Here is a 144,179-nt window from a genome sequence, read left to right on the forward strand (position 1 = left end):
TCTAGTGGATGAATAGAAGAGACTACGGTTGGCATACAAAGAAAGAAAGCTTAAGAGGATGATTTCTTGAAGGGTGCACAAGTTGCCAGAGTTGAAAAGTATGAATGCCAATGAGAATAGAGGACTGAACTTGAGATTTATAATCTACAAGTGAGTCGTAAGTTTTTATCAGATCAAGTCTTGTTGTTACTTTCTAACAATTGTACCAATGTGGATATCATTTGTAAATCCTTTAATTGGGTGAAATTATAATGGAATGTTATAATGCCCTCTTGTAAGACTCACTCCTAACAGGGTGATTGAAATCCTTTGACCAAGTCACATTTAACAATGTGTATTGTAACCTTTAATAGGGTTGGCCTTTCATAGGGCATCAATTTAGAAGAGTGAAATTGGGTAGCATGTTACTCCACTGGTTTTCCCAAATTGGGTTTCCATGTAAAATCCTTGTTTCAAATTTTGTGAATGAGTTTGTAGTATTTTATGTTTATATTTATGCAAAGTTATTTTGACCTAGGATAGTAACCAAGTTAAGATAGTGTAAGATCTAATGGATGCATACATGTTTTGGTTTTGTAGATATGGATTTGTTAAGCACTAACATAGGACCAAGCCCGTCCCACCCCCCCCCCCCCCCCCCCCTCTACCCAGCCCGTCCCCTCCCCTCTCAATAATATAATAACATAGGACCAAGAATAAGGTGGTACATGAGCTTGGGAATATGGGGGATGATGGTTTATTTGTGGATAAAATCCTAGATCTACAACCAATTTCCTAATTCTAATATTTCTAATTATTCCTATATGACACTTAAATTTCTCCAAAGTGGTGAATTATTAGCCATTATAGTTCATGAAGATATGTATAAATAGATCTATATTTATATTTATTTTAATATTAATATTAATATCTATATGTGTGTGTGTGTGTACATGCGCGCACATGCGTGTGTGTGAGAATCAAGGAAATAAACCCTAGGTTCATCAACTCATGTATACAACTCAAAGAGAAGTCAAGGAAATAGCCCCTTTCAATCCCAATTCTAAAGTGATTAGATCCAAGGAGATTAGTGCCAACCATGAGATGAAGGAGCACTAATACAATTAAATATCTAATGGTATATTATGAATAGGAACCTAAAACCTTACCTGAGAAGGTTGACGTCAATAAGTAACCAAGTGCATGTAGTAATTCACTAGTAGTTCTTCCTGAATCACTGATAGTTTAAATTGAGTTGCAACCCTAGGCAGTCCAACCCAAGTTATAGCTAGATTAGCTAGAGGAGCCTAGAGAAAAGGATGAAGATCTTGGAGAACCAAGTTCTAAGAAAAGAAAGAAAGATACGAGGCTTGGAAAATATGTTATAAGGCATCATGCACCTAATCAAATAGTTGCAAGAGAGATAGAAGGAATATTGACAAGGAATAAATTAAAAGGTACATGTTTACTTAGTGAAGTCAAACCTAGATCTATAAACGAAGCTTTAGAGAATAAAATTTAGATAGAAGCAATGAATGGAAAGATTGAGCAAATAGAAAGGAATAAAACTTGGCCTCTTATTCCTAGACCCAAGGATAAAAATGTGATTAGCACAAAATGGATATTTAGAAATAAAATGAATGAGAAAGGTGAAGTGAAAAGAAAAAAGGAAAGACTTGTTTGTAAAGGTTATGCTCAAGATGAAGGCATTGATTATGGGAAAACATTTTCCCCTATTGCAAGACTTGAAGGATTTAGGAAACTTCTAGCATATGGAGCACAAAAGGGAATCAAAATATATCAGATGTATGAAAAATCATCTTTCTTGAATGAAGTATTAGAGGAAGAAGTATACATTTATCAGCTTAAAGGTTTCATATATCCAAAAGAGACATGGTATGTAAAATTCATAAAGCTTTGTATGGATTAAGGAAAGTTCCAAGAGCATGGTATGAAAGACTTCATGGATATCTAGTAAAAATTGGTTTTAAGAAAACAAACAATAATAATAGTTTGTATATCAAGGAAGGGCCATAGGACAAGATATTGCTTGCAAAAATATTTGTAGATGATATCTTATTTATAGGACATGATAACTTATGTAAAAAATTCTTTGAAGAAATGATGAAAGAATTTGAAATGTCTATGTTTGGAGAAATCAAATTCTTTATGGGTCTTCAAGTTAATCAGATGAAGGATGGGATATTCATCACTCAATCAAAATTTGTTAGGGAAATATAAAAAATTATTTGGAATAGAAGAGTCCAGACCAGTTGGAACACCTATGTCTATTAGAGATAAGATCTCAAATAATGATGATTCAAAGGAAGTAAACTAGACTACTTATAGATCAATGATTGGGAAACTTCAGTATGTTTGTTCACAAAAGACCCAATATTGCATTGACAATTGGCATAGTTGTAAGATTTTCTATTAATCCTAAATAAAATCACATGATGGCATTCAAAATAACTTTGAGATATCTAAAAGGAACTAAAGACTCTGGGTTATGGTACAAGAAAGGAGGAAATGTTGAGTTAAGAGCCTTTATTGACATAGATTGGATAGGAAGCATTGATGATAGAAAAAGTACTAGTGGATGAGCATTCTTTCTTAGAAAGAGGCTAGTGTCTTGGACAAGCAAGAAGCAGAATTGTATTTATCAATCCACAATAGAAGCAAAGTATGTTGTTGATGCATTTAATTGTTCTAACATAATGTGGATCAATAAATTGATGTCAAGAATAAAGGAAGAAATCAAGGAACCAGTGGTTATCTATTGTGATAATACAAGTACAATCAATATACCCAAAAATATAGTAATACACTCAAAGACAAAACACATTGCAATCAAATATCATTTTCTAAGGGAATTGGTTCAAGACAAAGAGGTGAGATTGGAATATGTGAACATCAAGGAGTAGATAGCAGACATATCTACCAAAGTGTTACCTAAGGATGCATTCATGTATCTAAGAGGTAAACTGGGTAATAGTCCCCTATCTAATGCTCACTAAGGAAAAAGATATCGTGGCATAAACCAAGCTCCATTAAAGATCAATCAAGTTGATGTAGTAAAATATAGAGCATATTGCATATGAATCAATCCAAAAGGTACATTGTAATTTAAGAAGTTTGTATCCTTTGGAAATTGATGTCAAAGAGGGAGATTTTAGTGTCAACATGAAAGAGTGACATGGTAGATTGTGAATAGTTTGGTATTAATGAGATTGGGAAATTCTTGATAATGGAGTGTATAGCTATGATGGAGAAAATGATAGAAGAACAATGACAATAAAGTAGAATAGATAAATCCTAGTAGAATCTTAGAGGGAGCTAGTATGGATGAGAATCAGAATGAAACTAGGGAAATTATATAATTTTTCATACTTTAATCAGCTTACATAGACTTGTTCTATTACCATCAATACCAAAGAGGGAGTTTGTTGGAAATAATTATTCAATTGTATATTGGCATTGATGTTTGTTTGCAGTATTAACCTTGTATATCTCAAGATTAACCAAGCAGTTAGGTTATGAAGACTTTTTAGTAGTAACCAAGTAATGAAAGGGTACTTGCTTGTAGTATTGATTGAGTGGTCGAGAAATGAAGAATTCATAGTGTCAACCAAGTGTTCATTGTTAGAGTAAAAGTTAATTTAATTTAATTTGTTAAATTACCTTTACTCCTTTCTTAATATTTCCCCTTATGCACTTGCATTTCCATTTAATAATTAATTACTAATTATCAAATGTCATTTATCTCTTAGGGTTTCCATTTTAGGTTTTCAATCTCCTTCATAAGGATTGACCGTTGTAAATTCATTCATTCTATTTTGCACAAGTAAATTCAATCTTCTTGTTTATTGAGCAAAGCCTTCTCTCTCTACCTTTCTTACTTTCTTCTAATATGTTATTTGCATGTAAGATATCCACGGATCTATGAATTTCTTCATCATCAAATTCTACATGGCTTTAGAGCCTTGTCTATGGCTACCTATTCTTGTTTGAAGAAAAAGAAGAATGAGGGTTTGACAGAACAAATCTAGTGTTTTTTGGGTATTTTCTATGAAAATAGGGGCTCTTTTATTTTTGGAGCACTTTGAGGCCAAATAGACCTCACGGTTGGATTAAAAAGGAATCAAAACCTCCATTTTCATATAAAGTTTGTCGATTTTGGAAAACATTTCAATTTTTTGCATTTTTTGACTACCCACAATTTTAAAAAATCGCTAGTGGTCCCAATAAATCACTACAGTCTTCAAACCGCTAGCTCCCACCTCTACTCTGCTAGTATGGGCTGCCACTGCCTCTCCTCTTCCCAAGCACTACTATTAGGATACTTGCACCCCTCCTCGCCCAACTCATGGTCATGTAGTGGGTTGAGGGCCAATTCTTTAGGCCTTGTCAAGTATGTTGGCATTTTTCAATTATTTTTTTTCCCTTCAAAAGGCCTTATCAGTAGTTTTGTTATAACATGAGCATATGGGGGTTTTTTTTTATCCAAAAGAAGCACTGTGAAGTTGATATAGAGACAGAGATAATGGTATAGGTATTTTTTGGATTTTTTTCCATTTTGGTACCTTTTTTGTGCTTGAAGTCTAATGATGTCTTCAATCTTCTAGGGTGCATAACTTGATTGTTATAGCTCCATTTTTCAATCTAAAATAAGTGTCAGAAAGCTCTTATCATGCCCTATATAGATTCTCTTCTATTTTCATTAGTATTTCATAAAGGTACATGTAATTCTCAAACTAAATTTTTTTTTCTCTCTTGTTTACACACTCCTTCTAGCAGCTAGGGTTTGGCATTTTTAATGTGGGGGTTGTTTGGTATTATTGTTTTTGTTATTTGCATCTAAAAACCAAATTTTTTTGAAAAGACAATCCAACACTTTCTAAAGAAATGTATGGGACCTCTTCTTGCCTAGAATTTCTAACCCCTCATAACTATCACATATGGAAGACCTTGATGACATGACTTCTTCAGTCAAAAGGGTTGTGGTCTTGTTTAGATGCAGTGTAACTAGTTTTATAGAGGACTTTTGATGTCATGCAATACATGAACAAGATGGTTAAGGCAATGGGACTTATTACTTTATAGGTATCCAATAATCTACAGTTTCATCTTGATGGGAGCAATACCCCTCTAACTATAAGGACTAAGCTTGATGCCTTGTTTGGTGTCATGAATGAGTTTAAGGCACTTTAGATTGAGGCAGAGCATACCTCTATTGTACTAGATTTTTTTCCTTCCATTGAGTACTTCTTGACAAAGTTCAAATAATAGAGATCTTTATTGTAGGTTTGTGAGAAAACCAAGACTGATACTGAGTGCATTTACTTGATTCTTTCTAAGATTCATGGAAACTGTCATAGTTTTTCTTCTACCTTCTATTCCACCAAAGATTCTTTGGGTAATATATTTAAAATGCCATCCTTTGAGGTTTTTGTGATCGTTTGACTCAAGAGCAAGCTAATATCTCTTGGTTGGATTCTCTCACAGGCTCACAAACTTATGCATTGGTAGTTCAACCATCTTTTGGGATGAAGGAGAAGACACAAAAATTAAATTCTACAATGTCTCAGATAGATTCTAGCCCTCATAGTACATCAGGGCTACCTCCTCCTAAGGGGGGTAAACCAAAGCCAGAAAGACCTAAGTGTGCTTATTGTAATAATATCAATCATGATGAGTCATGTTGCTATGAGAAGAATTTAGATGGCTATGCCAAATAGGTTTTAAATTTGATAGCTTTCCTTCAGAAGATTGATATTGATATTCCTTCTTCTTCTCATAGATCTTCTTCATCATCATCATTTTAGTAAGATGATAAAGATATAGGAAAGGGTCATGCACTATGTGCAACTACTACTCCATGCTCTTCAAGATGGTTGCTGGATTTAGGTGCTTCACACCATATGACATCTTCTTAGCATTTGTTCTCTTCTTTTGAGGTTTCTCATACTCCACCCATTTTGATGGGGAAAAACACTATTATGACTGTATGTGGGAAAGTTTATATTAGCATTGATGATGGTATATTTCATGATGTACTTTATGTACTATCTTTTTACTCTAACCTTCTCTCTATTTATCATATTACACATAGTGGGATAGGGAAGACAGTTTAGTTTGCATAGGATTCAGTGCACATAAAAGATATTGAGATAGGCAATATTGTTGCTATAGGGATTGTTGATCACTCTTCCCACCTATACTCATTCTCTCATTTTGGTTAACCATCTCCGCTGTTGGAGACTCTCTCTAGTGAAAGAGCACCCTTTCAAGGCTCCCACCATATCAAATTTTGGTGTGATGAAATTCTTCTAATAAGTTTGTAGATAGAATAAGAGTTTCTAAGTCATTTGGTGTGTTTTGCTCTAGTTTAGGCTCTTGGTCTAGGTGATTGGCAATGTATCGTCATGTATTTTTTTGTTTTCTAGGTGCATAGGGTGTTCCTAAAATGTTGGAATGGTTTATTGGGGGAAGTTTGAAGGCCAAAAATGGTCTTGGTGAAGGAATTGCAAAAAGAGGAAAAAAAAAGAAAAAAAAAGTTGCTAAGTTGTTGATCACTTGTGTAAAAGTGTTGAGCAACTTTTGTTAGAAAGAAAGTTAACTTGTTTAAGTGGCTAAAAACACCCTAACTCAACCCATACACCATGGGATAGCATATTTAAGGTTGGAAGAACCTGAACCAAGGGTTGGAAGTCATTTTTTTGTATAGAATTGTACTGCTACAACAAATTGTGACTGGTTTTAATACATTTTTACTGGTTTTTGGTGTTGTCTGGCTGAAAATCACATTTTTTCTATCATTTTTTTGCATTTTCTAGGTTTTATCTTGTATATTCTTCATTATCCATGCATTCTATTAGAACTATAAAAACATTTTGGAAGGTTTTAGTAAATTTCTTTAAAAGTAAGAGTTTGTTGTTTGGTTTTGAGTTCTTAACAATGAACAAGTTGTAGCTCTTGTTTCCATTGTGGGATTTCAATGACCATTTGGATTCCAAGACTAAAGACCCTAATATGTAACATATTTCAAGAAAGGTCCCAGAAAATGTATGCAAGCAGTTTTTTGACAAAGCCCTAGGCAAGCTAGGCAATGCCCGACTAGGAGCAAGCAACAAAGAATTTGTTCTCAAGAGCAAAGCATAAAGATTCAAGACTTTCCCTTCAAAGGGATTCAAGAGGGATATAAGAAGGTTATTTTTTGAAGAGGAGAAGTTTCTATAAGTTGAATAAGGTGTTTGAAAGTTGAGGACAATAGGAAACCCTCAAAACCCTTCAAAACCCTCATTTTCTACCATTATTGTTGTACAAATTTTTGGTGGCCTAAAACCTCACAAATCTTTGAGTATGGACTATGTGAAACAAATTTTATTAAAGGCCAGGTTTGATGAATCCCTAAGGGTAATAAGTTATTAACCCTATAAATCTAGGTAGAGGCCTAATTAGGGGCTCTTCTAGTAGTCTTCTAGTGTTGCAATAGCACCTTAAAAACTCATCAAAACCTTGGTTGGACTAGGGATAACTATGGAACCGTAGTAGACCTACATATGCATTTTGAAAGAATTGCCCTCCTAGGAGATAAGTGAGTCATGGAGCAAGATTTCATCATTTCACCTGGTGAGAAGGTTAGGGAAGGTTCTAAGTTGGATGAGAAGCATAGACTAACTAGTCTATCCTAGCCTACCCCATTAGATTGGTATCATAGCCTGCAAAGGTGTGGGACAAAGAAAGTGCAAAGCAAGGTGAATGTAGTCACCCAGTGAATCTAGTGATTCTAACATAATGGTAACTAATGCTAAATTGGCTAAGAAGGTAGAAGAGCAAGAAGAAGACAACAGGTCTTTGAGAGAAAGATTGGCACAATTGGAATAGTTGTTAAGCGAGGTCCAAGACACTACAGATAAAGTCAAGGAAAAGATGCAGCAGAAAGAAGAGAAGAAGGGTAAAGAAAAAGACATTGAGTTGGAAGAAGAAACTCCAACACTAGACCCTGTTTTACCAGAAGAGCCTTTCTTGAATGCAATCAAAGCAATAAACAGTAAAGCCTTGGAAGGCATTCCTCTATTCAGTGGCAAGATGGATCCTAATCTCATCATGGAATGGATTGAAGGAATGGAGAACCATTTTGAATGTGATGGTGTCTCTAATGCTTAGAAGGTTAAAGTGGCAAGGTCAAGATTGAGAGACACTACTCTCACTTGGTGGAAATTTGTGCAAACAGAGAGGGAAAAAGAAGGAAAAGGTCCTATTACTTCTTGGAAAGGACTGGTAGCTAAAATTAAAAAAGCCTACATTCCTATACTGAAGAATTCAAAAAGTTATGCTTGAGGTCTAAAGTGGTTGAAGATGAAAGTATTCGGTTGGAAAGATATCTAAATGGACTCAAATGGTCTATTCAAGAAGAAATGAGCCTTGTCACTCCTAAAAAAATTCATCAGTTTTATCAAATGGCCCTAAAGGTGGAAGAGAAAGGAAAAAGAAAGCAAGACCATACTTCCAAAAATAGAGGAAGAGGTAGAGATTCTAGAGGTGGTCAAAGAGGTGGTTCTAGTAGAGGTTGTGAATCAAGAAACCAAGGGAAAAGTAGACTCTTGGAACAAAGTTTTGAAATCAGCACAAGGGGATCTTTTTGTAGAGGAAGAATATCTCAAGGAAGTAGAGGAAGAGGATTAGGAATCAATAGCTCCTATTTTGCCACCATGAAGTGTTACCAATGTGGACAGCTTGAGGTGTCCTAATAAACCATCAACCTCTAGTAATGAAATAAAAGTGGCTTATGCTCAAGAAGATGGTTGCAGCTCAAGCACTAATGAAGTCAGAAAACTAGAATTAGAAATGGGTGAGAATTTTCTGATTAGAAAGGTGGTCATAAAGTAGCCTAATTCGAGTGAACCTAAGCAGAGGAGGTCTCTCTTTAGAGTCAGGTGTAAGATTCCAGGAAAATTTTTCAAGGTTATAGTAGATTATGAATCTACAGATAATATTATATCAGAGGAGGTAGCAAAGAAGTTGAAACTTACAAAGGTTCCCCATGCAAATCCCTATAAGGTAACTTGGTTGAATCAAGAGCAAAGTGTACTTGTTAATGAGCAAAAATTGGTTGAGTTTTCTATTGGAGCCTATAAAGACAAAGTAATTTGCGATGTCTTACCCATGGATGCATGCCATCTTCTATTGGGAAGACCTTGGCAATTTGATAGGAAGGTGATCTGTGGTGGAGAATAAAATTCCATTTCTTTCAAGAAAGATGGAAGGAATTTCAAAATTCAATCCTTAATAGAGAATGAAGGGGAAGCCTCTAAGACACCTAGTGTGTTACTTAGTAGTGGCAAAGAGTTCTTGTGAGCTTTACAAGATGAGGAACCATAGGATGTGCAATTATTGTAAAACCAAAGGAGGAATATACGAAGTTGCAGCCAATACCTCTTGAAGTGCAACAAATTCTTGATGATTTCAAAAATATTATTTCAGATGGTACACTAGCAATACTACCACCTAAAAGAGCAATTAGCCATCAAATTGATTTTGTACCTGGTGCTTCTTTTCCTAACAAAGCAACTTATAAGCTTACTCCAAATCAAAATAATGAAGTGGCAAGACAAGTGCAAGTATTATTGGATCAAGGGCTAATTAAGAAGAGCATTAGTCTATGTATAGTCCTAGTGGTCTTAGCAGCAAATAAAGGAGGAAAATGGAGGCTTTGTAAAAATTCAAGGGCTATTAATCAGATCACTATATGGTATAGATTCCCTAGTCCAAGAATAGAGGACTTGATGGATTGTTTAGGAGGTGCTAAGTACTTTACTAAGCTAGATTTAAAGACTAGTTATCACCAAATTAGAATCAAGGAGGGTGATGAATGGAAAACCTCTTTTGAAACAACAGATGGGTTGTATGAATGGCTTGAGATCTCATTTTCACTCACAAATGCCCCAAGCACTTTAATGAGATTAATAAATGAGGTCTTGAAGCACTTTACGAGTAGATTTGTAGTAGTGTATTGAGATGATATATTCATCTATCGCAAGACAAAAGAAGAGCACCTAGAACATGTAAGGTTGGTCCTGAAGAGACTCCAAGAAGAGCAACTAGCCATCAATTTGAAAAAGTGTGTATTCATGCAGCAAGAATTGGTTTATTTGGGCTTTGTAGTGTCCAAGGGTAATCTAAAAATGGACCCAAGAAAAGTGGAGGCAATCTTTGTAATGACCCCTTTTTAATTCTTTGACCTATTATTCAAAATTTAGTATAATTTTTAGGAAGTCATTCTAGTTAACATGCCTTAGATCCTTATTATTATTCCAAATGGAGTGATTGAGCAATATAATTAATTAATTTAATTGATTTATAAACTTTCACTCTATAGCACCATGCAAGCTATTCCCTTAGGGTTATGACTATCTAGAGATGGTAGATTGACAGTGCAAAGGGCGTGTGAAACAAGCTACCAACGGCTCCCTAGAGGACACCATCAAGTGCTCAAATTTACTCCACCTCTCCCTCCACCCACTCCCTATCTAAAGATGCCATAGCTCAGAAGAGAGCAAGCTTCCTGGACTATAGTTGAAAAATATATCTTTATTGGAAATCTTTAAGATTGTATAATGTAATGGGATCTTAATATAGTTATACCCATATTTATATATATATATATATATATATATAATACTTTATAATATAAATTATTTGATTACATTCTATGCATACCCACGAATTATTTTTACTAATCTAAATGGGTGAATGACATAGCCATTTAATTAAGCTCAATGTAATGCATATAATACCAATCCTCATAATTGACTCTATATGCGATTCGATTTCAATTACCTCTATTATAACACAATTGTAATGTTTAATAACATGAATTCCATTGCAAATTTATAACTATGATACTGTCGTCGAGTCCAAATAATCATACCTATATTAACGATGGTTAATAGATTTGCAATTTTGTGGTACAATAGTTGGATTATACCTCAGTACGTCCTGTGGTAGTGGTACAAGTGCCGAGCAAGGTGATTTGCCTACGGCTTACAAATGTTCTCCTTTCTTTATTAAATCTTCTATATGCTTATGCCTTATTCACTCGTCTTAACGTATCAATATTTTGTATCCTATGGGTGGTCTTTACCTAACCCTAATCAATGATATATATATCATGCACAGCTGCGAATGAAAGGTCGTGACTATCATGATTTATTTAGTTTTTCATATTTCAATTCCTATTTAATATTATATCGATGTAGCAACTTTTATGCTATCATCATATATTAGTAATTTTAGGGTTTCCATTTTAAAAGAATGTTTGTAGTAATCAAATTTGATTTAGGTAAAACATTTTAGACTAGTAAAATGAATATTTTTGGGAAGTTCACAATATTAATACATCTTTTAATAATAATAATATATTTAATGTTTATACTGGACTTCTTTAATATTAATAATATTTATGACAACTTATGAGTTATTGGATTAAAACAAAAAAAGTAAAATATATTATATCAATAATTATTTGAACTTAATACATAATATTCTTGATAGAGTAAAACACATTAATCTAGGTTCATTACAATCCCCCCTTCCAAATATTGCTTGTCCCCAAGCAGTGTTGTATGAGAAAGGGCTTCTTCTCCAACCTAGGTAGCATCTTCCTTAGGAATATTTTTCCATCTCACTAAGTACTCTGGAATAGTCCTATTCCTTAATCTCTTCTCCTATTTTTCAAGAATAGTCTTAGGCTCTAGAACGAGCTTTCCTTCATTGTTTAGTGGTGGCAACTCAACACAAGGGTTGATATTCTTTCCAAGGACCCTTTTTAATCTGGATACATGGAATACATTGTGGATTTTACTATTTTTAGGTAGCTCTAACTCATATGCCACTTCTCCTATCCTTCTCAAGATCTGGTATGGCCCATAGAAATAGGGTTTTAGTTTTTTTGCTCCACTGATCTTGAGTGAGGATTGTTTGTAGGGCTGCAATCTTAGGAATACTAGATCTCTGACTTGGAATGACCTTTCCACCCATTTCTGATCAACATAAACCTTCTATTGGTTTTGAGCATGGAGGAGATTATCTTTGAGAACCTTCATAATATCAGTACTTTGCTGAATGAAGTCCTTGGCTCTTGCTACTTTTCTTTCTTGAATGATTAGATCCCTAAATGTAGTGGCTTCATATCCATATAATGCTTTAAAGGGACTCATCCCAATTGACATGTGATGGGTATTATTATAAAAATATTCTCCCAAGTACAACCATTTGACCCATGTATTTTGTTAACCTGTCACATAATTTTTGAGGTAACCTTCTATCCACTTATTGACAATTTTGGTTTGCCCATCTATTTGGGGATGATAACTAGTGCTAGGGGTTAATTCAGTTCCTGCTAACCTAAAAAGTTCTTTCCAAAATAGGCTGAGGAATTTTCTATCCCTATCACTTATGATATTTCTAGGCAATCCGTGAAGCCTGAAAATCTGTTTAAAGAATAATTTTTCTATCTGTGGTACTTTATAATGTATGGATATGGGAAATAAATGTGCAAATTTTGTTAGCCTATCCACCACTACTAGGATGGAATCTTTTTCTTGCACTTTAGGTAAGCTTGTGATGAAATCCATAGAAATTCTCTCCCACTTTTGATTGGGAATAGGTAATGGTTGTAATAAACCAGCGAGGTAATGCTATTTAGATTTATTTTTCTAGCATGTTATACATTCCTGGACATGCTTTATGATGTCCTTCTTCATACCTTTCCAGGAGTAACTTTCTCTTATGTTTCTGTAAGTTTTGTAAAATCTAGTGTGACCAGATAAGGGGTTGTCATGATACTCCTTCACGATCTTTCTTTTAACTTTGGAATTTGCTGCTAGAAATATTCTTCCTCTATATAGTATGAGCTCCTCCACAATTTTGATTTCATCATTGGTTATATTTCCTTCCATGATCTCAAATGGTTCTAGGATCTTTAGCATATTCTGCAATAATTTCATTTTTCCAATTATCTGTGATACTAGTAAGAGTATTCAATTGTCTTTGCCTGGATAAAGCATCAACTACCATGTTATGAGTGCCTTTGACATACTCAATATCAAAGTTATAGGCTTGGATTTTACTTATCCATTTCTGATGTTGATCATTAAGATATTTTTGACTCATGAAGAATCTTAGGCTATTGTGATCTGTTTTAATATTGAACCTTCCATACACTAGGTATTTCCTGAATTTCACCAATGTGTACATGATAGCTAACATTTCCTTATCATAAATTGAGTAGTGTCTTTCTATCTTAGAAAGTTTCCAGCTTTCGAAAGCAATAGGGTGTTTGTTTTGCATAAGCACAACCCCAATTCCTTCAGCAAAAGCATCACATTGTAATTCAAAAGGTTGTGTAAAATCTGGGATAACTAAGACTGGGTATGAACTCATTCTTTCTTTTAATTCTTCAAAAGCTTCTTGTGACACTTCATTCCATCCAAAATTTCCCTTTTTGGTCAGGTCTGTCAAAAGAAATGCTAATTTTGAAAAATGCTTCACAAACTATCTATAGTAGTTGCATAGGCCTAAGAACCCTCTGAGTTGAGTTAGAGTTTTGGGTTTTGGCCATTCTCTTATTGCTTTAATCTATTCCTCATCCATGCTTACACCTTTGGCACTGATTTTATGACCAAGATATAGAATTTCTTCTAATCCAAATTCACACTTTGGTGCTTTTGCAAATAGGGATTCAGATTCCAATATACTCAGGACTTCATCAATGTGTTGGAGATGTTCTGCCCAAGTTTTGCTATAGATAAGGAGGTCATTAAAGAAAATAAGAAGGAATTTCTTAAGTTGTTTTTGGAATATATGATTCATACATGATTGGAAGGTGGCTGGAGCATTAGTTAGGCCAAAGGGTAGAACTAGAAACTCAAAATGCCCGTAATGACATCTAAATGTCGTCTTGGGAACATCCTCCTTCCTCATTCTGATTTGATGATATCCTGAATGTAAATAAATTTTTGAGAAATATACTACTCCATGAAGTTCATCTATGAGTTCATCCACCCTAGGAATAGGATAGCGATTTTTTATAGTCTTCTTATTTAGGGATCGATAATCTATACACATCCTCATTGTCCCATCTTTCTTTTTAACAAGTACTACTGGTGATGCAAAGGGACTGGAGCTGGGTTGAATGTGTCCCATTGCTAAGATTTCTTGAATGGCCTTTTCAATTTCATCCTTATACTTTTGAGGATGTCGGTAAGGGGTGGTGATCACTAGTTTAGCATCCTTTTCCAATTCTATAATGTGTTCAAATCCTCTTTTGGGAGGTAATCCTGGGGGAATCTCTTCAAACACTCTCTGATGTTTCTTAATGATAGGTTCAATGTCAATATGGATGATGGATTCCTATGGAGTTGATTTGTTTAATACTAAACATTGTGCAATCCATTCTCCCTGATCATGTCATAGTATTCTTTCTATTCTTTTGCAAGAAACCATTTTCGCAGAATCATCGGGTATTCCATCCAATGTTATTTCTTCCCCATTGTGCTCAAAATGGATTTTTAGGTTCAAAAGGTCAAACCTAAAACATCCTAGAGAAAATATCCATGGATTGCCCAAAATTATATCTGAGTCTACTAGAACCACATGTAGGTCTTCTCTGATGGTGTGTTTTCTTCCTAACGTGATTTCTTGTTGTGGAATAACTTTTGTGCAACGTACCAATGATCATGTGGCTTGAATAGAAATAAAGCCTTTGAATTTCTCAGTTTATAATTTTTTTCTATTAACCAATCTTTCATTAATGTAGTTATGGGATGCTCCACTATCCACCAATGCAATGACTTTCTGTCCATTAAGGGTGCATCTAATTCTTAAGACCCTATTTTTGGAGGGTTGAGTCATAGTGGCTATTACTTTGTATTCTTCCCCCTCTGCTTCTTCTTTATTGCCTTTGTCATATTTTTCCTTTTTTCTCACCCTTTCTTCCTTATCATCCTCTTCCATTCTTTGGATGCGGCCTTTCTTCCCACATCTGTGTGCAGGCACCCAGTCAATTCCACAATTTCTACAAGTGTTCTTTTTGCAGTTATGGCCTGGCTCCCATGGTTCTTGGCATTTAAAGCATAAATTTTTTTTCTTTAATTCTTCTCATTCCTTAGACAAAATGAACTTTTTGTAGGATTTATCTTTTTTTTGATTTTTAATAGTGGGCTTATTCCATGGTTTCTTATTTGTATTTGAAACTTCTAATCTGAGTGTTATTTCAAAGGCATCATCTAGAGATGAAGGTTTCAAGGCACTTACTAGACCTTTTAGTGAATCTCTCAATCCTTCTATGAACAAGTAGAGTTTTCATCATCTACTCCTATGACCTGGAGCAAGATCTTTTGGAATTCCTTAATATAATCCTCTACTCTTCCTTGCTATCTATTTGAGTTAATTTCTTAAAGTTTTCTTGAGGATGCTTTCTATCAAATCTCTTAATGAGTTTCTGAGAGAATTCTTCATAGGAGGTAATAGTTGTGTGCCCTTAAGTAATAAGACCATGGTGCCACCAATCATGTGGTGTTTCTTCTAGGTGGAGGATTGCAAATTGGAGTACATCTTCTTTTGTCATTGGACTAAGAGTCAGATAGGTGTTTAATTTTTGTAACCAGGCATGTGCAGTGAATTTTTCTGACCCATCAAAATTTGGAAGTGTCACTTTATTTACTTTACTTCTAAAGTCTTGGTTTTGAAGGCTTCTTTCTCTCTTATGTGTTTCATGTATGTTGGCTTCACAAAATTCTCTGAATGATATTAACTCTCTAATTTCTAGTTCAAGGTTGGCATAAGCTTTGGCATTTTCAATAGCAGCATTTGTTGCCTAACCTTCTTCTTCCCCAAGAGGGCCTTCCCTTGATAAGAAAGGGGGTTTGGGTACTTGAGATGGTGAAGCTCTATTATTTTCTGAATGGTTTGAGCTTACGTCTCTTCCACCAAAATTATGGTTTTTGAGATTGTTTATAGAATTTCCAATATTTTCCAAGGCTTGAAGAAGTGCTTGATTTGATCTTTCTATTTGTTCTACTAAGGTTTGGTTTTTCTGTTCCATGACATTTTTTATTGCATTTGATAATTTCTCACTCATCTTTGCTCCTGTTGTCATTTACTATTTTTTCAGGATGGCAGGATCAGGGTCTGATACCAATTGTAATGACCACTTTTTAATTCTTTGACCTGTTATTCAAAATTTAGTATAATTTTAGGAAGTCATTCTAGTTAACATGCCTTAGATCCTTATTATTATTCAAAATGGAGGGATTGAGCAATATAATTAATTAATTTAATTGATTTATAAAGTTTCACTCTATAGCACCAAGCAAGCTATTCTCTCAAGGTTATGATGATTTGGAGACGGTAGATTGATGGTGCAAAGGGTGCGTGAAACAAGCTACCAGCAACTTCCTGGAGGACACCATTAGGTGCTCAAATTTACTCTGCCTCTCCCTCCACCCACTCCCTATTTGAAGATGCCATAGCTTAGAAGAGAGAAAGCTTTCTGGAATATAGTTGAAAAATATATCTTTATTGGAAATCTTTAAGATTGTATAATTTAATGGGATCTTAATATAGTTATACCCATATTTACAAATTGAAATATTAATCATTGGGTGGGTGTGTGTGTGTGTGTGTGTGTGTGTGTGTGTGTGTGTGTGTGTGTGTGTGTTTGTGTGTGTTTGATTACATTCTATGCATACCCACGAATTATTTTTACTAATCTAAATGGGTGAATGACATAGCCATTTAATTAAGCTCAATGTAATGCATATAATACCAATCCTCATAATTGACTCTACATGCGATTCGATTTCAATTACCTCTATTATAACACAATTGTAATGTTTAATAACATGAATGCCATTGCAAATTTATAACTATGATATTGCCACCGAGTCCAAATAATCATACCTGTATTAATGATGGTTCACATATTTGCAATTCTGTGGTACGGTAGTTGGATTATACCTCAGTATGTCCTATGGCAGTGGTACAGGTGCCAAGCAAGGTGATTTTCCTGTGGCTTACAAGTGTTCTCCTTTCTTTATTAAATCTTCTATATGCTTACACCTTATTCGCTCCTCTTGACATATCAATATTTTGTATCCCATGGGTGGTCTTTACCTAACCCCAATATATATATATATATATATATATATATATATATATATATATATATATATATATATATATATATATATATATATATATATATATATATATATATATATATATATATATATATCGTGCACAGTTACGAATGAAAGGTCATGACTATCATGATTTCTTTAGTTTTTCATAATTCAATTCCTATTTAATATTATATCGATGTAGCAACTTTTATGCTATCATCATATATTAGTAATTTTAGGGTTTCCATTTTATAAGAATGTTTGTAGTAATCAAATTTGATTTAGGTAAAACATTTTAGAATAGTAAAATGAATATTTTTGGGAAGTTCACAATATTAATACATCTTGTAATAATAATAATATATTTAATGTTTATACCGAACTTCTTTAATATTAATAATATTTATGACAACTTATGAGTTATTGGATTAAAACAAAAAAAGGTAAAATTTATTATATCAATAATTATTTGAACTTAATACATAATATTCTTGATAGAGTAAAACACATTAATCCAGGTTCATTACAATCTTGGATTAGCCTACTCCTAGAATAGGGACTGAAGTGAGAAGTTTTCATGGCTTAGCATAATTTTATAGAAATTTTGTGAGGAACTTCTGTGGGATTTGTTCACCAATACTAGACACCATCAAAGGTGGGTTGAAAACAAAGTTCAAATGGACTGAGGTAGTAGAGAAGGCATTTCAAACATTGAAACAAGAGGTAGCTACAAAACCCATTTTAATCTTACCTACTTTTGATAAATTATTCACTCTTGAATGTGATGCAAGTAATGTAGTAGTATCAGGTGTATTGAGTCAGGAAGGAAGACTTGTAGCATTTTTAAGTGAGAAACTCAATAAGGAAAAGAAGAAATATTCAGCTTATGACTTGGAGTTGTATGCATTAGTACAATCTCTCAAGAAGTGGAGACATTACCTCCTACACAAAGAATTTTTTATCTTTATAGATAATTAGGCTTTGAGTTAATTTAAACACTCAAGAGAAGCTTAGTAACAAGCATTTGAAGTGGATGGAGTATCTACAATCTTTTACATTCACAATCAAACATAAGAAGCGGTAGCTCAATAAGGTAGTAGATGCCTTGAGTAGGAAGCTTTTGACTGTCCAAGAAGTACAACTACAAAGCATTGGAATAGAAGGTTTTAAAGACATGTATGAAGAAGATGAAGACTTCTCCCAAGCCTACAAGGTATGCCTAGAGTTTGAGAATAATTTTCATAGTGATTTTGTAAATGATACCCTTCAAAATAGATTTTTATTTAAAGGTAATCAGCTATGTGTACCAAAGGGATCCATGAGGGAAAACCTAATTCAAGAGAAGCATAATGGTAGCTTGAGTGGAAATTTTGGCATAAACAAGACATTGGAGTTAGTACAAAGATACTACTTTTGGCTTACGTTAGCAAGGGATGTATGGAGATATGTTGAGCAATTGGAATATGTCAAAGAGATAAAGGAGGTTCAAGCAATATAGGACTCTATCAACCCTTGCCAATTCCAAATAGGCCTTGGGAGTGTGTAAGTATGGACTTTGTGGTTGGACTTCCCAGAACCAAATTAGGTACGGATAGCATTTATGTTTTAGTAGACAAGTTCTCTAAAATGAGTCATTTTGTTCCATGTAAGACTACTCATGATGCAAGTTATGTAGCACATCTCTTCTTCTAGGAGATAGTTCAGATTCATGGGCTCCCTTTGAGTATTGTGTCTAATAGGGATAGAAAGTTCATGGGTCATTTTTGGCAAACCTTAAGAAAAAGGTTGGGAACTAATCTTTCTTTCAATTTAGCATACCATCCTCAAACTGATGGTCAAACTGAGGTCATCAATAGGGTGCTTGGTAACTTGTTAAGGTTCTTAACAAAGGAGTATGGGTAGACTTGGGATCTTGTTATCTCTCAAGCTAAATATGCTTATAATGATAGTGTCACTAATACATTTGGTACCAAATTACAACGGCAGTGCCATTGTAGTTTTTCCATCACAGCCTTGTTGTTGTCGCAATTGCGACAATAGACCATCGCAATTGTGACAACGACAAGGTTGTGATAGAAAAATTGCATCGGCACTGCCATTGCAATTTGGTACCAAATGTATTAGTGTGTTAATAGGACCATAGGAAGAAGTCCTTTTGAGATAGTATATGGTAGACACCCTAGAGGATTGAATGAGTTGAGAGATTTAGGTCCTATGGGATTAAAAAGTAGACAAGCTGAAGATTTTACCCAAACTATCAAAGAGGTTCAATAAAAAGTGAAGAAAACTATGTTGGAGTCTACTCAAAGACTCAAGGCCAAAATGGATGAGAAGAGGAAAGAAGTACAGTTTTAGACTGGGGACTATGTTATGGTCCACCTTAACAAAGCCAGAATGCAGCAAGGTATGCCCATGTAAGGTTCTAGCTAAGTATGGAGAGAATACCTAAAAAGTGGACTTTCCATTAGATGTAGCTATCTCACCTATGTTTAATGTTGTAGACCTGATTAGATTTAAGGGAGAAATTAGTCAGCAAAGTGCAGCTCCACCAAGAGTCCTACAAGACCTTGACACTAATGCAATGCCCAAGAAACCACCAACCAAAGAAGAGAAAGTATTGGAATCTAGGGTGATGAAAACTACATGGCATCAAGTGTATATGGAAAATCTAATCAAATGGAAGGATCAACTTGAATCTAAAGCTACCTAGGTTGAGGAAGGACATTTCAAGAAGTTTTGCATTTATCCAGCTCTTCTTGACCCCAAAGTGCCTTAGTTTGTGTTAAGGGGGGAGTATGGTGTATGAGCACCCTTTCAATGCTCCCACCATATCAAATTTTGATTTGATGAACTTCTTCTAAGAAGTATGTAGATAGAATAAGAGTTTCTAACTCATTTGGTGTGTTTTGCTCTAGTTTAGGCTCTTGGTCTAAGTGATTGGCAATGTATTGTCATGTTGTATTTTTTTGCTTTCTAGGTGCATAGGGTGTTCCTAAAATATTGGAATGGTGTGTTGGGTAAATTTTGAATCCTAATAATTCCTTGGGAATACCCAACAATGGTCTTGGTGAAGGAATTGCAAAACGAGAAATAAAAAGAAATAAAAATTGCTAAGTTGTTGGTCACTTGTGCAAAAGTGTTGAGCAACTTTTGTTAGAAAGAAAGTTAACTTGTTTAAGTAGCTAAAAAAACCATAACTCAACCCATACACCATGGGATATCATATTTAAGGTTGGAAGAACCTAAACCAAGGGTTGGAAGTCATTTTTTTTTATAGCATTGTACTGCTACAACAAACTGTGACTAGTTTTTATACATTTTTACTAGTTTTTGGTGTTGTTTGGTAGAAAATCACATTTTTACTGTCAATTTTTTTGCATGTTCTAGTTTTTATCTTGTATATTTTTCATTATCCATGCATTTTATTAGAATTTTAAACACATTTTGGAAGGTTTTAGTAAATTTCTTTAAAAGTAAGAGTTTGTTGTCCAGTTTTGAGTTCTTAACAATGAACATGTTGTAGCTCTTGTTTCCATTGTGCGATTTCCATGGCCATTTGGATTACAAGACTAAAAATCCTAATGTGTAACATGTTGCAAGTAGGGTCCCTGAAAATGTGTGCAAGAACTTGTTTGACAAAGCCCTAGGCGAGCTAGGCAATCCTCGATTAGGAGCAAGCATCAAAGAATTTGTTCTCAAGAGAAAAGCATAAAGATTCAATACTTAACCTTTGGAGGGATTAAAGAGGGATATAAGAAGGTTATTTATTCAAGAGGAAAATTTTCTATGATTTGAATAAGGTGTTTGAAAGTTGAGGACAACAGGCAGCCCTCAAAACCCTTCAAAACCCTCATTTTCTACCATTATTGTTGTATGGATTTTTGGTGGCCTTAAACCTCAAAAATATTTGAGTATGTATTGTGTGAAAAAAAATTTATTAAGGCCAGGTCTAATGAGTCCCTAAGGGTAATAAGTTATTAGCCCTATAAATCCAGGTGGAGGCCTAATTAGGGGCTCTTCTAGTAGTCTTTTTGTGAAGAAATCAAGAAATTGGGTATAGACCCATTGTTACAATCCATTCAAGGATACTAAAAGTGTTCCAATAGCATCTTAAAATCTCATCAAAAAATTGGTTGGACTAGGGATTATTGTGGAACCCTAGTAGACCTACATATACATTTTGGAAGAATTGCACTCCTAGGAGGATAAGTGAGTCATGGAGCAAGATTTGATCATTTCACCAAGTGGGAAGGTTAGGGAAGGTCACTAGATGTTCTAAGTTGCAAGAAATCCTATAGACCACATAGGTGTAGAGAAAACACCAAGATCCTATTGTTGGATGAGAAGCATGGGCTAGCTAGTCTATCGTTGCCTACCCCATCACTCTCTCCTTCTATATGAGAGACTACTAAGGTGAAGTTAGGTACTTGAACTTATATGTTATTCCTAAAACTAGTGTTGTGACTTTTACACATCTACCTCTTGTTTAGATTCCCTCTCTTGCAAAGGAACACTCTTCAGCATTGACTACTATTACAGCTCTAGTCATCTAGCCACCTACTGCAGTTGTTGAGGATATATCAATAGACACACATATCCTCTCAGATAACAGTTTCAGCACACCTATTATCCCACTTTCATTGGAGATTCCACTTCAAGATTCTCATGCATTCTCTTTTGAGCATCAACTGAGACTTCCAACTTGCCCTTATATTCAAGGGTTTTATCATCCTTTTCCACCACCTTTGTTTCCTTCATATTGGAGCAACATTGTTATGTTCATTGACACAAGAGTTATACCATTATGGGGGGTCTATGGACTCTCAAGATTCTATCATGGGGGCTTTTATCGTACTTATGGTCTTGAGAGAGTCTCTTGAGATATTTCATTTGTGCATCCTTTCCTATCTCTTTTTGTAGTAGGGTTTTTCTCACTGGTTTTTGTCTATTTCTCTATTTCATAATGATTTAGTTATGATTGAGTACCTCATTAGGCCTTGTTTCTAGGACCCAAGTTTTCTTTTTGCATTATTTGTAGATTCATTTTTGCTCATCTTAAGGGGGGTGTTAGAGTAAAAAATTAATTTAATTTAATTTATTAAATTACTTTTACTCCCTTCTTAATATTTCCTTTTAAGAACTTGAATTTCCATTTAGTAATAAATTAGTAATTATTAAATAAAATTTACCCCTTAGGGTTCCCCTTTTAGGTTTTTGATCTCCTTCATAAGGATTGATTGGTTGTAAATTCATTCATTCTATTTTGCACAAGTAAATTCAATCTTCTTGTGTATTGAGCAAATGCTTCTCTCCCTAACTTTCCTACTTCCTTGTGATAGGTTAATTACATGTAGGATATCCATGGATCTATGAATTTGTTCATCATTAAATTCTACATTCAGATCCAATGTTGGCTGAGTGACAACAGATTGAAATTATAAAATGTTTCATTATTTGAGGCTGACTATTTGGATGTTTATTGATGTTTTGAAAGGGTATTCATTATTCCTAGATTATGATATATAAGAAAGGTCAAGTTTTGAGTATAACATGTATCAAGTAGAATAGGAAAAAGATGGGTATGTGAGTGAAGGAAAAAGGCAGAGCAAGAAAGTGTGGAAGATAAGCTGCAAAGAAATATCTGATTAGGAAGAATCTAGAGGTCATGCCAGAACATAGATATGAATCTACAAATATAATTGCTTCATAAATTAGGTCAAATTGTTGCTACTTTCTAACCATTGTAGCAGTAAAGAAATCTCTTAAGTAGTAGAGTTGACTTAACAATCATTTTTGTAAATCTTCTAACAAAGTGACATTTCAAGAGTGAAGTGTTTGAAGACCACTAACCAAACCACTCCTAATAGTGTGAACTAAATCCTCTAATAATGCCATACTTAATAGTATCTTTGGTAATCTTTAATAGGGTTGGCTCCTAATAGAGTTCACTTCAAAAGAGTGAAAAATATTGTGACTAGTTGCAAGGTGGTTTTTCCCAAAATGGGTTTCCATGTTAAATCTTGGTGTCATCTATGTTCATGATATTTACTTATGCTTTATATTTCTAAAACTAAGTTACTAAAGGATAAAATAGTTTAACAAATCTTAAGATTTCTTTAGAAATCGAGCATTACTTATATTCTAGTGTTAACTTAGCTATTCAGTATTGTATGATAATTGAAAGTTTATATTGGCATCTAAAGGACAAGGATTTTTTTTTTGTGGTAACTGATTCACCCCTCCCCTCTTAGTTCCTCCTCTTAAATTTTCAACATATCTTGAATATGTATTATGTGAAATTGAAATGAGAAGTCTCCCTTTTATAGAGATCTCCTAGTGGCCAATGCCTTAAACTTTAGAATGAGGTAAGACCCATCTTAAAGTGGTGCAATAAATGATTGGTTATTTTTAGTGTAAATAATTAATTATTATTACACTTTACTTAAGTTTACTTAGGATAATACATTCTTATATTAGTTGTCATGCAGACATTTAGGAATATGCATAGACATATGAGTTATCTTCTTGAAAACATAGGAGTTAGCGAATTATTTGAGCACATGGTGTCTACAATGTCTCTTTATGAGATACACCTATGTAAACTTATCCTCTCATCATCGCACAAAATCCTATGCTCAATGGAGGATGATTCACCTTTGGTGGACATGTGTTGAGTTGTAATCCTTATCTCTTTGTTGACTCCTAGTCATTATAGTTGCCTTTATATACAAGGCACTTCTAGTGTGTATTCATCCAATTATCTCATATCCAATTAACTCGTATCCAATCATCTGATATCCATTCTCATTTGATCATATCTTGTCTCTCTTGTGCTATCTCTTGAGCTTCTAGATCTTGGAATTTCATTCCTTCCTGAGGAAAATTCTTACATTGCATCAGAGCTATACCAAATTCTTATATGGTATTAGAGCCATAAGAGTTTCATTACATATCCATTTGAGAGAATTTTTCTGTAGGTCAAGATTGGGGCTTGTTGGTGCAAATCAGATGTTGGCATCATATTTAGAAGGTCAAAAAACCCCCAAATTGACTTTGGTTTCATCAAAATAAGACATCTAAGGTGAATTCTAGAGTCATTTTGATTTTTGGAGGTGTAACGGTGGTGATTTAGGAAAAATAATTATAGAGGTTGTTTGTGATCTTTGTTCCTAAATTTTTCTACAAATCACAAATCTCAATTTTTTCAATTTCAAAGGCTTCATTTAGGCTCATATGGACACATATTCAGTTGCTATTTTTTTTGAAAGTGCATTATTTTTTTCTACTTTCTAGATCTAGTGTCAGTTTAAAATAATTCTAAGAAGACAAAGTACTTTTATAATTTGGTCATTTTTGGCCTATTTTGGCACTTGTAATTAGATCCTTGAGAGATCTTGTGTGTTATATTATTGAGTTGGATATAGTTTCATATGTGCTATTGTAAAATTAAAAGTCCACTTAAGCCCTAAATTGGCAAGTGGCCATTGTAATCACACTAAATATAAAGTGCCAAATCATGCATTAGGGGAGGTTTCTTTGATTTTTTTTGCATTTTGGGGGTGCATACATTATTTGATCTCATGGAGTCATGTCAAAAGTGTCACTTTGGTTTAAGATTCAAATTGATAAAAAGAAACTATCATAAATTGAGTGCTTTGATGATTGATCATCTAAAAGAACATAAGGAAGTGTTTCCTTATCTATATTCGAAGATATTTCCACCTAATACTAATTGGGGACATCTTTCTCTTCTTCTTTTCTTTATGTATAACAATATAGGTAAGGAATATTTTTCTCCTCTTAGTAAGGAAAGTAGTCATCATGATGTTTGGATGTGTCTTTGGGAGGCATATGGAGATCCACAAGTCCCTTGATTACCAAAGGACATCCTGCCTCCAGTCACCCCAATTGTGGTAGCTATAACTCTAGTTGAGATCATACCTCTTGATGCTCTTGTTGCTTCTACTAATCTAGTTCAAGACACACATGCTCCTAATTTAGTGCAGTAGGAAAAACTATGTCTTCCTATTTCAGCTTCATGGGATGACTTCCTTCTATACATTGTAGTGTTGTTTGTGGAGTCTTACATTGTGTTGAGGAGAATTCTTCTTCACTTATTGGGAGGAAACACTCTAACCCTCAACCACTTGATCTTTCTTTTGAGACTAGCATGATTGTGGAGACTTCTTTTCAGTAGTTGGAGGAGGACTCTTTTACTTCAAAGGAGACATATCAGTCTTTGGAGATTGTGTTCTAGTTTCCTTAGACATCATATCTTTTGAGGATTCTTCCTAATAGCAAGGGAGCATTCTCTACTACACCTATTGCACCACTTCTTCCTACAAGGAGGACCATCATTAAGTTTTAATGGTGTAGCTTCTTCAATCATCAAGGAGCTTCTTTCATGGGTGTGTATTCATCATTGAGGGAGGCTACATTACTTCTATTCATATATCTTCCTATAAGTATGATTCCCTTTCTTTGGAGTTTGATTCACTTTCATACATGGACATGTTACCTTGTTTGCCACCTTTTTAGCATCCACTAGATTGGCTTGTGGCATTTACATTCATCAAGGACTTGTCAACATATGAGTAGATGTCAGAGGTAGCATCCATAGCATACTACATATGGATTCCTCATCCATCTTCCTATCCACAATGGGAAGTATACTTGCACCTATACTTGGTGTATCTTCTTCCTAAAGGGAGAAATGTCATTTGTAGACATTGGATACCTTTTTGTCTTCATGACATCCTTGCAGGAGATCATTCACTATGGGGGGAATTTTCATTTCTCCTTATTTCCTTCTTATGGAGGGATTCTCTATTGTATATGCATGATGTATGTCATAATGGAGGTGGGGGGGAGGTGGGGTGGTGGGGTTCTTGATTACTCCATCCTTGCATGCATCTTGTACTACTTCATCTCTCTTTTTGGAGGAGGTTTTCCCTCTTTCTCCATTTTTAGTGAGATTGCATAGCATTGTAGGTAGAGCATTGCATTTGTACATGGGTACCTAACATGGCTTAGTGGTTGGGACCCATATTGCATCTTTCATTTAGCTTTGTGAGCTTAAGTGCATTCCCCTAAGTTGCACTTAAGGGGGGCTGTTAGTGTAAATAATTAATTATTATTACACTTTACTTAAGTTTACTTAGGATAATGCATTTTTATATTAGTTGTCATGTAGACACTTATGAATGTGCATAGACATATGAGTTGTCTTCTTGACAACATAGGATTTCACAACTAATTAGAGCACATGGTGTCTACAACATCTCTTTATGACATACAGCTATGTAAAATTATCCTCTCATCATCACACAAATTTTTATGCTCAATGGAGATAATCCACCTTTGGTGGACATGTGCTAAGTTGTAATCTTTATCTCTTTACTGACTCCTAGTCATCCTAGTTGCCTTTATATACAAGGCACTTCTAGTGTGTATTCATCCAATTATCTCATATCCAATCATCTGATATCCATTCTCATTTGATCATATCTTGTCTCTCTTGTGCTATCTCTTGAGCTTCTACATATTGGCATTTCATTCTTGCCTTAGACAAATTCTTACATGGTATCAAAGCTATACCAAATTCTTATAGCCATAATAAGATTTCTTGGGGGGGTAAATTAATTTGAATTAATAAAAATCTATCCCAATTTACAAAATAAGAGGAAACACATAATATTAATTTATAGGGAAGATAAAACACTATCTAGGATAGGTTCCAAATGTAAATATTAATTTAAATTAATAAATATATGAGGAAATAATATTTAAGAAAAATAAATTTCTAACCCATTTATATTAATTTTGAATTACTACAAGATACAATGAGATGAAATGGATTATTTAAATGGAAAAGATAAGAAGATAAATGCAAATAAATGATCAAATCACATTAAATAGGTGCTAAACCTTCACTAAATTGGAGTGCTTCCAATTTAAGATGATACATATATATACACGTAATACAATTAGATAAATTAAGAGTATACTCTCATATATGATTATTAAACTATGGTAATGGTATGATCTATTATCAATTTTATTTTTCTTATCTTACTAGTATTCTTACCCAACTTAGGTCGTATAAGGGCACACTATTCTTCAACTATGCAATTCACATTATTTATATTAAAAATCATTTAAAAAATTAACACACATGTATTGTGTGTGTTTGTGTGTGTAGTTGGCAATTTGGCTAAGGAGATATGTTAGGGTTGTCATTGATGGCAACATATACCATGTATGAAGAGGGTAAAACATATTATGCAGTTTTGTGAACTAAGACTTACAAAATTGTCTAAGTGTCATGAAGGAAAACTATGAACAATCATCTTATTTTTTTCAGTACATATCACTTGAGCATGTGCGCACTTAGATGAAGATAGTATACATAGTATAGAGCACATGGGTTATGTCACTAAAGTTTTGGACATGTACACACAAAGTTATAAGAATTTTATCAGTTATCAAACAGAATAGGCAAAAAGTCAAGTTAAGGTATTTTGGTTAAGGGATTATTTTGGTTTACCAAAACAATGACTTAACAGTGTTGGGATTACATCCTAGATGTTAACCCACATGTGGCAAAACATAATTCAAAAGATTTAGAAAGGTATCAAGCAATAAGGTTGATGGGATGAAAGCTTTTGGTATAAAGGAAGAAAACTTTTGCTTAGCAAAGTGTGAAATTTTATTGTAATGATATAATATTTGAATGTACACTTTCTATGCTCAGTATTGATGCAAATTTGTTACTAGTACATAGTAGTATGATTGTATGATCAATTTTGAAGAAAACACTAAAAGGACATATCAAGTATTGAAGATATAAGGATTGTGTAAAGATTTTTGTATCTATCTCTATTTTGATAGCATTGTAAAGATGTATTTTCTTGTTTGGGTAGTGGGATTATCTTAAATATTTTTTATTGTAATACCAACTCCTAACAAGTTTGAGGCTTCCAACAAAGCCTAGTCCTCTAAAAAGGACAAATACACTATACAAATGTAATAGATTCCTAACATGTTTCATATATTTCACAAGATTCTTTTGATTAGTGGATAATTTTATAGGTACCATCCCCACCAGGGTTTTCCCTTGGCCTTGGTTTCCCTAGTTAACAAATAATGGTGTTATGAGTTTGTGTTATGGTTATGTCCATTTTTTAGTTTGATCATATATGCAAGTTTAAATATTTTTAATATTATTCATAATTGGGCAAAAGTTTCTAGAACATTGGTTAACCCCCCCTTCCCCCCACCTTCAAATATATAACACCATAGATATACACTTTAATACAGATTATCACTCCTATGCACATATTAGTTTGAGGATTCCTTTCTACTAGCCTAGTATTTATCCCCTACTTATCCTTGAGATCTCTTTCTTTCCCTGCCTAGTTTGATATTTAAATTCAATGTTATTAAATTATTAGAGTAATATTAACTTATTATTTTGACACATTATTTAAATTCAATAGATTTAGCAATATAAAAAATATATTTAAAAAGTAAATGATGTTGTCTAATACTAATTCTATTACAAATTATTTAATATATTGTATATTATATGCATTATTATAATATTAAGTATTTAGTATATAAAAAATATAATCAAGCATTAATCATTATTATCCAATCTAATGAATATTTTAAAAAAATTATAACCTACATTTTATTCTATTTTTTAATATTATTTAAAATATAATTATAACTACAAATAATTGTAAAATTTAAGATAAATTAAAGACAAATATTAACCATTACACAATACTTCTTTTATTAAGTTGATAGGTTTTCTCCCTAGGAGACTTTCGTTGGAATTTTTAGAGTTTCTAACATTGTCGAACACTAGGGAAATAGATTCGATGGTATCGAATGTCAAAAAAAGAAAACTCTTCACCAGAAACAATATGTATTTTTGAGCTAGTAGCCATGTGTCACCTGAAAAGGATACTCAACAAGGGAAAAGAAAGTAGAAACCACTTGGACATATGTTGGAATTAGTTTGAAGATGATGAAGACAATGAAGAGGAATTCTTAATGAGAAATAAGAAAAAGAAGGTTGATCAAGAACATCAAAGAGTGATTGTAGAGAAGACTTGGGCAAATAGTATGCAAGAAGTTCTCTAGGATTTTTTCCAATAGCAATAGAGCATAAAAATGTAGTGGCATGAATCTATTGAAAGGATAGAATAGGAGAGGTGCATGATTGAGCAAGATTGGCAAAAAGCTATGGAAAAACTCAAGCCAGTTTGAATACTTATGGAGCAAAATTGGAGAGAGAGAAGAGCAAAGGCACATTAAGGAAGAAGGGTGTGCAGAAAAAAGAGCTTTTCTTAATAGATTAATCTATGAGGAACTGAGTCCCAGACTTTATGTGTCCAGGTTTTTCCTTCTCACTCCTCAGGGATTCACATGCCCATGTCTTAACTAATTCAATTTTCTCTATCTTGTGCCCATCTCTATGTCCATAGAATAGCTTTCTTTGTTTTGGTAGATTTATGATTCTTTGGTATAGTTCTATTGGAGGATTTCTACTTGTTTAATAAAAATGACAAGTTTATGGTTTTTGGTTGTGTGAATGATGATGTTGATGATTGATGATTGATTGTTTATAACTTAAAAATATAGATGCATGGCTATCTGCAGATGAGCCATCAAAATTTATCTAATCACAGTGCTTGAACAATTGGTATATAAAATAGATGTATACAAATGCTTAGAGCCCATTTTCGTGCAACAACGGTAGATATACCCTAAAGAAAATATGATTGCCAATCTTTTCATTAGTGTCTGAGTGCCTCTACATTAAACTGGTAATATTCAAAATCTTTTATTACATATTTTAACATTCTAATTGTAATAAAGAAAATTATTTGTAAGGTTAAATAATATAGTATTTTTATTCATAATAACTAATTAAATAGAAAAATAATAATGGAAGAATATACACAATTTTAAAAAGCATTTACAGTCTACTTGATCATCTATATAAAAAATTCAACTAGACACCATAAATTTTGCAATCAAATAAGAAAATCATATACTTGCAAAATAATCTATGATTTTTTCTATCATATAGAGTGACAATGATAGTGGCATATCTCCCTCCCCCGTGTTTCCATCTATTGAAAATCAATGATGTCATCTATTTGGAAACATAAAATTCAGATTTTCTAATTTTTAATGAATAGTCTTTTTAATTAACAACCAAACTACTTCATGCATATTAATATTTGAATTTTGAGATATTCATATTTTGTTTAAGTTTTGTATTCATTCTTAACTTAACTTTAAAATTTATTCAAGTGTGAATGCTTTTTGTGAAATTATAAATAAACACAAAGAAATGGAACAAGACAAAAGAAACATTGTATAATACACCTTAAAAATATGATTATTAGATTTTACAAGGTAGTAAATTATATGAATGAAAATTTATGTAGAGATTATTATGCTATTTTTGTGGGTGACTTCCATTTAAAAGGTGGGATGACATTATATATTATTTTAAACATTTACAAATATCCTCAGTGCAACTATCCTTCAATGGAAAATACAATGTGAATAAAGAATTGTCATATGGAAACATTTTTTTACCCAAACTCTACATCTATAGATTTGTCATATGTGTCCACTACCCCATAGTTTGTGTTTCAACAAAAATGTGTGAAATTTTCCTTTCCCATTCTACCTATGTCTTCTTCTAATTTTTGAATTCAACTTATTATTCAATTTTTTATTTTTTTTGATACTTCAATCATACCTTTCTTCCTAGAGAGGCTTTTGTTTGTACATAAAAGTATAATAAGAGATTAGGTGGGAGACCAATTGTTTAGCTCCTTTTTTTACTACCACTTTACTTGCTTTACCTTTGAGTTATTTAGTTATTATTTAAATAGAAAGACATAGGTCTCTCCAAATAATCCAAAATATCTACACAATGTTCAAATACAATTTTATTATTAAATTTCAAATATATATGTAATGGTTCAATTTAATTTTATTAGTTAATTTATGAATAAAAATATCACATATGATGATCTGCATGTGATATCATAAAGAATAAATTGGCTATGAAATCATACTTATAGGTTTATTTATAGAAATAAGCTATGTAGTTTTTGAGTCAAACTCATTGACCCATAATTTGTTCGTAGTGGCTCCAAAGAATCCATGTCACTTTCAAATAAATGGTCCACTTAGAACTCATTTTATTTGAAGAGATGAAGATTTTGTAAAGAGAGGATTTGAGACTAGGAAATGAGATTAGATGTAAGAATCAGACATAAAATTTGTGAAGTACATAATGTATAGTCCTTCTTGAATTTTCAAGTAGTACAAAGAATTCTTTCATCGGTGCTTTATTATTGAAGGACAAGTGGAAGGCAAGGTGAAGGAGGAAGAGGACAAGAGGAAGAAAGGATAAGTAGAGAAGATAAGATAAGGTGAAGACCAAGAAGAAAATGACGAGGAGGAGAAGTCAAAGAAAAATGAAAAAACTATATAGAAACATGAAAGCGAGGATCAAGGAGGGGGGAAGGTGCAAAAGGACAAGGAGACGGACAAAGGAAAAAAAGAGGAGGGGGGAGGTTAAAGTTGAAGAGGAAGAAGGAGAAGTAGTAGAAGAAGAAGAAATAAGAGAGGAGATGAAGAATCCCAATAAGAAGAAGGAGATGATGAAGAAAAAGGAGAGTGTGAGAGAGAGAAAAGATGAGGAGAATAAGAAGAGGCAGCAGAGGAAAGGGAAGAAAGGGTTTGAACAAGGAGAGAGTGAGTAGAAGGACACAAAAAAGTTCTTTCTCTTTCAAAGCATATTCTAATTATGAGGAAAAATATTTATAAGAAAGTAGAACATAAAGTATTGTAAATCTTTCTTCATTAGGAGTTTTAATATGTGGATGCGATATACAAACTTTATTCTAGAAAGATTTTGATAAAAAACATTATTTACGACAACTGGCAATGATTTTTTTTTCTTTCAACATTTTTTCTAACATATCCACCATAGAAAAAGAGAGGAGAAGTGGGAGGGAGAGAAATAGGAAGAGGAGATGAGGGAGATAAGATAGAGAATGATAAAGATGTATGAGGTGAAAGGTGGACATTGGATAGATAGATAGATATATATAAACCACATAAATACAATAGATCAAAGAGAAATAGAGGAAATAAGGTATAGATACATAGGAGAAAAACATAAAGAGAGGTAAGAAAAGCTAGAGATAAGGAGGAAGAAAAGATTATGTATGTTTGTGAATATGAAAGGTACAAAAATGGGGATAAGAAATTAGACATGTGATTCTACTTTACAATGCCCTAAAATAAAACCAATACTATTTGCAAGTGATAAAATAAATATCTGACTCATTAAGTGAGAGAATGTGTAGATAGATGGACTATAATCCAATAAAAAAGTGAGGGATAGTTATGAAAGATAGACAAAGAAGAAGTAATGGGAGGGAGAGAGGGAGAGGAAAATGAGAGGAAAGGAGAATTAAGAGTGAGATAAATAGGAAGAAAGGAAAGGAGGGGGAGATGAAGAGATAGAACAAGAAAGATATGTGAGGCAATTTATTGATAGATAGATAGACATATAGATAAAGAAAATTAGATATAGATAAAGTGAGGTAATTGATAAATATAAGGGTAAGTTAAGATAGAGATAAAGATTAATACACACACACACACACACATAAAATCAAAAAGGAGAAATGGAGATATAGATATATAGGGTGAGATGGAGAGGAAGCAATAGAAATGATAAGATTCAACCAATTTTTAATGGTTAATTTCAAAAATCTTGTTTGTCCATTTCATATAGAAAATTATAGTTGGATAAGGAGATATGGGGAAGGGGGGACACAAGTAATATTCATAAGAAAAAGAGGGATGATGAGAGATAGAAAGGTGTAAAGATTAATACACACACACACACATATGTATGTATGTATGTATATATGTGTGTGTGTGTGTATATGTATATATATATATATATATATATATATATATATATATATATATATATATATATATATATATATATATATATATATATATATATATATATGTGTATATATATGTATGTATATATGTATATATATGTATGTATATATGTATATATATGTATGTATATATGTATATATATGTATATATGTATATATATGTATATATATATATATATATATATATATATATATATTTATGTATATGTATGTCTATATATATATTTGTATATATATGTCTATATATGTATATATATGTCTATGTGTGCGTGCGTGCGTGCGTGTGTGTGCGTGTGCGCGCGTGTGTGCACATACACACATAAAATCAAAAAGGAGAAATCGAGATATAGATATATAGGGTGAGATGGAGAGGAAGCAATAGAAATGATAAGATTCAACCAATTTTTAATGGTTAATTTCAAAAAGCTTGTTTGTCCTTTTTATATAGAAAATTATAGTTGGATAAGGAGATATGGGGAAGGGGTGAGACAACTAATATTCATAAGAAAAAGAGGGATGATGAGAGATAGAAAGGTGTAAATATTGATAGAGATGAAAATAAGAGAGGGAGAGAGAGAGTTAGATAAGGTGTGTGTCTATGTGTTTGAGCGAGATAGATGTGAAGGGTGTAATGCCCCACCAATGGATCCAAAGAATTAACCTAAAATTTCACTAAGTTTGGTAACATTTTTTTTTTTATAACATGAAAGTAAATACCACATATAACTTGTACATAATAACGGAAGCAATAGCAATGTCCATCTAAAAGTAAACATAACATACATAACCGATTTCATTCTTTAAGAATCCCTTAATGTTGAGTTACATCTAAACTAACTAACATACATGAATCCATCTAGTACAACATCCACATGAATAATAATGATAAGTCCAATGTTCATATATTACATTTCCAAATGCTCAATCATCCACTGTGCATGTCATAGGGTATGAAGGCTTAAAAGAATATACATATGTGAAATAAGGTACATCATCCTATTCCAATCCATGATACATCAAAGTAGAGATAATCACATGATACATCATCATAGAAGACATATACATTCATCATAAAGATCAAACAAAATAAATTAAGTGCACGGTTCCTCCCAACCGTTAATAGCATCATTAGACCATCGTGGGCCCTAGCCATCCCTCCGTGCGTAACATCCCAAATCACCGAAGAGATCATCGGTATTAACATAGTAGGAATGTCACTCCTAAAACATCCTACTAACATGTAAAGTAAAGCATAGGATACCATCATCTAACATATGCAAATCATCAATATAAGAAACATAACAAATACATCTATCATAAGGTATATCATCTATCATAATGCTCCAAGAATAGAATGAAGATAAATACCAACCAAGAATGCTCCAACCACGGTGTCTCAGACGAATCTCAAATGATAAGAGTGGAAAATACACTACCACCTGACTGCGTGGAACCTAAGTGGTCCACTCCCACCGTGCTGAGGAGATAATCTCAAGTCCCATACAGGTTATCAAAACCTCAAAGCACAAATCTCTATAAGTTCAGGAAAGTATACTAACTCAAAGGTTCCAACACACACAAAAATGACATCTAATTCCCAGAGGCACACAATGACATGTAGGAAACCTACTATGCAAGTAGAAAAGTGTCATCGCATTTATCACATACAAGTTACCCTGGCAGTTAGCTAAACTCTACGGGTCCATACTGATCTCATGTGGTCACTAGTATCCTCTCATACTGACGAGGCATACTACGGAATGCACGGTCGCAACCATGCATTCTCACTACTCTCATCCTAGCCTGTACAAGCACTCAAGGCATGGGCGAGAACATCAAAACAATTATCTTTTTAGGTTCATTTAATCCCCATTTAGTGTGTAAATGTTATCACTTATTAACCAAACTTACAATGAGTTACCCTAGCAGCCACTTAGGGCCCCGGCCCCCATTGCAAGCCACTTCTCAACACTACAAGTAGATTACCTACCCTAAGCTCATGGAATCATAAATCACCACAGTCCTGTACAAGCGACTGTAAAGAAAATCCAAAAGATAATCCATAAAAAGAATCATCAAATATCCATGATAAAAGCATCAAAAATCCATAATAAGAATCATCAAATCTCCAAGATAAGAATCATCAAATCTCCATGAGCATCCGAAAAGCATCCATAGAAAATCATGACCACAACAGTTCTCTATTGGCAACTGAAGGCATCATAAGTATCCATTAGTTCTCAACAATCAAAATATATCTCAAAATAAATCATCATATCCATTGGTTCTCAACAAGCAACCAAGAATATCTCAAAATCATACTGATCAAAGACTCCAAAATGGTTGAGTCAAACATGTCATAACATGACATCATCAAGAAATAAATCCACATTTCAGTCCCATCATGGAAACTAGAAAATAATCCAAGGACAACTGATCGATGACTCAAAAATGATTAGCTCAAGTGTCTCATATGCATACATCTCAGCTTCATACATGAAGACTGATGAACAATAACAATCAGTAAATAAAAACATTTCATAGAGCATACGATCACATTACCATGGTTGGGCTTATAAAAATTGAGACCAAATAAGATCAACATGCCATCATATCTCATAACCCCCGAGCCTCTGGTAACAACCTAGGACTGGTCAACACTAGTCAACCCAAAACCCAAAACAAGAAGCATAGAGAATACACGATGCAAACACATGTTTTGGTTTACTAAATTCACATAGTTGAATAATGTGTAGGGGTATCCTATTTTCTGTTTGCAAGTATACTTTCAAGTGTCTTAAGTTTCATCATTTGACCTACAAGTCAACCTAATTGTTCTCCGATAGCATTATTCTTCCATTAATTAAAAATAATACTTTAAGAATAACTTAAAGATAAATATTCACTAAATTGATTATCATTGACCTTTAATTAAATTGTTCTCTATATTTAACCAAGATCCATATTCCAATTGATCAACTCTTCTTTAATGTTACTTCAACTTTTCAAGATAATCAAGGATCATTATTCATTATAATATAAGAAAGCCAATTATCAATCTTCGAATAAGAAGAATATAACTTTATTAAAATGATCAATAAAATCCACTAATTGACTTAGGTGCACAATTCCATGATCCATTAACATTTTAATAGTTAAAACTCAATTAAGTATCTCTAACACTTAAGCCTCTTAATTATAATCATTATTAAATTGTCACTAATAACCGTTAAAATATCTAAGTCATTATTCAAGTTATTAGAATAAGACTTATCAACTTTGATATCAATATTTTACAACCTCGTTAAAAGAATCATATCAATTAAATTAAATCCAATTAACTCTAGTTAATTGATTTAATTAATAATTGCACAACCATATCATCAACCCAATGAATATTAGTTAACAATAGTTTGTACATTAAAAGTCTTACACATATATTCATATAATAATAACTTGTTAATAGTTAATAACAAGCTATATTGGAAATCTTAATAATAATTCTTTAATGACCACATTTGTCATTTCTTTAATGAATGCTAATATTTTCTTAACAAGATTGTATTAATGATAATCACTTAGATCCTTAAACTATTATTTATTAATAATTTGCTAGTCCTTACAAACATTAATAAATAATGAACTCATCAAACTATAAATACTCAATCTATAGAATCCTTCCATATATTTATTAGTTAATATTTGACTAACTCTTTACACCATTAAGGTATATCAATAAACAATAATTCAAATTGTGGCTATAACAATGTTTTAATACAACAATGACTCCTTGTCAATATAATATTTCTTATTTAAATCTTAATCCAATATCATTAAAATTTGTGTCTCTTAATAATCATCATTAAACATCTTTATAAATTACCACCTCTTAACTATTTAATATATATTAAATATTTAATATTAAAAGTTCACTACATAAACTATATTAATATCTTTTCTCTATTAATTTTCTCTCATTTAAAAATCCATTTACTTAGATTGACTAATAATGAATTACACTTCTTTGACTATTAACTAATCTTAATTATATTTGATTTAATTAGATTAGATAATAAACCATATAAAACTAATGCATATTAATAAGATTCTCATAAGGGAAGATTGCAATAATATCTTTAATTCATTCCATGCTTTGATATATTATTTTTGTGAAGTTTAAGCATAAAGAACTCTTAGTTATGAGAAATGGAGAAATATTTGTCCTTAAATAAAATAGTCTCAGTACGATAGCCATATCTCCCTAATGAACTATTGGATCAGGCTGAAATTTAAATATGTTGGAGAGGGCCAAGTTGCGCCAATTCTGACTAGAGCAATCGAATAAATTTGATCACAATAAAAAGTTACGAATGAATGAGTTCGGGTCTATCCAAGGGGCAGCGACAGGACAATTTGTGATTAATTAAGAATTTCCTCTTAAAATGTAATTGTTCTCTAAATTTATCCAATAATTTCACTAATGGATTTGGCCATAAATCTTGAATCCATTTTCAAATCTATTTCAATTTGATTCTAATTCGAACCCAAACCTGTTTAGATCTAATTTCTTCCTTAACTGGATCTAAGATTTTCTATTGTTTTCTTTGCAACCATACATTTCTAGATTCCAATTTAATTGTAGATTCAATCACAAAGAGTATTCAGACACATATAAAAAACATGATGAAGACAGGAAGAGAAATAGTGCAAAGAGAATATGTGAATATCACGAGTGCACCTCGACAATGATGCTAATCCATCATGCCTTAGAAGTCCATAGAAAATCCTTTCCTTCTCCACCATTCGCAATTCCTCCAAGATCCAAGACAACCGAAAACCTCCAAATGACTAGAAGTGCTAGAAGAAGCATAGAAGCATGTAGAAAATATATGAGCATATGAACTTCTCCCATGCATGTAAGCTTTGAAGCTTCCATTTTAAGCTTGTAGCTTGCAGCTTCCATTCCTCAATAGCTCTCCACGCTATATCTAAGCTTCTATGAATGCCTGAATATGAAGAGCTCTCAAGAAACCTTTTGAATACTTTTTGAAATAGCTAGAAGTTGTCACCAACTAAGCATGGGTCTTTTCCAACCTTTTTGATGAGTCATAGAGTTGTAGACACCTTGTGCTTAATTGATGCACTAACCCCCGTGTTGTTGACACATGTTAATTCCCATGCAAGCTTATAACTCCAATTTACTTTTTAAATAATTTCTATTTAAATTTTATAAATTTCATTTTAATTTTTATAACTTTTATTATTATTATTTTATTTATTACTTTATTATTATTTTATTTTATAATTATTATTAAATTTAATTTTTAGTTTTCTTTTATTTAATTCCTTTACCCCAATAATTCACATTTAATTAATTACAATCAAAATATCAAAGATCATGATATTTTATTAAGTTTCTCAAATAAATAATTTATTAATTAAATCAATTTATTAAGACTTAATTAATGGAAAATTCACCATAGACCTCCAAGATAAAATATGAAAACCCATCATAGAACAAATCATACAAAATAAATCTAAAGGGTTAAAAATTACGAAATATGTCATCCGACACATTCGGTGGGTATTCAACTTTGATACTTGTCCTAACTCACTAGGACAAATGGTTTTTAGGTTTGGGATTTGGACTTGAGAATTTATCTCCCTTCTCTTATCATTGAGATAATGTGATAGGGTATGCTCATCCTGGCAATTCAGGAAAGTCGATACTCAGTACCTGCAACCTACATAAAAACCATGCATGTACATGCACAATATATACTAAACTAAATAGGAAATGGCAGGAAGTGGTGCATCGTGTAGATCCTGACTAGCAGGTGACTGCGACTCCCTTCCTTAACCACATCAGACACACCATACAAAGGCAAACACACAAAGCAAACACACACACCATACACATGCAAGTATGGGGTAAGTATCCATTAGAAAACACATATGATCATAAATCATCTTACTAATTATCATTAATAACTACAAACACTGAAAATAATCATCATACATACATGACATGTAGAGTCTAAGTAATCTCATCACATATCAACTGAATCCTTAGCACAATATCTGATAATCTCATAATAATGTTACTAACCATGAACATGAAACTAGCTCTAAAAGAGTTTAGCAATGATAAAAAAAATGTGAACCAGGGGCAGGCACTACAAAGGGAGTGGAAGAGGAAGAAAAAATAAGAGGAGAGATGAGAGAGCAAAGATGAAGAGGTCGAATGATAATGATATATGAAGTGATAGATGAATAAAAATATAGCTAGATCTATATCTATATAAAACATATCAAATATAATAATAGATATTAGAATGTATACAAAGGTTTAATACAAATATGGGGGACAATATGGAGATAGTGGGAGAGAAATGAGTGTCTATGTGTATGAGTAAACAAGATATAAAGGTTAGGATAGGGAGTTAAATACAAAGTCTTTGAATTAGAAAGAAACATGTTGATGTAGAAATAGAGAGAGATAAAGATCCACAAATATAGGATAGTATAAATATTTTATATTTATTTCACTAAAATGCACGCCTTAATAAAGATGGAAATGTTTTATCAAGAATTTTACTTGAACTACCAAACTTAATTATAAGTAGAAACAAAATAATAACTATTTAAGAACATTATAAAAGATATACATGACTATCAGCTTAACCCTAGCAACCCTAAAAGGTGCAAGTGCTAATATAATTATATGTTAGCAATTCTAGTTCATTTTATGAATTGGAAAGGATCTTTGCCTCTCACTTCAAGCTTCTTTTATTACTAATGCATGAGAAGGTAATAGAAAGAGAAGAGCACCATTTGATTAATATTCTTAGATTTTTAATATCTAAACACTAAAAAGGTCTTATTACTTTCGGTGTTGCATGTTTCTCCCCATTTTAAATGATTTATCGATATTGGTCTAAAATTTGTGTGGTGAGCTTTGTGATAAATATAAACATTTAATATTATGAGCTTTGTGATAAATTTTAAAATTTTGATATTATGTTGGATTTGTATAGTGTGTCAAATGACTTCTTGTATATTGTTATAGGGGATCATTGGAAATGAAACTATTCTTGAAAATGGTTATAAGGCTAGTAAATAAAAAGGACTGTTACTCTCATTCTCCATCTAGTTTTGAATTTAGATCAGGATAATTAAATGTCTTAGAAATCATATTATTCATGGTATTGATGTTTTTATTAGTGATTATGCCTATTTGGCTAGCTTGGTTAATTTTAGATAGAATACATATAGTTTTAGATATTACATATAGAAGAAAAGAGCACTAAATCAAGACTAAGCGAGATGCACAAAAGAACAAAAGTCTATAAGACCAAAAACTTAAAATGAGGGACAAAGGATAACATTTGGTCTAATTTATTGTCAAGGAAGGTGAAATTTGGCAATGTAAATTCATTGGTATTTGTATGAAAATAATTAAGTCGAATGTAAAAGAACATTGATTATGATCGTAAGCTTTAACAATGGATTATATATATATATAGAACTTTTTAAAGTTTTGGATTATAGCAAAGGATTTTCTTTCCTCCTAGATGTAAGTTTTCTAAATATTAATAAAATATTCACATTTTTATATACTATTGTTCTTTTGCTCTTCATTCTTAACTTAACTAGTTATTAATATTTTGTATTTGAACAATCAAATGCAATGATAACTTTAGTGGCTAATATTCACCAATTAGCTAATCTCACTCATTGGAGACCTCAAATTTGGCTTTTTTTTTGCACTTTTGGGGTGTCCATGTTGCCTGCACTTTAACAAAATTGGGTCCCATGCTTAGGCTAATTGTAATAATAATACAAAAGTATTTATATTTTAGTGATGACTTCACCAATGGAATCTAATTTTTCTACATACAATTTAAATATATTCACCTACAATTTTCAATGCTTGTCCTAATTGATGGTCATATTTGTCAATATTTAGTAAAAAATGTAGTTACAGTATAGATTAAGTATGCAGATTTGACATGTTTCTATTCTGAATAGTTTTAATGAAACTTTCTATCCTTCCTCACTTTGCCACGAAATAGATTTGATTAGGGACATGTGTCTTTACTTTGGGAACTTTCATTAAAACTCAGTATCATTTTAAAACTTTGGCTTGATATAGGATTTAGGCCATTGATCTAGGATCATCCAATGATTAAAAATAATAGGGGTGCTTCTCCCAAACCACCATTGAATAATTTGGAGGGAAATTGTAATGATAAAAGTGGGTTAAATTCAACCTTAAAGTTTGATAATTAATTAGGTTGCATATAATAATAATAATAAAATCATTGTTTCTAGATATGTGTACTCTTTTCCATGATTTTCATCAATAATGAAAGATTTGCTAGGATTTTATAGAATTTTCATATGATTACAAAATAATTGCCAATACAATTAAAAAAATTCTACTTAAAAATAAAAATTTGCCAATTGAAATTAATTTTTTTTCCCCTGAACTAATATTCAATTTGCTAAATTTTTTATTTTATTTTTCTAAATGGGGGTTTCTTAAAATTATCCCTAATCAGAGTAAGTATTTTTAGTTTTACTTTTACTTTTTAATTTTTCTAATATTTATATGTGAGATTTTTTAATTATTAAATTATTAAATTTATTTTAGACTAATTTGATTGTTTCATATACTTCGTTGTTATAGGAGTGGATTTTGAGGAAGCACTACCCCTATTTCTATAGTAATATTTTAGATGTGCACACACACACACACACACACACACACACACACACACACACACACACACACACACACACACACACACACACACACACACACACACACAGAGAGAGAGAGAACATGTTTAATCATTTTTCAATTCAAACAAAAGTTTAACACATTTATAATAGTAACATGATAATTTAGGAATTATTTTAAATTAAAAATATTAATTTTCAAATATTGATATTTTTTTAATATTTCTTTTAAAAAAATTGTGAACACTCATCTAAAAATATTACTAAATATTAAAATATCAATAGACTATTAATTAAAAGATATTAAATTTTTTACTTTTCTTTGTGCAAGATATGTGATGTGCACATTTAGTGATGTATTTCTTTCATTCATCTACTCTCAAAAATTACAAATATGTTTACAATTAAAATTTACAAAACAACATACTTTTAGTACTCACACTTAAGTAGATTTGTATGACTTTATTTTTTTCAAAATATGGTAACAAATGGTGAGCACACACCAAACAATGTGTTGTTTACCTAAAAATAGGAATATTTTTATGTGAGCATCTCATCCTCTTAATCTTATTTATTTTAGGGAACAAACAAGTTTATAAACTAATTACTAATATTCTTGTTCTTATTAGATTTGAGGATGTAATAAAATTTTTAATAGATTAAAAGTAATTTTTTAATTATCTAAAAAAATAATAAACATTAATAAACAAATTAAATTATGACATGTTCCTTTCTTTTTATTGGAAACAAATATACATTTGAAATCTTTTCGACTTATTAGATTTACAACTTCAAAGTTGAATTATCATTTATTAAAAAGTGTATTTTTATATAATATTTTGATTATTGAATTTTTATTAAAAAAAAATTGAAAAGATATTTATATAATTTGGAAAGTGAAAGATTGATTTAGTTCTCTATTAGTAAAAGAAAATAAGAAAAATAATGGAAATATTAGATAAGAACACCATAATATGATAGAAAGAATAAATTTTAAAATTAAAAACATGTTAGAGAAAACAACAAAATTGTTTAAAATTTATTAATTGTCCTAATTAAGTTTATATAAGTAGTGTTTTTAGTTCCTGCCAAGGCAGGAATACTTAAGCATTCATGTCAATGCAAATATGACATTAACACAAACCAATCAAATCAAAGTATTTAAAAGATTATATGAGATTTCAAATGCTAATATCTTTTTCTAATTTTTCATTATTTTATAAATCACATTTTTCATCCATTCTATTGGTTCATACTATTTTTAGTGGGGGAGAAAATTAATTTCCTTCAACAAAAAATACAAATATTTTCTAACAACTTCATCTTGCATTAATGAATGTATTAATTAAAATTTTATCTTTTCCACATTTGTGATGAGTTGATAAGATTTTATTTTTTCAATCATTTTATCTTCCACCTCATACAACATGTCTAATCAATATTAATTATCACAATCTATTAAATATTTTTTTATTTTAAATATATTTATTATTAGTTTTACATTAATGTTTATTTTTGACTATTTGACTATAATTTCAATATGTTATATCTTTATATTTGAATTTCTAATTTTTTTAAACTTTGTTTTTTTAATAAAAGTAGTTAAAGTTTACTAAAATTTTACTTTTATAAAAACGAATTAAACAATATTATTTTTTAATTATATTTTACAATAGTCTTTGTAATATGTATAATTGATAAGTGTTACAATTTATAAACTAGCAATCGCACCTTAGTGTGCAATAGGTACGTCGTATTTTGGTGTATTTTTTTTTTGCTTAACTAACACAAGCGAGACATTTTATTTGTTCTTCACATTTAATACAATACGTTTAGTAATCAACAAGCACTTTGATAATTAGGCAGGAGAGTGACAGTAGAAAATATTAATGTGGAAGACTTTCAATACCTTTCTCTGTATCCTTACTATCTATCTCTCTTACTCTTCCCTTTACACCTTGCCCTCTTTCTATCCTTATCTCTCCCTATATCTTCCCTCCTCTCTCTCCATATCCCTATTTCTCTATCAATCTCCCTCCATTTCACTCTCTCCATTTTTATCTCACTATCTCTCCTCTCTCCCTCTATATATCTCCCCCTTTCCATTTTCTAATATACCTTTACTTATCCTTGTTATCTCTCTATCAATATATTTCGCTATTTATATCTTTTCCTATCCATCTCTCCCTCTCCATGTATCCCTTTCTATCTTCCTTTTTATCTTACTATCTTTACCTCTTGATGGATCTCTAACTCTCTATGCATTTTTCTTCTATCCTCTCACTCTATATCTATCTAAACATATATCCCTCTCTATACCCATCCATCTCTCTTCATTCTATGTGTGTGCGTGTGTGTGTCAGTCTCCATCTACATGCCTCTCTTTATCTCCTTACTCTCTCCTTCTCTTCCCTCTACATCAACCCCCTCTTTATTTTCCCTACTCTCTTTCTCTCTCTCGTTTATAAATATTTTCTATATAGTATTAATTAAATTAATATCAAGACATTAGATTCTAGAAATGATTAATAAATTACCTTTCATAACTAATATATAATATATTTATGAACGAGAGAAAATTTATTATAAATTTAACTATATAAAAATGTTATAATATACGATTATAGTAATATTATAACCTAGTAATATTTTATGAATATGATATATTCTCATTAACATATTTTATTCATCGGCAGATATGCAATATATATCATAGGAACTATAGACATTGATTAATATAGAGAATCTACATTGATATTTAGGTTATTCATATATAATTATGCTCTCTAATTACTATATATAATGTATTTATATTAGGATATAAATATGAAATAAGATTATAACAATAACATTATAATCCTAATATAATAAATGGTACTAAGATTATAATGTTTTAATGTATAAAGGTATAAATATAAGTAAAAACTAATATATACCAATAATCTTAACATGAACCATAATTGCAATTACATATCTATAAATCCTATGTATAGATAGTGAGATATAATATAAAGTATTATATTAAGATTATAATGTTTTAATGTATATAGTTATAAGTGATATCATCACATATATGGTAATGTAAATATTGATAATATATAATAGCTATATATTTACGCCGTACAACACTAACTTGGTGCAAAATCTGCTGGCCATCAAGGAGAAGAACAAGTTTCGGTTGAAGGACAAAGATGTGACCACGCTTGAGTAGTTTTTCAATGATTCATATTTTTGGTGTATTAATGGAAGTAGTTTTGACATTCGAAAGATTGATTTTGTCAATATGAGCACGAACAACGGGTAGCTGACCTGTGTGTGGGTACACTCTACTCGCTCGATCAAGGGGCTATGACTTCTTCGTCCCTCGTCCACACCACAGTGGGCACAGTTCATGGATCTCCTCCTGTGTTTAAAAGCTCAAGAAGGTTTCATTAAAACAATCTCAATCGTTCATCTAGTAGAGCACCTACCACAATTACTCCTTGGCTTACTAAAGAAAATGATGAACTAATTCCAAAATTGCCATTGTCAAAGAACTGATGCGCAAATTTGACTTTGCAGACATGATTCATAAATTTTTACATTGCTTTGTGTCCCATCCCAAGTCACCATAAGACTCCATTAATCCACGGTTGCAAATATTTGTTCATTAAAAATGTAATGGTGTATATAGTTGGCATAGGTGGACGGATTATTGAACGCCTCGCCCTAAGTAGTCATCCTTACTGTCCATTGAGTGATCAGACATCACATAGATTTAGTCTTTGTCCAACTTCTCCGTTGACACACCTTATAGTCACAAGAACATTGTTGGACCTAATTGTCCCACATGAGATTCAAAAAGCCTCGGATGCCTGGTTTGACCCACCAATCAAAGCCCAGAATCCATTGCTTTGACTGTGAAGACAACCTTCATTGATGCCAAGTCTGGCACATATCTCTCCTACACAACACTATGTCACAATGTCAGAGCCTTGGAAATGGGTCTGGAATGCCTTGGGATTCACAAGTCTGACATTTAATATCGTTTAATACGTCGAATCCACCGTTAGTGGACCTTTTTTTTTGTTGAACAATGAAAAGATAAAGATCTACGTCTGATATCCTCTCAATGGCAGTAATTCTCTCTCCTCGATTGTCTACCATTGGATGTCAAACTGAGCCTCTCAACTTCATAGAGGAAACGCCTATGGCGTAATTATTTCATTGATTATTATTAATATTTTTTATTTAAACAATTTATCATTTAGTTTAAATACATTTAAAACTTAAATATATATTTTAATATTAAATTAATAATTATATTTTATATCAAAAAAACATACTAAAGAAATAACCACAAAAATAAGAAATAATTCAATTCTAAAAAATATATAAATTATTATTAAGTTTTTATAAACTATGTATTAAAATTAAATAGTTATGTTTTATTTCTTATTTATTACATCATATTTATTCATCAACATCAAATTTATATGTATTAAATCTATTTATTATTTACAAATGTACATATTAAATTATATAGATATTATTTCATAATTAAAAATTACTTAATTTTATGAAAAAATTAGAAATACAAAACATTAAATAGTAAATCTTTTCTAATTGTGTAAAATTAAACAATTAGTTCTACTTATAAAATATTTTTATATTTCAATACATTTCATTTTTTCTTATAGAAATGTGAGTTTTAATATAAAAATTAAATTCTTAATTTCATTAAGTAAAATATAATATATTTTAATTTTTTATTATAACCATGATTTTATTTTGACTATTTTTTTTATTAAGAAAAATAATTATCTTTAATTCTCTCTCTCACACACAACTTATGTTGGTATCACTATCTTACTATTTTATCTCTCTTCCTCTTCCTCCTCTATATTATCTATCTTTTTTTCCCCCTCTGCATATATGTTTATGTTGTTATTGTTTTATACTGCTATTTATCTCTATCTATATCTCTATCCTAGTTTTTGTCCAGTGCTAATGATTAAAAATATGAGCCATTCTATCAAATCACAAGTGCATTTCTAGGACGAGAATTTAACAACAAAATATGAGCAATCCTATCAGATCACAAGTGCATTTTTAGGCAAAAAATAATGCATTCACAATGTTAATTTAGATTCTCACTCATCTACACCTCTACAACCATTATGCATTAGGCAGGAACTATGACACATCGCGTCTCTTGTTAGAAATCATAAACAGGGATGTAGCTCACATGGTAGAGTGCTTGCTTTGCATTCGATACCCCGCATCTCCAAACGTGTTGCATTAGTGTTTTAATAAAATACATAATATAGTACCTTGCCACGGTACAGACCTGGGTTCGATCCCTTCTGGTGCATTTGTGACTTTTATTCAGTCGCAATCTTGTTATCAAGTTTGAACTAAATAAGCATACTGATTATATTATGTTCGCTTAAAGCTATCATATGCCCAATCTTTTCATTTTCCTACCTGAATATTCTCTCCATGAAATGAGGTGTTCTGTTATTTCCTCAGCTTGGAACTATTACATCTATTCAAACAATTTCTTTCTCTTATTTTTATTGTTGACATGCTAAATTTTAGAATTTAGGAGAGATTTATCTTTGATTTTTCTTGCAGGTATTTCCTGAGTCCATTTTAAGGCGTATGGTAGATTCGACATCCTCATAGGTACAACTTCTTACTGTTGAGTAATTTTTTTTCTTGAGGCAGGTATTTGATGAAAAACATTTTTTAGGGTTGTGAAATTGTTCAGCTATCTTCCCGTGTCTCCTGTTTTCCTTTTCATGGTTCAAGACATTTTTGTATTAAAAGAAAATTTCACATTTATATAACTAATTAAATTTTGTAAACCGTGAATTTTTTTCTACTGATCATTGGATCAATTTTTTTATTAGTGGCTTGGATTCTTTTTAGTGAAGTTTAAAAGTGTTGAAGAATATTGAAACCAAAAGACGATATTCATTTATTTTGGTTAAAATGTTGGTCAAAATTTTTCATGATAGGGTGCTTGTCTAGCAAGTGGATAAAAGTGTGTTGATTCACCCATCATAAAAGAATAAGTTGCAAAAACAAGAGGAAGAAACATTTTATAACTTGGTGGGTTTGGGGACTCTTTGCACCAAACATCATAAATTGACATTTATAATGTGAAGAAAAGGCGTTGCCTAATACACACAAAAAAAAAAAAAGATGATTCCCAAGATATTACTTTGTAATGAGATATCAGGACCACAAATCAAATATATTGTGAGATTTATGCAGTGATGATACATGCCTTCAAACACACACACCCGTGATGAGATATTAGGACCACAAATCAAATATATTGCGAGATTTATGCAGTGATGATACGTGCCTTCAAACACACACACCCGTGATGAGATATTAGGACCACAAATCAAATATATTGCAAGATTTATGCAGTGATGATACATGCCTTCAAACACACACACATTTAGACTATTTCATGTTTCTTCCTATAGTGAAAACTTGTTGGAGGAAGAGACAAACGTAGCCCTTGCTCCACAATAGTCAATTTGGAGGCATTTCTCATTGTGATCGAACTCAACTCTTTCTGAAACAAAATCATAAGTTATCAAAAGCTTACTTAGGGTGTCTCTTATCCTGCCTATTAATTGACCATAGAATAATATTATGAAGTTAGGGCCAATATAATGTTGCCATCTTTTCCTCTTTAATTGTCGGCAACATAAAAAAAAAAGAGTCAAAGTTCATCAACTTGCTTAGCTTTAGGATGACTCTAAATATTGTTATGACTAAGCTTGAGGAACTTCAATGCAGAAATAATCCCAATAAAAATAATTATTACAGAGATTTAACATTTACAACTGTGAAAGGAATCCTAACTGTGTATTTGAAATGTAGAGCATCTAACTTAGACAACTCTTGAATTGCAACCTAAATCAATTTATTTTAATCTTAAAATAAAGTGAAACTAAATTATAGTCTAACCTTAAAATAAAATGAAACCATTTATTTGAATTGTACAACATAGACTAAATGAATAATGAAACAAATTGAACACTAAACCTAGCCTTAATTGATTGCCACCAAATATTGCATTTAATATGATTGTAAAACATATAAAGAAATTGAATAATAACTAGATTCAAGAAAATTAAACCCTCCTCAATTAGATGTAAATCATCTTTCAATTCCAAAATACCACATGCTTAACATGCATTTCTTATAAGCTAAAATAATAATTACAAATTATTTCTTCGAAGTTACATTTCAATTAGTTGTTAGTTGTAGACAGCTTTGGTAGATTAATGCTAGATTAATTATTAATCAATCATGAGTTGAATTAACATTTAAATTTTGTTTCAATATACTATCCAATCACAGATAGTGCATGACTACAGAGTACAGTTTACCTTAAATCATACAATTGGTGGAGGTCATGTGTCAAGCATTTGTTTTTCTCTTATATTATTCTTAGTTTTTATTTCATTTTACATTACAAATTACCATATATAGTTTTAATTGTTTGAGTAGAGTTTGTTTTGTATGTGACTATTGAAGTTTTATTTAAAATATGTAGTACATATTCTAGCAAGTGAAATGTATTTTAATCATTTTATTTCAGCCCTTTAGTTTCTGTATTAATCATTGTACTAATCTTATTCTAAGTTAAGATGAATTTTTAAATGGTTATGAATTGTATCTTATTATTGTACTTGTCGTAGGCAAATATTATTGCATTCAATTTCTCAATCATTTAGTTAATTTGAATCAATGGAAACACTTCATTTTTCAATTGCTATAGTTTGTGTAATGTTCAAATTTATATTTCTATTTATTTTTAACTAAAAATATAATATATTTGCACTCTCATTGGTTCAAAGTAATTTGTGTTATATGAAAACTTTTTTCGGAATCACTTCCTCCACATTCCATGATTTTCACCAAAAAATTGTTTTCCTTTTCAATCTTTAACATAAATATAAAACACAATTTTAACTATGACAATAATTAGGTTTTTTATATTTTCTATATTCTACTTACACATGGAATAATTTTTTATTTACACATTATATTACTATAGCATTTTTATCTTTATATTTTTTTATAAGAATAAATTTCAAAATTGTAATACCTATTATAATTATTTTAAAGAAAAATATATTTTTAATTTAATCTCTAAAAGATGATAAAGAAAATTAAATGAATAGTGAGATCACAATTTTGTTTTTTAAGATGCACTCCCCCACTCAATATTGGTTAAAATAAAATATCATTTGTAATAATAATAAGATAACAACAATGTGTTTTACACAATTTTAAACTATGTCATTGAGTTGTAATTACATTTTCTTTCTAGCATTTCTATATCCTACTACACAAATGTTAAATTAAGGAATTATTTTTTGACATATTTTAAAATTGTAATACCTAATATAATTATTTTATAGAAAATTATATTTTTTATTTACAAAGTAAATACATAATAAACACCAAAAATTTATATTTTGATATTGGAGTTAATGATCTAATTTCGTAAAATCTTTAAAATAAATTATTTATAGTATAATATATAGTAAATGCCACAAATTATTTGAATCACTAAAAATTTATTTTTTATAATTAACAAAGGGTTAAAGACTTATTGTAATGATCCCATAGTGTTATTGTTTAATACAAAAGCATAACAAATTTTAACTATTTATATTTTTATGTTATACTTACAATTTATTACATATTAACTTCTTTTTATTTCACTTTTTATAATAATTATTTAATATTTTTAAATAATAAATAATAAATATACCATGATTCATATTAAAAATAGTGATATAAAATTTTAGTGATTGTGACTTTTGAGGTCTATATTTGTTCCACCTCACAATGTCCAACACTAAAGTAGTATTTTCTTAATATTTTTCTATTTATATATTCAACTTATGAACAAATAATATATTAGTCTTTATGAACACATGAATTATATTACATTTAAAATATTATAAAATTAGTTTATATTGAATAAGGACAATACAAATACAATTAACTAACTATGAGGCAAGTACAAGCCACTATGTGGCAGTTGTTATTATGGTGAATGCTAATATATACATGATTATGAATGTTAGCCATAATCATTAATTAAATCAAAATATGTGTAGAATGATTTCTTATCACAATTTAAATGAACAAATAGACTTTTGTAACTTTATTGATATTTAAAAAAAAATTATGATTGATCTATCGAATTAATTAGTGCTATTCTAGCACTAATATATGTTTTTTCCCTATTGTATGTAGGCATATATTAATTATAGATTTTTTTTTGAGATTTTTAAGATCTCAACTTACAAAGGATAGCTTGTCATATTTGAACCTTAGATTGCTCATTCACATTCTAGAACATTTTTCTTTCAACATTTTTATTACTCTATGATGAGATATCAAGACCAAAAATAAAATATATTGCAATATTTGTGCAGTGATGATACATGCCTTCAAACACACACACATTAAGACTATTTCATGTTTCTTCCTAGAGTGAAAACTTGGTGGAGGAAGAGACAAACATAGCCCTTGCTCCATAGTAGTCAATTTGGAGGCATTTCTCATTGTGATCATACTTAACTCTTTCTAAAACAAAATCATAAGCTACCAAAAGCTTACTTAGGGCATTACTTATCCTCCCTACTAATTGACCATAGGGTAATATTATGAAGTAGGGCCAATATAATGTTACCATCTTTTTCTATTTAATTGTTGGCCACACCAAAAAAAAAAAAAAAAAAGTCAAAGTTCATGAACTTGCTTATCTTTGGGATGACTCTAAATACTATGTTATGACTAAGCTTGAGGAACTTCAATGCTGGAATTATCCCAAGGAAATAATTATTGCAAAGATTTAGCATTTATAACTATGAAAGGAATCCTAACTTTGTGTTTGAAATGTAGAGCATCTAATACCAATACATGATAGGTTCGACAGCTCTTGAATTCCAACCTAAATCGATTTATAGTTTAATATTAAAATAAAATGGAACTAAATTATAGTTTAACCTTAAAATAAGATGAAACCATTTCCTTGAATTGAACACAACATTGACTAAATGAATAATGAAACAAATTGAACACTAAACCTAACCGTAATTGATTGCCACCAAATCTTGTATGTAATATGATTGTAAAACATATAAAGAAATTGAATAATAACTAGATTCAAGAAAATTAAACCCTCCTCAACTAGTTGTAAATCATTTTTCAATTCTAGAATACCACAGGCTTGTCTTGCATTTCTTATAAGCTAAAATAATAATTCTAAATAACTTCACATTGCAAATTATTTCTTGGAAATTAGATTTCAATTGGTTGTTAGTTGCAAAAAAACTTTGGCAAATTAATGCTAGATTAATTATTAATCAATCATGAGTTGAAGTAAGATTTAAATTGTGTTTCTATATACTATCCAATCACAAATAGTGCATGACTGTGGAGTACAATTCACTTTAAATCATACAATTAGTGGAGGTATGTGTTTTTTTTTTCTCTTATATTATTCTTAGTTTTTTTTTTTCACTTTACATAACAAATTACCATACATAGTTTTAATTATTTGAGCAGAGTTTGTTTTGTATGTGACTTTTGAAGTTTTATTTTAAATATGCAGTACATATTCTAGCAAGTGAGATATATTTTAATTGTTTTATTTCAGCTTTTCAATTTCAATGTTAATCATTGTACTCATTTTATTCTAAGTTAGACAAATTTTTAAATGGTTATGAATTGTATTTCATTTTTATTTTGGTGAATGCTAATATATACATTATTACGCATGTCAACTATAAACATTAATTTTATCAAAATATGTTGTAGAATGATTTCTTATCACAATTTTTATGAACAAATGACTTTTGTAACTTTACTAATATTTAAACAAAAATCATAATTGATCTATCAAATTAATTAGCGTTATTCTAGCAGTAATACATACCTTTTCCCTCTTGTATGTAGACATATATTAATTATATATATTTTTTGAGATTTCAAGATCTTAGTTTATAAAGGATAGCTTGTCATATTTGAACTTAATATTCCTCAGTCATATTCTAGAACATTTTTATTATATAAATAAATTTTCTATTTCTACTCCTATATTTTTCGTCAATTTTATAACCTTAATATTTTCATTTTTTTAATAACTCAATTTAATCAATGTAAACATAATCTTAAATGAATTTAGTTCATTTTATTCACATATTTATACTTCCCAATGACTATCTTCTTCCACTACTATCAATCAAGGAAAAAGTTATGATTGAAGGAAACATGCAATTAAAAATAAATTAAAAATTGTTTATTAAATATCCTTAAAACCAAGTTTCTATTTCAGAACTAAAATCTATTATTTATTTTCATTTTAAGTGTCAAAAATATTTTGTGTTCAAAGATATTATAAGAAATAATTCAAATATATGTTTATTGCTTCTAGATGTGTAGTTTCTTCTAAAATTTCTTATTGTATCTCACTTGTATTATAATGATTCTATATTCAAAAGGAATTCTAAAATTATTTGTTGCTTAAGAATGATTCTTTTCAATAGAAAAATTTAATGTACCAAATTAGCAAGTACTTCTAAAAATTAACGATTACTTTTCCCCAAGACATGATTTTATCTATTTTTTCATACTCAATTTATTCTTCATGAAGATGTCAAGAAAAATATACATGGATATCTTTGTTAGAGGTAAAAAGGTTTAACATGGGTCTCTATTATAATATAAAAATTTAAGGAGAAGCATCTTACAATACACGCACACCATAAATCCTATGACATATTGACATCATAACATGCATATGACTTTCAACTAAATATATGAAACACAAATTTGATATCATGAAAAATAGTAATGTAAGTGTTGTTACATTTAAATAGCAAAGGTAACTACATTTCACATACTATCTCCATGTTAGGCTTGCATATACAATGTTTTAAAAAAAAGCCTATACTAACGAGAAGGTATAAAACCATAGACATCAAACATAATCTTCTATTATATTTCAGAATTTTATATAGTTAGATGTATATTTAAATATCCATCCACCTTAGACGAAAAAATTTCCCCTTCCACATTTCCCTCCCCAATATCCCATACTATGTAGGGACTTGACCTGCTTGCTCAACCATTATCATTAATATATTTGTTTTATATGTAGTAAAATTGAAAGAACAAAAGATGAGTGTGTTCCTTCTACCAATAATGTATTTGTTTTATATGTAGTGAAATTGAAAGAACAAAAGATAAGTGTGTGCCTTCTACCAATAATGTATTTGTTTTATATGTAGTGAAATTGAAAGAACAAAAGATGAGTGTGTGCCATTTACAAATAATGTATTTGTTTTATATGTAGTTATATTTAAAGAATAAAATGATGAGTGTGTGCCTTTTACCATTATGCAAATGAAAGATTAGATCATTTTTAAATATCTATCTATTAGTTTTCATTAAAATCCATAGCTATCTACCACTTTGCGTAAAATTCCATATACTTGAACCATGCAAATTGCTATCGATTATAAGAATGCTTGTAAGATCATCACACTTTATATAATTATGTTGAAGAATTCTAGCCCATGACAAGATATTAGGACCACAAATAAAATATATTGTGAGATTTGTGTAGCGATGATACATGCCCTAAAAAGCACACACATCAAGATTGTTTTATGTTTCTTCTTGGAGTGAAAACTTTGTGGAGGAAGACACAAACATAGCCCTTGCTCCACAATAGTCAATTTGGAGGCATTTTTCATAGAGATCGAACTTAACTCTTTTTGAAACAAAATCATAAGTTACCAAAAGCATACTTGGGGCTTCTCTTATCATCCCTATTAATTGACCATAGAGTAATATTTTGATGTTAGGGACAATATAATGTTACCATCTTTTTTCTATTTAATATTAGACAACATCAAAAAAAAGAAAAAATTCAAAGTTCATCAACTTGCTTAGCTCTAGGATGAATCTAAATACTATGTTATGAATAAGGTTGAGGTACTTCAATGTAGGAATTATCCCAATGAGATAAATATTGTGAAGATTTAGCATTTACAACTATGAAAGTAATCCTAACTATTTATTTGAAATGTAGAGCATCTAATCCCAATACAAGATAGCTTCAACTCTTGAATTACAACCTAAATCAATTTATAGTTTAATCTTAAAATAAAATGAAACTATATTATAGGTTAACCTTAAAATAAAATGAAATCATTTCCTTGAATTGAACACTAACATAAACTAAATGAATAATGAAACAAATTGAACACTAAACCTAAAGAACCATATCCCATACTATGTATGGACTTGAGCTACTTACTCAATCCTTGTCATTAATGTATTTGTTTTATACATAGTAAAATTGAAAGAACAAAAGATGAGTGGGTAACTTCTACCAATAATGTATTTGTATTATGTGTAGTGAAATTGAAAGAACAAAAGATGAGTGTGCACCATTTACCAATAATGTATTTTTTTTATATGTAATGAAATTTAAAGAACAAAAGATGTGTGTGCATTTTACCATTATACAAAAGCAAGATTAGATCATTTGTAAATAGCTATCTACTAGTTTGCATTAAACTCCATAGCTATCTACTACTTTGCATACAACTCCATATGATTGAGCCATGCAAATTGCTATTGATTATAAGAATTTTTGTAAGATCACCACCCTTTATATACTTAGTCTAAAGAATTCTAGCCTATGGTGAGATATTAGGACCACAAATAAAATATATTGTGAGATTTGTGCAGTGATGATACATGCCTTAAAAAATATACACATTAGGATTATTTCATGTTTCTTTCTGGAGTAACAACTTGGTGGAGAAAGAGACAAACATATCCCTTGATCCACAATAGTCAATTTAGAGGCATTTTTCATTGCAATCAAACTCAACTCTTTCTGAAAAAAAATCATAAGTTACCAAAAGCTTACTCAAGGCTTCTCTTATCATCCCTATTAATTGACCATAGGGTAATATTTTGATGTTAGGGCCAATATAATATTGCCATCTTTTGCTATTTAATTTTAGACCACATCAAAAAAGAAGAAGTCAAACTTCATCAGCTTGCTTAGCTCTAGGATGACTCTAAATACTATGTTATTACTAAGGTTGAAGTATGTCAATGCAAGAATTATCCCAATGAGATAATTATTGTGAAGATTTAGCATTTACAACTATGAAAGGAATCCTAACTATGTATTTGAAATGCAGAGCATCTAACCCCAATATAAGATAGCTTCAACTCTTGAATTACAACTTAAATCAATTTATAGTTTAATCTTAAAATAAAATTAAACGAAATTATAGTTTAACCTTAAAATAAAATGAAACCATTTCCTTGAATTGAACACTAATATAGACTAAATGAATAATGAAATAAATTGAACACTAAAACTAACTCTAATTGATTGCCACCAAATCTTACATGTATTAAGGTTGTAAAACCTCTAAAGAAATTGAATATTAACTAGATTCAAGAAACTTAAACCCTCCTTGACTAGCTACTTGTAAATCATTTTTCAAATCTAGAATACCACACGCTTAACTTGCATTTCTCATAAGCTAAAGTAATTAATACAAATAGCTTCACATTAAAAATTATTTGTTCAAAGTTACTATTAGCCATATTTTCCTTCCCACCAAAAATTTGATTTTTACCTATCAAGCATGGCCAATGGTCATATCTTTTCGAACATTCAAATGTTATTAAAGATATATTTAAACCTTGGGTTACATTTTATATCCTAAGTCTTTGGGTTGCTTCACATTATAAATATCTCAAGTAGGCCCACATCTTCTTAGCCATCTAATCTTCTGCAATCGACAATTTTTTTTTTATCGCTATTAAAATTTTCACAACAAATTCTCATAGAAACATAGCGACACCTCTTGTTTCAAGTCATGCATAGTGGTCAATGAACATCAGGAACCACATGTTGAAAATAGATCTATGGCTATCACTTTATAACTATGAAAAGTTGCAAGACCTTTAGTCATAGTGACGTAATGACAACACGTCATGTGTCCTAGGTGGGTATTTCTTCTTTGCAGCTAATGGAGTTGTTATACAAGGTAACAACTATCAAAGTTTTATTCGTGACCTTTGGGACAATTTCTTAATGTACCCTTGTCCACTATTGATTCTAATATGATCAACAATCATCATTATGTCACTAATAGAAAATGCATGAAGAATACTCATAGAAAAATAATGACAATTTGACATGTGAAGATGGTAGAACCAACTTGTGCTAGGAGTTCCCAAAGTTTTATGCCATAAATGAAGCTCCAACTACATGTTCCTATTCGCTATAGATTTTATCACAAAGAGAAAGGGTTTTTTCATGGTCATCTAATCTTCCAAGATCAAGGGTTGTCACTTTGTCGATATTGAAAGTTGGATGATGAATAAACATAGTACAAGGTAGCAATGATGCATCACACGTCTCAACAGGCCTAGGTGGTGAGTAAACATGGAGATTAAGTACATTTTCACAAGGTCATCGACATTTTATGTTATACTAATTTCAAGTTGTGAGTGTGCGACCAACACATTCACTGGGTCGCAATAGTTAGTACAAAATGTTAAGGATAAGATGCAAAGCAATAGTAATAGTTAGTTTAATTGAGTTCATGATTTTGAAAGGTAAAATAGTTAGTTAAGATAAAAGGTGGTGAAGTTGTGACTAGGGTAAAGACACGGGTCAATATAAATTTGAATGCTAGTGAGGTGGCAAAATGTTTTAATATGACTGGTGCACATGGAAGAGCCTAAGGATTGACTCCAATTGACAGATGACATGGATGACTTGGCATGTTGAGAACAAAGAAAGATAACTCTTTAATGGAAAATATGATCTTCTTGATCATCTACAACCACCTTTTTTCAATCTTCATGCATGGTAAATTTAAAGGACATTCCCCTCACCACTTGGTTATCCATCTACCCAGTTAGAATGATAATGGTCACTATTTTTGTCTTCTCAAGCTTATGTTTGATGAATAATATGATTTTCCTACATCTAGATGTATACCATGATCAGATATTTTCCAAAAGTTTGTGATTGTTCTATGCAATCTTCAATGCATCTATTGAGTTTTTCCTTAGGGTGGGAGCTATTTGAGTTATGCTTGAACTATAAAAGTAGATTTTGTAACCATTCTTAGGGCCAATCATTTTTTCTCCAATAAGTAGTAGTATTCTATACTCAGTTACTATAGTTTCCTTTTGTCTATGACTAAATGTAATCCTCTACTTTACCTCATTCACCCATCAATATTAGTGCAAATTTGTCTTGCCTCTGTTGGTGTTTTATTTTCATTCTTCAATCTACATAACAATATCTACTTTTGGCTTTGGATGTTATAGAGTGAAGTTCCTTCCTTGTGGCATTTTATTTGGTTTATGATATGTATGTAACTATTGGATTAAGATAAAGGTTGAATTAGTGTATATTGAGGTTATATTGATGAATAGTGCATTGTTAGGCAGAGATATGACTAAACAAACTATTTGGTGTATCACCCCCTTTAGATTAGATTAAGTAGTTTTTTTTCATGCATTCCTTCTCCCTTTTCCTCTCAAAGAGTAGTTAGGTGCACCCTAATAGTAAGGAAGTCAGCCTTCTCCAGAGACGTAATCTCACAATTCAAGTCCTAGAGCTTGGAGATTGTTTCCATGTCTCACAAGGTTTCCTTTAGGTAAAAACTTTAGGCAAGGGTGTAAGCTTTTGTGACAAAAATTTTTGGCATGCCCAATGGGACTAACATTTGAAGAATTCTAAGTTCACTGGTGTGAGACAAGAACTTCAAATGCATGTTGAGGAGATAGTGTTGCTCTTAGTATTTTTAGGCCTTTAGAGTCTCATTTTCAAGTACTTGGTGACTCCAACCCTATATTCTAGTTTCTAGACCAAATTTGTTGTGATTCATGGCCAAATCTCATACAAGAGTATCTTCTAGAGGTAACTTCCAATACATTGGAGCTCTCATTTTCAAACCCTAGAAGAAAGCAAAATAGATTATCTCTATCACTAGTTAGGAGTGCAACAATAATACATACACCTACAATATCTCTCTCCACTACTATTGATAGATCATAGTCTAGGTTTCCATCTTTCCATTTAAACAAGTCATTATTCCATATGGAATAGCCTAGAGAACATGCATTTTCCATTTTTAATGGTGGGAGTCCTCTCCTATTGGCTCAAAGACATGATATCCGAGTGTTAGCTCTCAAAAGTATACTTGATTTCACTAGTGAAACTTCCATCTCCCCTATAGAACATATTCAAGAGATTTTAAATGTTTGTAATAGACATGGTATTACAAAGGATGATTTTTTTTTAGGCTTCTATATTATTCCTTAAAGAGAAAAGCATTAAAATGGTATAGAGGTTTGCCACACAACACTATGACTAATTGGGATGGGTTAGGAGTAGGGCTTTGTAAGCATTTTAAGAATAAAAGTGATCATTTATCACTTTTTGAGTTGATAACAACTATCAAGAGAGAACCCCATGAATATATGATTGATTTAAATTACAGATTTTAGAAGACATGGGATAGAATACCTATTGTAATAAAGTCTTCCCCTAGTAATGCCTTATTACATTACCTTAGAGCCTTTAATAGCGACATAGCTACCATAGTGCAAACTATGGGAGGGGATACTTTACCTGATGCCTATGAAATTTCTCTAAGGGAAAAAAAAATATTGATACAAGGAGGGAAGTTAGCTCCAAGACCTCCAATGCCTTTGTTTCCTGATATGCCTAATCATCAACCTAGAATAGCCCCTATCCCTACCATATCTACAAATCAGCCCTTTTTTATCGTCCCTTCAACCTCCACATCTTCAAATGGAATAGATGAAATGAAAGATATGATGCGGTTCATGATGAAAAATATAGATAAGAAGTTGTAGGGTCCGAATAGGAAGCTAGAGGATAGCTTCTTAGTGATATAAGAGATGAGTAACAAGCTGGTGACCCTAGAAAGGCAAAAAGTTCAAAATAATAAGCCTCCCCTACTTTAGTATCAAGGTACTATACATAATAGGCCTCCAAATCAAAGCCAAAGTCATGTCCCATACAATCAAAATAGACCTATTGGTAATACCCTTTCTAAAAATACAAACCTAAGTAAGGCTTTAGTCTCTTAGAATAACCTTGCTCAAGATCAAGACTTTTTCCCTTCTTGTAACTATTCCTATGGATATTGTGTGTGCTAATTGAAGTGTCTTACTTAGAATTGACTACATAAGAGCAAGCAGTAGGACAAAAATATAATGTTATCCAACCTACTAATATTTCTCATCTACAATAGTAGGGTGATTTTTCTTTCATGAACTATCAACCAGAGGATCATTGTCATGCTAGTCATGGTGCTATAGCCCATAACACCAAAAGTAAAAGGAGAGTTGTTAGAGATGTTGCATCTCCCTCACTTAATCAAGCTTCAAATTTAGATGTTTCTTCTCATGTGCCAGTGATGAATGCACAACCCAATATTGCTCCTCAACAAAAGAAAAACATGAGCAACAACAAGTCTACTAAACCTCAAACTTCTAAAATTCATCCACCTATCCATGCAATTCCCAAGGTTTTAGTCAAAGTAGTTAATGATCCTTTCAATGTGGTAGATCAAATGTAAAAGACTAATATCAATATCTCTATATGGCATGTTGTTGCTACTATACCATCATGGAAGAGGCTACTACAACAAGAGTTAGAGAGCATAGAAGTGAAAGATCAACCACCTAGGAAGAATAATGCAATGAGCTTGATGCAACTAATAAGAGAACGAGAAAAAAGAAAGGAAATCAAGCTTCCTCCCTTTTATGTTTCCTTGATCATAGGAGATAAACTAGTCCATAATTGCATGATTGATTTAGGGGCTAGTAGTTTTGTAATGCCTAGAAGTGTTCCTAATCTCCTTGGCATCAAATATGAGCTCATAGTTAGGGATGTGGTCCAATTATATGGAAGCTCTATCAAGACTATAGTTTAAAAAATATATAGATAGTGTTGCATGCTTTCCCTAGTTGTACTATTACATAAGATATATTAGTAGTTGAGATCAAACCACATTTTGCAATCTATCTTTCCAAAGACTTTATTGAACAAATAGGTGGCTATATTTCATCTTATTGGTCTTATATATTTTTTAGAACAAATTATGGAACTAGAGCTTCCATAAAAGTAGAGCTTCTAGCCCTCAATCATATAGAAACCTATACCCCTAGTCCCATAAATATGAATTGCACTATTTTTGAAGAAGAAGATGGAGACATAGCACAGGAGTGTGCTACTTCTTTGGCAAAAGTGCCTGATTATCTTTCAAATGAGTGGGTCATTGCTTATCAATTTGATACAATAAAAGAAGCCATAGAAACTAGCCTTGGCACATATTACATATTAGAAAAGGATGCTCCTATTCCTAATCTCATAAAGAAGGAAGAAGATATTGATGGATTGTGGAGCATGGGTTTTGATGGCTCAAGAAATAAGAATGGTTTCGGGGCTAGTGTCATGCTGATCTCCCCTAAATTGGAGAAGTACTATTTTCTTATAGGCTCCATTTCAACTACACCAATAATTTAGTAGAGTATGAAGCTCTAAATCAAGGTCTCCAACTTGCACAAAAAAGAGGAGTCAAGGCTCTAAGGGTATTTGTAGATAGTGAGTTGATTTTTAATCAAGTAAGGAGCCAAAACATCACTAAGAACAACCTCCTTAAATCATACAAGCTTAGAGTGTGGGATATGCTTGAAGGTTTCCAAGAATTCAACATTCATGGTACTCCCAGGAGAGAAAATAAACATGCTGATAGACTTGTAGCCATTTCTGTTCACTATGAGGTACTAGAGAATGTCGAGGATAAAAAGGAACAAAATATTAGATTTTTTGTAAGGCCTACAATCCCAAACAAAAATACCAATTAGTAGGTGTTTGATTTTGATATACAAATTGTCAATTTCATGCAAAGTAAAGTAGAATTTGTTAGTCTCAAAATGGTTTTGACATTTTAGTGCCATCACACTTAACCATTTTCTACATTAGAGCCGAGCACACTATGTATGTCGAGCCACAACATAAGCCGAGTGATCTTCAGGTTGCGAGTAACTTTCAGGTGTCAAGTGAGGATCAGGTGCCGAGTGAAGATCAAGTGCTAAATGATGTTAGGTGCCAAGAATTAAACAAGTGCCAAGTGCTATTTGAGTTTCAAGTCACAGACGATGCCGAGCAATATAGAAATGTAATAGGAGCTGAGTAAGCCAGTTTGTTACATGTGCCGAGCATCTGGATCAGTAAGTATTGAGTAACACAGAATACACATATGAGTCTGTAACTTTACAAATTCAGATGTAAACCATTTTCATGGCTGACATATGATGAATCTCGAAGGATTAAATAATAGGATCAAATATTTTGTATTTCCTATTCAATCTACATATAGCCAATAAGAAAAATGGAGAAGGCATGCAACCAATAATACAATTACAAGGAATGAACGAGAAACAAAGATTCAATATGGACTGTAGATCCACATCTAATCCTAAGTCTTTAAATGTCTTTATAAGGAAGACTAAGTCTCATTGCATGAAGAGGGACGAAGATATGTAAGGGAAACTATTTTTCAGAGTGAAGAATATCAGATCTTAGAGGATCAAGATTAGAGAAAGGAGATCAAGTGCCTGTAATTAGCAATTGAAGGATTGTAAACTATTAGATTTATTACACCTAATACTCTCTAGAAACTGTATTAGAAAGGAAACCCTATGGTGATAGGTTATCTTAACAGCTATTTTGTAGATCCTTTAAATAGGTGATTCAATCCTTTAACAGGGTAACACTTCTTGTAAAGTGTTTGTAAATCCTTTAACCAGGTCGCTATTGATACAGTGTAAAGCCTTTAACAGGGTAGGCCTTTAACAGGGAAAACCATCAGAAGTGGTTAAACATTATTGTTGCAGTAATTTTTGTGGGTATCATCCCCACCCAAGTTTTACCTTCTTATTCCTAGAGGGTTTTTGGGTTACCAAAATTTCTAGTGTTATGTGGTGATGCACATGTGTTTTTCATAATTGCTTAATGTTGATATGCATGTATGTACATTTGAATATTATGTTATTAAGGATTTGAGAAAATAGGTTAGAAGCTAGTACTTCTAATTCACCCCCCCCCCCCCCCCCCTCTTAGAAGCATTCTTTCCAATTCCAACAATTGGTATCAAAGCTACAAGGTTCTCACAAGGAGAAGTCCAACAGCTTGGAGAAAAAGGTCTAAATATGGAAGTCTTCAAACTTAGAAAGATTATTGACAATCAAGTGATTGATGTGCAACTGGATCTACACAAATTAGAGGAAGCAAGGGAGGAACTAAGAAAATCCTTGAAAAGAAGAAAGGATATAGCCATAGCTGAAAATGATACAAACTACAAGGAGATAGATACCACAAAACTATTTACCAATGGAGACACTAAAGAGTTTGATGTAGCAATAGTAAAACTGATGGAGAAAAAAAAAGTTCAAGCAGAATAGATAAGATCTCTCAAGATGGAACATGAATCACAGGCCATAATGTTATGTGAAATCACTGAACAAAAGAAAAGAGCAGTCGAGGATAAAGTCATGATGGAAGATGACAAAAGAAATCTTGCAAATAGACTTGAAGAAAAATGTACTGAATTAACAAGGATGTCAAACATGCAGATGGATACACTTGCCCAAATGATGAAGCTTCATCATGAACTCAATATGAAGGATATTGAGATCTCTACTCCAAAGATATAGAATGAACAAATACTAAACGAATTGAATAGAGAAAAAGAGGTAGCAGAGAATCTAAACAAGTCAAGTGAAGCCATCAAGTACTTTGACCAGTTGATGAAATTTCCAAGATCAACCCATGATAAATCAGGACTTGGATACAACTGTTAGTCTCAAAATGGTTTTTGACACTTGAGTGCCAACACAATAAATCACTTTCTACATTGGAGCCGAGTGCACCATGTATGTCAAGCCACAACATGAGCTGAGTCAGGGAAGCCTTCAGATGCCAAGTGAAGATCAGGTGCTGAGCACGATACAATTGTCGAGTGACATTTGAGTGTCGAGTCATAGATGATGCCAAGCAATATAGAAATACAACAACTGTTGAGTAAGCCAGTTTAATATAAGTGTCGAGCATCAAAGATCAGTAAGTGTTGAGCACCACAGAATACACATATGAGTTTGTAACATTATAAATTCAGATGTAAATCATTTTTATGGCTGACATATGATGAATCTTGAAGGATTAAAAGATAAGATCAAATCTTTTGTTTTTCCCATGCAATCAACATGCATCCAATAAGAAAAATGGAGAAGGCATGCATCCAATTGTAAATGTGCAAGGAATAAGTGGGAAATAGAGATTCAATATGGATCATAGATCCATACCTAACCCTAAGTCTTTGAATGTTTTTATAAGGAAGAAGAAATCACATTGAACCCTATGGTAATGGTTTAGGTTGTGCAAGGAAAAATAATTCTTAGAGTGAAGAGTATCAAATCATAGAGGATCAAGATCAGAAAAAGTAGATCAAGTGCCTATATTTAGCAATCGAAGGATTGTAAGCTATCAGGTTTATTATACCTAATACTCTCTAGCAATTGTATTAGAAAGAAAATCCTATGGTAATAGTTTAGCTTAGCAGCTATTTGTAAATCCTATAAATAGGTGACAAAATCCTTTAGCAGGGTAACACTTGTTGTAAAGTATTTGAAATCCTTTAACCAAGTCACTATTGATACAGTGTAAAGCTTTTAACAGGGCAGGCCTTTAATAGGACAGACCATCAAAAGTGGTTAAACCTTATTGCTGGAGTAAATTTTGTGGGTATCATCCCCACCCCAGTTTTACCTTCTTATTTTTGGAGGGTTTCTGGGTTATCAAAATCTTAAGTGTTATGCTTATGTGTTTTTCATAATTGTGTGATATGTTTATATGCATGCAATTTACTTTCAGTTAAGAAGAAAAAAAAAGTTTTAATGGTCAAAGCACAATACTTCTAATTCACACCCCCCCCCCCTCTTAGAAGCATTATTCCTATTTGAATATTCCAACAATTGGTATTAGAGCTGCAAGGTTCTCACAAGAAGAAGTCTTCAAACTTGGGAAGATTATTGACAATCAAGTGATTGATGTGCAACTGGCTCTACACAAAGTAGAGGAAGCAAGGGAGGAATTGAGAAAATCCTTGAAGAGAAGTAAGGATATAGCTGTAGCTGAAAATGATATAAACTACAAGGAGATTGATACCACAAAACTATGTACCAATGGAGACACTAAAGAGTTTGATGGAGCAATAGCATAACTGATGGAGAAAAAAAAAGTTCAAGAAGACGAGATAAGATCTCTCAAGATGGAACATGAATCTCAGGCCATAATTTTATGTGAAATCACTGAACAAAAGAAAAGAGTAGTTGAGGATAAAGTCATGATGGAAGATGACAAAAGAAATCTTGCAAACAGACTTGAAGAAAAATGTACTGAATTATCAAGGATCTCAAACATGCAGATGGATACACTTGCCTAAACAATGAATCTTCATCATGAACTCAACATAAAAGATATTGAGATCTATACTTTGAAGATGTAGAATAAACAACTGCAGAATGAATTGAATAGAGAAAAAGAAGTAGCAAAGAATCTCAACAAATCAAGTGAAGCCATCAAGTACTTCGAACAATTGATGAAATTTCCAAGATCATCCCATGATACATCAGGACTTGGATACAGCAGCACTGAAATTGGAGAATCATCAAAGAGCATTAAATAAAGAAGTGACCAAGGTAAGGATTCTAAACCTAATTTTCATTACTATAATAAAAGGGGGCATACTGCTAATGTTTGCGAGAATAGAAGAATCAATCAAACAAACACACCCAAAAAAAAAAGTTACTGTCACAAGTGCAACATGCAAGTACATATGACATGAGATTGCAGATCTAGAGTCACAATGACACAAAGATTTGATGGACATTGTCATAATTGTAAGAAGTTTGGACACAGAGCATTTGAATGCAGATCAAAGCCTATGTGGACATCAAATCAACAAACAAAAACAAAAGGAAATGAAAATCAGTACCATTGGGATTACAACACCAGGTATAGCTATCATTATTGTCAAGAATATGGACATATACCCTAGAATTGCATAAAAACACATTTCAGAGGGAATTATAGTAGGTGGCTAAGCCAAACCACATGTTTCAGTTGCCTAAAAACTAGTCACATCAGCAAGAAGTGTCCTACAAGGTCAAAAGCACCAAAAATTGAATCAAGCAAGGGCAAAGAAAAGATTGATGAGGAATACATCAGAACAAACATGAAGAAGAAATGGCAGAAAAAGAATGAATCAAGTTCATTCAATGAAAGGGTCACTTCACCCACAAGGTCAAGTGATCATTTCTCATCCAATCAATCTCAAGATGAGTCTATGGGGTTGATACATAAAAGGAAGTATCATACATCAGTGCTAAATCATGAAGAAGCAATGCAAAGTACAAATCTGCATGAAACAAGATGCCAAGACAAAATTTTAAATGATGATGTCGAGATGTCTTTGGATGCTGAGTAAAATCCTAGTGGAAGCCGAGTTCCTAACAGCGATCGAGTTGATGACTGATGCCGAGTTAAGAAACTCCTATGGAAGCTAAGTAAAATAGAAATGTAGTGCAAGCCGAGTAATGTTAAAAATTCCTCATTACCGTGATTTCAATCATTTTTCCTTGTCGCAATCAAGAAGCAAAGGAGATAAAGAGCACAGAACAACTTCACAACAGAGAATCTAGTATTCCAAGTAGATTGTAACCTCCTACAACATGTTTTCATTGATCTTGAGGTATTTTCATTTGTCTCGAGCTAAGCAGTTTCATATTTCTATGTAAAAGAAACCCTAATTTACATAAATGGGTTTGAGTTCCAAGAAAACCCTAGAAAAAGAATCATTTGAAGTCCAGCTAGTGTCTAATGAGGTTAGGTAGCATGATTTTCACCCTATTCCTGAAGTGGCATACAAAAATGACCCAGTTGGAGCCCTTTCTTGCATACCTCCAAACATTGTCATGGTTCAGGATGTAAGAAGATGTTACAATTGCAAGATAGGAGCCCTAGGAGACATGGAAATCAGAGAAGCCTTTACAAAGTTGTGTGTTGATGGAGTATTAAAAGATGAATACAAAATTGTTGAAAGGAAGGGTTTGACACAAGTTTTAAGTTTTCCCACCGTATTCAAGATAGAGTAGTTCAAACTTGTATTTAGAAGAATTCATGATGGTAGTCTGTGGTTAGAAGATGTCCCTATCAAATTAACAAAAAGAATAATTCATAGGGTAACTGGATATCCTACCCTAGATTGGCACAAGAACTTGAGAAGTGAATCTAAGGAGGTCATTAAAAAGAATATAGGTGCTCAATGGAACAAGAGAGGAATGACTATTCATACCATTCAGGATCCTCTAGTTGAGTTTTCTATTAGAGTTATTGCCCACAAATTCTACCAATCTAGTAGACTCAACAGTGTGCCATGTATAGCAATAGATGTAGATTACAAACTGGTGAAAAAGGATCATACTTATGATCTTGCTAAACTGCAACTATAGCAAATAAATGAAAACCTAACAGCCATAAGAAGGACAAAGGGTGCTCAATGTAAATTTGGAGCAATTTTGGCTTGTATATTCTTTTATGTTCAAAATGAATTTCCTTCTTTTTTCAAAGTTACATGGAGGAGGGATAGGACTATCATATCCCAAATAAATGAGTATATAGAACAAATGGGAGAAAATTTTGATACTCTGATGACAAGCTATTTTGAGGATTTTAAGAAATCCATGAAGCAAAGGGTGAGAATACTAGTTTCCTTAGTAGAAAAACATATTAATGATATATGTTTCTTAGTTGATATTGACTTCACCTACATTCAAGCTGCAATTCCAAGGGTGAGATGGCTAAGGCCATTTGGTTATGAAATCAATCTTGATGAAGCATCTGCAGCAATAACTGCATTGTTGGTAGAAGAAATAGATAAGCGTGCCCAACATTTTGGCACTTATGATGTTGTAAGATCAAAAATAAATAGTGGAATTAAAAACTGCCTCCACATTGAAAAAGAAAGATAAATTGATGAAGAAAATTAAGAAGCAATTCGGTGAAGGGGTAGAGGCTGAAGTTGAAGACGATGATGATGACAATGATGATGAAGAGGATGAACAAGAGTAAGGACCAATGGAACTAACTCAAGGCCTAGGTGAAGACAAGGAGGAAGGTGCCAAGGAAGAAGAAACTGAGGAAGCACAAACCCAGGCCAAGCCAAAGAAAAGAAAGGCAAAAGAATAGCCTCCAACTTAGCCCAAACCAAAGAAAGATGCCATGCCATCACCCCAAAAGCCAACAACCAGAGCTGGAACAAGGGCCTCTACTCAAAAAGCTAAAGAGAAAGCAACAAAGAAGAAACGAATCAAGAAGACATAGGATGAGCCTAGGAAAATAAGAAGATATGTAGCTCAACCTAATACTAATGAAGAAGATCAATCTGAAAAGGTAAGTCATTCTTCAGTTGATATATTATGTAAAAATATTGGAAATGGAGATTTAAGCAATATAAATAAAGTTGATTTCAATAAGTTCACTAAAGAATAACAAAATAGAATAGAGGACTCAATTTATGGAATGATGGCATAGTTCAAGTACACCCCTCTTGAACTAGATGGACAATTGCTAGATGAACTATCAAAAATTGTAGCAGACAGATTGCATTTTTGTTTAAGAATGGAAAAGGAGATGAGAGAAATAACCCTAGCATGCATACTGCCTGATTTGACTAAGGAGCAAATAGAAAAAGCAGTCAAAAGGCACAATGCCAGGTTTACACCTAAATACAGGGCATTCTTCATTCTCCAAAACAAAATGGAAGATATTGTACAAAGAACAACCAAGTCATGGAAGAACTTGTACAAAAAGATTGAAGATTTTCTTGAAGAAGAATAGAAGGAAGAAGCTTCTACTCCACCAGAAGAAAGAAGAAAAAGGAAAGAAGAAAAGATAGAAGTAGAGCAAGGTAGAGAAGAAAAGAAGGAAGAAGAAAAGAAACAAGAAGATGAGAAGAAGGAAGAAGAAAATAAAGAAATAGAGGAGGAGACACAAAAGAAAACTAAAATGAGAATAGCTGAGGAAAAGCAGCAACAAGATTAGAGTGTGCAAGACACACAAATGCTGCCTTCTAGCCCTCCTCATGTACCTATCACACCTACAGAAACAATAACTGTACAGGATGTTCTTGACACTTATGCTCAAAACATCAATCCATTAACTGCAGAGGATCTCAAAAGAATCCTTGACCAATCTACGCAACAAGCAAGATTATGTGTAGATCCAGTATTGGTCAGTATGGATGAACTACAAAAATTGGTAGAAAACACAATTAGAGATAAGGTGAATCCACAAGAACCACCTTCCATCATCTCTACAGCTACTAGTGGTCAACTTCAAATGCCAATAGTTGTTTCAATAGGCATAGTTGACACCATAGTTCAGAAGCCAAGTGCAACAGCAGACAAAGAAACAAAAAAAATAGGATAGACTATTACATCTGATCCTATAGCACAAACACAAGGTGCACTTCCTACAATTACAATAACTGATCAAGGTAGATAGCAGGACAAGAAAATAGAAGAAACCCCTAAAGAGTAGGAGGCAATACAAACATTGATAAATTTTCCTACCTCAGGGACACCTTCACAAAAGCCTTTACAAATATCAACCCCAGGATCAAGCTCTACAAATATTACAAGGGTACTTCACTATGGAGACCCTGAACTAGATGAGGAGATAGTCATACTAAGTTATGACTCAAAAACAATAAACATTGATCAAATCAATAAGGTGCGGGAAGCACTAAATAGAAGAAAGAGGCAAGAGATACTCAGAAAGGAGTGTCAAAAAAAGCAAGCAATGCATGAAATTAAAGATATATTTATGGAAGCTTTCAGTATTCAGTCACTAGATGAGTCAAAGCATATCATGGAACAATTATCAGATATTATTGAATAGGTGACAAATGCAGACCTAGAAACAAATGCAAAACTCATGGAATGGTCTGAAAGAAAATTTCAAGGAAAAGTCAATGAGAAAATATCTAGTGAAATAGCACTTTCTCAATTGAATTGGCAAAGGTCATAGACAAAGTCAAAAAGGTACTTGAGAATATATTCTCATTATACAAAAAGTTGTGTGACTTTTCATATTTCACACAAGAGACCAGCCAAAAGATAATGAGCCTAGAGAGAAATTTGAATATTTCTAGCATGCAGCTACCTAAAGATCCAGCTCAAAGTACGAAGCATTTTACTCGGACACTTCACACTCAGAAAGAGATAGTTGTATTAATAGTAGAAGAGGCCACCATCAAGGCCAAACTATTAGAGCTCCAATCTTCTATAACCCCACATTTGGAAATCCTCCATAAAGAACAAGTCTATGCTGAAACTATTCTCAAGAAAGACCCTAATCTTTCTACTTCATAAGGACTTATTCATCTTGCTGTAGAGACTGCCCTCCAGCATAAATCATTGGAAATTGCTTTGCATAATTGGGATGCAGCTCTTAGGATGATTATGGGGGTAAATAGCACATTTTTGGTGAATATGGTCTTAACCCTTAAAACCCTCTAACATAAGTGTCAAAAAGGGGGAGATAATAAAAAAGGGGGAGACAAGATAATGGGGGAGACAAGGTAGCAAAGGCGAAGCATAATATACAACATCAAAAGGGGGAGACAAGATAATGGAGGAGACAAGATAACAAAGGTGCAGTGTAATATACAACATCAAATTTTGTTTACCAAGATAGCACTGATAATGGCTTTTGAGGTATATATATATTGTACATTAACAAATTTTGATTAAGGTTTTAAAAAAAAACCTCTATATATACCAAGCAGATTAGTACATGTACTTATAAGGTTAGTTAAATGTTTCATCACTCATGTCAAAGGGGGAGATTGTTAGTCTCAAAATGGTTTTTGACACTTGAATGCCAATATACTTAATCACTTTCTACATTGGAGCTGAGTACACCATGTATGCCGAGCCACAACATGAGCCGAGTCAGGGAAGCCTTCAAATGTCGAGTGAAGATCAGGTGTTGAGCATGATACAAGTGTCAAGTGACATTTGAGTGCCGAGTCATAGATGATGCCGAGCAATATAGAAATACAACAAGTGTCAAGTAAGCTAGTTTAATATAAGTGTCGAGCATCAGAGATCAGTAAGTGTTGAGCAACACAAAATGCACATATGAGTTTGTAACATTATAAATTCATATGTAAATCATTTTTATGGCTGACATATGATAAATATTAAAGGATTAAAAGATAAGATTGAATCTTTTATTTTTCCCATGCAATCAGCATACAACCAATAAGAAAAATGGAGAAGGCATGCAACCAATTGTAAATGTGCAAGGAATAAGTGAGAAATAGAGATTCAATATGGATTGTAGATCCATACCTAACCCTAAGTCTTGGAATGTCTTTATAAGGAAGATGAAATCATATTGAACCCTATGGTAGATGGATGAGGGTGTGCAAGGAAAACTAATTCTCAGAGTGAAGAGTATCAGATCACAGAGGATCAAGATCAGAAAAAGCAGATCAAGTGCCTATATTCAACAATCAAAGGATTGTAAGCTATCAAGTTTATTATACCTAATACTCTCCAGTAATTGTATTAGAAAGAAAATCCTATGGTAATAGGTTAGCTTAGCAGCTATTTTGTAAATCCTATAAATAGGCGACGAAATCCTTTAGCAGGGTGACACTTCTTGTAAAGTGTTTGAAATCCTTTAACCAGGTCACTATTGATACAGTATAAAGCTTTTAACAGGGTAGGCCTTTAACAAGGTAGACCATCAAAAGTGGTTAAATATTACTGCTGTAGTAATTTTTGTGGGTATTATCGCCACCCCAGTTTTACCTTCTGATTTCTGGAGGGTTTTTGGGTTACCAAAACCTTAAGTGTTATGCTTATGTATTTTTCATAATTGTGTGATATGTTTATATGCATGCAATTTACTTTTAGTTAAGAAGAAAAAAAAGTTTTAATGGTCAAAGCACAGTACTTCTGATTCACCCCCCCTCCCCCCCCTCTCAGAAGCATTATTCCTATTTGAATATTCCAATAACAACAACACTAAAATTGGGGAATCATCAAAGAATGTTGAGGAAAAAGGTGACAAAGGTAAGGATTCAAAACCCATTTGTCATTACTGTAATAAAAAGGGGCGTATTACTAATATTTGCAAGAGTAGAAGATTCAATCAGTAGAACACACCCAAGAGCAAGAGTTACTATCACAAGTGCAACATGTAAGGACATGTGACACAAGATTGCAAATACAAAGTCACGAGGACACAAAGATTTGATGGACACTATCATAATTGTATGAAGTATGGACATAGAGCATTTGAATGCAGATCAAAGCCTATGTGGGTATCAAATCAACCAACAAAAACAAAAGAAAATAAAAGTCAGTACCATTGGGATCACAACACTAGGTATAGCTATCATTATTGTGAGGAATATGGACATATACCCCAGAACTACATAAGAACACATTTCAAAGGGAACTATAAAAGATGGTTGAACCAAACCACATGTTTTAGTTTCTTGAAAACTGGTCATATCAGCAGAAACTGTCCTACAAGGTCAAAAGCACCAAAGATTGAAGTAAACAAGGGCAAAGAAAAGATTGACATGAAACACATAAGAAAAGACATGAAGAAAACATGGTAGAAAAAGAATGAATCAAGTTTATCCAATGAAAGGGTTACTTCACCCAGAAGGTCAAGTGATCATTTCTCATTCAATTAAAAACAAGAAATAGACTACAGGGCTGATACATATAAGAAAATATCATACATCAGCCCTAAACCATGAAGAAGCAATGTAAAGTAGAAATAGGCATGAAACAAGATGCCAAGACAAAATGTTAAATGATGATGTCGAGCTATCTTTGGATGCTGAGTAAAACTTCAATACATCTCGAGTTCCTAAAAGTGACCGAGTTGATAGCTGATGTCGAGTTGAGTAACTCCTATAGAAGCTGAGCAAAGTGGAAATGTAGTGTAAGCCGAGTAATATCAAAAATCCTTCAGAGGTAGAGTTTGCAGTTGAGCATTTAATCCAATAGGAATAGGGTATATTATCGTGATTTCAATCATTTTTCTTCATCATGATCAAGAAGCAAAGAAGAGAAAGAGAGCAGAGTGACTTCATAAAAGTGAATCTAGCATTCTAAGCAGATTGCAACCCCTTACAATGCATTTTCATCGATCTTGAGGTATTTTCCATTTGTGCCAAGCTACGCAGTTTCATATTTATATTAAAAAGAAACCCTAGTTTGCGCAAATGGCTTTGAGTTCTAAGACAACCCAGGACAAAGAGTCATTTGAAGTCCAATTAGTATCTAATGAGGTTAGGCAGCCTAATTTTCACCCTATCCCAAAAGTTGCATACAAAAATGATCCCGTTGGAGCCCTTTCTTGCATACCCCCAAATGTTGTTATGGTTCAAGATGTACGAAGATGTTATAATTGCAAGATAGGAGCCATAGGAGACATGGAAATAAGAGAAGCCTATGCGAAGCTGTGTGTCGATGGAGTCTTGAAAGATGAATACAAAATTGCTGAAAAGAAGGGTTTAACATGAGTTTTGATTTTTCCTACCATATTTAAAATAGAATGGATCAAACTTGTGTTGAGTAGAATTCATGATGGTAGTCTGTGGTTAGAAGATGTCCCTGTCAAAATCACAAAAAGAATCATTCATAGGGTAACTGGGTATCCTACCCTAGATCGGCACAAGACCTTGAGAAGTGAATCCAAGGAGGTTATAGAAAAGAACACAGGTGCTTAGTGGAACAAAAGAGGAATGAAAATTCATACCATTCAGGATCCTCTAGTTGAGTTTGTTGTTAGAGTTATTGCACACAAATTCTATCATTCTAGTAGACTCAATAGTGTGCCATGTATTGCAGTAGATGTAGGCTACAAACTAGTGAAAAAGGATCATACTTATGATCTTGCAGAACTGCAACTACAATAGATTAATGAAAGCCTAGCTGCCATAAGAAGGACAAAGGGTGCTCAATATAAATTTGGAGCAATTCTGGTTTGTGTATTCTTTTATGTTCAGAATGAGTTTCCCTCTTTTCAAAAAGTTACATGGAGAAGTGATAGAACTATCATATCCCAAATAAATGAATATATAGAACAAATGAGAGACAATTTTGATACCCTAATGACAAGCTATTTTGAGGATTTTAAGAAATCCATGAAACAAAGGGTGAGAATACCAATTTCCCTAGTGGAAAAACATATTAATGATATATGCTTCTTAGTTGATATTGACTTCACCTATATCCAAGTAGCAATTCCAAGGGTGAGATGGCTAAGGCCATTTGGTTATGAGATCAACATAGATGAAGCATCTACAACAATAACTGCATTGTTGGCAGAAGAGACAGATAAGATTGCCCCACACTTTGGCACTTATGATGTGGTAAGGTCAAAGATAAATATGGAATTAAAAACTGCCTCCACATTGAAAAAGAAAGATAAATTGATGAAGAAAATTAAGAAGAAATTTGGTGAAGGAATAGAGGCTGAAGCTAAAGAAGATGATGATGCTGACAATGATGATGATGAGGATGAACAAGAACAAGGCCCAATGGAATTAACTCAAGGCCTAGAAAAATACAAGGAGGAAGGTGATGAGGAAGAAGAATCCAAGGAAGCACCAATCCAAGCCGAGCCAAAGAAGAGAAAGGCAACAGAACAGCCTCCAGCTCAGCCCACACCAAAGAAAACTGCCATGCCATCACCCCAAAAGCCAACAACCAGAGCTACAATGAGGGCCTCCACACAAAAAGCTAAAGAGGAAGCCAAAAAGAAGAAAACAATCAAGAAGACACAAGAAGAGCCAAGGGAAAGAAGAAAATATGTGGCTCAACTTGATACTAATGAAGAAGATCAATCTGAAAAGGTAAGCTAGTTTTTAGTTGATACATTATGTAAAAAGAATTTAAACGGAGACTTAAGCAACATAAATAAAGTTGATTTCAATAAGTTCACTAAAGATGAAAAAAATAGAATAGAAGAATCAGTGTATGGAATGATGGCAAAATTCAAGTATACTCCTCTTGAACTAGATGGACAATTGCCAAATGAACTGTCTAAAATTGTGGAAGACAGATGGCATTTTTGTTTGAAAATGGAGAAGGAGACAAGAGAATCAATCCTAGAAAGTATAGAGAAAGTAGTCAAAAGGAACAATGCTAGGTTTACACCCAAGTACAGGGCATTCTTCATTCTCCAAAACAAAATGGAAGAAATTGTACAAAGAACAAAAAAATCATGGAAGAACTTGTACAAAAAGATTGAAGATTTTCTTGAAGAAGAATACAATGAAGAAGCTCCTGCTCCACCAGAAGAAAGAAGAAAAAGGAGAGAAGAGAAGACAGAAGTAGAGCAAGGTAGAGAAGAAAAGAAACAAGAAGAAGAGAAGAAGGAAGAATAAAAGAAAGAAACAAAGGAGGAGACACAAAAGCAAGATGAAATGGCAACAACTGAGCAAGAGCAGCAATAAGACCAGAGTGTGCAAGACACACAATTGCTACCTTCTAGCCCTCCTCATGTACCCATCACACCTATAAAAATTGTAATAGTACAAGATGTTCTTGACACTTCTGCTCAGAACATCAATCCATTAACTGCAGAAGATCTCAAAAGAATCCTTGACCAATCCACGTAACAAGCAAGATTATGTGCAGATCCAATATTGGTCAGTATGGATGAGTTACAAAAACTAGTAGAAAACACAATTAGAGATAAGGTGAATCCACAAGAACCACCTTCCATCATCTCTACAGCTACTAGTGGTCAACTTCAAATGCCAACAGTTTTTTCATCAGGCATAGTTGACACAACAATACAAAAGCTGAGTGCAGCAGAAGATAAAGAAACAGAACAAATAGGACAGACTATTACATCTGATCCTATAGCAAAAATTCAAGGTGCACTTCCTAAAATTACAATAATTGATCAAGGTAGACTGCAGGAGGAGAAAATAGAGGAAACCCCTAAAGAGTAGGAGGCAATACAAACATTGATAAATTTGCCTACCTCGGGGACTCCTTCACAAAAGCCATTGCAAATATCAGCACTAGGATCCAGTTCTACAAAAGTTGCAAGGGTACTTCACTATGGAGACGCTAAACTAGATGAGGAGATAGTCATACCAAGTTATGAATCAAAAACAATAAACATTGATCAAATCAATGAGGTGCAGGAAGCATTAAACAGAAGAAAGAGGCAAGAGATACTCAAGAAGGAGTATCAACAAAAACAAACTCTACATGAAATTAAAGACATATTTATGGATGCCTTCAGTATTCAGTCACCAAATGAGTCCAAGCATATCATGGAACAATTATCAGATATTTTTGACCAGGTGACAAATGCAGACCAAGAGAAATGCAAAACTTATGGAATGGTCTGAAAGAAAATTTCAAGGGAAAGTTAATGAGAAAATATCTAGTGAAATAGTACTTTCACAGATTGAATTGGCAAAGGTAATAGACAAAGTGAAAAAGGTACTTGAGAATATATTCTCATTGTACACAAAGTTGTGTGACTTTTCATAGTTCACACAATAAACTAGCCAAAAGATAATGAGCCTGGAGAGGAATTTAAATATTTCAAGCATATAGCTACCCAAAGATCCAGCTCAAAGTGAGAAGCATTTTGCTCAAATGATTCACACTCAAAAAGGAATAGTTATATTAACAACAAAAGAGGCCACCATCAAGGAAAAACTAAGACAGCTCCAATCCTCCATTATGCCACATTGAGAAGTACTCCATAAAGAATAGGTCTATGCTAAAGTTGTTCTCAAGAATGATCCTAATCTTTCTACTTCAAAAGGACTTATTCACCTTGCTGCAGAGACTGCCATCTAGCACAAGTCATTAGAAATTTCTTTGCATAATTGGGATGCAACTCTCAGGATAATTATGGAGGTAAACAACACATTTTTGACAAAATATGGGCTTAACCCTTAAAACCCTTTGACATAAGTATCAAAAAGGGGGAGACAAAATGAAAAGGGGGAGACAAGATTAAAGGGGAAGTTAATAGGGGAAGACAGATAAAAGGGGAGCATGATATATAGCATAAAATTTTGGATACCAAGATAGCACAGATAATGGCACAATCAACTCAGGGGGAATTACAACAATTTTGAGGTATATATTGTATATTACAAAATTTTGATCAAGGTTTTAAAACTTGAATGTACTCAAAAGGTCAGTTAAGTGTTTTTGTCACTCATGTCAAAGGGGGAGATTGTTAGTCACAAAATGGTTTTGACATTTGAGTACCATCACACTTAACCATTTTCTACATTGGAGCCGAGCACACTATGTATGCTAAGCCACAACATAAGCCAAGTCAAGAAATCCAACAGGTGCTAAGTAGCTTTCAGGTGTTGAGTGAGGATCTAGTGGCGAGTGAAGATCAAGTGCTGAATGACTTTAGGTGTCAATTTTTATACAAGTGTCAAGTGATATTTGAGTGTCGAGTCACAGATGATGCTGAGCAATACAAAAATGTAATAGGAGCTGAATAAGTCAGTTTGTTACATGTGTTGAGCATCTAGATCAGTAAGTGCCAAGTAACACAAAATACACATATAAGTATATAACTTTACAAATTTAGATGTAAACCATTTTCATGGCTGACATATGACAAATATCGAAGGATTAAATAATAAAATCAAATCTTTTGTATTTCCTATGCAATCTACATGCAGCCAATAAGAAAAATGGAGAAGCAATGCAACCAATAATAAAATTGCAAGGAATGGGCGGGAAATAGAGATTCAATATGGATCATAGATCCACATCTAATCCTAAGTCTTCAAATGTCTTTATAAGGAAGACTAAGTCTCATTGTATGAAGAGGGATGAAGATATGTAAGGGAAACTATTTTTCAAAGTGAAGAATATCATATCTCAAAGGATCAAGATTAGAGAAAGCAGATCAAGTGCCTGTACTTAGTAATCAAAGGATTTTAAACTATTAGGTTTATTACACCTAATACTCTCTAGCAACTATATTATAAAGGAAACCCTATGGTGATAGGTTAGCTTAACAGCTATTTTGTAGATCCTTTAAATAGGTGATTAAATCCTTTAATAGGGTAACACTTATTGTAAAGTATTTGTAAATCCTTTAACTAGGTCACTATTGATATAGTGTAAAGCCTTTAATAGGGTAGACCATCAAAAGTGGTTAAACATTATTGTTGTAGTAATTTTTGTGCGTATCATCCCCACCCCAGTTTTACCTTCTTATTCCTTGAGGGTTTCTGGGTTACCAAAATTTCTAGTGTTATGTGGTGATGCACATGTGTTTTTCATAATTTCTTAATGTTAATATGCATGCATGTACATTTCAATATTATGTTATTAAGGATTTGAGAAAACAGGTTAGAAGCTAGTACTTTTGATTCACACCCCCCCCCCTCTCAGAAGCATTTTTTCCATTAAGATATTCCAACAGAATTCTCTCAAAGGAATCAATCTAGATTACAAGGGTAGTATGGTGATCAAATCATGAACCTTAGTTCAAAAAATTTATCCAAAGGCCTAATCACTATGGAGAGTATCTTTAACCCTAATGATCAAGCAAGGAGTACAGGCTCAAACTTGGTTGTAAACAAAGAGGATCACATGCTAGTTGCAATTGTTGATGGAAAGACTCTTAGTTTGGGAAAAGTCTAATTTGAAGTTGAACAAGAAAATTTTGTTCATTTATGTCAAGAATTCAATGATGTATTTGCATGGACATATGATGATTCAAAGGGTTTTGACCCAAGCTTATTTTAGCATACAATAGACCTCAATGATAATGCTAAACCTATTAGACAAAAATAGAAGCTAGTCAACCCTAAGATTGAGCCTATGATGAGAAAGGAGTTATCCAAGCTAATAGAGGCTAATATTATCTTTCCTATTAAGCATTCTTCTTAGGTAGCCAATTGTGTTCTTGCTAGGAAGAAGAATGGGAAAATTAGATATAATTATGTGTAGATTTTGGGGACCTTCATAGGGCTTCTCTTGAAGATCACCATCCTCTCCCTTCCATGAAATAAATCTTGTCCAAAGTTAGTGGTTAAGAGGGATTTTCCTTCCTAGATGGGTTTTTAGGGTATAATCAAGTGTTAGTCCAAGAGTCTGATAGATACAAGACTACTTTCACTACTAAATGGGGCACTTATACCTATAGAAAGATGCATTTTGGACTAACTAATGTAGGTGCTAATTTTCAAAAGGAAATGGACATGGCCTTCAAGAATATGATTGAGAAATTTGTGCTCATCTACCTTGATGATATTATACTATATTCCAAGAATGTGGTAGATCACTTTGGTCATCTAAGGTAGGTGTTCATTAAATGCAAAGAGTATTGTGCATCATTGAATCTAAGCAAGTGTGTGTTTGCCACCAATCAAGGAAAATTGCTTGGACATATTGTATATCTAAGGAGGGTTTGGCTATTGATCCAGAGAGAATAATGGAAATTCTCTCTCTCCCTCTTCCTATTCATAAGAAAGTTTTGCAAAGCTTCCTTGGTAGAGTCAACTTTGTAACAAGTTTTATCCCTAATCTTGCTACCATGGTTAAGCCCCTTACAACTATGCTAAAAAAGAATATGGTCTTCACCTAGACAAAGGAACGAAGAACTAGTTTTGAAGAAATTAAGGTAACAATAGCATCATCTCCTACCCTTACCAATCCCAAATTTGATAAAGATTGCATTCTCTATACCCATGGAGGTGAGTCAAGCATCTTGGCCATCTTGACTCAATTGAATGATACAAATAAAGAACAACCTGTTGATATTTGATTGAAAAGATCTTTTGAGTAGAAAGATTGTTGAAGAAGATTGTGTGTTTCAATCATTGTTTTGTCACTGATGTCAAACCTGCTACATGCTATTAAGATAATTGCTTATATGTTTCAAGTACTACCACTTAGTCAATTAATGAGGAGGATTTGATCAACAAGATGTAACAAAAGTACCAATAGGAAAGGTTGAGTTATTATTATGTATTGAAGTACAAGAATCAGTTAAGATAGTGATAACATAATGTATTGATGATCTACTTGAGGTTACAAAATGACTAGCTACACTTAGAAAGTTCAAAAGAATAAATTTAAACAAATTCCATTTGCCAAGCTTGACCAAGTGGATAACATGTGCCAAGAAAAGTTAGTGCAAGCCAAGTAGAAAGTCAGTTGGAGTCGAGTGAAAGAAAATTCTAGTGGATGATGAGAAAGTTAGTAGATGTTGAGTAATTTTTAGTTGATGTCAAGCACAAGTAAAATTTAGTTGATGCCAATTGATTTTACAGTGGATCTCGAGTAACACAGTATGTGTTGAGCATTAGAAGATTGATAATGTCGAGCTGCTACATTATGACAAAGATCAAAGATTCACCAAATAAAATATGACAAGCTTATTTTCTTGGAACTTGTGAATTAGGAGGAAGATAAGATTGATGAGTTGGTGGTATAGAATCTTATTTAAACCATTTTAGAGGTGCATTCAAATGGACTCTAAGAGAAGTTTCTAGAAAAAACAAGATATGGAGTAGATACATTGTATCCTACCTAATCCATCAAAAACTCTAATTTTGGTGATGGATAATGAGTGAGAAAAGTGTTCTAATTTTTTATATGTAGGAATGTCTAGTCATGAAACAAAGAGTTAGAGAGTTTTGATGTGAAAATTTGATAAGTAGAAGGAAAAGGGTTTTGTCATCAAGTGACCCAAGTAAGAAGTTTCCAATAGCGTACTAAGCAAGAAGGATAAAAGAGCATGAATGCTTGAAGGGTCAACAAATTGTCAGAGCTGAAAATATTAGAAGCCAAGTAGAGTTGAGGACTTAATAGTGATTTTTAATCTACAAGTAAGGTTGTAAGTTGTATCAAATCAAAGCTCTACTATTACTTTCTAACAATTGCATCAGCCTAGGGTAAATCATTTGGAGTAAGGTTGACTTAATAGTCATTGAAATATCCTTTAATAGGGTGGCATTCCAAGTGAATGTCCTAAAATCCTCTAATAAGGCTCACTTTTGATAGGGTGATTGAAATCCCTTAACTGGGTTACATTTAATAGTGTGTATTGTAACCTTTAATACGGTTGGCCTTTAACAGGGCATCACTTCAAAAAAGTAAAAAAGGAGTAGCAAATTACTGGTGGTTTTTGCCAACTTGGATTTCCATGTTAAATAATTTTGTCAATTGTGTTGATGGATATGTTGTGTTTTATGCTTTACATTTCTACAAGTTGATTTGACAATAACATATTAGTTTTAGATAACACACAATGAATGCATGCATTGTTAAGAATGGTTTATGGGTTCACTGAATTGTGAAAAGTTTTATCTGTACATTTGGCTCTTAAGTAACTGATTCACCCCCTCCCTCTTAGTTATTCTAAAATAATTCCAACAATTTCTATCAGAGCCATCTGCTTAAGAGGATTAGTTTTAAGGTACTAGAAGCACAAAGATCAAGATGTCAAAAAGAGAGGCACCCAAGCTCAACAGAGATAACATTCCTACATGGAAAAGTTTGATGAAGCTACACCTTGGAGGACTTGGAGATTATGCACAATCTTGCATTGTAGTGGAACATGTTGATCTAGCAGGAGCCCTAACTATTGAAGATTTGAAGAAAATGAAAGAACACAATCAAGCAATGTTGGAGATTGCCTCTGTCCTAAGCTATGATGAATTTGATGATATCAAAGGCATTAAAAATGAAAAGAAAATGTGGGATGCCCTAGACACCATCTAAGGAGGAGACAAAAATGTTCAAAGAGCCAAGTCAAAGATCCTCAAAAGTAAGTTTGATGACATAAGAATGGATGAAGGTGAGAATATTGCTCAATATGTTGATACAATAAAAGAAGTTGTTAGTGCAATAAAAGTTTCTAGTGGTAAAATAGATGATGACACTGTGCTAAGTAAAGTCTTGAGAAAATTGTTGTATGTATATGCCATTAGAGTATCTGCAATCCAATAGTTAAGATGTATACCAAGAAATGATCTAACCCTTGAAGGTCTGGTAGGAAGACTTACTACTTTTATGCTATCGAATTTTGACAACTACAAACCAAAAAGTATTGAATCAGCTTTCAAAGCAAAATTGTTACTGAAAGATTCTAAGGAGGTAAAGTAGAAGAAGAAGAAAAGGAAGATAAAATATGCATCCAATGATAGTAACATAGATGAGGAAGATATTGAACAATTGGAAGCATTGTTGGCTAGAAGACTTCACAAAGGAAAACACAAATTCAAAGGTATGTTACCTATCATTTGTTTCAATTGCAATGAAGTTGGTCATATTGCAGCAAAATGTACACAAAAGAACAACTATAGAGAAGGAAACAAGCACAAAAATAGAAGAGAAGATGATGGAAGAGACTATAGTGACAAAGGCGAGAAGTCATGCTACATTGCTAATGGACATGACTTTAATAAAAATGATGATGAAGCGGTATATGTTGCAATGAAGGATGAACCTGATCAAGATGAGGCAACTACACTTATGACTTCTATGAACAATAATGATAAATGGATCATTGATAGTGGAAGCTCACATAACATGATTGGAGAAAAAAATAAGTCCATTACCTTAACTTGTTATGATGGAAATAGTGTATGATTTGGTAATGATGCACCATGTTTGATAAAAGAAAAAGGGTCTATCAAACTCATAGACAAGATTTCATGTGGCAATGCTTATTATGTTGAAGGATTGAATTATAACTTGTTAAGTGTGTCACAATTGAATGATTTGGGATGAAAATTTGAGTTTGAAAATAAATCAGCCAAGATATATGATACAAATGGAAACCTAATTGGAAAAGGTGATCAAACTAGAAGTAATATGTTCTATCTAGATATAGAAGATGTTACTTGTCTTACTGAAAAATTTGATGATGTGTGGCTTTGGAACAAGAGATTATGTCATGTTAATTTTGATAATTTGATTAGTATTAGCAACATAAAAAGAATTAGAGGTTTTCCTAAGTTGAAGAAACCAGAAAACATAATGTCCAAACAATGTCAGCTAGGCAAGATGACAAAGTCAAGCTTTAAAAGTAAAACCTATACCTCTAAGGAAATACTTGAAATTATCCATACTGACTTGTGTGGACATATTGACTTGTGCAAAGCTACAAAGGAGATAAGTATATAATGATATTTGTTGATGATTACTCTAGGATGATGACAGTCATGTTTCTAAAATAAAAAATAGATGCTTTTCAAATGTTTAAATGGTACTTGGCAAGAGTTGAAAAAGAAATAGGTAAGAGTCTAAAATGATTAAGATCACACAGAGGAGGAGAATTCACTTCAAATGAGTTTGAGATGTTCTGTAATGATAGAGGAATCAAAAGACAAACATCTACACCTAGAACCCCTCCACAAAATTGAATTGTTGAAAGAAGAAATAGGTCAATAATGGACTGTGCTAGGACACGCATGATGGAGAAGAATGTTTCTCTAAAATACTAGAGAGAAGTTATATGTACTATTGTATACACCTTAAACTATGTCCAAGTCAAGAAAGGTACTCATTCAACACCTTTTGAACTATGGTATGGATATTCACCTAATGTAAAATACTTTAAGGTATTTGGAAGAAAATGCTATATTCTTAAAGATGTTAGGAGTGGAAAGTTTGATACAAAAAGTGAAGAAGGTATATTCCTTGGTTACTCCACAAGAAGTAAAGCTTACAAGTGTTTAAATACTAACATTAAAAAAATTGTGGAAAGTGCAATTGTGAATTTTGATGAGTTTACAGAAGTGCATGAGGTTGAACTTACAAAAGAACTAGAATAATGCAAACCATTTGTATACTATTATGAAGCAATGCTTGCTGAAGAAGATGCTACAAATCATGTTGTGAGCCAAAAAAAAGTCTTAACAACTACTATGTCACATCCTATGAATGTCGAATTGCATTTAGATGTCAAGTTACAAAACAAGGAAAATGCACACTCTAATTTTGAGATTAGCACACATGAAAGAGATGTTGAAATACCTGACAGAGATGTACACAATGATACTGAAGCTGAGAGATAGAATGCAACCACAAGAACTAAGCCTAGACTATCCAAATATGTCAAAAGACATCACCCTACAAATCAAATCATTGGAGAAAAAGATGCAAGGCCAATGAAAAGAAATATATTGAGAAGTGAATCATGTTTGTTAAGCATGAAGGAATCTAAGATAGTGAGAGATGCATGGGAAGATGATGACTAGTACAAGTCTATGGAAGAGGAAAATTAGTAGATAGAGAAGAAAAAGACTTGGAGTGTAGTTCCTAGACCAAAAGACAAGAATGTGATTAGCACAAAATAGGTATTTAGAAACAAGTTAGATGAGAATGGTGAGGTGACAAGAAGCAAATAAAGACTAGTTTGCAAAGGGTATGCACAAGAAGTAGGAATTGACTATGGTGAAACATTTTCTCCTGTTGCAAGAATGGAAGGAGTGAGAATTTAGATTGCTTATTCTACATACAAAGGTTTCAAATTTTATTAGATGGATGTTAAGTCTACATTTCTAAATAGAATATTATAAAAAGAAGTATACATAGAACAACCAGAAGGTTTTATTGATAAAAATAATAAGAATATGGTATGTAGACTACACAAAGCTCTATATGGATTGAAACAAGCACCAAGAGCATGGTATGAAAGACTTCATACTTATCTTGTTAAGATTGGATTTGAAAGGAAAAATGATAACAGTAATTTGTACATGAAGATAGATAAAGAAAAAGGTATATTGTTATCTAAAATATTTGTTGATGAAATCAAATTTGGAGGACAAGATGCTTTGTGTAAAGATTTTGCAAATCAAATGAAGCAAGAATTTGAAATGTTGATTTTTGGTGGGATCAAATTCTTTGTGGGATTACAACTATATCAAATGAAATATGGTGTATATATCACCTAGTCAAAATATGTCAAAGAGATATTAAAGACATTTGGACTAGAAGATTCAAAACTAGTAAGTACACCTATGGTCACAACACTCAAGATATCAAAGAATGATGATTCAACTAAGGTAAATCAAACATTATATAGATCCATGATTGGAAAATTTTAATATGTAGTACACAATAGACCTGATATTGCATTAGCTATGGAGATAGTTGTAAGATTCTCTACTAATCCTAGAGAGAATCACTTGATGGTTGTGAAAAGGATAATGAGATACTTGAAAAGAATACAAGAGTTTGGTTTATACTATAAGAAAAATGAAAAGTTTGAACTAAAAGCCTACACTGATGTTGATTGGGCTGGAAATATTGATGATAAGAGGAGCACTAGTGGAGTAGCATTCTTCTTGGGCAGAAGACTTGTTACATGGACTAGCAAGAAGTAGAGTTGTACTTCCCAATCTACTACTGAAGAAAAGTATGTTGCTGCTACTATTAATTGCACAAACATTGTATGGATCAAATAGCTACTTAAGAGAATGAAGGAAGAAATCATGGAACTAGTGACACTTTATTGTGATAATACAAGTGCTATCAATATATCAAAGAATCTTGTAATGCATACAAAGATGAAGCACATTGCAATAAACTATCATTATGTAAGGGAATTGGTTCAAGATAAAGAGGTGAAGATGGAATATATTAACACCAAAGAGAAAAATTTTGATATCTTCACAAAAGCATTACCTAAAGATGCTTATGAGTATCTGAGAGGTAAACTAGGGGTGATACCCCTATCAAAGACGATGTAAAATATAGAGGGAGTACCCTACATCAAACAAGCTGACATTCATTTTATACAAATTGATGCAGTGGATCTAACTTTAGGAATTTCCTAAAGTAATCATAGAACTAGAATTACAAAATAGCCACAAGCAAGGTAATAGAGGGAGAAAATTGAAGAATTTGCAAAATTCTATATCTGCATTTATCAAAGATGACAAGTGTTGAGTATATGTTTTTGACATTGTTGTCAATGAGGGAGAAAGTACATTAAACTAATCAAATGCAAGAGGAACAATGGAGAGAGTATACCATCATAAGATCAGAAGATTAAAAGAAAGAAAGAAGGAGAAAGAAGAAAGCAATCAAAGGAAGGATCAGAACAAAAGGAAGGACATATTATGATATTCTGCTGATCCATTAAAGAAGAGAATCAGATTAAGAAGGAACTCAGAGGGAGTTATATTTTGTAACCTAATCAAAAGAGGGAGCTACTGATAGAGGGATAAATTTCAAATACAAGTTCTCTTTTTGGTATTGTCTTACTATTTTAACTTAGTTAGTTTGATGGAACAAGATGTTCATCATTTGTTTGATAGGTTGATCAGTTTGGTTTGCCATCAATGACAAAGAGGGAGATTGCTGATATCGAATTGGAAAGTTTATTTGAGTAGAAAGATTGTTAAAGATGACTGTGTGTTTCAATTATTGTTTTGTCACTAATGTCAAACCTGCTACATGCTAGTAAGACAATTTCTTATATGTTTCAAGTACTACCACTTAGTTGATTGATGAGGAGGATTTGACCAAAATGATGTAAAAAAAGTACCTAGAGGAAAGGTTGAGTTATAATTATGTATTGAAGTGCAAGAATTAGTTAAGACAATGATAACATAATGTATTGATGATCTACTTGAGGTTACAAAATGACTGGCTACACTTGGAAATTTTAGAAGAATAAAGTTAAACAAAGTTCATTTGCCAAGCTTGACCAAGTGGATAGTAGGTGCCGAGTAAAGTTAGTGCAAGTTGGGAAATAATTCAGTTGGAGCTGAGTGAAAACAAATTCTAGTGGATGCCAAGCAAGTCAGTAGATGTTGAGTAATTTTCAATTGATGTCAAGCACTAGTAAAATCCAGTTGATGTCGAATGATTTTATAGTAGATGTCAAGTAACACAGTATGTGTCAAGCATCAAAAGATTAATAATGTCAATATGTTACATTATGATGATGATTGAAGATTCACCAAATAAAAGCCAACAAGTTTGTTTTCTTGGAACTTGTGAATCAAGAAGAAGATAAGATTGATGAGCTAGTGGCACAAAAATCTTATGTAAACTATTTTGGAGGTGAATTCAAATGGATTCTAAGAGAAGTTTCTTAAAAAGACAAGATATGGGGTAGATACATTGTATCCTACCTAATCACTCAAAAATGCTAATTTTGGTGATGGATAATGAGCAAGAAAAGTGTTCTAATTTCCTATATGTAGGAATGTATGGTCATGAAGCAAAGAGTTGGAGATTTTTTATGTGAAAATTTGATAAGGAGAAGGAAAATTTTTTTGCTTCATCAAGTGACCCAAGTAAGAATTTTGCAATGGCATACTAAGAAAGAAGGCTTAAAGAGGATGAATTCTTGAAGGGTGAACAAATTATCAAAGCTGCAAATATTGGAAGCCAAGTAGAGTTGAGGACTAAATAGTGATCTATAATCTGCAAGTAAGGTTGTAAGTTGTATCAAATCAAAGCTCTACTATTACTTTCTAACAATTGTATTAGCCTAGGGTAAATCCTTTGGAGTAAGGTTGACTTAATAGTCATTGGAAAATCCTTTAACTGGGTGGCATTCCAAGTGAATGACCTAAAATCCTCTAACAAGGCTCACTTTTGATAAGCTGATTGAAATCCCTTAACCAGGTCACATTTAACAATGTGTATTGTAACCTTTAATAGGGCTGGCCTTTAATAGGGCATCACTGCAAAAGAGTGAAAAAGGAGTAGCATGTTACTAGTGGTTTTTCCCAAATTGGGTTTCCATGTTAAATAATTGTGTCAAATGTGTTGATGGATATGTTGTGTTTTATGCTTTACATTTCTGCAAGTTGATTTGACAGTAACATATCAGTTCTAGATAACACACAATGAATGCATGCATGGTTAAGAATGTTTTATGGGTTCACTGAATTGTGAAAAGTTTTATTTGTATATTTTGAACTTGAGTAACTAATTCACACCCCCTCCCCCCCCTTCTCAGTTATTGTAAAAGAATTCCAACACAAACTATAGCCTTTTTTAGTGAAGGGATAAAAGGATTATGAAGATAAGTACAGCTATGTGGAAAAGTAGGTCCTCTTTATCATAAGGAGCTCTAAAGAATTTTAGGCATATTTTATCCCACAACAAGATCCAACTCTTGGTTCCTCATGCAAGTTTGAAGGATTTATTTTAAATAAGGATGTCAATGAGAAGAGGGCTAGATGGATTACTAAGGTCATGGAGTATGACATAGATATCAAGATCACCAAGCTTGTAAGAGGTAAAAGGTTGTGTGAACAAATGATTTCATCCCATGATCCAACTAAGGAAGTTGCTCTAGTTATAGAAGATGCAAAACTAGTAGGGGATGAAAATCTAAATGATTGGATGCATGACATGGCAACCTTCTTGTTAGGAGGAGGATATCCACAAGGATTGAGAAGAGCTAAAGGAAGGAAATTTAGATCCCATTCTATCCCTTTTGTCCTAGTGGATGGGATTCTTTTCAAGAAGGATTTCAATGGATCCTTACTAAGATGCATCAACACTGATCAAATTGATAGGATGATTAAAGAATTTCATGATGGTCTTGATGGTGTTCACTTCTTAGCTAGAACAACAGCTATGAAGATTGTCAGAGTTGGTTATTATTGGCCAACTCTATTACATGACTATTATAAACATGTAAGGAAATGTGAGAAGTGTGTTTTCTTTTTAGGAAAATAGAGATTAGTAGTTCTTCCTCTCTATTTTAGTCAAGTTGATCAACCATTTCCCCAATGGGGCTAGATTTTATTGGTCCAATCAATCCACCTTCCAACTCTGGTCACAAGTGGATCTTGGCTATAACCAATTATTTTACAAGGTGGATAGAAGCAATAGCTTTGAAGGATTCCACAGAGACTTTAGTGGTAGAATATCTTGATGGAATTGTAACTAGATTTGGCACCCCTTTAAAAATAATATTAGACAATGCCAAGTCTTTTGTTGGGACCCATATTTGTTCTTAGGTAGTTAACTATGGTGTCTATTTGAGAACCTCCTCAAATTACTATCCCCATGGAAATGGCTTGCATGATTCCTCTAATAAGAACTTGATCAAAATCATGAAGAGGACCATTGAGGATAACTAGAGGTGTTGGCATTCAAAATTAAGGACTGCCCTTTCGGCTGACAGAATTACGCCTAAGTGAGTAGTAGGGAATTCACCTTTCAAGTTGGTATATGGAAGGGAGGCCAGTCTTCCTATTTCCCTTAAGTTACCCTCTCTTGAATTAGCTCATCCATTAGAGCTAATGCAAGATGATGACATGATAGTTAGAAAGGCAAATTTAATGGAGCTAGAAGAAAAGAGGCAACTAGCTATGTAGACGCTTGAAATTCATCTACAACAGGTCAAAAAGAGCTTTGACAAGAGGGCCAAAGCTAGAATTTTTAGAGAGGGAAACCTTGTTCTCAAGTGGGATGCTGACAGAGCCAACTCAGGTAGGTACTTCAAATTTCATGCTATCTAGAGTGGACCTTATGTGGTCACCAGTTGCAAGTAGGTCAATGCTTTCCAGCTATCCAAGACCAATGGTGATGTCCTACTGATTCTAGTCAATGGAATTTACCTCAAACCCTACTTTTAGAGAGGGTTAGGGTTTTCTATATATACTAGGTTAGTTTTTCAAGTTCTTCAAGAAGTACTAAGCATAAGTTATCTCTTTGTAAGATAGCCATATTTTGAAATTTTACAATTGCAAAGAAGACAAAGGTAGAGTTATGGTTTCACAAAGCACATGTTTCATTTTATGACTCCATAGCCCAATGGATGCTTAATGTCACTATTCATATTCTTAGTAGGCAAGCATCCCCTCTAAGTCACCATAATTGTTAGCCATTTTTTCCCTCCCACCAAAATTTTGATTTTTTCCTGTCAAGCATGGCTAACGGTCATATCTTTTTGAATATTCAAATATTCAAATAATCAAATGTTATAAAAGATATATTTAAACCTTGGGTTACTTTTTATATCCTAATTCTTTAGGCTACTTCATATTATAAATATCTTGGTGGGCCTGCATCTTCTTAGCCATTTGATCTTCTAGGATTGACAATTGTCGCTTTTTTGCTATCAAATTTTTCATGGTAAATTCTCATAGAGACATAGTGATAATGTGACACATGTCTAGGTAGGGCCTCTTGTTTTGAGTCATGCACAATGGCCATTGAACATCAAAAACCATAAGTTGAAGATAGATCTACAACTATTGATTTATCACTATGAAAACTTGCAAGACCTTTAGTCATAATGACATAATGACAATGTGCCATACATCCCAGGTGGGCCTTTCCTCTTTGTGGTTGGTGGAGTTGTCAAAAAAGGTAATAGTTGTCAAAGTTTTATTCATGACCTTTTGAGGTGGGCCAGTTTCTTAATGTACCCTTGTCCACCATTGGTTTGGAGATGATCAACGATCATCTTTATATCACTACTAGAAACTGTATGAAGAATACTCATAGAAACATAATGATAGTTTGACATGTGGAGGTGGTAGGACCATCCTATGTAAGGAGTTGTCAAATTTTTCTAACATAAATAAAGCTCCAACTATCAGGTTCCTATTTGCTATGGATCTGAGCATAAAGAGAAAGGGTTTTTCATGGTCATCTAATCTTACAAGATCAAGGGTTATCACTTTTTTGCTATGGAAAGTTGCACAATGAATAAACATAGTGAGGTAGTGGCAATGTGACACATGTCTCAATAGGACCAGGTGGCAAGTAAACATGGTGGTTAAGTTCATTTTCACAAGATCGCTAGAATTTTATGTTACATCAATCTTAGGCTATGAGTGCGCAACCAGAACATTATCGGGTCGCAACAGTTAGTAAAAAGTGTTAAGGACAAGTTGTGAAGCAACAATAATAGTTTGTTTGATTGAGTCCACAGTTTGGCAATATAAAAAAATTAGTTAAGATAAAAGGTGGTGAAGATGTGACTACGGTAAAGATGTAAGTCAACATAAGTTTGAAAGTTGGCGGGGTGGCAAAAAATTTTAATATGATTGGTCCACTTTATGAGGCCTAAGGATTGACTCTAGTTGACTAATGACATGGCTAACTTGGCATGCTAAGAACAAAGAAAGACGACTCTTTAATGGAAAATCTGATTTTCTTACATCTAGATGTGTACCACGATCAGATCTTTCCTAGATTTGCAATGATTGTTATCTGCAACCTTAAATGTAGTTGTTGAGTTTTGCTTAAGGGTGTAAGCTATCTAAGTTATGTTTGAACTATAAAAGTAGATTGTGTAACCCTTCTTAGGGTTGGTCTTTTTTTCTCTAATTCTATAGTGGTAGTATTCTATACTCAGTTACTATAATTTCCTTTTGACTATGAATGAATTTAATCCTCTTCTTTACCTCATTCACCCATCAATATTAGTGAAAAATCTTATTGCCTATGTTGGTGTTTTGTTTTCATTCTTCAATCTACATAATAGTATCTACTCTTGCATTTGAATGTTATATAGTGAATATCCTTCCTTGTGGCATTTCATTTGGTTTCTAATCTATATATAACTATTGGATTAAGACAAAGGTTGAATTAGTGTATCTTGAGGTTATATTGATGAATAGTGCCTTGCTAGGTGATATGATTGGGAAAATTATTTTGGTGTATCATCTCCCTTTAGATTAGATTAGGTAGTTTTCTTTCATCCATTCTTTCTCCCATTTCCTCTCAAAGAGTAGTTAGATGCACCCTGATTGTAAGGAAATCAACCTTCTCCAAAGACGCAATCTCATAGTTCAAGTCCCACAGCTTAGAGATTGTTTCCATGTTTCACAAGGTTGCTTTTAGGTAAAAACTTTAGGCAAGGGTGCAAGCTTTTGTGATGACAATTACATTTCAATTAGTTGTTAGTTGCAAATAGCTTTGGCAGAATAATGCTAGATTAATTGTTAATCAATCATGAGTTAAATTAAGATTTGAATTTATTGCTATCTACTATCCAATCATATAATTGGTGGAGGTCATGTGTCAAGCATTTGTTTTTCTCTTATAATATTCTTAGTTTTTTTTTTTTTTTTTAATGTTACATTACAAATTACCATACATAGTTTTAATTATTTTAGAAGATTTTGTTTTGTATGTGACTTCTAAAGTTTTATTTCAAAAATTTAGTACATATTCCAGCAAGTGAAATATATTTTAATCATTTGATTTCAGCTATTTAGTTTCTGTGTTAATCATTGTACTGATTTTATTCTAAGTTAGAAAAAAATTTAAATGGTAATGAATTGTATCCCATTATTATTATGGAAAATGCTAATATATACATGATTATGCATGTCAATCATAATCATTAATTAAATCAAAATATGTTGTAGAAGGATTTCTTACCATAATTTTCATTAACGAATAGACTTTTTCTAACTTCATTGATATTTAAAGAAAAATCATAATTGATGTATCGAATTAATTAGTGTTAATCTAGCACTAATACATGTCTTTTTCCTCTTGTATGTAGACATATATTAATTATAGAAGTTTTTTGAGATTTTCAAGATCTTAGTTCACAAAGGATAGCTTGTCATATTTCAACCCTAGATTTCTTATTCATATTCTAGAATTTTTTTGTTTCAACATTTTTATTATATAAGTAATTTTTCTATTTCTACTTTTATATTTTTCATCAATTTTATAACCTTAGTATTTTCTTTTTTTTTTATAACTCAATTTAATCAATTTAAACAAAATCTTAAATAAATTTACTTTATTTTATTCACATATTTATACTTCATAACTGAAATCTATTATTTATTTTTGCGTTAAATGTCAGAAATATTTTGTGTCCAAACATGTTATAAGAAACAATTCAAATATTTGTTTGTTGCTTCTAGATGCGTAGTTTATTCTAAAATTTCTTATTGTATCTCACTTGTATTACAAACTTTCTATATTCAAAAGGAATTCTAGAAATTAGCCATTACCTAAGAATAATTTGTTTTAATAGAAAATTTTAATGTACCAAATTAGCAAGTACTTCTATAAATTAACAGTTACTATTCCCTAGGACATAATTTTATCTATTTTTCCACACCCAAATTATTTTTCATGAAGATTTCAAGACAAATATACATTGGTATCTTTCTTAGAGATAAAGAAAAAAGTTGAACATGGTTCTCTATTATAATATAAAAATTTAACGAGAAGTATATTACAATACATGCGTACCATAAATCCTATGACATATTCACATCATAACATGTTTGAGTCATAATATGCTAATGTTGATCTATCTTTTGATATATTTAATTGTTATTATATCTCTTATTTTAAAATTATAATGTACTTACATTATAATGCATATGACTTTCAATTGAATACATGAACCACAAATTTGATATCATGTAAAATAATAATGTAAGTGATTTTACATTTAAACATCAAAGGTAACTACATTTCACATACTATATCCATGTTAGGTTTGCATATACATTGTTTAAAAAAAGATTATAATAATGAGAAGGTATAAAATCATAGACATCAAACATAGTCTACTATTATATTATAGAATTTTATGCAGTTAGATGTATATTTAAATGTCCATCCACCTTAGACAATATTTTTCCCCTTCCACATTTCCCTCCCCCATATCCCATAGTACATAGGGACTTGAGTTGCTCACATAGCCCTTGTCATTAATGTATTTGTTTTATATATAGTGAAATTGAAAGAATAAAAGATGAGTGTGTGCCTTCTACCAATAATGTATTTGTTTTATACGTAGTGAAATTGAAAAAACAAAAGATGAGTGTGTGCCTTTTACCAATAATGTATTTGTTTTATATGTAGTGAAATATAAAGAATAAAATATGAGTGTGTACCTTTTGAGATCATGTAAATGCGAGATGAGATAATTTATAAATAGCTATCTACTAGTTTGCATTAAACTCCATAACTATCTTCTAATTTTCATAAAACTTCATATACTTGAACCATGAAAATTGCTATTGATTATAAGAATGCTTGTAATATCATCACCCTTTATATACTTATTTTGAAGAATTCTAGCCCATGATGCGATATTAGAAGCACAAATAAAATATATTGTGAGATTTTTGCAATGATGATGCATGCCTTTAAACACATGCACATAGAGATTATTTCATGTTTCTTCTTGGAGTGAAAACTTGGTGAAGGAAGAGACAAACATAGCCCTTTCTCCACAATAGTCAATTCGGAGGTATTTTTCATTGTTATTGAACACAACTCTTTCTAAAAAAAAATTATAAGTTACCAAAAGCTTATTTAGGGTGTCTCTTATCCTCACTATTAATTGACCATAGGGTAATATTCTAATGTTAGGGGCAATATAATGTTACCATCTTTTTCTATTTAATTGTTTGCCACATAAAATAAAATAAAAAAGTCAAAGTTCATCAACTTTCTTAGATTTGTGATGACTCTAAATACTATGTTATGACTAAGGTTGAGGTGCTTCAATGCAAGAATTGTCCCAATGAAATAATTATTGTGAAGATTTAGCATTTACATCTATTAAAGGAATCCTAACTATGTATTTGAAATGTAGAGCATCTAATACCAATACAACATAGCTTCAAGTCTTGAATTGTAACCTAAATCAATTTATAGTTTAGTCTTAAAATAAAATAAAATAAAACTAAATTATAGTTTAAACATAAAAAGGAAACCATTTCCTTGAATTAAACAATAACATAGACTAAATGAATAATGAAGAAAATTGAACACTAAACCTAATCCTAATTGATTGCCACCAAATCTTGTATGTAATATGATTGTAAAACCTAAAAAATAAATTGAAGAATAACTAGATTCAAGAAAATTAATGGTGCAGAGGGTCTATGGTTCTAACAATTAACCACTTCTGATTATGGTTATAATCTTGAATCATCCATTGATTCTTTTTACTTGATCTTTCCACAAATCCAAGCATCCAAGACTCTTCCCTCAACTTTCCTCTGAGGTTAATTTGGTTTGATGTAGACTTAATCTCCATTTTAAGGCACTAGTCCTACTAGCCCTTCCTTCTCTTCGAACCCTATCCCTTGCTAAGGATCTTGTTATGCCACTCCCTTGGATTCAACTAATGTTTTAGATACCCTCTATAACCTTCTAATCCTTATTTAATACTTTTCATCATAACAATAACCAAGAGATCTCACTTCTCCCAAATAGGGTTAATTAGGCCTATTTGCTTCTAGGTATAGGGATACTATTTTGTGCCAATAATCCAAATTATTTCAAATGACCCCATAAAAAATCTTAGGAATATAAAATATATCACCTAGCACTCCAAGATTCCAAATTTTTAGAGCTACAAAATATTCACAACCCTATTCACCCTTAAGCCCTAGTTTCTAGCGTATCTTTTAAGCTTCTAGACCAATCTTCACTAAAAAGATTCTAGATCTCTTCAAAACTCTAATAAAACTTCCAAACCACATGATCCTTTAATATAACATTCTAGGGCTTATAGTTACTCCATTTATTTGATCCAAATTTATCATGGGTGTGCTCTACAACAACTTCTTTAAACTATCATCACTCACTTACTCCTAGCAATCAACCTAGTGCATCAATTCATGGCAAGGTAACCAAACACAAAAATGTAAATTTAAAAAAAAAACCACTATGTACAATGTTTAACCTATCATCCCACAAGGTTTCATGCATTTTCCACCATGGATGATTAGGTTAGAGCCATATTTTTAGAAACAACCCTGTGAAGGAAGTTCTCAAACCAATCAACAATAAAATGCTACAACTTGATAATCTAAAAAATTTAATAAAATTTTGAATATGAAAAAGAAAAGTAAACACTATTATACAAGACTCATAAGCCTGATCTCCTATACCAATTCATATACAGTTGTACTAGAACATTAAACAATGAAAAACTCAAAAAATTGTTTGTATAGCAAGTCCATGCATGCATAATCTAAATGGAAAACCTTATAACCTTCTAAAGTATGATCCTCATGCTCAAATATCCATGAATGGGTAGTTACAACTTCCCAAACCACTAATTGAAACTTTTTGCAAAAAATGCTAAAGTTGCTCAAGCAACTTTTGAGCAATTTTTGCTCTTTACAACTTTTTTTCAAATGGGTCCACCTAGGACCATTATAGGACCCTAGATAAGATACCTAGGACCTATTTTGGAAATAAAACACCTTATTTTTCCATACCTAATCTTATTTTACCTATTGAGAAACCTTTGGCTCAATGAGCAACCTAGGATCTAGTGAGCAATTTGGCTCTTACATTTGGAATAGTTGCATTCCAAGAACTATTGGAACTTATTAAGCACACAAACATACTTAACTAACCCATAATAACTCCAAAAATCAAATTTACCAAGATTAGGGAAAGTACCCTGCACAATACTCCTCTGGGACAAAGAACTCAAGTTCCTTAAGAGGTCTTCAATGGTGACCCCATGCCTAATTATGTCTGCTTCAGTCATCCAAGTAGCTTTAGAATTTATTAATCCTTTTATTTCACCAAATAGGTCTTGTGGGTTCCCTTCCTAATCTTCTTGATCACCTTAGAATCCACTATGTTTTCTAGTTACAAAGGTTGGGGAGTTGGCAAGTCTTTAACCCTATCTTCCCCTTCTAAGTCTACAAGAGTGTGTTGTCCAGCACTAGCATGGGTACCTTTGTAAGGAAATAGATCATGCACATTAAGGATAGGTAAAATTCCTAAGTTAGGAGGGAGTTCAACTTCATCGTCATTGTTCCCAAATTTGTGCAATATTTTTAGAGGTCGTATCTTCTTCATCAACAATTTGGTTGGTTGTCCCTTTGGTAGTCTCTCTTTTCTAAGGTAGGAAAGCACCAAATCTCCCATGTTAAAATGCACATCCCTCCTTGTTTTATATGCCCTTACCTTGTACTTTTCCCCTTGATGTTGCAATGTATTTCTAACTTTCTCATGCAACTCTTTCATTTGTTATGCAAATGACTCTCCCTGTACACTCCTTTTGCCATATAAACTAAGATCCTTCAACTCTAAAATCCCCCTAGGGTGAGTACCATATAAAATCTCAAATAGGCTCTTACTAGTACTCCTATTAATGGAGTAATTATAAGAAAAATCTATATGTCTATGATATGATCCCAAGATTAACCATGTTGCTTGGTCAAACACCTTAATAGGTTGCTTAAAGATTTTTTCACTACCTCAATTTTCTCATTAGAATGAGAATGATAAGTTGAAGAAAAGGATAGATTGGTTCCTAGAATCTTTCAAAGGGTCCTCCAAAAATACCCTATGAATTTATCATCCCTATCACTCACTATGTTGAGGGGAAAACCATGGATTCTCACTATATATCTGAAGAATAGACCTACTATATGTAAATCATCATTGTTTGTTTGCATGGGATGAAGTGTGACATCTGTCTAAAATGATCCACAACCACAAGTAAACTATCATGTCCCCTAGGTGTTTTAGGGAGTCCTAAAACTAAGTCCATACTCAAACACTCCCATGGCCTTTGTGGTATGGTGAGTGATTGGTATAACCCAACATTGATGCTATGTCCTTTAGCCTTCTTATACACATGAAATTTCTCCACAAACCTTCTTACATCATTTTGCAGCCTAGGCCAGTGATAGTACCATGTGACTTTTTCAAAGTGTCTTGTCCACTCCAAAGTGTCTGGGCCCTAAATTGCATTGATATTTTTCCTTGATTATGTTCTCCCTCATGGAACATTGTGGAATGCACAATACGTTCCCTTTGAATACAAAACCTTCCTATAGCATGTAATTAATAAAATCTACTTAAAAACCTTGCTTGAGCTTTTCACATACCTCATAGGCTTCTTTTAAGTCCCTATCCTTCTTGTAGCAGTCTCTTAGATCCTTCATTCTCACATTCTATAATTGGATCTCTTGGATAGCTAGGACTCTTCTACTGAGAGCATCTACAACCTTTCTTCTCACACCTTTTTTGTGTTTGATCACAAACGTGAATGCCTACAAATATTTCACCCACTTGAGGTGTCTTTGGTTTAGTTTCCCCTACCCATTCAAGAAGATAAGGGCATGGTTGTCTATAGAAAGCATGAATTCTTTTGGAAGGAGGCAATGCCTCCATTTCTTCAAGGCTTGGACCATTGCATATAATTCAAGGTCATCAGTAGAGTATCTCTATTTTTCCTCATTTAACTTTTTAGAGAAAAAATCCACAGGGTGTCCTTCTTGTCTTAGTACTACTCCAATAACTAACTTACTAGCATCACACTCTACAATAAAGAGTAGATTGAAGTCTAGAAACCTTTGGGTAGGTAGGGCTCCAATCCTTTTTTTTCAATAGCTCAAACCCTTTATATTTTGCCTCTATCCATTGGAATTGACATTTGATACCTACCTTAATGGTGTTGAGGATAGGTGCACATACATGACAAAATCCTCTCACAAATTTCCTATGGTAAGATGCCAAGCCATGAAAACTCCTAACATTTCCTACACATTTAGGTGTTGGCAACTCTAATATGGACTAGACCTTATCATGATCCATTTTAATACACCCATTGGAAACAACAAACCCAAGGTATACCAATTCAAATTTTAGAAACTTGCACTTTTCTTGATTGATCATCAGCTTCTCTTGTTGTAGCATCCTCAAGACCATCTCCAAGTGCTTCATATGCTCATCTTTTTACCTACTAAAGATCAAAACATCACCCAACTACACAATAAAAAAACTTACCTATGAAATCTACTAGCACTTCATTCATTATCTTCATGAAGGTACTTGGGGCATTTGTTAAGACAAAGGGCATTGCTGCCACTCATATAACCATTCATTTGTCTTGAAGGTTGTCCTCCATTCATCACCAGACCTAACTCTAATTTGGTGGTACCCTAATTTCAAATCCATCTTGGACAAGTAGCAAGAGCCTCCCAAATTATCTAGCAAATCCTCAATTCTTGGGATAGGGAATTTATATCTAATGGTGATCTTGTTGATTTTCCTAGAGTCAATACACATCCTTCATTTTCCATCCTTATTAGGTACTAGAACATTTGGTACAACACAAGGGCTGAAGCTCTACCTTATTAGGCTTTTTCGAACAAATCTTGTATTTGTTTTGCAATCTTAGCATTCTAACTTGGGTCATCTTGTAGGCTGCCTTTTCAGGTAGATTTTCCCCTGGTATCAAGTTTATTTGATGACTTGCCTCTCCTATAGGTAGTAATACACTAGGTATCCCATTGTCCACTATTTCATGGTACTTCTCTAACAATTGTTGCACTTTTTGAGGTACTTGGAATTTCTCCTTAGTTTCTTCCCTAGGTCTTACCACTACTACACAACAAACTCCTTTAGCCTTCTTCATATCCTTTAGGAACTTCTTCCCACTCAATAAGATCACACTTTACCCCACATGTTTCTCCTTTTTAGGCTTAGTCAAATTGCCCATTTGAAATTTCTTACCTTGCTTGGTTATCACATAACGATTCTATTCCCCATCATGTATAGCCTTCACATCATACTACCATGTATGTACTAACAAAAGATGACAAGCATCGATAGGAATTATATCACATAATACCTTGTCCTTGTGTTCTCCTATCTCAAATTCTATAAATGTTTTTCATCCACCAATATTTGTTGGCTCTTTTTCAACCAAGACACCTTGTAAGGAGTAGTATGAGGTATCCTCTTAAGGTTTAATCTATCTACCATCTCTGTGGATACTATGTTCTTAGTGGAGCCAAAGTCCACTATCACTCTACAAATATTTCCATGTGACCTGCAAGTGGTCCTAAACAAACCCTTTCTCTAAGGTGGTAAAACCACATTAGGGAATTTTAACAAGGTCCTCCTTAACATCAAATTCTCACCATCCAATACTAGTCCTACTTTAGAAATAGGTGAGGTAACACTTTGGTTGTCATCTTCTTGTACCAATTATGTTCTCCTTTCCCCCATGGATGAAGTGGAACCCTTCTCAAGACATCTACCCATAGTGTGGTCCACTTGGTTAAAGTTATAACGTCTACTAGTAAAAATAGTATTGCCTCTACCTTGGGACTAGAATCTACCCCTAGGTGGTCCTCTTCCTCTATAGCCCCCTCTTCGAAATGTGTTCCTATTTTGATTACCCCCATAACTATTTTTGTTCTGAGTCTCTTCTGGTCTACTTCTGAAACCTATGTTACCTCTACCTCTTTTTTGTGAATCATGCCTTCTCCTTGTCTTCTCTTCTACCCTTAAAGCTAGGTGAAAACATTTATGCATACTATCAAGAGCCATCATGCTAATCTCATCTTGAATCCCTTGCCTTAATCCATTGAGGTATATTTCCACTTCTTCTTATCTTCTGTCTCTTAGGCTTAGCTTATTAAACTCTTTAGTATAAGCACTCACTATGAGGTCCCTTTGCCTTAGTTTCTACAATCTGAAATATATCTAAATCTCATAGTTTGCGGGTAGGAATTGGGCTCTCAACTTAATATTCATCCTATCTCAAGACATAATCTTTTTCTTACCTACTACTACTCTATCATCTTGCATCATGTTCCACCATATTAGTGTTGATCCCTTTAGTCTAGCCTTGGCATAGCTGACTCTCTTCTCTTCTTGTACTTCCATATAATCAAGTTGATTGTCTATGGCCTCCAACCAATCCAACAATTCCTTCCAATTCAAACTACCATAGTAATAAGGAATATGCTCCATATTATCTTTATTAAGAGATTTAAAGGAATCCAAAAACACATTTTGAACCTTTTCCACCTCTAGATCCTTGCCTCTATTAGATGTCTCCCATGTGAGGCTTTCATCTTCTTCCTCACTCACATCTCCCCATTCTATTATTTTCTTCTTATTCTTTGTATCTACTTGATTGGTTTTGGTGAATAGAATTTTGACCAAATCCACTATTGCACCCATGCTCATTTCCTTGGGTGGCATATTGTTAACCTCTTGGCCTTCTATGTCTAACATACACCAAACTAAAAGTAGGCTTTGATAACACTTTGATGTAGAGGGTCTAAGGTTCTAATAATTAACCACTTCTAATTAAGGTTCTAATACTAAATCATCCAATGATTCTTGTTAATTTATCTTTCCACCGATCCAACCCTCCAATACTCTTCCCCCAACTTGCCTCCTAGGTGTAGTTGGTTTGATGTAGATCAAATCTCCCTTTGAAGGCACTAGTCCTACTAGCTCTTCCTTGCCTTAAAACCATAACCCTTGTTTAGGATCTTGTTCTCCCACTCCCTCGGAGTCTAATAATGTTATAGATACCCTCCATAACCTTCTTGACTTTATTCAAAACTTTTGATCACAACAATAACCAAAGAGAACTCACTTCTCCCAAATAGGGTTAATTAGGCCTATTTGCTTCTAGGTCTAGGGATACTGTTTTGTGCCAATACTCCAAATTATTCCAAACAACCCCATGAAAAACCTTATGAATCTGAAATCCATCACCTAGTACTCCAAGATTCCAAATTTTTAGAGTTATGAAATACCCACAACCCTATTCACCCTTAAGCCATAGTTTCTAGCCTATCTTTTAGGCCTCTAGACCAATTTTCACTAAACATCTTCTAGATATCTTCAAACCTCTAATAAACCTTCTAAATGAATTTCTCTTTTAATATAACATGCTAGTTCTTCTAGAAACTCCATTAGTTGACCAAAATTGATCATGGGTGTGCATTGCAACAACTTCTTCAATCTGTCCTAGCTCACTTACTCCTAGCATTCAACTTAGGACATCAATCCATGGAAATGTAACCAAACACAAAAAAGAAAAAGAAAATCAAAAACACTATGTATAGTGTTTAACATATCATCCCACAATGTTTCACCCATTTTTTAGTGTGGATGATTAAGTTAGAGCCATATTTGTAGAAACAACCCTATGAAGGAAGTTCTCAGACCAGTCAGCAAGAAAATGCTACAACTTGCTAATCTAACAACTATCTTGTTTTTGTTAATAAATTTTGTTAATTTCATATTTATACTTCCCAATGACTACCTTCTCTCGCTACTTTCAATCAAGGAAAAAGTTGAGATTGAAGGAAACATGCAATTAAAAATTATTTATTAAATATCCTTAAGATTAGGTTTCCATTTCAGAACTAAAATCTATTATTTATTTTTCTGTTAAGTGTCAAAAATATTTTGTATCCAAATTACTATTATCCAAGACATAATTTTATGTATTTTTTCACACCCAATTTATTCTTCATGAAGATGTCAAGACAAATATACATTGGTATCTTTCTTTGAGATAAAAAAGTTTAACATGGTTCTCTATTATAATTTAAAAAATTAATGAGAAGTATATTACAATACGTGCATACCATAAACCCTATGACATATTGACATCATAACATGTTTGAGTTATAATATGTTAATGTTGATCTATGTTTTGAAATATTTAAATTTTATCATATCTCTTAGTTTTAAATTATACTGTACTTATATTATAACACATATGACTTTCAGTTGAATATATGAACCACAAATTTGATATCATGTAAAATAGTAATGTAAGTGATTTTATATTTAAACATCAAAGGTAACTACATTTCACATACTATCTCCATGTTAGGCTTGCATATACATTGTTTTTTTTTAAATGCCTATAATAATGAGAAGGCATAAAACTATAGATATCAAACATAGTCTACTATTATATTTTAGAATTTTATATAGTTAGATGTATATTTAAATGTCCATCCATCTTAGACAAAAAAATTTCCCATTACACCTTTCCCTTCCCCATATCCCATAGTATGCAGGGACTTGAGCTGCTCACGTAGACCTTGTCATTAATGTATTTGTTTTATATGTAGTGAAATTGAAAGAACAAAAGATGAGTGTGTGTCTTCTACCAATAATGTGTTTATTTTAAATGTAGTAAAATTGAAAGGACAAAAGATGAGTGTGTGCCTTTTATGAATAATCTATTTGTTTTATATGTAGTGAAATTTAAAGATTAAAAGATTAGGGTTTTCCTTTTACCATTATGCAAATTGGAGATGAGATAATTTGTAAATAGATATCTACTACTTTGCATTAAAATCCATTGCTATCTACTACTTTGCATAAAACTCCATATACTTGAACCATGAAAATTTCTATTGATTATTAGAGTGGTTGCAATATTATCACTCTTTATATACTTATTTTGAAGAATTCTAGCCCATCTTGTATTGGGTTCTTTATACATACTTCACACTAAGAAAAAAAGAGCTTAAGGGTGTGAAGGTGTCAACTACTATGTTTGATAATGTTTATTTTTATGCAGTGAAATTGAAAGAACAAAATATGAGTGTGTGCTTTTTACCAATAATGTATTTATTTTATATGTTGTGAAATTGAAAGAACAAAAGATGAGTGTGTGCCTTTTTCCACTATGAAAATGCAAGATGAGATCATTTGTAAATAGTTATCTACTACTTTGCATTAAACTCCATAGCTATCTACCAATTTGCATAAAACTCCATATACTTGAACTATGCAAATTCTATCGATTATAATAATGCTTGTAAGATCATCACCATCTATATACTTATTTTGGAGAATTCTATCCCATCTTGTATTGAGTTCTTTGTACATACTCCACACTAACTTGATGTGGAATGTTAATTTTATAGTTACAAATTCATAATCCTAACTCCACCTTTGGCATTGGGTTTTCAAATCTTGTCCTAGGCAACAAAGCTTGCTACAAGAATTTTCTTAGTAGCTTATCAATTGTATGATTGGCCCCAACTAGGAGAGCAAGGATAGATAATAAATACATTGGGATTGTCGATAAGATTTCCTTAACTATTAAAAGTATGCCTATCTAAGACAACTAATGACCCTTACATGAAGAAACTTGCTTTGTAATATTGTTATGAAGAGGATCCCATAAATTGTTCCATTTCATTCCTTTCACCAATAGAGACCCAATTGCATGGGACTAGTCCACACTTACACCCAATTACTCTAATTATTTCAATTTCTTTGTCAACAAGAGGTTGCAATGAAAAGGATCTTGGGCTTGCTTTCACCTGCCTCCTTCTTGAAAGGAAGAGGGTATATTTGAAGGATTTCTTTAATCTACAAGCCTCTCACCTCTTGGTTTCCCCTTAAATTAGAGTATCATTAGAAAATTATTAATCTATAATGGGAGAAAAATTACCTGTTGTTCTTAGCCCTTCCTACTTGTTTGAAGTCATTTCTTGGTGAAAGGATTTAACCAATGCTTCTACCATGATGATAAAGAGGAAAGAGACAGAGGATTTATGTTGGTGCAAATTAGTATTTACTATTTACACTTACTTAAGTTTACTTAGGTTAATGCATTATTTTATTATTGTGAGACACTTAGGAATTTGTACACCTTTTTGAGTTTTCATGTTGACAACACAAGAGTACGCAACTCTATTTTAGCACATGGTGTCTACAACACTGATTTGCATGTTACACCCTTGTAGGCTTATCCTCTCATCACCACACTTACTTTCATGCTTAATGGAGGATAACCCATATCTAGTGGACATGTCCCTAGTTGTATGAAATATTATGGTGCTGATTTTGAGGCATTCTAGATGTATCTCAAAGGCCTTTATATGCAGGCACTCCTAGTGCACTTAAATATGGCATATTGAATATATCATCATTCTGATCATACTCTAAATTTTTGGTCTACAATTGTACTTATGTTTGAGTTCTTAATTCTTGGGTGAACTTTTCCCTTAAGAAAATTCTTACATAGTATTAGGGCTTGGAGATTTTTTCATCACATAGTCATTCAAGACCATTGTTGCTTCAGCACCTCAGCCCAAATCTAGAGTACTATAGAAATTGGGAGCGTCTAGAGCTAGATCTGACCTTGCCATTGCATCCAAAATGGTAATTTAGTGAATATCAACTATAAACTCAGCTACCTTAGCCCAAAGTTGACTATGAGGCAAAAAAAATTGCAAATCAAAACTCAGAGGCCTCGATTTGCAATTCGGGTATGATCATTATTTTCAAATCTATGATTTAATTTTTGGATCTATATTTATTTCTCTACTATTCATTTTTGTTAGAATATTTGCAAAAATGTAGAGAAATTTTTTTTAGTAGACTAGGTAGTGATACCTCGGCTCTGCCATTTGGAGGAATTTATTATTTGTTCACAGGTTATTTTATTAGATCCATAGGCATATTGCACATAAATCTTTCATACTTTGTACTGCACATTCTAGTGGTAGCAGTACAAATTACGGCCATGGCATATATACCTCTCAGGTGGCCAAGCTTCAAACCCTTTAGTGGGCTTTGTTGTTTGCATATTGCATGCTAGTGTTTTTAAACATCGCACTAGTTCATTTCCCACTCAATGTGGGATCTTATTTAAACCCTCACCCATTTTTTTTGGTACCTCTAGTACCATTCAAAATATACTGACATTGGCTCAAGAATTACAATGGCATCTTTGTAGATTTTAGCACATATTCACATTTTTGGCACTTGCTATTTTGGAGAAAATCAGCAGCAATATTGAAGATTTTTGGCATGGTTTTTAACTTTCTCGACATCCCACACTTTGTAGTGCATTTAAATTTGTAGAAGTGCATTTAAATTCATGGTGTCCACTACCTTCAGCCACAACGTCAATTTTTGGTGATGTTTTATTTTAAACTAGCCCACACTAATTTTTTTTTACAATTGTTTTAAATATTTCAGCCACACGGACTGTCTTTGATGCCACGTCCCCACTTATACTCTACCACAATTATGGATAGCAAACCTTACCTGTACCTCTACATGGATGTTTCAAAAGTTGCCACGTGACATTTTAAAATTTACTCCCACCACGTCAGTTGGGTACACTCAGCTGGTCACAGGTGCTAAGTCAATGCCACACTATCAGAGCCGAACTACCACGATGGACATACATTCTTAAAAATTTTGACACATGTACTATTGTACACTGTACAAATTTTTCCATATCACCATAGTATAGTACACCTAGTCATCTAACATGTTAGCAAGGGCTTTTATGCTGACATCACCTTTTCATAGGTTAAATTTGATGGCCATTTGATCTATGATGGTCATTTGACCATTAAATTTATCATCGTAGTTTTCCTTCCAAACCCCTCTCTATATTATTTTTCAATTTGGTAGCCTAACTTTGCGTGCCCATAACTTGGACATCTAGACTCTAATTTAGGTGCATTTTTTTTGAAATTGGGTAGAATTTCCTAAAGTTTCTAGTGGTCATGTTGTTTTCTAGTTTTGGTTTATAGATTGTGTAGAGATTGCATTTTTTGGTGACTATACCTATATAATCCTACATTTTGCAACTTCAAATGCTTTGTATGCGCACATCTGGTCACTTTTTTAGGTTCCATTTTTTTTCAAAGTGCATATTTTTCATCTAGTCTCTAGACCTAAGGTCAAATTCTAGGGTTGTGTGGACCAAAATCTCACTTTTACAATTAGGCCTTTTTCAACATTGTAAAGCTTTGATTCTTTTTCAAAATTGTTGTAAATCTGAGCTCCAGTGCTTAGTGACAGATTTGAGCCTCATAAAGTAGTTGTAAAAGAAAAATTAGAAAGTCCACTTTGATCTTTTTGACAAGTAGCCCATTGTACACACAATACTTATAAAGTTCCAAAAGCACCTTTTTTTTTTTGGGGGGGGGGGGGGGGTTGATTAAGTTAAAAGGGGTGGTGTGTACTATGAGTCTCTCTATTGTGCTCTTTTCACTTTTTTCATAATGGGTTTCAAATGTCCTCCTCTAACTTCATGCAACTAATCTACATGGAAAGATATTGCATGGAGTAGATTAATGGAAAAAGGATATAATCTTTATGTTCATGGTAAAATTCCTAAACCTACTAATGCTAAAGAACTCATTGAATGGCAAAGACAAGACCAACAAGCTTTAGGAGCTATAAAGAATTGTGTTCATAGAGATCTCTTATTTCACATTGCCAATTGTTCAGAATCCAAAGATGCTTGTGATAAACTTAAATCATTGTATGGTAAGGTTGATGAAGAAAATGGATTTTAGGTTGAGGATGATCTACTTCTCTTGGATCCGAAGAATTTTCACACAATTCAAGATTACATCAACAAAGCCAATGAGTATAGGGCACTTCCTAAAGATTGTGGAAATCTCATGAAGGATGACAAGTTGATTCATCACATCTTGAAGACGCTACCTTCTGAGTATGCTTCCTTTGTTTCAAGTTTCAATACTCACAAGTTGACCATGGGATCCTCTTACTAGAAGCCTTCATTTGATGCATTCACAGAGATGTTGATTGTTGAACAATATCACTTGATGGATTTAGGACTTCTCAAGTCATCAAAGACCAAAGCCTTGGTGGCTAGTGATGAGCACCAATCAAGTCAAGGGGGGGAAAGCAACAAGAAGAAGAGGTAATGGAAGTAGAAATCACAATCTGAGACACAAAAATCCTCCTCACAACAAGGTAGGTCTTCTTCCAATAAGAAGGGAAGTAATGAAAAGGAGGAAAAACTCTTTTGTGCATACTGCAAAAAAGCCAAATCATGATGAGCATCATTGGAAGACTAAAAGAATCGATAAGTTAGAAAATCTACTCAAGAAGAATAGAATTCAAGTGCCAGGTACTTCCAAGGATTCAACTCCAACATCTTCAAAGGGTAAAGGGCAAGCACTTATGGCTAACACAAGTTTTTCTTTGAAATTAATACTTGACTCAGGTGCCTCCTACCATATGGGTTCTTCAAAGGGAGACTTTTCTTCACGGAAGTAGTCAAACCTACCACACATCTTCATGGGAGATGATACTAAAATGGAAGTTGAAGGGAAAGGACATGTAGAAATGGAAAATGGGGAATTCAAAGATATCCTCTACATTCCAAACCTTAGCTCCAATCTTCTATAAATTTACCAAATCACTCACCTTGGAGAAGGTCATAAAGTTGAGTTCCTTCCAGAGTCAATGATGGTGTGAAGTCTCAAAGATGATTCATTAGTTGTAATGGGGAAAGTCAATGATGACAAGAGGCTTTATTCCTTCTCCCACTTTTTGCCTATTTCTCCTTCTCAATCCTTGTTGACTCACTCTAATTCACAAATCAACTTATGGCATGAGCGGTTTGGTCACCTTGTCCTTTGCTCTCTTCAGCAACTTTGTTCAAAACACATGGTCAAAGGTCTACCTAACATCAACTTTTCTAGGGGAGAGTGTTCATCTTGTTTAGTGGATATGCATCTTAGGGAGAAGTATGATAAAAGAAAGTCTTCTAGAGCTCCAGTTGTTCTTCAACTAGTTTGCATGGTTTTAGCAGGACCCTTTACAGTGACTTCAGTTAGCCAAGGCCACTACATCCTCACATTTTTTGATGAGTTTTTGAGATTCACTTGGGTCTACTTCCTTCATCACAAGAATGAAGTGGTTCATAAAATTCAAGACTTTAAGACTCATGTTGAACACAAAAAAAGGAAAGCCATCAAGGTACTAAGGGTGGACAATAAGAACAGATACGTCAATAGAAGACTTAAGGACTTTTGTAGAATTGAGGGGATTGATCTTTAGAACCCACCAGCATTCAGTCCACACAAGACAAATGTTGCAGCTATGAGGATTAGGACTCTCAAAACCATGGTAAGTTGTATAATAAAAGCCAAGTCTCTTGATCCTACACTTGAAGTTGAAGCCATTGGTATTGCTACTCACATACTTAATAGGTCTCCTCATAATGCCTTAGATTGGAAGACTCCTTTTGAGGCATGGTGCAGTAGAAAACTAGTTATGAGTCACTTTCGAGTCTTCAGTTGTCTAGCATGGGCTAACCTATCTTCTAGGAGTTGTAAGGGACTGATTCCTAGGCCTTGTACTTTCATAGGATATGAAGACAATGTGAAGGCATATAGATTTATGGATCCAGAGATTCATAAGATTTTTGTGGAGAAGGATGTTCACTTTGAGGAAAGTTCACTGAGCTTATCCTCTACTCCTCTCTACACATCATACATAGTGGAAACTAATATTGATACCAACAATACTACTACAATAGATTCAGACATGTGGGGTTCTATCAACATTTGCAGTGATAGTTCACATCATCAGTTCAATCCACATGCTTACAGTGCAATAGAAAAAGGTCCAACATAGCATGGTACATCTCATCTTCTAGCTCTAGCTTCAATTTACTTGGGAGATAGTCTTGAGAACTTACATATTCTCATTAATGAAGGTGATCCTTATACAATTTTTGTGAGGGCTCACTCTAACCCTCATGTCCATTCTCTACATGATCAATCTTCTTAGGTTGGTGTGATTGTGGATCCTTATGTATAGAAATTAGAGGAGATCTCTTTGTTGGTGGAGGAGATAGATGGTTCAGTCGAATAGGTTCAACAAACATCCTTGCCTGATTTGCATTCATTCTTTTCAACATAGTTGGAAGGGGTGAGCATCAGAATCAATACAAGGATACTTGAGTAGGTTTCAAGACTAGTAGATATCTTTAGGATTGTACCTTTTCCATTGTTTCTTCCTAAGGGGAGGAACATCATCTAGCATTCTTTGACCAGCTTCTTCATCAGAGTGACTTTGACTTGTAGGAATTCTTCTTTGCGGTAGCCTATTCTTTCTCTCTTCCTCCTCTCATCATTATCTTATGTATATATTGGATGTATTTCGTAATGGGGGGGGTCTTGATTACTCCATCCATCCATGCATCCTTATTTATCTCTCTTTTTGGGGGAGGGTTTTTTCCATGAGGTTTTCCCTCTTTCTCTACTTTATGAGAGATTGCACCTTCATTATGTACATGGCTACCTAACATGGCATAGTAGCCAGGACCCATCCTACACTTTATCCTAGTTTTCATAAGCTTAAGGGCATTCCCCTAAGTTGCACTTAAGGGGGGGTGTTGGTGTAAATTAGTATTTACTATTTACACTTAAGTTTACTTAGGTTAATGCATTATTTTATTATTTTATTTTGTGATACACTTAGGATTTTGTGCACCTTTTTTGATTTTTCATGTTGATAGCACAAGAGTATGCAACTCTATTTTAGCACGTGGTGTGTACAGTACCAATTTGCGTGTTACACCCTTGTAGGCTTATCCTCTCATCACTGCACTTACTTCCATGCTTAATGGAGGATAACCCATATCTGGTGGACATGTGCTTGGTTGTATGACATATCATAGTGTTGATTACAATGTATTCTAGATGTATCTCAGAGGCCTTTATATACAAGCACTCCTAGTGTACTTAAATATGGCATATTGAATATATCGTCATTATGGTCATACTCTCTCTTTCTGGTCTATATTTGTGCTTGTGTTTGAGTTCTTAGTTCTTGGGTGAATTTTTCCCTTAAAATCCTTATACTTTCCTTGTTTTAGTCCTTTGGAGGAATTAAAGAAACCTTTTGGAGATCAATTCACTAACACAAATATCTTGACTTGTCACACATGTAAATATTCGATCATTTTGTAAGTGATCCTTATCAATAGTGGCATGTTGTGATGGTTAAGTACTTGTGTTATTCTTATAATCAAGGTTCATATCCTATTAGGGATGAGGTCCCCCATTTTTGGCCTCATTATATCATAGCTCTAGGTCAAAGAAATTGTTGAGAATTAGCCTCAGTGAATTAAGAAGCAAGTTTTGTTCTTATACACTAGTACATCTAGGGATAATTTTTTACTTTAATTTTTGATATGCCAATGTGTCTTGTCAAACTATTTTTTTTTTAAATTTAATCCCAATAATGTCAAAATTTCAATGACAATTAATATTGGCATCAAAATTTTGATGTTATCAGGATATAAACAAAACAAAACAAAAATGAAACTTCATTTAAATATATCACACAACAAAGTGCAGGTAGGAGGCTTCAGACATGACCAATTAAGAGATTTCAGCACCATCAAGGTTAGGTTGATGGATTCATTTGTATGATTCACTTCCTCTTTTGTTTAGAACTTGCTTTCAAGGTAAGGTATCATCCTCTTCTATTTGCTTGTTCAATTTCAACGTAAGGGTTGAAGGTTTTTTTTTTTTTTTTCATTGTAAGGGTTCAAGGTAATTTCTATTTGCAACTTGCTTAATATCAAGGTAAGGATTCAAGGTAATTTTTACTTTGGAAATTGATTATGGTAATTCAAACATTGTTCATATTGCCCAATTTTTAATAGATTGCCTAATTAATCTAAATGTATAACCCTAGACAAAAATTGGGAAACTTGTGGACATTAAGTTATTTATCTTCCTTGACCTCCTAGTGTGACTATTAGTAAGGAATCTTCCATGAAGGTGTTGATACCTTGGTAATTGATATGTATGCATAGCTGCTGGAAAAGCCTATTGGAACATGAAGTTTGAGGTGTTGTCTATCAAGATATTACAAGGATTCAATGTTTCACCAATTGACTTGACTAGCTCATGATCCTATTCCAAAATATTCTTCTTCAACAAAATAAATGTTTTGTTTACCATACATTATTTTTAGTTTTAGAAACACATTATATATCGATATTATTTCCATTTTGAACTAGACCCAATTTTCAATAGCGTAACTTTCGTCTTTCTAGAGATTGGACAAACTCTTGGTTTAGGATTTACCACAATTTTTTTATTAAGGTGAGTAGGGATTTTAAAAGGGCTCAAACCATTGAAAAAATAAATGGGAAAAAAAATTTCAACCCTAGATTGGATTCTGTAAAGACCTAGCCATCTAAGATTTGTAAGTGTTTATTGAACCAAAAAGGTGCCCTTTGATGGTATAAAATGATAATAAAATGGGTCTATGCCTTCATGATATTTATAATAAACCTAGGATACAAGACCTCAAAAACATCTAAAATACACTTGATATTGGTCTTGTAGGTGCACTTGAACTTGGATGTCTTACACCTTTTAATATTCAATTGTGACTTTCTTTTGCATCTTCATTATATCCAAAAGTTTTAATTGATTGAACCTATTAGATTGCAGAGTTTGGCTCTAATTTGGATGCCTCAATAGCTATGTGTTAAACCACAAGAGTACCACCATCCTCTTTATCCTTTGCATATCTATCATTTCTTTATTTCCAACATTGGCTTGATCTATCTTCATTCTTGTGTCTATTTCAATTTGGTTAGTATGTTTCCATCTTCCATTAATGAGCCCTCTTCATGATAAATATTTATATTGGGAATCATAGAGATGGATATTCATTCGCTTACCTATTTAAATTTCCTCCATGATTCCTTTGTATGATTCCAATATTTTAGTTCCTAAATTTTCATTTCAAAGTATAGTTAAATAAGGTGATAAAATTGCATATGTAGATGTATGTATATATATGTATCTATGTGTATATATATGTATATATGTATATGTATGTATGTATTTATATATGTATGTATGTATGTATATGTTATGGTGAGATGAAGACCCAATCAAAAAAAGTAAAGATTTTTCCACCAAAAGGATTGATATTTCATTCAAAATTAGTAAAATACCATTCCAACCCCAGACTAGGTTTAAGATAATCAATTTATAGGTCACAACTCTTGACCTTACAACTTCATCCATCCATGTTCAATCAAAATAATGATCTAACTCTTACACTTCTAGATTGCAAGAAATTTTTTAGTTTCTTATTACATATTACCACTCTATGTTGTAAGGCAATGTTCCTCAAACATGCTTACAAGTCATGTGAAAAGGCATAAAAATGATCAAGATCCTCCTTAGGAAAAGTTCTAGGATAGGCATTTTTGTCACCATAATATTTTCTAACTCCAAATACCTCCAAATCCTTATATTTGCATATGTTTATCCTGCCACTTCTTTTAGGACAATGCACTAACCTTCTTATAAATAACATGTAATGGAAAAAGGCCTCACTGTTCACTGTTAGACAATAAATACTATGCAAATTTAGAATGAAGAACACATGGATTGTATGATTCTCATTGTATGGGGACTAGGGAAGGTGTTAATTATTTCTTGGTTTTCTTGATAGTTATCTTATGGGTTTGACTCATAGCCATTTCTCCTTGTGAGGGGTTGACCATGAATTAGCATGTTAACTATTGTTGCAAGCAAAATCAATGAATCAACATTCTTTAAAAAAATGTGACAGAGACCTTGTCATGGTGTGCATGTGTATTTGAAGGTTGGTATGCATTCATGAGATGTTGAAGATTCTCTTGGAAGGATGGAATAGATGAGAGACTGAAGTTGGTTTAGAGATAGTAGTGGCATTGTTCTCATATATCATATCAATTATATAACATAAGAACAATCATTTAAAAGTGGTACCATAGACTATTTTTCTTGCATCAATCATTATCAATTTTAAGTTTTATTTGAGATTTTAATGAAAGAAGTCTATTGCAATTGAGTTTTGTAAGTTTTTTGTACCTATTTCTCATGTTTTAATAAAAGGATACATTACATCAAGGGCATTATCAATGAGGAGCAACATAGATGTCAGAGGAATATTTTATGACAATGACAACAAAATCATATAAGAGGCAATGATAGAAAGTTTCAGACCAATTGCTATGTAGAACACAGATGACAAAATCATATCATCACAAGCACATGGACATGGAATTGGTCTTTATATATACAAATAGATCTTTTTTAAGTTGCTTATTACATATTAGCACAATAGAAAAATTGTTCCAACTGCATACATATTCTAGAATCCAAATAATAAAACAATAAAACTCACTCAACTCATGCTAAGTGACAAGCCATAACCTAGTTCAATTCGTTTACTTGCTAATTAGTTGGGTTGATTACAAATTCTTTTAGAACTGTAATTAGATTAGGTACAATAAAATAAACAATCAACTATTTCTAGCTAGCATTAACTTGACTGATCTATTTAGACCCATTGATTATTGTCACAAGTTTTTAAACATAACTATATAAGGAGTGAGTTAGGACATATATAGGTTGACCTTACATAAATTGTAAAATACAACACAAAAGTTGCACTAGGGTATTACATGATTCTAATTATAGAAAACTGGTTGATTTTCCCAAGTGGGTGTATGATGGTGAAGAGTTGTATTAGGTGAGTAAAGCTCACCAATGGCTATAGGAATACAGCTACATCAAAATAATTAGAAACTAGAACTACATATTTGTTAGAGTAAGGGTCTTTATCTCATGTATATGGGTATTTAGGTAGCTTGGTAGGTGAAGTATGCCTATAGTGTGCAGACGCGTTGGACTTTGTTAGGTTGCCTTGGACACAGTTAGGTAGCACTTAACCATGTATGCATGTATTTATTTGTATTTATATATTTATTTATTTATTTGTATTTTATTTAATTGTATTATGCCAATCTTTGCATTCTTAATCCCAATGGGGCCTCCAACCATATGGCTTGTCTTCTTATCAAACAAGAAACCCTTAACCATCTTTGTATCATCAACAGTCCCGCCCAATTTTTGCAAAACTTTGATGTACCTCAAATCCACAATGTTAGGCTTTGTAGGGTTGATGGCATTTGGGATGGTGTAAATAGAAAGTGGGGCCAATAAGGTAGAATATTGGTTGATAACCTTTATTTATTTTTATTTTATTGTATTTATTTATTTATTTACTTATCTATTTTTATTTTTATTTATTTATTTATTTTGTAATGAATTTCTAGCAAGTGGTCAAAAGTAATGAATTTTGTAATGAATTCAAGACAATGTCAATAGCAAGTGAGGCCAATAAGGTAGAATACTAGCTAACAACCTTACTATTCAAAGAACTACTCACACTTTGCACCAAAGAGTCACCATCCATCAATTTGATAGGACTAGCCATGGTAGTTAAAACCTCAATGACCTTCTCAAAGGCCCTCTGAATAAGTTTAGAAAATCAAGACCAATATTGCTATCAAAATAATAAATTTAAATTATTAAAGACATCCATTTTTAGCCCATACTTCTCCTCCCTAAAGTGTTCAATATTAGCAGTGGTTAAACAATTCAATGTCTTAGTAATGAACTCAATTTCATCCCTTTCCACATCCTTGACCACTTAAATCTTTACCTTGGATAGATAATGCAATGAAAGATAAGTGATGGCATCTCATAAAATATTATTTTAGATCAATAGCATTTTGCATCCAGTGGCTTTGATCTTCTTTATCATATCTAAAATATAATTCTTCTCCTTCTTTAAAATCCTATCCATCATTGTATAATCAGAGACCACAATGTCCATCTTGGTAGGCAAAATGTGGAACTATATTATGCCAATCTTCACATTCTCAATCTTGGTGGAGCCTCCAGCCATATGGCTTGCCTTCTTATCAAACAAAAAACCCTTAACCATCTTTGTATCATCAACAATCCTACCCAATTTTTGCAAAACTTTGATGTCCCTCAAATCCACAATGTCAGGCTTTGCAATGTTGATGACATTTAGGATGACATCAGTAACAAGCAAGGCCGATAAGGTAGAATACTGGTTGACAACCTTTATTTATTTGTATTTTATTATATTTATTTATTTATTTCTATTTAACCACCTGTATTTATTTATTTTTATTTACGTATTTACGTATTTATTTATTTATATTTGTTTTTATTTTTGTAATTAATTTTTGGCAAGTGGTCAACAGCAATAAATTTTGTAATGAATTCAAGATGATATCAACAACAAGTGGAGCCAACAAGGTAGAATAATGGCTCACAACCTTACTATTCAAAGAAGTGCTTGTACTTTTCACCAAAGAGACATGGTCCATCAATTCAACAAAAATAGCCATGGTAGTTAAAACCTCAATGGCCTTCTTAGAGGTCTTGTGAAAGGCCTCCGACATAATGGTAAGATGAACATGCTTAGACAAAAAAAAAACACATTATTTAAGAATCACACCGGCGATAACACTATTTTTTATGTCATTGCTAGCAACAATATCTTGAGATTTCAAAATCTCTACAAGCATTTTAGCTCACCAATGCTACTTGGGGGTGCTACACTATGGTTGCCATTTTCAACTTCTTCCAAAACTTTTATGTGTTGTCTACTTCACCTCTCAAAACCCTAGAAGAAAATTAGAAGATTGAATACCCTCTAATGAAACTTTGAGTGTCAAATCGAAACCCTCTCACTCAAACAATTTCATTCTTACTTCTCAGTGTTGTATACTTTGCCTCTTAAAACCTAGCAACAAATCAATAGATTGAATACCCTCTAACGAAACTTTGAGCGTTAGATCAAATTCCTCTCACTTGAACAATTTTGTTCTTACTTCTTAAAATACACTAAAGGTTCATTGTGATCTAATAATTTTTTTTTTAAAACTCTACCTATCATTGCAATTTTGATGTCATTTATCATTGACGATATAACAAGCTCATCAAATCATCTATCATTGGCATCGATAGTTTAACGTGTTGAACTAGTCCTCTAGTGCAAACATGCGACATAGATCAGGCTATTTTTTGATAGATATTTTCATCGATACATCAATGCCAATCGAATGCATTGAACTTTTCATGATAGTTTAGTGATGAGGAATTTTGACATGTAATTGTCAAAATTGCAATAAAAATGGCATTAGCAGATAGGCCCAAATTTACTAGTGATATGATTGATGTGTGTGTGTGTGTGCGCACGTGCACACATGCATGTGAGTGTGTGTGTGTGTGTGTGTGTGTGTGTGTGTGTGTGTGTGTGTGTGTGTGTGTGTGTGTGTGTGTGTGTGTGTGTGTGTTTATTGATAAAAGATTAAAATGTGTAATGTTGATTATGTATATATGTATATGTGTGTATGTATATATATGTATATATATATATATATATATATATATATATATATATATATATATATATATATATATATATATATATATATATATATATATATATATATATATATATATATATGTATGTATGTATGTATGTATATATATATATATATATACAAATACATATATACATAAAATTCATATTACCTTATGTTAACCTTGCCTAAGTATTGGTTCATAATAGAAATGCAATCTTATTAATGTATCCCGATAACAACTTGTATATATGAATTATATCCATGTAGGGTTATGATCCTATGTTACATGAGCCATGTAGAGTTATGCCCCTATGTGGGCTAAACCTCTTCAACTTATATATAATCATATTCGTGGTTGGGAGAAACATCAATCATAAAAGCAATGCATATCTGAGTCAATGAATGCTAAGTTTATTGTTCAGTCTAAATCAAGTATATATATTTTAGAATACATACTTATATGTCATATTTAAACAAATTCAATCAAGGTTATTAGCTATATATATTCAATAAATATGTTCTCAGATTATTGGACACTTTAATACAAATTTTTTGTCAAACTGAGATAGTTTGAATCTCCACCAATTTGATGCATAAAGTTAACATGGTATCAGAGCCAAATTGGTAGAGATATTGCTAAACTAAATTCTTAAAATAAAAGTGACATCATAGAAAACAATGTTAGAGTTGAGGATAGAGTTGAAGGATAGAATTGGAATTGGAATCATTCATTGAAACAAACATTTCAATACCAAGAGATGAAGTAGAAAAAGGCCACTTAGAAAAGATGAAATAACAAAGCCAAGAAGATCATTGTTGATTCAGTAAAAGATCATATTCATCCTTCGATATCAAAACTCAAGAAATCATTTGAATCATTTAAAAAAATTAAGGATACATTTGAGATCAAAAACTCAACTAGATTTCTTACATTAAAAAATAAACTTACGAATATAAAAATGAATAAAGGAGAGTTAATCTCATCCTACTTTGGAAGAATCTCTAAAATAAAAAATCAATTATCTTCTATTGGAAACATAGTAGAAGATTAAAAATTATCCATAATAGCACTTAAAGGATTACTTGTATCTTGGGAAGCATTCATCCAAGTCCTTGGCATACTGTCAATACCATCTTTTGATCAACTTAAAAATGATTGCACCTTTGAAGAATCAAGACTAATTTTTAGAGGAATCATTTCAAATCAAGAGGGAGAAAATCATGCTCTTTTCTCGACCTCTAATAATAGAGGAAAGAAGTGAAAATTCAAAGGAAAGAAAATTGATAAATGAAATGGAAACAATAATTACAAAAGAAATGGCTTCTCCAAATATTAATGTTACAAGTGTGAGAAATTCAAACATACCTTCAGACTTTGTCCAAAAAGGGAAAAAAAATCTAGCTTCCCTAGCCAAAACAAAAAAGGAAGAAAATTTATTCTACTAAGCTCTATCAAGTGAGATGAAATCCAACAAATATGTGTAGATAATATACAATGGTGAATGATGCATCCCATCACATAACATGATTTGGAGATAAGTTTGAAACTTTTGGAAGTTATACCACTGAAGGAGTCACCGTTGGAGATAACTCCGCCTATCCAGTAAAAGGAAGTGGGACCTTTTATATACAACTAAATACTAGGGTTACTCTAAACTTAAAAGATGTTCTTCTCATACCTAGCATAAAAAGGAATCTAGTATCCATTTTTGGACTTGTTGATGATGGGTATCAAGTCACCTTTAATGAAGAAAAAGTTTTATATTAGCCTAAAAATACTAATCTCAAGAATTCTATCACCATAGGTACTAGAGATGGAACCCTATATAAAGTGTGTAACATTCAAAATTAGGCCCTAAGTCACAAAGTAATAAATCCTAATGAAATATGGCATAGAAGGCTTAGATATATTGGATTCAATACACTACCAAATATAGAAAAAATCACCACTAGAACACGTAACTTAAATTCAAACCATGCAGGCATTTGTGAAGGATGTGCTCTAGGAAATAATGTAAAAGGACCTTTTCCTCCGAGTGAGCATAAGTCTAAATCAATTATGGAACTAGTCCACACTAATTTATGTAGACCTATGCCAATAGTTTCTCTAGGAGGATTCTCACACTACATAATCTTTATTGATCATTTTTCTATGAAAACCTGGATCTATTTCCTAAAAGTCATAGAATCAAATGAAGTTCTTTTTAAGTTTAAAGACCTCAAAGCAATTATGCAAAATCAAACGTCAAAAAGAACAAAAACTCTAAGATCAAACAATGGTGGTGAATGTGTTGATAACAATTATTCAATTATATATTATCATTGATGTTACACAAATGTTATACTATAACCAAGAACTTCCAATTAGAACTGAGATTAGAAGACTCCAATATTAGCCAAGCATAACTTTAGAAGAAGCAAAGTTCAGGGATTCCTATGTAAACTGAGTCAGGTTAGTTACCAAAGGAGTTCAGTGTAAGTTGAGTCAGGTCAATTACAAAGGAACTCAGTGGTAATCAAGTGACCCAATTTTCAATTTTAGCTGACCTACAACATATTAGTTTTATTTATTACTTGGTTTATGCAAGACAACATCTAAGGAATTTGGAATTATTTTAGTGGTAATTGATTCACCCCTCCCCTCTTAGTTACTCGTCTTCTATTTCAAAAAATTAGTATCAAAGCTCTTGGTTTTTACAAGAAAGGTTTCAAGGACCTAAGCTAAAGATCAAAATGTCTTACAAAAGAGAGATTCCTAAATTGAATAGAGATAACTTCAAATCATGACAGGAACTCATGAAGCTGCATATGGGAACCATTGGAGATACAGGCCTAAAATTCCTAAAGAACTAGTATGTGTCACCTCTTGCTTTAAACCATACATAACAAAGTAATAAGTTTATGTTGAACAATAATAGTAACCATGCACAAAGATAACTCATAACACCATATTTTGTTAACTAGGGAAACCCTAGCCAAGGGAAAGCCCCGGTGAGTATGATACCCAATAGATAATATACTAATATATAAGTTCCTTATTAGAGGATGGATCCTATTAAGAGTCAATGAGAAAATTCAATATAAGGAGTCCCTATTAGGAGACTATAAATCCCTATTAGGAGATTCCAACCCTATTAGGAGTTGTAGTACAATAGATGCAAGATGATCCCACTACCCAAACATGCACTTCCAATTACAAGAGGAGCTCACTACCCAAACAAGTAATTAGACTTATATAATATAGAATCTTTCTTAATTCAATCTTGGATCCCAAAATAGCTTCACAAACTTCACATATATCACTTTCACTAAAGTTTGTATACAATTGCTCAACACAATTTCTCCAAGATAGCACACTAGCACACTTGAATTCACAAGATGTCCTTTCCATAAATACCATGCCTTTACACAAATTGCTGCTAGGTTAGCTAAGACCATAATAAATTTTCCAACTTAGAGAAAACATCTAGGATGTCAGCCCTAATTGGACAAGTAATTATTCTATAAACAAAATAATTCTTTTCCTTTAATTTTATTGTTATGTTTCACTTAAAACACAGATATCTCTATTCCATATAGCCCTTATTGACTTTCAAGGTTACACATGTCATTCCTAACATTTATACTATCTCCATCTAACTTCACTAGTCATAATATGATATCAGCAATAAGTTATAATCAAAACAATACACTATTGTATACCAAAATTCATACCTAGACAATTTTTTGAGTACCAAAAGCTACCTTTATTTCTAATGTTTCTTGTAAGCATGTACATCATTTGTTGCCATAAATGAAAAAAATTACATATCTCTATTAGCCAATTATCAATAATCTCCCTCTTTGGCATTGATAGCAACAAAATAGGAAAAATTGGCTAAGTAACAAAACTTAACAAAAATAATACATTCATATTGCATCTATTACAATTTGTCCATCTTTTTATATGCTCCCCCTTACAATATACTTTCCAATCATTTTTACCTGATATACAATTTTCTATTGTATATCTTCCATTTACAATTTTCTTAAGTACTTATCCCCCTTTGACATCAATAATAAAGGTTAAAATGTCAAAAACTATCCATCTACTATCAAAAATGTTTTCCTTCCTTAAGCTGATTGGATCTTCATGGAATCATCAAAATTTTCCTTAAGATTATCAATATCTTTAGTCCATGTCTCCTTGGTAGATTCAATAGAGGTGAGAATTGCACATAAGGCATATGATGCAATCTCAACTGCATTAAGGTCTAAATACAAAAAGTTAGAATAAGTGTCCTTGGCCTTGACACATTCTTCCAACTATTTCTCAACAAAAGATACTTTTAGAGCAATAGACTCTCTGAAATCTAATATTCTTTTCAAAATTTGTTCCTTCCAAAGTTCTAGTTTCTTGATATCATTGTGAATACTGGCCACTTGTCCTTCAAAATCATCAACCTTACTAGTTGGATGTTGTATCTGGTTAGATAGAGCTTCTAGCTCACTCATATTTCATCTAGTCTAACCGTCAATGTCCTTAGTTAGCTTGTGAGATAGAGTACACTTAATGTACAATATCTTACCATCTTTTTGACACTTCTAAATTTCCTTGATATAGGTATCAAGACTTATCAAATCATTCTTTATATTTTCATAAATGGTGCTAAACAAGTTAGCATCATGTGTGATATGTGCCTTTTCTTCTACAACACTCAGCAAATTAGTAAATTCCTCATCAAATTTTTTTAGCACTACATGTGCCCTCTATTATGGATCTACCTTGGTGTGTTTTACTACAAGAGTACTATGTAGTCTATTAGCAACCTCCATCAAAGTTCTCTATAAGCTCTTCACTTTTTTGCTCTTCTGAATGAGCTTTGACAAGGATGGGATGAAATCAGCTTGATCATCATCATTAATTGTTAGGCTAGAAAGTGAAAGTGAAGTAGATGAACTAGAAGGTTTAGTGCCATCCTCCCTTTTCTTCTTAGCTGCCTCTTTGACTCTTCTCTCTTCTTCCTCTTTCTTTTCTCTTTCCTTTCTCTCTTTTTCTCTCTTCTCTTCCTCTTCCAATCTTTTCTTCTAATCTTCTTTTTTTTTTCTTTCTTATTTCTTCTTTGGCTAATCTAGTATTTTCCTCCTCTTCTTTTCTTTTTATTTTATCCTTAAGCAATTTTTTTCTTGGCCTCTTCTACTTTCCTCTTCTCTTCCTCTAATAGTATATTGTCCTCTTCAATTTGCCTTAGTTTATCTTCAATATCCTCAGAATGAGATTTAGGTGGATCTAAACTCTCAAATGGGTTAGTATCCTTAATGTTAATGGTAACATTGGTCTGATCTATCTACATAGTGTCACTACTCACTAAAACTTCCAAGGTTCTGGGTGTAGGCAAAGATATTGCCTTAACCTTTACCATCATCTAACTTATGGCTATCATAGTTCCACTTCTTAACTTATCCTTCTCATCCACCATAAATAAAAATGGTCTCACTTTATTTCTTTAGTATAGTGTAAGATTATTCAATAATCTCTTGATTTCTTCTTCATCATCAGTCTTGCAAATAGTCCTTAACATAGACATCTAAAGTTCTAAATCTTCTACTCCTTCTTCACTAGACTTAACAATTGTCAACAATGTCTTTTGTCTTTTTCTTGGTCCAGTGGCTTGTTTGTTGACCCTTTTAGTCTTTGTGATCATAGCGTCCCATAATCTCTTAGATTTTCTCTTTGGTTCACTTGGTTGCACATCTAACACTAGTGCATAGGGAATGTTCTATTATGAAGATGTCTCTACAAAATGTAGACACCTAAAAACCTTTAAAAAATAAAGTATTTTTATTTTCTGAAAAATCCCTGATGACATCATCATTTATTAATTAATTATTTAATTAATTAATTAATTAATTTTTATGCCATTAAATCCCTTTATCTTAATTAAAAATATTTAATTAAGGAATCCCTCCCAAAAATGTTTAAATCTTATTTAAACATTATTTCCTTATTTATTAATTATTTAATTAATAAATTGACCAAAAATCCTAAAATAAATAAAATATTTATTTTTTGCCCAAAACTTGGCCAATTTCCTTATGACCAATAACCTCTTCCAAAATTTTCTAATCCTTCTTTAATTTTAATTAAAGGCTAATCCCATCATTTCTTACCCCTAATCCCAACTCAAAATATTTAATTAAGATTAAATATTAATCCTCATGTTTATTAAAAAAGTTTTAATAAATATCTCCTCAACCCAAACCCTTGAAATAAATAAAACTTTATTTATTTCCTAAAAATCTAATTTATCCTCATCCTAAGAAGTTCTAGACTCTTCTAGAAAGTCTTCATCCTCATCCTAGGAAATTCTAGACTATTCTAGAAAGTCTTTATCCTCATCCAAAGTCTAGACTCTTCTAGAAGATGTCTTTAAACCTAATCCTAATCCCCTCCTAACCTTGTCACATTCCCTAAACATGAGTTAAAACTTCCTAACCCAAGCCAAAGTTAACAAAATATCTCCTCCTTCACCCACCCTCATTAAATGCCATCCACTTGCCTATCCCTAAGCTAATCCTAAACCATCCTAATCCATCCTCTAATCATTTGCACAAGCCTAAGCAAGCTTAAAACCTTCCTAATCAAGTCCAAGTTGAAATTGCTCTCATCACCCTCAAAATATCTCAACCATAAAACTTTATGAAGTCCACTAGGTCATAAATGGCTCTTACAAGTCATTATGAGGGTCTTTATGAAGATTTTATCCCTTGAGCCTCCTTTGTTGACTCATCCTTTTCCTTTCCTCCATCCTCTCACCATGTGACATGTGTCACTCCTTGATTGGCTATAAGAAAGCAAAATCCATGTGCTCTCCTCTCATGCAATCTGAGCCCTCCATAAGCTTTTTCCCATCCTTGCATCTTAGCCCTCAATCCCTCAAGCCTCTTGCCTATAAATTGGATCCTTCCCCTTTGCAAAATAACACAATCCATGAAGTAAATTTATAATTCTATTTTGAGAGCCAAATCCATACTAAAGTCATCTATCCACGCTAAAAATCCACAATCATCCATTGAAGCCTTTGGAAGCATATTGAGCATACATCCTATCCATTTAGATAAAGCTACTCAACAAGAGAGCTTCTTATTGAGAGAGTCCATTAATGGCTCATATTCTCAATTGAGAGTTCATCTTAGTCTATCTTGAAGTTTATGAATTTTGTTTAGTTTGTAGAAGCTTTATTTAAATTTGGTTTCTATTAGCATACTAACATTGCTCATATACATTTTGGCACTCCCGGTGGGACCCCGCATGGATCATCTTCATTAGCTTTTTTAGTCAAGTTTTTTATGTTATTTGCTGATTTTGGCTAATTTTTCTTGTTTTTGTGATTGGTAGGATTGTATAAATTGGTTTTGTAGGTCCACATGAGCATGAAGAAGACAAAGGAACTCATAATCTATCTCATAGTGTTTGCAGATTTTTCAAGCTTATAGGTGGACAAAGAACTTGAAATTCTTCTTCCTCTTCTTGTCTATATTCTTCTTATTCCATCTACTTCTTCTTCTTCTTCTTGTGGGAGATCTTGGCCATTTTTTTTTAAGGAAGCAAAATCATACACACTTCTTTTTAGTGCTTAAAATGAACCCCCAAATCATACTTAAATCCATTGAAAAATTAAAAATTTGCAAAAAAGAAAAAATCTTTTAACAAGTGAAACTAAACCAATCTAATCATTTGCATCCTTCCAACATCAAGGTTTTAGATGCATTCATGCAAAATTAGGAACACTTCATTTTTGGGAATTTAAAAAGAACTTCAAGTTTCCATTTCAAAAGGTTCAAAATCAACACTAAGTGCACACTAAAGTTCTTTTAAAAAATCTCATAAAAACTAAGAGTCCTAAATGGTTGCCAAAAATTTTCCTAAAAGCTTTTTTATTTGTTCCAAACAAATGTCTTATTGCAAAATCTTGAATGTTTCTTAGGTTTACATGCATCAAAACAATCTAGGAATATCATTTTTGGGCTTAAAACATGCAAACTAGAACACAAAATTTTGAATGAAAACCAAAGTCCAAAGAGTCATTTTCACTTTTGAGTCCAAAACAAAATCTTGAATGATCTAAGGTTAAAACAAAGCACTTCAAAGTTCTTAAAACAACACACAAAATCTCAATCTTGAATGCTCAAAAGAAAACACTTGAATGTTTAACCACTTGTCTTTGAATGCATGTTGCTAAAATCACTCTTGAATGCCATGGATTAAAATCAAATTTTCCTTGAATGCATGATTAAAATAACAAATCCAATCTTTAATTCTAAGGATCAATTAACCATTGCAATATCAAACACTTCATTTGGAGCTTCTAAAAATTGAACAAAACAAATCTCTTTTCCACATGCAATCTAGGTAAAGTTTCATTTTTGGACATTTAAGAAACCTTGTTAAGTTAAAAATACAAATTTGCAAAAATCAATTTGAGTAGTTCCTTGGACTCACCTCTTTTCTAATCACCCATCAAATATTAACCATTGGTTGCAATCTCAGTGCCATTTATGGGGATGGGTCTACTTGAAAAAGGTGTTAAATGTTCCACAATCTAACTCATTCAATTGGTCTTTGAATGTTTGCTTTAACTTTATCAAAATTCTTAAATGATCAAAACTCTAGATTAAATCGATCACACTTCAAGTTTGGGCACTAAAATTGAACAACAACTGACGTGGAGAGCCTCCGGGCGCACGCTTGAAATCGAATCTCACACACTTTTTTTTTGGGCTTAAAACAAACTCACACTCAATCTTGAATGCCTTAAAGAAAATTAATCGATACTTGACGTGGAGGGCCTCTGGGCACGCGAGTTTGCTTTTTTTGACCCTAACTCTTCTTATTGTTTGCATTCTTTGATCGATTTACTTTTGTTGGTGCTTCAAGTTGGAATAAACATTGTATCTTAAACATGACTGCTTGCAAAGTCTAGATCAGAAAACTTAAGCGTCAGTTGGTAAAAGAACAAGCGTGTTTTTCAGCCCAAGGTCATCCAAGTCTTCTCTCCCCTTGTCGTCTTTCGAGGCCATCTTGGGTGCATAAGATTAGGATCCAAAACCTTGTTTCTTTTTAGGAGGCCTACTTGGGAATTTCATCACCCCTTGGACGACCTCAACTCCAGCGTTCTGGCAGAGTATAAGAATCAGGAGGTGAATCGAAAGACACCTCTCTTGGGATCAAGATTTTGTCACTCGGGCTAAGCCTCAAGGAACTTTATACCCTTGAGAAGTGAAAGAGGAGAAGTGGGCTACCGCTCCTCTCGGCTGTGTGACACCTTTTTGATCTCATCTACAGATTTGGGCCTCACGTACCTTGGGTATATTGAGGACTCCTTAGCTAAAACCAACTGTCAGCCTTGTAGACAACCATCTAGGATGTTAATGTGTTTGAGGTGACTGATTGAAACATTTCTAGAACATACACACTCCTTGGCGCAAGTGTCACTTTCTGAGAATCAAAAACTTCTATTTGGTTGTTTCTATCTATTGCTTGATCTTTTATTTGTTGAATGAATGTTTGCCAAACTTGGTCAATCCTAGCTTAGGGCATACTTAGCGTAGTCACTGCCTATTCCAGAAGTTGAACGAGTTGAAGCAAAACAACCAAGATCTCTCAAAGCTAAGAAAATTCAGGAATTGATGTCAGAGCAACCCAAACCCAAACAGAAGTTCCACAAAGTTAAACTCAAACCATCTCTAGCATACCAAGAACTTTCAGCCAAGAGAAAAGAAATAACACCAAGCCCACAAATTTCCAAACTCCACAAAGCAAAGGACAAAGCTACCGACGAAGCACTTCAAGAGGCTTGGTTAGAGCGCACCATCAAATTTAGCCAAAATCCAGGAGTTAATCCTGCTTATGCCTTACCAACAAGGCATGATTTCTATGATTAGACCCCCTTGTTTCTCCACATCCTCTTGGATAAGCTTCACTTTAGAGTCATCTTTGTAGAAAAACCAGCCATCTTAGGTTATCCCTTTAAGCATTATTAGCTCATCCATATCATTTAGAATCAAACCATCTAGCCAATAATCCAAAATCTGCACATCTAAGCTTTCAAAATTGTTGTCACTTTTGCCAAAAGTTTGCCACTCCTAAAATCTTCCAAATCCATCAATCTCACCAAGGTTATCCCTTTGACAGAGCTTTGTCTAGGGTAATCCAGCTTTGTCACTTGTTATCCCTCATCACCTTGAGCTAAAGGTTGGGATCCACAAGTGGTCAATCTCGTGTTCTTCCTAAAGGATCATCAGTCTATCCTTAAGTTGACACAATCACCACCAAGCTTGCACATAGGAAAGTAGACCTTTCGTGCTTTGGCAACATATCTTTGAAGTTAGAATCTCCAACCCAATCCTCCTTAGGTTTTTTCATATAGCTTTGCCTTAACCTAGGAAATCATTTGCATAGAGAAGCCTTCCCCCTTTTTGCATCCATCAGCATTATTGCATCTCATCCCTAGGAGCATTTTTCATGCCACCCGTCACTCGCTTAGCCAAGAAGAAAGAAACAATGGAGCCCTATCATTTGGATCAAACAGCCTCACCCCCCTTGAGCACTCATCCATCCTTCAGCCCAGAGAAAGCTATGCCATCATGTACTGACATTGAAGCTTTCATGAACCAACCAGGAAATGCAGTATTGGTAAATGCAATTATAGACAAGAACAAAGAGACAATCATGGCTAATTTTTGAAGGGAAAATGTAGGAACCTTTGACTTTGGAAGACCCCCTCCATTATCAGATCCATCTCACCCATTATTTGGGTAGCTACCACCACCCATAGGCTCTTATGATCCAAATTATCCTCAATATCTGCCAAAAGAAGAGCCTCCAGCCAATCCATATGATCCAACAGACCCAAACATACCATCATCCACCCAAGTTGAAATCTCCATGCCGCAAGCCAACCCAGCCACCACCACTCCATCCTTGGTTCATACCTCTCCGGTCCAAACCCCCTTTACCTAAAATAGCTCACTGTTCACCCCCTTCACTATTGCTGTTGTTGCTCCCCAACCCAACCTTCCAAATCCACCCATCTCCCAAATCAGTCCTAGCATCTTTGGCCAACCTCAGCAATATACAACAGGGATGCCACCCATGGGGCCAAGTAATCAACCTTTCATCACCCCTAGCTTGTTCACTACAGCCCAAAGTACAATCCCATCATTTCCATTAGGTCTTGGGAGCTCAATACCATTAGCCACAAATCTACAAGCTACTACCCTCACTCCACAAAGCTATCAAATCCCACAAGCTACTACCAATTTTCTACCAAGCTCCCAAGTGACCCCAGCCCCTGCCACCACTCTACCAAGCTTCCAAATCCAACCACAAAGCTATCAAACCCCATCAGTTCCATTCCCAAGCTTTCAATTCCCACCACCTCCACCACCAACTAATCCATTACCTCCAATTACCAACTACTTTTCAATGCCACTTCTAGGAGGTAATCCACCACCCTAGCCAACCACCAATTATTTGCAGATACCATCCCAAATGGGGGCACAACCCACATATATTGGTCAAACCCCACAAGCCCCACGATCCTTTCCCCAAGCCTCACAACCATCTTATACCTTACCTCCACAAAGCAATCCATTTATCCCACAACCAGCTTATGTTCCTCAATCCCAACCTCAAATCCCATATCAACAGCAAGCCTCGCAGCACATGCAGCAATATGCGCCACCTCCCCCTCAGCAACCTGTCATCCACCACGCAGCTGCCCAAACAATGTACAATCCCTATCAGCAAATCCCTCACAGCCATCCATATTCAGTGGCCCCATCCAGCACATACCTACCTCAAGGCACTCCTACATTAGGGGCACCCCAGCCATCACCTATCAATTCAGAATGGGAGCAAATGAAGATAGCTCTGAAAGCCATCCAAGAAGGGAATGATCCGAAGACATTCAAGTTTGAGAATGTGTGTCCTTACCCATTTGACAGAGCCATTACCATGACACCATTTCCCGAACACTTTGAGGTACCCAAATTTGACAAATTCAGAGGAAAAGGAGACCCTGTCACGCATATCAAAGAATTTTACATGCACTGCCAGGATGTAGCATACAATGATGTCTTCCTCTTGCGCCTTTTTCCCAAAAGCTTGGCTGGACCAGCTCTTGAATGGTTTTATAGAATCCCCTATGGCACAATTAAAAACTTTGCTGAATTATCTAAGGCATTCGTAGCCCAATATGCCCATCTTGTTGAAACAGAGCTATCAATAGTTGACCTTGTCCACACTAAGCAAAAAGGTGGAGAAATCCTTGCTGAATACCTACAAAGATGGCAAACCCTTACCACCCACATATCTTGCACCTTGCCAGAGTACCATGTGGTGAAAATGTTTATTGATAATGCCCATCCTAGCTTGGCTCACCACATGACCATGAACTGTTTGCAGACCTACAAAGATATCAAAGAGAAAGGAATGATCCTTAAGCAAGGACTCATTAAAGATGGTGTGGTCAAGATTTACAAGGAAGTCAACCAAAATCAATCACATTCCAATGACAAGTCTAGGTATTGGAACAAAAACAAGCACGTTGCAACAGATGGCGTCACTAACACCAGACATGTGAATATTGTTGGTCCTTCTCAAAACCTGTCCAACCCACCATATCAACCAAACAATCAACAAGCTATTAATTACCAACAGCATAATCACCAAAGCTATCAAAACCACAATCCAAGACCCAACTTTCAAGGGTCTAGCAATCAAGCTAATGCCATCAATGTAGCTACAGGACAAAAGCCTAGATTCCAACCTACACCTAGAAACTATACACCCCTTGGTGAGCCATTGGATGTCATTTTTGAGAAATCAGTCAAGGAAAACCTCATCAAATTTCCTCCTACCCAGCAAATTGACCCAAGCCAATCCAAAGTTGCATGGTACAAAGATAATGAGTACTGCAAATTTCATAGGGTAAAAGGTCACACTACCCTCAGATGCATGAAACTGAAAGACTATGTGCAAGACCTCATTGATCGGAAGGAAATCACTGTTGGTGCCCAAACCTCTCCCAATGCAGGCTTACAGATCTATCAAAATGCTTTTCCTCTACACCACAACCAAAATCTTGGAAAAGCACCTATCCAAACCAACAACAACAACACCAACAACCGTCAGCCAAACCAACAGCATGGGAAGAACAATGACCACACTTCATCCTATATAGACTATGGTAGCCTTATAGGTTGTATATCTGAGAAAGAGCCTTCTGTCAATGTTATCAATATCCAAGGACCAAACAATGAGTGTGCAGTCACCACTCGAAGAGCGTGATTTAACATCGCAGGCCCACCCATTCCACCAGCACCATCAGCTCCATCAAAAAGCCAGTACAATATCTTGGAACACCTTGGGAACATGCAAGCCCAAATCTCCATTTTAGACCTTCTTCGCACTAGTCCTGTGTACAAGAACATCCTTGACAGTGCTCTCATAGAATCCCATGTCCCTTCTGATATCAATGCTACTGATTTTCGTAATCTTGTTGGACACCTCTCATCCTCATGTGCCCTATCGTTCAAACCCACCGACATACCCGTGGTCGAGCCAGATCACACCCTTCCGCTTCGCATAGCCATCATGGTATCCAACTTTGCTGTGAAAAGAGTAATGATAGATAATGGATCAGCTTTGAATATTTGCACCCTAAAATTCATAAAACAAGCTGGGTATACTGAGGCAGATATCATCAGTGAGGTTATCACCATCAAAGCTTATGACAACTTGGAAAGAACCACAGAAGGAACTATTTTGCTGCCAATCAAGGTTGGGCCAGTCATCCAAGAGACACTCTGCCATGTTATTGATCTAAACCTACCATTTAACATCCTCCTTGGTCGCCCATGGATTCATGCCATGAAAGCCATTCCATCCACTTACCATCAGTGCGTCAAATTTCCACATCAAGGCACTGAGGTAACCATCCATGCCGATCCAGAACCCTTTGCTTACTGCAATGCGGTTGAAGCTTCATATACAAACCATTACCCTGGAATTGATATTGGCACATCCATCGCCATCTCATCCCACACTTATAATGACCCAGAAACCATCCTCGCCTCTACCCTGTCTACCGTGAAGATCAATAACAAAGGTTGTAGAGAGTATAGTCTGTTAGATGCATTTGTTGTCGGGGCACTCCCACTTGATCCACATGCCCATGGACGACCAACATATCACAAAGCTAAGGAGATTCCACCTCCTCAATACAAACAGTTTGGCCCAACAACCTTTATATCCTCGAAAATCCCTCTTCATGAGGAGCTCACTCCAGATATCAACAAATGGTTACATAAGGATGCACCTCAAAGAAATCAAGCACGCCTTGATCACTTCATCCAAAAGTATCCCCAAGAACATAAGCTCATCACTAACAAATGGAACTATCAAGGTGGTGGTCTAGGACCAGAAGAAAGAGGCATGCAGTGCCCCATCGACGCACACAAGTGGGAATCGAAGTCAGGTCTTGGCTTTGGCATACCCACAACTGGGGGCACCAATGAGAATGGTCACGCTTTTTTGAACATTCACCGCAACCTTGTCAAAATTGAAGACATTCTTGAGGAAGTTGAAAAGAGATCCTACGACGATATCCTAGACCAAATCTCCCTCGGAGACTCTATTTTCCAAGAACTATCCATCCACCTCATTGACCTACCACTCGCCCATCCACAACTCATAGATTGGGACCAACCAAGTGTCATACACATGGATGAGTTCACATCAGAGGAGGCACTTCTAAGATTCATGGGAGCTGAAACTCCTCACAAGAAAACAAAGCCAGATTCTGCCTATATCTACAAGCTAGATCCCAAGGGGTATTTTTGAGAAAATCCCCAACCTAGTTCTGATACACCCAAAATTGGAACTAAGGTGAATCTGAGACTAGCTAAGGGAATGAAGAGAACCCCTCAGCAAGAAAATCCAGAGCCACAAGAAGAACATGAGGATTTAGCATTGCCTCCTCAAGATAATCGACCAGAGGTGTCTTCTATTCTAATTGAGGATACTCGAGAAGTCAACATTGGTTCTTCAGAGATCCCCAGACTTGTTCACATTGCTGCATCCCTATCACAAGACCAAGCTGACCTCCTCTTTGAGGTCTTAAGAGAGAACATTGGCCGATTTGCATGGTCATATCAGGACATGCTAGGACTTGATCCAAAGCTTGTAGTTCATCATCTTGCAGTTGATCCAAAGATCAAGCCCGTCAGAAAAAAGCTTAGAAAAATGCAACCCAAGGTGGCATTATTGGTCAAAGCTGAATTAGAAAGAATGTTAGCTGCTAAGGTTATCCGACCTATCGACTACTCAGAGTGGATCTCCGACATGGTCCCTGTCACTAAACCTTCTGGTGACATCAGAATCTGCACTGATTTTAGAGATCTTAACAAAGCTTGTCCAAAAGATGATTTTCCCTTGCCCAACATAGATATGATTGTAGATCTTACAGTTGGACATGAAATTGTGTCCCTCATGGATGGATTTTCTGGGTATAATCAAATCAAGATTGCAGAAGAGGATCAACATAAGATAGCATTCACTACCCCTTGGGGAACCTTTTGCTACAACATGATGCCTTTTGTCCTAAAGAATGCTGGGGCTACCTATCAAAGAGCTATGACAACCATTTTTCATGATCTCATCCATAGCATTTTGGAGGATTATGTGGATGATATCTTGGTCAAGTCTCATACCTTCATGGATCATCTTGCTGACCTGGAGAAATTCTTTGATAGGTTAGCCAAATATCATCTCATGCTGAATCCCAAGAAATGTGTCTTTGAGGTCACATCTGGCAAGCTTCTAGGCTTCATAGTTTCTAAACGAGGTATAGAGATCGACCCCAAGAAGGTCAAGGCTATCTTAGACATGCCTCCTCCCCAAACACTGCGACAGCTTCACTCTCTTCAAGGAAAGCTCCAATCTATTTCGCGCTTCATCTCCCAGCTTGCAGATAAGTGTACACCATTTTCACATTTACTGAAGAAGGATGAGAACTTCAAGTGGGATCCTTTGTGTCAGCGCAGCTTCAACCATCTCAAGCAGTATCTCATCAATCCCCCTATCTTGGTTCCACCAATTCCTGGTCGTCCCCTAATTTTGTACATATCAGCAACACCTACTGCTCTAGGGGCACTTCTAGCACAGCTTGATGACTACAATAGAGAAAGAGCCATCTACTACATCAGTAGAACCCTAGTTGGTTATGAACTCAATTACACTCCTATGGAAAAAGCTTGTTTGGCAGTTGTTTTCTCAACTCAAAAGCTTCGCCATTACATGCTAAGTCATACCATCCAACTAGTCTCCAAGATTGACCCTCTCAAGTATATGCTCTCTAGAACAGCACTTACAAGCCGTTTGGCCAAATGGGTTATGCTCCTTAGTGAATTTGACATCCAGTATGTGGATAAAAAGGAAATCAAAGGGCAAGCTATAGCAGATCACCTAGTTGATGCACCTCTAATAGATGCTTATCCATTGATCACAGAATTTCCAGATGAGCATATCTGTCTAATTGAAGAACAACCCCCATGGAAACTTTATTTTGATGGCTCATACACATCTCATGGATCAGGGGCAAGAATATTGTTGGTCACACCTCAAGGAGATTACATTCCAAAAGCCTTCAAGCTACAATTCCCTAGCACCAACAATATAGCTGAATATGAGGCCCTCATAGCAGGATTAAAGATAGCTGCAGAATGGAACATTGTTGAGCTACAAATCTTTGGCGATTCTCAGCTCATCATCAAGCAAGCCCTAAATGAATATCAAACCAAAGATGAAAAGCTATTACCCTACAAAGAGCTAGTTGATCAGCTAACCCAACATTTTACAAAGCTTTAGTTTACACAAGTGCCTCGAATACAGAACAAAGCAGCAGATGCTATGGCTACTATAGGCTCGCTCTTGGAAATTCCCCAAGCAGCTACATAGTATGAGTTTTTAGTGGAGCAACTCCTCACACCCACCTATGCGAATGAGGATTCAAACCGTGTTTGTATCTTGGTTGGTCCCCAATCCCCTTGGTACCATGAGATTCATGCTTACCTTAACGATGGTATCATATCCCCTCACCTCACACGTACCCAACACAAGAACCTCATCCGAAAATCATCCCGCTATGTTATCATAGACAATACCCTATATCGTCAGGGTTATCACGATACTCTCTCTCGATGTTTAGACCAAAATGAGGCCGCGATGGTGTTAAAGGAAGTACACTCTGGACTTTGCGGTGCCCACACGAGTGGTATTGTCCTAGCGTGACAAATCCTTAGAGCAGGCTACTATTGGCCTACCATTGAAGAAGACTCCTGTGACTTTGTCAAAAAGTGTCTCCCATGTCAGCAGCATGCAAATCTTGTGCACGCTCCAGCACAGGATCTACAGCCTATTGCACCACCTTGGCCTTTCGCTTGTTGGGGCCTTGATCTAGTTGGAACTATCACACCCCTCTCATCTAATGGACATAAATGGATAATAACAGCTACAGACTATTTCACTAAATGGGTGGAAGTAGTCCCCCTAGTCTCAGCTACAGGAGTTCAGGTCTCCAAGTTCATCTTGTACCACATTGTTTGCCGCTTCGGCATCCCATCCACCATCTTCACCGACCACGGAGGTAACTTTGAAAATCTCAACATGGAAGAATTATGCACTTCCCTTCGCATCCATCACCACTTTTCTAGCCCATATTTCCCACAAGGTAACGGCCGGGCAGAGGCAACTAACAAAACCCTCCTCAAAATTCTAAAGAAAGTTGTCAATGATTCCGGCCGTGATTGGCACCTACAAATAAATCCAGCCCTATGGATCTATCGAACTTCCTTTCGTACATCCATAGGCACAACTCCATACTCCCTATTCTATGGTGCCAAAGCGGTACTACCTATAGAGGTTGAACTTCCCTCCTTGCACATATCTTTGCAAGGGCAAATATTAGATGAAGAATATAGAGTAGCTCGGCTCACCCAGCTAGATCTCTTAGACGAGAAGTGACAACAAGCCTATGATCATCTCACAGTCTATCAAACTCGTCTCAAAGGAATTTCAACAAGAAGGTGCTTCCATGACACTTTCAGCCAGGTGACATGGTCCTTAAAGAAAACATGAAAGTCCAAGAAGATCGAGAAAAGAAAGGCAAGTTTGAACCTACATGGCTTGGTCCTTATGTTGTCACTGCTTCCTTTGGCTCCGGAGCCTATTAGCTATCTACACCGGAAGGAGAACTCTTGAATGATCCTACTAACATCATTCATCTCAAGAAGTTCTATGCTTGAAGATCCTTGGTATACCTAGCTTTTGAAAAATACAAAAAAAAAATAGTAAAGAGAAATAAGCGTCCAATGGTGAAAACTTGGCAATTCAAGCGCCTTGGATAGGTACCTTGGTGAAAACCTGGTAATTCAGGCACCTTGTGTACTAAATACTAATCTATTATCTATCACTATCCTATCCCTCATCCATTCACCCACCATCCCATTAGACACACTTGCTTGTTCCCTTGGTGTTCCAACCAAATATCCAAAATCTGATGAAGCTTGTAAATACCTCATGTACAGCTTGTAAAATCTTGTACCAAAGCTTGTATTATACCTTGTAAATCTTGTACCATACCTTGCATATCCAAATCTTGTCCAAAGCTTATACCATACTCTAGCTTGTAGATAATCTTGTATCCTAGCTTGTATCCTATCACATGCACCCAAAGAATTCCATTTTTCTTAAGCTTTTCGCAAACCATCTACCTATCCACCTATCAACTATTATAGACATCCCATCCTTCACAAACATTTCCATCTCAAAAAAAACCAAAACATGAACAAACTTGTACATTTGTAACATATCTTGGTCAGTCAACCTGTACATCCTCTTTAACTTAGTACCATTGTATCTATCCAGCTTTCGTGTCATTTCATCCTTGATCAGCATCTTGTACACACCGCACAGCTTGTTTAGCTATTTCAATGCATCCTTTAGCTAGATCTCCTATCACCAAAGTGTTATCCTTCTTAGTTCAGCTTGCCAGACGCACCACTCATCTCGATCCACCAACTTAGGTGCTCTCTGATAGGTCCTTGCAGGATATAGCTTTCCTCAAGTCTAATCTTGGTCCGTTAGTACCTCGTCCTACCCATCTCGTTGGCAAACGGCTCTCTTTTGGATTTTCACTTTCTTTTGATTTGGAATCTCCCCTTTTGGGTCTTGAAGTATATTTTCCAAGCAATCTCCTTGTTCCCTCCTCAAGGTTGCCATGATCTTCCATATCATGGTATGCTGCGAATGGGAAGTTTAGAGCGTAAGGTCTTGATCAAGTCTTTCTTTTGTTTTTCTTTTCTGCTTGTGGGTTACCTAGTGTCGGTTCCGCACTGCTTCCTCTGGGATTCATGTGTGATGCTCGGGCAACCCTTGCATGTTTGTTTTGAGTCAGTTTGTCAGTCCTCTCGACAGTTGGTGACTAGGCCTTGATGTTCTTGGTAACCTTGGCAATTAACCAATAGTCCTATAGCAAATTTAGTGCTCAACTACATGGTGGTACTTCTCTTTGAAGTATCCCCCCACTCAAAAAGCTTCAATGGTTTTCCTTCATCTCCATTATCCCCCATCCATATCCAGCATCTGTCTCTCCTACCCTAGCTTATGCATCAGTATCTCTTTGAATCACTCATCACTCTTAGCTTTAGGGATCCACAAATCCTAGTCTTAGGGATCCACCAATCCAAATCAATCCACCAAGCCTCATCTTTCGAGATCCACAATCCTAGTCCTAGGGATCTCTGAAACCCATCTTCCACCAATCTAACTCTTTGAAATCCTGTTGCATCAGCTTTATAATCCCCTCATCCATCTCCCTATCCTGGATTCCTTTTTATAGCGCTCTGCTCCTTCATCCTCCACCTTCCCTAAAGTCTTAAGCTTGCTTCCTCTTCTGCATCTAATTCTCCTTTATCATTCTCCCATAGTGAGAGTTTGAGCTAATTCAGCCCCTTCTCTTTGCCAATCTGAGTTTCCTTGTTCATCCGAGATTATTATACCTTTCAAGAAGCCATCGAGCCTCGCTTTCTCTCCCCGCCGCCTTCTTGAGGGGGCAACTCGCAGTCCATTCTCTCCTGTTCTGCTCTAGCCTTGGGCATCTTATTTTCTTATCTTTGATGCCATGCCACTTGCGGCATCACATCAAAGAGGGGCAAAATGTAGACACCTAAAAACCTTTAGAAAATAAAGTATTTTTATTTTCTGAAAAATCCATGATGACATCATCATTTATTAATTAATTATTTAATTAATTAATTAATTAATTTTTATGCCATTAAATCTCTTTATCTTAATTAAAAATATTTAATTAAGGAATCCCTCCCAAAAATGTTTAAATCTTATTTAAACATTATTTCCTTATTTATTAATTATTTAATTAATAAATTGACCAAAAATCCTAAAATAAATAAAATATTTATTTTTTGCCCAAAACTTGGCCAATTTCCTTATGACCAATAACCTCTTCCAAAATCTTCTAATCCTTCTTTAATTTTAATTAAAGGCTAATCCCATCATTTCTTACCCCTAATCCCAACTCAAAATATTTAATTAAGATTAAATATTAATCCTCATGTTTATTAAAAAAGTTTTAATAAATATCTCCTCAACCCAAACCCTTGAAATAAATAAAACTTTATTTATTTCCTAGAAATCTAATTTATCCTCATCCTAAGAAGTTCTAGACTCTTCTAGAAAGTCTTCATCCTCATCCTAGGAAATTCTAGACTATTCTAGAAAGTCTTTATCCTCATCCAAAGTCTAGACTCTTCTAGAAGATGTCTTTAAACCTAATCCTAATCCCCTCCTAACCTTGTCACATTCCCTAAACATGAGTTAAAACTTCCTAACCCAAGCCAAAGTTAACAAAATATCTCCTCCTTCACCCACCCTCATTAAATGCCATCCACTTGCCTATCCCTAAGCTAATCCTAAACCATCCTAATCCATCCTCTAATCATTTGCACAAGCCTAAGCAAGCTTAAAACCTTCCTAATCAAGTCCAAGTCAAAATTGCTCTCATCACCCTCAAAATATCTCAACCATAAAACTTTATGAAGTCCACTAGGTCATAAATGGCTCTTACAAGTCATTATGAGGGTCTTTATGAAGATTTTATCCCTTGAGCCTCCTTTGTTGACTCATCCTTCCCCTTTCCTCCATCCTCTCACCATGTGACATGTGTCACTCCTTGATTGGCTATAAGAAAGCACAATCTATGTGCTCTCCTCTCATGCAATCTGAGCCCTCCATAAGCTTTTTCTCATCCTTGCATCTTAGCCCTCAATCCCTCAAGCCTCTTGCCTATAAATTGGATCCTTCCCCTTTGCAAAATAACACAATTCATGAAGTAAAGTTATAATGCTATTTTGAGAGCCAAATCCATACTAAAGCCATCTATCCACACTAAAAATCCACAATCATCCATTGAAGCCTTTGGAAGCATATTGAGCATACATCCTATCCATTTAGATAAAGCTACTCAACAAGAGAGCTTCTTATTGAGATATTCCATTAATGGCTCATATTCTCAATTGAGAGTTCATCTTAGTCTATCTTGAAGTTTATGAATTTTGTTTATTTTGTAGAAGCTTTATTTAAATTTGGTTTCTATTAGCATACTAACATTGCTCATATACACAAAAGATACTAACAAAGGTTGCACAGTCAATATACCTTGCTTAATGGTTTTCTTAACTACCTATGATTCACTCTCAGTCATACTAGCCTCTAATAAAGCTTTCTTCATAATTGATTCTATCTTCTTGTGAGAAGCCTTCTCCAAGGATGCCTAATGAGATGACTGAGTAATCTCATCATAGGTTCCAAATTTGTATTATACGTTATCTTTCTCTAATTTCAACAATAAATCAATATACCCAACCGCAATATCATCACTCAATTCATAACCTAAGGGATCAAGAAATGTTTCTCGAGGTTCTATTGCTTGAATATAAGTAAAATTTGTATCAACCATAGTACAAATGTCATCCTTAAATCTATCTACAATTGTAGGTGCAATTCTAAATCTCTGTCTCATTTCATTCTAAAAAATTTTCATAATCAAGTTCCCACTATCTAATATCTTATTTGTTGGATTTCTTCTACATACATCAGTAATCTTCTCCATTGTACATCTATCACTACTTATGATCTTTGTGACTAAAAAATATGGAAATATTTTAAGTATATGAAAGAATATGCGATTGATCAGTGAGTGAAATATAAACACACCATTCTTAGTCCTTTTGATCTTTTATAGGTTCTCAAGTAGTTGTATTCTTAGTATTTCACTAAGATTTACTTGTTCCTTCTCTACACATAGCTTGTAGGCTGCATAGATGAATTCGAGTGACAATTCATCAATCTATGAACTTGCACATAAGGAGTAGGCAATGATTCTACTTAGGAATCTTACATCATCTTGCTTAATGGTATTGATCACCATAGCCTTTCCATTATATATTTCCTTGGTATAACTCTCAATTTATTTTTTAACCATTTTCTCACCTATGGGTACACTACCTTGTTTACAAAGACCAGTTACCTCATGAATAAGGTCAGCAGAAATATCAACTATGCTATCTTGCATCCATAGTTTTCCATCATGTATTATGCTTAATATGATATGTGTCCACTCATCTATTTCCAATTCATGGTAGAAATGATATTTAAAATGGTCTAGTTCCTCCAAATCTTCAAATCCAGGCTTCATAGTCATATCATGATTGAAAACTAATTCCATATCCTTGTTCATATATTCATTCCCAATAGATTTAAACTTCCTATTAAGATAACTTCATCTTCCAAATATACTACATTGTTCAAAGTAATGGAAAATGTTGAGCTAGGGTTTCCTTCTATGGGTTTCATAGAAAAATATTCAACTTAGGTTTGTCCTCATTCTCAACATTGTGAACTACTAATATATCCATGACTCTATCAAATATGAACTTTTACCAAATAAATTTGTGGAAAAATGATAAAATACATTTTCTAAAATTAGGGTTTTCTTTGAAATTTCCTAAACAAGTTACTTCTAAGTTCTCTCTACTTTGGATGTATTTGAAATGAAGTAGAAATCAAGTGTGTACTCCATTTATTCCATTGAACTTGCATTAATTATGTACTTTGCAAATACAAAAAAGTTGTCAATTACCTTCTATAATCAAATAACTACTCAAGAGCATCTATATGATCTTCAGATGCCACCCAAGGTTTTCCATAGCTATCTTTTGTCATGAAAAATCTCTACTAAACATTATTTCATGAAATTCTTAGCAAAAACATAGTTTTACATCTTCTACTACATAATTGACTTACTTTATAATACTAGTAACTCTTAATTCCATCACAACTTGTTTAGATATTATCCAAATTATAGGTAAGCTTAGATACAGTCTAAAATTATCATGATACACCTTTTCCCAACTTTTCTTCCCATACCTTGATCTCTAAGTAAATTTTTTAATTTTGGTGCTACGAACAAGCTTAATTCAACTTAATTAAATCAGACTTGACAATTGACTTTTAGGTTTCTTGTTGTAATATAACTTTAGATGTGTAATCTTGAATTCATGCTTCAAGATCTTGTACTCTATCTTCACCTTTGAATAATCATCATTACCAGTTTTATATTTAGTAGATTCAAGCTTGGATTTGAGATGTTCAATCTTTTCCTTTAATTGTCCAATGTATACTTTAGAGTCTTCATATCTGTCCTTTAGCTTGTCTCTTTCTTTAGCAAGGAAATTAATTTTTTCAAGTGCTTCTTCAAAAAATTTCATCAACTATTCCATATCCATAGGGATCTTACTCAAGTTGTTAAGCCTCTTCTGAGTAACTTTACTTTGATATCAATTGTTAGAAATATGGATTACTAAGAGGGGGGGTGAATCGGTAATCTACAAAGTTTAGTTGCCAACTATATATTATTTCTTGCTTTAAACCATACATAACTAAGTAATGCTAAACAATAATAGTAACCATGCACAAAGATAACTCATAACACCATGTTTTATTAACTAGGGAAACCCTAGCCAAGGGAAAACCCTGGTGGGGATGATGCCCACTAGATAATATATTGATATATAAGTTCCTTGCTAGAGGATGGACCCTATTAGGAGTTAATGAAAAAATTCAGTATAAGGAGTCCTTATTAGGAGACTTTGAATCCCCATTAGAAGTTGTGCCAACCTTGTTAGGATTTGTAGTACAATATATGCAAGATGAGCCCACTACCGAAACATGCACTCCCAATTATAAGAAGAGCTCACTTCCCAAACAAGTAATTAGATGTCTAGAATATAGAATTTTTCTTAGTTTGATCTAAATCTTGAAATAGCTTCACAAACTTTGCATATATTTCTTTCACAAAAGTTCGCATACAATTGCTCAACACAATTTCTCCAAGATAGCACACTAGCACACTTCAATTCACAAGATTTCCTTTGTATAAATACCATGCATTTTGATGCAGGAGCATCTTGCATGGGAAAATTAAATTCTTAGAAAAAAAAAAGAGAAAAAATTTAAATAAAAAAATTGTGGAGGAGAGAGAAAGTGACAAAAATAGAAGGAAAATAATAAAAAATAGAAAAATAGGAAAAAGGGAGAAAAGAGGAATTGTTATTTTCAAGGTGCATAGGTGGTGTAAATAGAAAAATAATAAAAATAGTTGTTATTCCATTAGTAAAGGTGTGTATGTGGCATCTTAGAAGTTTGTGGAAAGTTCTTTAAATCATGCATTTAATATTTGTTGTGATCCATAAAGAAAATGTAATTTTCTAATTGGGCCACATGGTGGTGCTTAGTTGTATTTAGGTGGAAATTCTAGAAAGTTGTAGATATTGTAGAAGGTTGTAGGTGAAATTCTAAAAGGTTGTGGATATTCTAGAATGTTGTGGATGAATCATGCATTGGGTGGTAAGTGCCTATTTAAGGAAGGCTTATGTTCATTTGTAATCAAGCTCTTCAGATGTAATCTCTTGTAAGGAAGCTCGAGAAGTAGAAGTTGGGGAAGTAGAAGCTCTTTGAGTATAACCTCTTGAAGGATAGGCTCTTCTTGTAGAATCTCTTAGTGAGAAAATATCTCTTATATTGTAAGAGTTTGGAGTCCTTTCATTTGGAGAATATTGTAATGAATTTCAAGTATTAATGGATGCTTTATGAAGCATTTTGTCATCTCTTTGTCTCCATCTTGTTGTGGCTTTGGTTGTGAGTTGGTAAGGGCATCACATTTACACAAATTGCTACTAGCTTGCCTAAGACCATAATACACTTTTCCAACTTAGAGTAAATAGGCCCTAATTGGACAAGTAATTATTTTGTAAATAAAATAATTCCTTTACTTTAATTCTGTTATCATGTTTCTCTTAAAATATGAATATCTTTGTTCTATACAGTCTGCACTAACTTCTAAGGTTATACATGTCATCACTAACATGTATACTATTTCCATCTAACTTTTCTAGTCATAATATGACATCAACAACAACTTATAATCAAAACAATACACTATTGTATACCAAAATTCATACTTTGACAATTTTCTGAGTACCAAAAGCTAAGTATCTTTATTTCCAAGGTTTCTTGTAAGCATGTACATCATGTATTTCCATAAATAACAACAATTACATATCTCCATTAGCCAATTGTCAACAATGTCACCTCTTGATCCTTTGACTATGGAGAAGATGGTAGATAAAAAGAATCACAACACAATGATGATTGACATTGCTTCTTCTCTCAATTATGTTAAATTTGATGAAGTCGAAGATTGTCCTACTGCTCATGAAATGTGGAAAAAGTTGCAAAATATCTATGGAGGAGATTACAATGTGAGGTGAGCCAAAGTAGAAAGTTTAAGAGGCCAGTTTGATTAGATGAAAATGAAAGAAGATGAAAACATTGCAAAATACAATGAGAGAATCAAATCAAGTGTGAGTGCAATCAAAGATTCAAGAGGAAAAATCGAAGATAAAACAATAGTAAAAAAGGTATTAAGAACTCTTCTTCCTATTTCTACAATTAGATTTTCATCTATTCGAGAGATGAGATGTGATCCCAAAAATGATATAACTTTGGATGCACTAGTGAAAGATTAACAAATTTTGAGTTGGATAACTTTGATAACTATCTTCCTTAATCTCACAACATAGAATCAACATTCAAAGCCGAATTAACTCTTGGTAGAAAGGGAGGAAACTCAAAAGGAAAACAATATGACAATGAAGAAGAAGAAGAATTGGATGATGATCTTGAAGTTGTTGAAGCCCTACTTGCAAGAAGGTTACCAAAAGGAAAAGGTAAATATAAAGGAAAAATTCCATTGAATTTTTTTTCTTTTGAAGAAATTGGTCACATTACTACAAGGTGTCCAAACAAGGAAAGTAAAGATGACAAAACATCCAACAATTTCAAAGGCAAGAAAGGTTTCAAGAGCTACAAAGCCTACAAAGAAAAAGGTTTAATCTTGTTAAATTGCTAAAGAGTTTGACTTTGACGATGAAGATGAAATGGTATATATTGCTATTAAAGATTAGTTAGATGATGACGATAATAAAAAGATGGCACTTATTTCTCATTTTAGCAAGAATGAGACATGGATAATAGATAGTGGGTGTTTTCATTGCATGACTGGTGATAAAACTAAGTTTAAAGACTTGAAGTAGTTTGATGGTGAAAGTGTTAAATTTGGAAACAATGAACCATGTCATGTCAAGGGAAAAGGTTGCATTGCATTGACTAATGGAATCAAATGTGATAATTCCTATTGGGTTTAAGGGATAAAACATAATCTTTTAAGTGTGGTACAACTTAACAACATTAGATTCAAGGTAGAATTCATGAATGGGAAGGCTAGGCTTCTGGATGGTAAAGGAAACCTAGTTGGAATTGAAAATCAGAAAAAAGTTAATCTATTCTATCTAGATCTCACTAAAATTTCATGTTTTTTGGCACAAGTAGACGAAAGTTGGTTATGGCATAAAAGGATGTTTCATGTAAACTTTGATAATTTGGTTACAATAAGAAAGAATAGAAGGGTAAGAGGTATTCCAAATCTGAATAAACCTAAAATGGCCATATGAAAA

The sequence above is a fragment of the Cupressus sempervirens genome, chromosome 10 (genome assembly GCF_028749045.1).
Source record: "Cupressus sempervirens isolate cs-2001-9-10 chromosome 10, ASM2874904v1, whole genome shotgun sequence".
Taxonomy (NCBI): Eukaryota; Viridiplantae; Streptophyta; class Pinopsida; order Cupressales; family Cupressaceae; genus Cupressus; species Cupressus sempervirens.